A 143,079-nucleotide genomic window follows, 5' to 3' on the forward strand; every position below is an offset into this window, starting at 1 on the left:
ATGGGAAGATTTGGCCTTCTGAGTTTACCATGAAGCCTGTCCTTTCAACCTTTGCTGAAACAAGTCTCAGCAGAGAGCTGCAAGGCTTACATTAATAGAAGAAAGTGTAAAGTATTCTAACGTTGTGACAATTGGTTAAGATGTTTAATGGCTTTTGAATTCTGTGTTTGAGAAAAGAGTTCATTGAGTGAGTGCATTTTGTAAGTGGATCTAAATGCATGTAAAATGCCTTTGGAAATTAGAGGAAGATTATCATTCTGAATTTGAACTATTGCCAAATAATAGCTCTTTTTTAATTGGATTTCTGAAGGTTAGCCCTGAAAAACTTCTCTGTCTCCTCAACAGTTTTTTTCCAGCATACTCCTTGGGACCCCTACCAAGCCTGGATCAGCAGTCATGTTTCACAGGGTATTGCTAAAAAAAAAAAAAAAAAAGAAAGAAAAAAAAAGGAAAAACAAGCCATGTGAGTTAAGAAAGTGTTTCTCTAGTGTGGGAGATACGATCCGAAGTACACACTGATGCTAGAATGAGGTCAGTCCTAGAAAATACAGGGAATGTAGCTGAAGAGAGTTTGAACCCCACTGAAGTGTTTGCGCATGGGGCATTTTGCCCTTTTAGTGGGCACGGAGGGAGGAGACCATCCCTGCCACGCCACCTGGACAGTCACCATGAAGAGCATGAGGCAGAGCTGGATTTGGCCAGATCAACGTTAATTTGGCCTTTTCGGTATTTGTTTACAAAATCTTGTTAGCTGTGATAGCATTTGATTACGTACCAGTTTTTACATTTTTGTATCTAATGACATATTTTAAGTTACTATTTATGGTCTTGAACCTGCAATTCAATGCGCAGGCGCAGGGATGTATCGACATCTAATTGCAGGGTCGTGGCTGTAAGAGTTTCTTAAACAGATCTTAGTGGGACCTCCATGTGACAGGTGCACCTTGGGATCAAGGCTAGCTCAGTACTGAATTTGTATGTATTTTATGGGTGTCACTTAAACATATGCACTATGCAAAGTGCCTGTCTCTTTGGCATATTATTATGTGAATAGAAGTCCAAGTAAGATTTTTAGAATAATAACTTAAAGGATAAATTATTGTATTCATGTTATTAAACTGAAGCACTTACAACTATGAGGAGCAACATTTTGAATTTAAGAATCCAATATTTTCAATACATTGACCTGCCAAATCCTTATTAATATCCAAACAGCTATGCAGCCAAAAAAAAAAGAAAAAAAAGAAAAAAAATCCAAAAGCTCTACCATTTTTTGTAACTTACCTGCTTCCAGCATGACTGTTTTACTTCAAGTCAAAGAAAATGCTGCAATTGTTCTGCCAGCCTTCTGCATCATTCAGAATATCCTGTATTTCATCTTTTTGGCAAGATTTGCTGACCAGAAGTTCTGAACCATTACCAAAGACCTGGCAAATCAGCTTCAATCTCACTTTAAAATATGTTGTGTAAAAGCCCTCAGTCAACAAGCCAAGAAACCAGAGCTGGTTTTTTTTAGCACTTTGTTGTTCTATAGAAACCTCTTCAGAATGGCTGTTTGTCATGTAGGTAAAATGCCTTAAAAATGCAGAAAGAGGTATTTTTTCACCGAACAACAACATGACTATTTATATCTTTTGCTATAAAATTCCCTAGATATATTCCAGAACAATGCAGCATTTTACGCAATGTATTGCTTCATGTATCAGTAGCTTCTTACAATATGATCAGTATTAAAGTATTTATTTCACTATGAAGTCTTAAAAAGAGAAGAATACAAAACAGGTTGATTCAGTGGTGCCTTATGACTTTTAGTCAACTTTTCTGTCTCACTAGAAAAAATAATAGGCGTTGTTCTTCCACGTCCTGATGTAAATAGTGCTGATAGTAGCATTACACAGAGTTTGAGCCAAGTCCTGCTGTTGTAATGTGCTCAGTCTGCTAACTCCTGATTGAGCTGAATGTGGGGAGAGACTATTAGATCAGTCCTTAGGTGAGATGTAAGTGGGTACCGGTTACACAATACACAATCCACTGTTGGTATTGCTCTGGAAACCTACCCCTCTCCCAAAACCAGTGTCTCACACCGCTGTCTGTACAGCCCAGCTGCCTTCAGCGTGGTTGCGGAGGTTATTAGAAGACCGAATTTGATTCACTGCTTGCATATGAGATTTACTGGTTTTGTTTTAATGGCATTGTCTTATAAATGCTCACACCTGAAAACTATCTTTTTGTTTCATCAGTAAGACCTGCATTGCATGACAATGGCCACAGATGTTCTTTTTTGTTTGATTCAACGAAGTAAATAAAAAGGGAATAACTTTTGTACCACGTGACAGTAATTTCTGCTCAATATTTTTGTAAGAAAAGCACATGTTATGTCTGTTACGATTTTCTGCACCAGTCGCTGCGAGAAGAGGTCACAGTGATTCATATTCAGAGTTTGTTAAAGGAAACAGCTTGTGATTCAGGAAGCATGTATTTCTGTAAATGAACTACTTAAATAAGGTTACAGGTTTCTTGTTTAGAAGTTAGCATTTCCCAACACTAAAAGGATTGTAAAAATTATTTTTTTCTGCAAGACTGAACTACTAGAGAAGTTCCTTAAATTGTCACTGAAGGAGCTGGACAGCAGTGTGTCCTTGCAGCAGCGACTGTTCACGTGGCACTTGTAGAAGCAGGTCCCTGTTGGAGCAGAGGGGGAGGGAACTAAACTGCTATCGCATTTCACATACGTTGCAAGACAACATATTTCTGTGCAGAAGTTTGCAAATAGGAAGGTTACTTCTTCCCTTGGAAGCAAAGAGTGGATGGAGTTTTATGGTCAAACCGGGATTGTTTCAACGTCAAATGTCGAGAGACCTAGAGAGGGGAGAGGGCCCTGCACCTGCAGGACTCTGGGAAGGGGAAGAGTGTTCAGAGAATAAAACCAATTGGCTGAAGGTGGGGATCCGTACAGGAGCACAAACCAGGATACAAACTGTGTATGTAATAGCACGTGGCAGTATTGCGAATGCTGCTGTCTCGCAGTCAGGTGCAAACACCCTGTTGTGGTGGTACATTGACTGTGTATAGTATATATTATATCAACTTTAATCTCTCAAGTTATATTCACCAGAAAATAAGGAGAATCTCTTGCCTAAGATACTCAGTAACACATTAAGCGTAGCTAATTCATGGAAAGTTTCTTCGTGTCCACTAGAGAAAGTGGGGATTGTTTAGCCTGTGAGGTGAAACGGCCTGGGCTGTTTAGTTAAGATGTAAACCCGAGGCACTGACAGCCTGGGGAGTGTTCAAGGTACCCAGCAGAAGCAGGACACACATATACGTTCTTAGTGAGTGTGCAGCAGATAGGTAGGCTAAAAGAAAAAAAAGGAAACTGCATGTCTTGAATAAGGGAGTAACGCATCAGCATGTTGCCGTTTTGAAGTACAGTCTGTGATAAATGCTCTTTAGCATCAAGCCATACATGAAAAGGAAGACACTCTAAATTTGGACCTCTAAAGCCACATAAGACTATGAAAGAGAAACATAACTTCAAACACAGGCTGAGCAGAAAGTACTGTTTTTTATCAGATGCTTAAAGTTTGAGCTTTTTATAAAATATTAATCAAATTCTGTGAATATTTTTCTGCTTAACATTTATTTTGTATGTGATTTTTTTTTCTCCTTATTTTTCTGTCCTATGCCAAATAAATTTTACTTTTATTTAATTGCTGGTGCAGACTGTTACATTGAGAACAACCACAGCTGCTTCCTTGACAGAAACACACCTCGGCTCCAGCAGGAGTGCGATAGCAAGCCTGGAGGAGCTAGGGCCGGGTTCGCCTCACTGCCTGCCCACCAGCGCTTAGCCCCACAGCAGAAGCCCTCGGAGAACTTTGGGCTACCATACAGTGAAGATTAGACACCTGCAGATAAGTCACGAGTGTAGTTTGGTGTAAAGAATAGTAGAAAAAAACGTGGTTGGTGACCCTGTAGGCTTGTAGGTAGCTATTGCTTCTGTCGTCGTCTGGTGAGTGGAACCCATAGGCGTGGGTCTGGGCAAGGCGAGGCAGACACTTGCCGTGGGGAGGTGGCATGGAAAATGCAGCACTCAGTTAACCACAGAGTTTTGTTCCTCTTATCTCCTTTCACTAGGTAAGAGGGTTACAGAAAATATGTATTTTCAAATGATTGAAACCTTTCTTTTGATTTTAGAGCCCTGTTCTTGATTGTGGATGTTAAAACTTTTCAGGTGATTTGGACCAGGTTCAACACAGGGGAAGACCCTTTTATCGAAGTCCAAAGAAGGCTCAAGTTCTGGTTGCACTTCCAGTATCGCCTCCAAAACTAGGAAGGTCATTTAAAACCCTGATCTAAAAAGCTCTACATGGTAACTCACCTCCCTCGCAAAAACTTCAGCAGCAGGTTTATTCTTACAGAAATAGAGGATCCTTTGAGGACCATGGGGACTGCTTCTTGACACTTGCATTTTACAAACTGCCTGGGACAGAGACTTTCCCGAAAGGCCACAGAAACCCCTAGCTCACACGTAATGTGGTGATTGGCACCTGGTACTGATGCCTGGGCTATGTGAGTGAGTAGAAGAACCACAAAGGGTGGAGTCAGAGCATGTGAGCTGCAGGGGAGCTGGCTCAGCAGGCTCAGAGACCTTTGCTGCAGATCTTAGTGGCAGTAGCCTTGAACTCAGAGTAGCCTTGAATTCAGAGCTATAAGTCTAATGATCAGATAATAGAAATACCTCTTTTAGGCTTAATCAAAGGAAACATGCTTCTTCCTGGTTTTTGAAGCAGGTAAATGATTTGCTTGACTTTGGGAGGAAGGAACTGAACTGAGCATACTGTGACCTAGCCATAACCACAACGTATTCTTTCCTCCATTTAACTCAAAATGCATACCATTGCAGAAAGAAAGAGAGAGAGAATGAGAGAAAGAAAGAAAGAGAATGAGAGAAAGAAAGAAAGAACACTGTAACACTTGGAACTGCTCTCTGGAGTTGCAGGAAGGGTCACGCGTTGCACGCAGCACACGCAGAAATATCAAACTCCTTTGATCATGGTTCAACAGTTTCCAGTGACCTTCCTGCCGTGTGTGCACAGGCTGCTCCCTTCTGCTCTCTTACCTAGTCTGACTCCATTTTGCATTGAAAATAGTCAATTGGTCCTGGCCAATTATCGATTTAGGGACTAAATATTGGTCCATATACGCCTGTACAACAATTAATGTATTACTTAGAAAAGTAACGAAACATACAACATGATGTGAGATCACTTCCAAGAAGTTTCATTTTCAGTTGCACTCTTAGAGCTCCTGTAAATGTTATTTTATATGTAATGAAACTGTGTTCTACACTTTTAAAAGAGCCTATCCTTTTAACTTGCCAAAGGGGACTCTCTGTAATCCTCCTGCAAAGTTTCTACTTACTCTTCCAAGCTCTGAGGGGCCGGTGCATACACAGTCTTGCCAACTGTAAAAGCAAATAAGTTCTTTTATAAACAAAAATGTTTCTCCCCATAGGCATTAAATGCTATCTACAAACAAAGCTGTGCCTGTGCTTCACTCCCCCTTTTGAAGATGTCACAAGAAAAAAAATACAAAGCAAATTTGGGCCTTGGTAACATTTTCTGTGACTTGTTGCTCATTACGCCTCTGTGGTATCTGTGCTGCCTGTTCTGTGTGTTTCTACAAATACAGACTGCTAATCATAAACTTTGGTGAAGCATAAAAGTAAACAGAATGGCACTTTGTCTCCAGACTGTAGATTTTGCAGCAGTGCTGGGAGTAAAAAGCAATTCAAATAGTTTCTGTCACTAATGTGGGCTAGTAAAAGCCTGTGAGCACAGAGATTGCCTGCACTTACTAACCTACAAGTCTTAAAGACACCTTGGAGCAGAATGACTGTTTCACACGGTAGGAGGATGGAGCAGTTTGTTGGTACTTAACTTCATCGCTTGTAACTTGGCTTTTCTGTAACCCCTGAAAGTATCCTCTTAAGAGTTCGCTAATGCTGCCATAAGTCTCAGAAGAGATGTTTATTCGATGTCTCCCTCCCATTGCCTGTCCAGTGCCCAGGAAATCTAACACGGCCTTCATTAGCCCAGCCATTTACATCCCAGCAATGTAAGTGTACTCCTCCTCTGTATCAGATCCATGCTAGGCAGCCCTTTTATAACATCCCCAAATGAGCCACAGCAGCTTGTTGTCTGTATTACAGCCCCCCAAAGGCTGCAAGGTGGCAGCTTAATGGAAAACAAAATATCTCAGTTGCGGTTATCCTTCACTTTTGATGATCAAAACTCTCTGGGTAAGAACGTGTAACGGATTCCTTCTGTAATGGATAATCCATCCGAATTTTTCAAATTAAAAAACAACAACAACAACAAAAACAACTATAAGTTCATTCTGTTATTTCATAGGTGATGGAAGCAGGTATTTAAAAGTTTTGTTTTTTTTTTTTAATGTCTCAGGCTATTGATATCACTAGCATTAGAGCACAATTATTTGAAACAGTTATGATACTGTCCTTTTTTTTTTTTTTTCCTGCTTTCACAGTCAGGCTTTTAACATATCTAAAAATTTCAACAGTAACCCAGGTACAGAAATAATCTTGAGGAAAGGATGACTGTCATAAAAATACTTTGATTAAAACATGGAGAATATATTGTGTGGCTGCTGCCAATGTTGTCTGTGTTCAGTATCACCAAAATGTCAATGAGATAGATAATAGTACTTCACAGAACATAGTAGATAATTGCTACTTCAATCTTAAAACATACATATGGCTTAAGATACAGCTTCTGCAGAAGCTACATTAAAAATGTAAAACAAATCTATCATGAATGATGTGCAATAGTCAAGCCTTCTACTCCATAACAGTATATCACTTTAATTTTTGTATGTTTTCCTCTCTGATTTTACCATTCTTTTTTTCCTTCCTCAAATACAAAAAGGTATTTTTTTCTAGCTTGCTGGGTTTTAACCTACCTAAATCCCTTTCTCATTTGGAAAATGGAACTGTTCTTGTCTTTTTCTTCTTCTTTTTTTTTTTTTTTTTTTTTTTAAGAATACAGCAGATTAGAAAAGAAATCTCTGCCTACAAACCTCAAAGATAAGGGCCAACACAGGGCTGAGGAAGAAGGGGTGTTTGTTCCTATTCATCTTCGTCTCGCCAAAACAGGAACTGCAGATGCCTCCCTGCAGTCAGGGCAGTGCTTTATCACTGAAGAGCTCCATGTTGAAAACCATCCCTTTGCAAAGGGGACTGCTTTGGCTACGTTTAGCATTTACTTGTGTGTAAGAGTGCTGTTTGCAAGAACATTGTCCATGTGGCAGTGTCCTGTGTTCACATGGATGGATGTTTAAGCAGTTGTTTATCTCGCATCCTGCCCCACTCAAAATAAGCACCCATCTATCTATACAGGCCTGTGAAAATGGATTGCTCCTCATTCCAGCAGAAAGCTTTTAATAAAAGTGGAGACACCACCAACAGGCTGTGCACACGCTGCCACAGAGCCCGCAGAGAGAGCAAGGAGAAGGCTCAGGGGAACGTCTGGGCTTAACCCGCTGCAGTGGAGGTGGGTATGTGGGTACTGGCTCACCTGTCCTTTGTTAAGCCACATTTTGTCAGAGGCTGCAGAGCCCCATGTTTTCTGTGCTGCCTAATAGCCCTCCCTTGCAGCTGATTGCTGAAACTCTTGTGTTGACTTTCTTTCTTTCTCCCTATCTAAAATAGCAGCTTTCATTTCTCCTATTTTGCAAGTAGTTGGGGTTCCTTCTGAAAACTGGGAACCTTTGAAAACACACAGAGATCCTGCTGGTGTCCTCTGAATATATAGCTTATTCTCCTCAGCTGGGCCTGCAGGGCTGCTGCTGAGCCATCATCCACATACCCATCAAAGGTGGTTTTGTCATGTTTATTCCAGACTGTTGTTGATTTTAAAAATAAAGATCAAGCTGTGTGCCTTAAGAGAATCCCCACACAACCTCTTTGCCAAGACCTTCATTCCTCCTCCTTGTACACTTGCTAGGCCCTTGTGTAGCAGAGGTGAAAAACCACAAACATTTATTTCAATCAGCAAACTTTTTTAATATAAGTCCAAGTACAAACATGCAATAAAGTGTGAAATCCTGTATGTTTGTGTTTGTTTTTAACTAAGCAGGTGGGGAAAGGTCTGATGTGTCTCAGCCTGTGTCTCTGTGCTAAGAATCCTCTGCCTCAGGTGCAGGAGCAGTGCTGCACCCTGGCACCTAGCTCAGCACCGCACCCTAAGCGACCACAGGCTCCATATGTTATGGAAGAGCATTCTGTACAGTAGATTAATAGCAAGGATATGCCCTCCTATCATCACCAGGGAATCTTATTCCAAATGTTTATTTCTAGAGCTTTTGTGGTTTATATTCTTCTAATGAGATTTTATTTTCCCTCTGTCTTTGTACAGAAAACTATTTATTTTATGAGAGCCTCTAGTTTCCAAAGCAAGAGATAACCAGGGGTCCAAGAGGCCCAGTCTGCCAAGCCCTATCCAAGCAAGCAGGTGAAATCACGGCTCCATGGAAAGCCGCAGCATTGCTCACAGACCTCACGTACGCAAGGCCCCAGCCCCAACACGGGGCTGTGCACGCTGGCTCAGGTGCAGAAGCTCATTTCCAGAACACCCTTGTTATCTGCATTGACTGCTCAGCACCTTGAAGGTAAGGTCCGTGAGCTAGACGATTTACCATCTCATCGCCTTTTCTTCCTCTTCCCTCTTGTTGTTGGCTTTAAATCTACGCCTGCCTTGGAATTTGCTCGAGTTCTTTTTTGCAGTCCCTGCTTCCATCCCTGGAAGGCAGCTGGCGTTTGCTGAGGAGGGCGCTAGGTGGCACTTTTGACTTCTTTGCTGAATTTTGCACGTTGCAGCCAGGGGAGCAGCTTTAACGTCAATGTCAAAACTCAAGAATTATGTCAAAGAGATTTATTTATTTATTTATTTATTTATTTATTTTTACCTCTGTTCCAGCGCTGGTATGATAAGCAGTTCCCAATTCACAAGCTGTGGTCCTGTTATTTAACTGTCAGAAACTTTGATCATGTGTGTTTGGTTATGGTCCCTCGTTTCAGGAGCACTACACGCTTTTTTCTGTTGGGACAGCAGCTTGTTTACTCTAGACATATACGGCCTGATTCCCCCGTGCAGTTACACAATTCTTAAGCGAGGAAAATGCCAGTATTGGCATAAAAATGATGCAAGAGAATAACACGTATGACTCTACCCTGTTTCAGTTCAACCTGAAAGCAGCATACTATTAGAACTAAACGAGTAGTCTTTAACTGCAGCTGGAGAAGAAGGTAAGAGTTAGAACAAAATATCTTTTCTATTGAAAAAATCAAGTGGAAGTAGCAGGTAGTTGTAAGAAAGCCACTCTGACAATATTGCAGACTTAATATAAGAATTTACTCAAAATATTGCAGTCCTAATATAAGAGTTTACTCAGATATTTAAGAGAAGAAATAAATTCCTTTTTATTATGAGCCAAAGAAATAGAAAATCAAATTGAGATCCCTGGATATCCATGAGATTGAAATATTGGCCATGAAATTAAATGAAATGCCAAATGGCTGAACACAATCAGGAAAAGGTATAAAGAAGAAATAATGTCAGAGAAGAATCTGTAAATTTCAGAGGGAAAAGTATAAAAACAACAGGGGGAAATATATATATATATATATATATAGTGGTAGAATTCGTCAAGAAGAGGGTATGCCAATTGTGGCCTGTAACTGAGGAACATGAAGGGTAGAATGCTATAGCAGAGATGAAATAAAGAAATAAAAGAACAAACAATTGAATTTCTGCCAAAGAAGATAATACACTGCAATCAATATATATTTTTGGATAATGTTTAAACTGTGTTTGTACAGGTGATAAAGAGTGACTTGAAAAATGGTGGGGCATGGTGTGATCACAAATGGAAACTTAGGAAGTGGAAGAAGTTTTACAGACATTTGAGTCACATGATGAAAATATTTCCAAAGCTCCTACTTGATGCTACCACAATCAGTTTTGCCTTTTTTTCCCCACTAATCAATTACTTACAGAGTAACCAACAGGTGCAGCAGATCAGAAACAGTTTATTTACTCAGAGCAGCCTGCTTTAATATCATTTTCCTGAGCAAAGCAATGTTTCTTCCTGCTCTGGTAGGGGAATTGGACTAGATGATCTTTCAAGGTCCCTTCCAATCCCTAACATTCTGTGATTTGTCTGTGTACAATACTCAAAAATCTTCAAGGTTTTGTGTTTTTTTGATGTTTTTTTTGTGTGTGTGTGTGTGTGTTTGCTTTTTCCTCCTTTGGAGAAATTAGGCTAAATTTGCGAAGTCTTACAGTGACTGAGCAGTAAGAGTACTGAGAACATGTAAGTAACAGATCACATAGGTCAAATTGAATGAACAGGTATTCTCGGGTCAAAAAGAGCCATAACTTTTATGTACTGTTGTTAATAATGTTATCAATCGCCTACTGTTAGTCTTGTGGGTATGTGAAAATGTTTTTTGTTTTTAATAAAAAAGTGTCTATGTACAGTAGATATGCTTCTAACCATAATATGAGGCAAATGGATGAGATTTAAAAACTATTTTCCAGATAAAGCAATTAAAAACAGTATGTTGAAATAGTGATTTTTTTTTTTTGATATGTGATACTGTTTTTTTTCCAGCCTGCCTGGTTAGCTTGTTAAAATCATTAAGGGCTATTCTGAGTTCTACTGAATTCAGGGCAACCTGATTTGAACTTTTTCTTTTCCTCATTTTGTGTTAGCTAGGTAAATTTCATCATGCATGACATTTACTTTGCTAGGTCACAAGGTTAGTCCAGTTCTCCACACCTGAACATACATTAAAAAATGCTGAAGTTTTAGTTTGACATTCTGCAAGCTAACCGTTAGCTTCATATGTTGTCTTCTGACAGATACAGTATTATGAAGTCTAAGGTGCAGCTGTGGGTATTTGAGGTGCCAGTAACAGGTGCCAATGTCTCAGCTGCAGAACCAAGGGGATGTGGGCATGGTGTAGCAAAGGTGAGCTTTGTAAGACCAACTCTATGTTGTTGTACAAAAGGTATTGTAGCAAAAATACCACAAATCCTCATAACTGCATAAGGAGGGATTCTACTGCGAAATTGTAGATGAGCAGATAATATCTTTCTTCTTGAGTAAGCTCTTTTTACAAAAGTGTTCTAAGGTAACCAAAGTGATCATAAATATCCAGTGTACTGTCCTCACTTGTGTGATGACCACCTTCAGGCTTATGGGTAACAGCACTCAGCTTTCTCCTAGTCTCTGGGTGAGATTGCTCTCAGGGCTGCAGAGACTGGGTTTGTCAAGGTGTTGAAGCCTCAGAAGTCTGGAAAAATCTCTTGTAGAGGGTTGTTAAGTACTTTCTCTCTGACACCCCCTTCAGTAAAGAAGAAATCAAGGGGTCCATTGTCTGTCTACAAAATTATTATTTATTTTTCACTCAGGTTTCTGTTGTTGCTTAACTACCTCCCCAAACACCCGTACCTTGTAAGCTATAGTTTATTTTGCAGTAACCATGTGAGTCAGTGTAAGTGATCAGATGGATCTAGATACAGATAAGTGCTCTGGGTTGTTTCTGAACATCCTACACACAACTGCAGGAGGACAGACACTAAAAAACAACAAACACAGTCCTGAACTTGCACATTGGCTGTAGGCATACTGCCAATTCTCACATAAAATTTGGCTTGCCCTCAATAACCAAGGAGCATTGAGTAAGTATTTTTCCTGTAATTGAATATAACGAGATTACTTAAGAAGTGCTAGTCTCTCCACCCATTGTTATAATTGCCGGGTTAGTAAGATATTTAGATATTTCCGTGCTGTTGAAAACTAGGTGCATTGTTGTCTGGAAATGACACTGAGATTATACTTGTAGATTTGCAGATAGATTGCACCCTGATTCAATTGGTATTTGATTTGCCAGCATTCTTGCTCTCTGCTTATCCTCTGTATTCATATCTATTCTTGGAAAAGTCACTTTTGTTATATTTACTGAGAGGTTATTTAGAGAGATGCTTGCTCTACGTTTTCAATTGACAGTCCTACTTTGAAGCTTACCTGATGCTTCCTAGTGTAAGGTGGTGTTATCTTTTACTTATCACCATGCCCTAGCAATTTGGCTCCAACTTCCATGCTAGCTTTCTGACTCTTTCTAGAAGAAGAGAAAAAAAAAAAAAAAAAAAAAAAAACTTAATTTTAGTGTTTTTGGAAACAAATTTGCAAAAGCTACTTGCTTACAGTAAATTCTTGTGGGCCTTTCTTCAAACTACCCTGGCGTTTCCTGCTTTGAAACAAGCACTAGGAATTTGCATAAAATACAAAGATGCATTTGTAGTCCCCTGAAAATCTGTCCAAATTGGCTCAGCTGTTTATCTTTGAAAATATGTTTGCTTGTGGTCACTGCTAGATCTTAAAAGCTAATTTATCTTAAGCCTGCTCTCATTGAGGGGGTTAAGCCTCTTGCAGGTCCGGTGTGGGGCCAGAGGTATTATTGTTTTAGGTGAATGCCTCTGATGAAGGCCACAGGTCAGAAGGAGGACTTGCATACTGGTTGCTCCCAGCTGCTTTTCGCTGTTTGGGCTGTTGCCCAGACCAAAAAGCAGGCGCCGTCTCTCCCGTACATGTTGAATTACTTTAGCAGCACATAAATGGAAAACTGAACTACTTAAGGGCATGTAAATGGACACAAACATCCGACTTCTGTGAATACAGAACAAAGGGGGAAAGCAGTTAATGATTATGTAATAGGTAGTATGGGAATGCTCAAGAGGATCAAATTAAGATTTTGGGGACAACTTTCAGTCTTAAGTTGACTTAGTACCTACTGGAAAGCCTGGCTTTGCAATGCCAGTAATAGGGTTTTCTGTGCCCTGCAGTACAACTGCTTGGAAGTTCAGTTGTCAGTAGTGGAGGATAGCTGTGATGGACTATATGAATCTATCCTCTCCATAGTTTGCAGATGAAATAATTGCCTCTCCCATACATTAGGCATACTATGATAGCTATGATCATTGCTAGTCCCTTTTTTTTATTGTTATTTTATTAAGGCGGGGGGCTTTTTGGTATTTTTATTGGTTGGGTGAAACTCTGTGGAAATGGTGTCCAGGACTGTCATCCTTATTTTACAAATACCTTAATAGGAAAAGGAAAGCCGTGCCATTATGAACCCTGGGTGCTGGAACAGGAAGGGGCTCCACCCAAAACAAGGGTTTGAGGCCAGAGGAGAACATGTGGCTCAAAGAAAAGGTCTAGAGAGTTTTTTGGTTAGGTAGTCCACCAGTCCCATAGTCCGGTGTTTTAGTTATGCTGCTGTTCTTGTGGTACAGCCTGCTTAATAACAATTTCCTGTTTCTTAACAACTGCATAGTCTGTTGCTAGGCTGCATGTAATCTGTTTCAAAAGAATAATAAAAAACTTCAAGAGGAAATGGGCTTATTAAGTCCTAATTATTTATTTCCTTGCATATCCTTTTCTCTTATTATTTCTCAGGCAGCAGTTATCATTCATACAACTTTCTTTAAATAATTAATCTGAATTCCAAATAGATTTTTTTTCTTTTTATTATCTCATCATGTGCCCTGGGTACTACAATACTTCCATGCATGTCCATTCCTCAGTGTTCCCCACAAGAAGATGCCAGACCCAGGTCAAGTGCTCTTTCCTGATCTGGAGTGTCTGTGTGACCTCTGAGATAGAAATACAGCCCTGCTTCCCCTAATTGCTCATGCCCTGGAGAAGAATCAATCACTGAGCAGTCTGTTCAGCCAAACTCATGCTTTAGTAAAAATAATGTACTGAAGGATGATAGTATTTAAATTTTTATTAAAATGCTGAATTGTTAGTGATCTTTTAAGAGGAAGAAAGTTCAAGGGAGCAGGAGGCATTATTTCTTATCAAGACTCCTCAGTACAGTATGGCATACGTGCCTTCCTGCTTCCCCCAGAGCTTGTCCCTCCAAGGCATGCTGTTTCTGTAGGGAAGAGTGCTAGGCAGAGAGCCAAAAAATCGGAAAGATCCCATTATACTTTGTACTTCCGAAAACTAATCCAAATCCATTTCAGAGTGGTCTTTGTATGGTGCCGAAGAGAGAAAACTTAACATCAAATAAATTATGAAAGTGTCTTCCTCATTTGTGTTTGCACCAAAAACTATCACCCTAAGGTTATGGAGCTGGGAATTACCCAAATGGTTTTGCCACCTTGCAGTGATAAATGTGCATTTGTTGGCCTAGCTTTTGCGCAGCCCCTGACCCAATCTTTTGGTCGGGCTGTGTTGGCCCAATGTAGGGGACAGGGTGGGAACAGGAGTGAGAGGCAGAGGGGAGGGAGTTGCTAACTTATGAGTCAGCATTGCTGCTGACTGTCAGTCAGGGTTTGTATTAAGGGTCTACATTTGTAATGCAGCAACACAAAAATTAACTCATCCAGCATCAGAGCATTTAAAATGAAAGGAGATGTACAATGGCAGCAGTATAGTACTAAAGTGCTATAGTATATAGTACTTTATAGTACTGTAGTACCTTCTATGTAGTACTTTTACTTTATGTAGTACTTTATAGTGCTATAATACCTTCTAAAAGTTTCCAACAGTTTTTTTTTTTTATCCCTATATGTTTAAATACCTGTTTGCATTGTTTATGGGGTTTTCTTTAACCCTTTCTTAGCTTATTTAATTCTTTTTAAATGCCGTTGTTGTTGCTATTGATATTACTGCTCTTAACATACACTGATTTTGTTTCTGGTAAGATTCGTGCAAGTATTTTGACAGTAGAATGTACCTACTATGGATGAATTTATTAAATGTATCCAACACAGTGCTTCATAAATTGTCAGTCATGTACAAATCTTCAATACTTTTGGGTGGAGGTGGCTCTCCCTTCCCCTTTGTTTTGTCTTTTCTAGATGTTATGTGAAAGGGGAAGAATGGTTCTTTTTTTTTCTTGAAGTTCCTAGTTTGGTGGGGAAAACTACCCAGCACACAAACTGAGGGCATTGCATCTGATGGACAAGCTTAGTTTCTTCTGTAAAGACACCTATTGCTATCCATCTGCTACACGTAACGAGCTGGTTTGGGCCAAATAAACAATAGAAGAAAGTAGATAACCTAGGGAATGGTGTACTTGCCTTCTTCGTGGCAGCAGTATCTGGCTGAGTTCCTAGAAGATGGGGAGCTCCAGCTGCTGTCTCCTCAACTGCATTTAAAATGAGAAGCCACGAGAAAGGTTGGATCCCCTTTTTCAGCAAGAAACTGCTTGACTATTACCAGCTTTTAGATTTTACTGGGGAGATTAACTGCCTGACCAGCCTTGGGGAACTGATGCCATGTGGAAAATTAGGTTGCTTTTGTTTCTAAGCACCGCAACTGATGTGTGTGTGTGTGTTTATGTGTATATATATATATATGTGTGTGTGTGTGTATGTATGAGGTTAATGTAGAAAACGCAGAAAACTGACACAAACTTCTGAGAGTCCCTAAGGGGAAATGAGTTGCAAGTGGTTTCCATACTGACATACGGCATACCTATTTGTGTAACTTTTTGCCCTACCTTTTTTTATTGTACTTAGAAACAAAAAAGAACCAAAGCGTTAAAACTGCCCCCAGAAGCTTGGTTCTCTACCTCTGCCAGCACGTGTCCAACATCCCTCCACCCAGCCTAACAAGGCCTGGCACGAAGCAGGCTCAGCAGCCCCGGGGGATGGGGGCTGCTTCCCCCGCCGGCAGGAGGTGTGGAGCCGGGCCGCTATCCGTCGGGGCCAAGCCCAGGGCTGCAGCCGTGGCGCGGGCAGATAAAGTCGGTCAGCCCGGGCAGGGCCGCGGAGGCTGCGCGGGGAGGCGAGGCGCTGCCCGCCGGGGGACAGAGGCTGAGGGCAGCAGGCGGCTGCCGGCAGCGGGGGAGCCCGGTGCGCCGCGAGGAGCGGCTGCGGGCGGAGCGGAGCCCCGGGGCAGGACGCGCTGAGGAAAAGCGGCCGCCGCCATTTTGCGGCCGCGCTCCCCCCGCGGCGCTCGGGCCGCCCGCTCCGAGCGCCGGGCTGCCGGGGCGGGCCGCCTGGGCCGGGCTAGACCTTCCCTCCCCTCCCCTCCCCTCCCCTCCTGGGCCTCGGTACCGGCGGCCTCGGCCTTGGGGAGGCTGTCACCTTGGCAGGGGAGAAATCCTCTATACGTGCGGTCGTGCGGAGCTGCCTACCGAAAGCTAAGTAGGTAAGCGGTCCGCTCCTGCCCCCATCCTCTAGTATTTTTATTTTCTTTTTTTTTTTTTTTTTCCCCAAAACCAGCTGTCACAGTGGGTAGCGCTGTTATTTTTTCACCTCGCGTGTTTCCCGGTGGAAACGCCGTGTGCTCGGGGCTGGGGCGGCTGCGGGAAGGAGGGGCAGGAGGGGGGCGGCTGTTTATCGTGGCCTTTTCTCGGTGAGGAGAGGGATGCTTCATCCCTGCGGGGCAAGCAAGATGTTTTCCAAGAGATGCTGACAACCAAATGTAACCTGTATGCTGAAAAATGTTCTGCTGTTTGCATCAAAAACATGTGTCTGGTAACGAGCCATCAGATGAGCCTAACTGGAAATTGAGGAAGGTGTGCTTTCCATTTATTTTTCTTGCCCGGTATTTTGCGCTGTTGGCAACTGTTGCTTCATTGGGACTTGTCTGAGCGCCCGCACAGACAGATCCTGCAGCAGCGCTGGGTTCCACTGCTGTGAGGTCTGCCTGCCGCACGCTCAGGGCAGGCCTCGGTGTCTGGGGGTTTTGTGGACGCTCACTTTCCCCTCCTGCACTGTTCCACTGCTGTCTCGTAACTGCAGCATGGAGAACTGGAAAAGCAAACGTGACCTCAGAAAAACAACCGCTCGGAGATGTGTAAGGCCTGAAATCTCTCGTGGCATTGTTTAGGTTGCAAGCCAGCGGTGGCACGCTTCTCAGGTTAATTGCTGCTACAGTATTATTCTGTATCTGCTTTCTTGGCCCAGTAAAGAGAAAAGCAAATTTTGTGGTTAACTTGCAAGAATAGGAGCTGTAGTAATCACTTCTTCCCACTTAATTTTATCGTTGTAACTATCTGCAGATGCTTCCTTTTTTTGACTTAAAGTAAAAACTCTTAAAAAAACGTGTATGTTGCGTTCTTCTCTGAGATGCTGGAGCTGCCGTGAAGGGTAACTTTTCTTGTCCCAGTCTAACTTTCAGCCTCATGAATACATTAGTGTCACACTTGAGGTGTTTCTGCATTGCATTAGGGTAGCAAATAAGGTCACAACGTGGGATATAATTTATGAACAGTGTGCAGTCTTGCTAGTGTCATCAGAATTATCCTGAGAGTAATGATCAGCTGGAAGTTTCTCTGAGAGACCAGAGAGATGTACATTGAGGTATCTCCTACAATCTCTCATAATTTAAAACAAAACAACCAACCAACCAAACAAACAAACAAAAAACCCAGCCAAACAAAGGAAAAAAAAAAAAAAAACACAAAAGGGTTTTTCCTGCTGGGAAAGGAGGAGACAACTTCTGTAGTCTGGTGCTCAGAGAAGAACCTGATGTTGCTCAACTCCCAGCTGCTGGAGAACTGACTTTCTGGTCTAGTGAATTTCAACACTTTACAAATATTGACGACCTACAGGAGACAGGCAAATATCTGTGCTCTGGTTTATTTCAAGGGAATTGTAAACTGTGCTAGTTCCTTGCTCTCCAACTGTTGTCAGTCTTCATGCTAGGCTTCCTCTCATGATGTCTGAAGTGTCCTTCCTTACGGATGCATCCTGATGGATGGGCTGCAAGCAGCTGCTCTTGACAGAGTCAACAGTAGATGAGGCAGCATTATTCTTAAAAGCTTTGTGTTTATTATTAGTTCCCGGCATTGTAGCTGTGACAGAGGTTTCAAGGATTCAAATCTTAATCTTCGATTCTTGGTGTACCCTACGTGGGCAAAGCCAAGGTCTTGCCTTTGGGACTGTGTTATATTGGCTTGTTTTAGTGTCCTTTGACTAGTTAATGTTATACGTACTGTACGAACTGATGGCTTTCTGTGTAGAATATACAAGGCTTTGGTTTTGCATCAACTCAGCAATATTGATTTCATTAAAAACTGAACTGAAGATGGTTTTGCTCACATGAGAAGCTAGTTTGAGTTCAGCCCTAGGTGTGATAAGGCTGTATGCTAAACCTCTGATTAGTCATTACATAATCTCACAACAGTTATGTAAATGCATGTATCCTGTGGAGCAAAAGGAACTGAGAGAAATATTTACTGGTAATCAGTAAATCAAAAGCCTGCGTTTCTGGAAAATACCCATGGCTCTGCAATAGACAGTCTGTGGTAAGCATGAATGTTTTGGGATGTGCGCATCTCTGGAGCTGAAGAGGTGATTCACGCTGAAAGCCCTCTGAGGAGTGCCAGTAACAGCTTTACCGCGGCGCTGTTTCTGTCTTTGAAATTCATGTGGTTCACCAGAAATCGTGCCTGCCTGACTTTACAGGGGCCCTTGGATTGAAGTTCAAGGTGAAGATAGCCTGAAGGAAGGCTGCAGAAGTGCTTGTGGTGCTCTATAAAAGATGGTTGTAGGATGTGTGGGTGTATATCCATGTTAGTTTTGATCTTGTGAGGAAGATAGGGGATTTAGCACGTGCTGCTGACTGATACAACGAGAGTCAGCCTGGTGCGTATTCATTTGAGTGAGTCCTGAATTATAAAATGAGGACAATTCTGTATCTCACATTGATTTTTATGAGGAGAAATAATAATCTCAATATAGAGGGAACAGAGGGTGTTTAACCAATTCTGGTTATGATTTTAGTTTAAAAGTATTTGCCTTGGTAGACTTGTCTGTGAAGGCCTGGCCTGTGCAAGCAGAAAGCCTGCATAGCTCATAGCTCAAATCTCTTTACAGGAGAGAAAGAGTAGTAGTAGTTCTGACTGCAAAAGTCTTTCACAGTACATAACTCTATGTAGACTGTGACTTTTGTGAGTAAGAATTTGGGAAAATAAGTACAGCCAGGAGAATATACTTCTGCTACAGATTAAATGTTGCATTTTTTTTCTTTTTTAGAAAAGCTTCAAGTTTGTTATGGCTGAAAGAATGCCTAAACAGAGTAGGGAGCAGGTTGAACATGTTGCGTTGTAGAGTCTTACCTCCATGCAGTCCTGCAAGCTTGAGGAATTTGATGTAGGGCTGCACCGAAAAACTGCTTTTCACGTTGCAGCTAATGTAGAATGTGGCTGGCTTTCAGGAATTCAGCATTGGAAATCTGTATGTGACAAAACAAAGCTTGATTCTTTTTTTGGATGTTTTGCAAATCCCAACTGCTTCCTTAAATTTTGCTAGTAGGAGAAATGATTTGTTGTCTGCTTTATTTATTGCAAGTTTTTCCATTGTTCTATAGGAGATAATTCTCTGAGCTTCGGGTCTAAATAAATCTAGGTGAATGTATCTTATATATATATATTACTGTAATACAACATTTAAAGTAAGCCCTGCTTGGAATGAGACTTATTTTCCTTGAAGGAAGAGGTAGCCAGGCTACTTGACAGATTCGGATGATGCAGCTGCTTGGTCCAGATGAGTTACAACAGCGTTGTGGTGTTGTTTACTAAAAGCTTTGGGCATAAACTCTCTGACTCATGACTTTTATTTATGCTACATGTGAATATGTGTATGTGGGATGCCAGGGGGTGAAATAGGGCATACAAGATCTCACCTTTGCTCTGACTTGATTTATTTGCTTATTTACCTTGCTGTTACGTGCTCTCTGCTCCTTGAGGAGAGGATACAAGGAGGCTGGGGAGGCTCTTCAACCAGCCATTGATGTGCACATATCTAACCACAGTGCTGTACAAAGCCCTGCTTTGGGAAGTGGGAATCTCAGCTTTGCCACTGATATGTTTGATTTACGACAAATCAGTCTGCCTTTGCCTTAGTTTCTGTCTCTACAAAATGGGAGAAATTGTCTGAGCTTGCTTTCCAGAGTACTTTAGGATTTAGTCATGTCAAAAATTAATATGTAGGGTTAGCACTAACGTGCTGCATTAGACCATTGGCCACTGTGTCCATGAGGATCCCTTGTTAACTGAGAAGTGTACTTCATTAGCATGTGATACTGGAAAACTGGGGGAGGTCAAAGTTACAGGAAGCAAGGTGCAACACTGAAGTGTGATAAGATGACTTGTTTTCTGTGCATTTTTCTTGAAGGTAGGGAGCATCTTGCCAAATACTTGTGTGCAGGGGTGGAGAAGCTACAATCCTGGTCAGATTTCTCTTCCTTGCCAAGCACGCAGTTCTTGTAAGGACTATTCCTTCTATGTCTATTACAAGGAAGAACAGGAATGGTTAAGAAATGTGTGAACTGGCTCTCAGGAGTGTTAGGAGGTGACGTATAACCACTTTCTAGAGTAGGTGACAAAGTTCTCATCAATAGGGTGTGTCTTCCATTGATGCAAGCCCAATTACGTTAGTGTGGAGGCTTGGAGTAAATTCGACAGCTCCTTGCGTCCGTATAACTGCTCTGGACATCACAGCCTAGGAGATGAGAGGTAGTTTTATGTTGGAGATGGGGCTCTGGACAACCTGATCTGGTGGGTGGTGTCCCTGCCCATTGCAGGGGGGGTGGAACTGGATGATCCTTGAGGTCCCTTCCAACCCAAGCCATTCTGTGACTCATCCTATGATTCCGTGGTCTCGAATACTGACTTTTTGTGGCTGAGAAAAGATGAAAGTTAGGTTTCTGTGCCAGTCATGGTTTGAAGGCGTTGCTGTAGCCTGATGTGTACGGACAACATGTTAAAATGGAACTTGGAATTGGGTGTATGGAAGTAAATAAGTGAATAATCTTGGTCTTATGACTAGCCCTGTTAATTTGAGGTAATACGTGGGCTGCAGTGTCCATGTTCCTGAAATTATCCTGAATCCTGTATGTTGATGAAGGAAGACTCTCAGAAAGTGTTCTTTCTCACGGCAGTTAGTGCAAGAAATCTTCAGTAACTGTGTATATTTAGCCTGACAAAACTGTTGTTGAAGAGAAGTGACTAGGTTTTACACACAGAAGTACGTGAGGGATGTGATGCCAGTGGTCCCCAGCTGTACTGTGGGTGTAAAGCATATCAGATGTGTAACTGCCGAGGCTTTAGAAAGCTACCTTGAAAAATTAAAGTTGCCAAACCAGCATAAACTAAGTTTGGAATATTAGTATCTGTTAAGCTGGAGAAAAATTCTGGAAATTAGATTTTAAAACTCCTCGCTTTAACTACCACTAGGACGCAGTTGTAGCAGAAGGCAGCATGGCGTTGGACAGGCTCACTGCCTTCCGAAAGGACCGGCTCTTTTTTACGCCTAGTCTGTGCTACATTTCAGACGGAAGGTTATATTAATTTCCCAGTGTATCAGCTTCCAAATAAGCTCTGAGCGGAACCACGTCTCACAACATCCAGACGCTCAGCTGGCAAACATAGTAGGGCAGAAGAAGTCACTCTTGCAGACGGCGTGCTGTTACACCAGTAAATGCTGTTCCTCTTATGGGTATCAAAACCAAAAGGGATTCTAGTATTGGGTAGAAATAAGGAAATGGGGGCAGTTTTACTGTGTCTTTTGATGACCTGCTTTTGAACATTCCCATCTGCATGGGGGAAAAGCACAAAATCTATTGAAAAGCAATGCTGTGTTCTTGGCTGATCAGCAGTGGGAAAAGAGCTCTTGCTGTTCCATGATAGACTGAGGGCATGCAGCTTAGAATGGGAAAGAACATGGAAACAAGTTGTTTTTTGGGACGTTTTGTTATTGTGCTTTTTTTTTTTTTTTGGATGTGTGAAGAATGAGTCTGTAAAAGGATGTACAAAGGAAGAACTGCTACTGATGGCCTGAAAATTTTCCCTGCGACAGCGTTATAGATCAATGTGAGGTCAGTAGGTTTGCATTTCCCCTGAAGCAGAGGGTTTTGTAACTGTTCTCCCTCACCCCTAGCAAAATAGATAGTCAGCCCAGAGTAACCGAGGGAGCATCACTTTGGGAAGGTAGGAAAACTGTTTCAGGCTCATTGGACTTGAATTGACAGCAGGATATTCACAAAAGAAATCCTGGAGACAGGCTGAAACGGTAGTTTTAGCAGAAGAAGAAGTGTCTAGATTAGAGAGCAAGAGATCTCTGAGTCATCTGTTTATAATTGAATAAGCGCCTATGAAAGTGCAGAGGCAGGGGGTGTAGGGAGACAAAAGAGGAACAAGGAAGGAGCCCTATCAGCACCCACAGAAATTTTGAGGGATCCTCCCATGTAAATGCCATAGGATCAAGTAGATATGGGAGGAGAATTAGGAGGAGCTCTAATTACAAAAGATATGGGAAGGGCAAGATCAAGAAGAAGGTGATTATGATGTATGATGGTCACAAAGGATGAAGTTGGAACACCAATACTGAAAGTTTAAGAAGACTGTTGGCCTCTGAGGATTTTGGTAAGAGGTGTTTCAGGGACAGAACTTGGGTTAAATAGGATGTAAAGGTGGAGGTAAAGGAGGATTCCTGACCATGCTTGAAGCTGTGCATTTTGAAGCAAAGATGAAATAACAGTAGTTAAAGGGAGATCAAGGGTAGGATTTCAATATTGGAAGTTTAAAGTGTATTTTTATTGCAGAGGAAAAAGAACCAAGTAAGACATGGCATAGGGAGGACCTGAGATAAGATGTCATGGGGCAAACAAAGGGAGTTAGATAAGAAAATTAACAATTTGATAGTTGAAAGCAAAGAGAATGTGAGAACCATACCTGGGAATTGATAGTGAGTTGAGGAGGTGAGTAAAGTTGTAAGTTGCTAATGAGTGTTTAAAGAGTCTTATGCTTTCCTGATAGAGAGGTAACTAGGCTTCTAATGGTAGTCCAGGAAAATAAGGAATATACGCTGAGAATTTAACAATTACTGTTTGCTGACTGAAAAGGGCTGAAGGGCAATAATTTCTCCTCAATGATGTTTAGATCTCTTTTTTTTTTTTTTTTTTGGATTCCCAAACTACAATTAGTATTTCAGTCTTCAGCCTCTATCAGTTGTCTTGCTGGGATGTGTGAACTTGTGAGAAGAACGTGTGAGTACAGAATGAGTACAGTTTTTTGCTTTCTCAGATTTGTGTCTCAATACCTACTTATTACTCATCTCACTGTTTATTTTTAATGCAGTTGTAAGTATAAACTCTTCTGTCAGCAAGCCAGATACCATAGACGTTTACAAGCACAGTTTCAGAAGTTAACGAATATTTTTGTTTGTTTTGCAGATGAGATCACTGCATGCTCTCTCTTTTGGAAGAGGTGGTCAAAGGAAATGGATAGCTATTCAGACTTCAGTGCAGAGAACCTCTCATCTTCAGCTAATATGTCTATTTCTTTGCCTGGACAAGTTGGACTCAATACCACCAGCGGTCCTCCTTCTATGTCAATAAGCAGGCTTTTCCCAGCCCTGTTAGAATGCTTTGGGATAATTCTTTGTGGCTACATAGCTGGAAGAGCCAACATTATCACTTCAACTCAGGCCAAAGGACTGGGAAACTTTGTCTCACGTTTTGCACTCCCAGCACTACTGTTCAAAAACATGGTGGTACTTAACTTTTCTAATGTGAATTGGTCTTTCCTGTACAGTATCTTAGTTGCCAAAGCTGCTGTGTTTTTCTTAGTCTGCGTTTTAACCTTGTTGGTAGCCAGTCCTGAGAATCGATTTAGCAAAGCAGGTTTGTTCCCTATTTTTGCTACACAAAGCAATGACTTTGCACTGGGATATCCGATAGGTAAGTAGTTCCTTATGCTTTCCTCTTCAAAATTATTTTTCAGTGCTCTAGATGCTTCTGCATCAGCATCTTTCTGCTTTTCTTTTGCATTATTTGAAATTGACTGAAGTTATGAGCTGCCTTAACAATTTCTTGTTACATTTCTTGAGGAAACTAATTTTAAAAAAAAATCTTCAGACCACATACTTTTCAGTAAGAGGGGAAAAGAAAAACAAACTGTTGGATGGTATGAATGAAACAATTTTAAACAATCTATCTTCTGTTGTATAGGACTGTGATCTTTATTTAAAAAAAAAAAAAAAGGAGCCTGTATCTGTGGCCTCTGAAATAGTTGTAGTGGGATTTTGTGCTAATTTGTCATTAACTCTTGGTCTACCTCAAAGAAAATATTTAGCCATAATGTTGGTGCCTACTGGTTATAGTGTGTGTAAGACACACTTTTAATCTGTTTAGACTCTAGAACAAACTTAGAACAAGCTAATTTTTGTGTTAATGTACGTAGCCAGTCATGTTCTGTCCCTTAATCTTTGTTCTGTCACAACCAGTAGATGTGCCTTAGGATATAGTCTTGGAAGAAGTAAGTCTTTTAAAAGGAAGATTACTATGTGATTTGTGGTAATCTGCATTTGTGTTATCTCAAATTGGAATTTTATGTGGCTGTGATGGCTTTCTCAGTATGCACAATTAACCACCACTCCAGTGGAGTTAAACAAAAAAAAAAAAAAGGGAAAAAACAAGAGGAGGCATTCAGAGTATAACTTGTATAGCTGTGTACTCTTGTTCTTGTAAGCCTATATTTCTAATTCCAGACAATATCAGTTATTAAACTTGATTTTTATCCCAATCTGCAAGACTATTATTTTCTTCCCTTTGGGTATTTATTTATTTATTTCCCTTTTTTATAGATTTCCTTAAGGATATGTTGATATGCTTTTTAGTTATATGTACTATGATATTTAGGAAGAGATCTGGAGTTGTACTTTTTACCTTGGGAGGTTTTTTGTTCCAGCGCAGCTTTCAGTGCTGCCTCTCCCCAGGCTGACCTGTATGGCCAGTGCAGAAGGAACACTGCAAGTATCAGAGAGTTTCAAAATACACCTTGAGTGGGTGGCATTTGGAGAGGGTGTTTGGATTCAGTTGTATTTGTTTGCTGTTCCTTGAGCAGAAGGTACTTGTGCCTCTCAAATTCTCTTGAGATCACTGTTATTGTCCAGATAAAGTTAAGAACAAAAAAAGAAATAAAGTTTGTTGTAGCAAAGGAAAGAGCAAGATAATTGTTTACAGAATTGGAAATAGAGTTACAAAAAAAAAGCTTAAGCATTCAACTCCAGATTACATGTAGCAACAAGTAGCTCCATATTTTAGATAACTTGAGGAGCTGGCAGTTTTATTCACCCTATTCCAGGGCAGCATGCTCCAGAGAATCTTGAATCTTTATTCTCTTCAAATTTGCTGGATGTATATAAAATACTGACAAACGCAATTGCAAACTTTTTCTTCCATAGATGAAAATACCATTTCCCTCAGTTGCATCTCCTGAGACTTATTCCTCTTGAGAGAAATCAGAAGTATATCACAAATATGGCTCTGAGAATTACCTCTTTGTTTATTGGTGCTGGATTAAAATGCCAGTTAAGATTTTTTTCTTCTCTTTTAAGGTTCTCTGAATATATTTGCCTCACATCTTTCTACTCAAAGCATTCCTTCTGTGTTGAATGACTTTCTTGTCAGATTACGTTTTTCTCCAAATATCCACAATTTATAAGATATGATTCATGTTTCCTCTATACACAGTCTAGCCAAATTCACAACATCTAGTTTATTGAGAGCTTACTAGCATACCTAACACAACGGTAACACTGTAGGCGCTTAAGGGTTCTTTGTTTCTTAGAGCTGTTTATTTCCTTTCTTGCCCTTTCACTTAGCTTCTCCAACCCCCAAACTTTTACCAGTTTTTGATTCACGCTGTCTTGTGTGCAAGCTGTTCATGTTAGTGGCTTCTCTGGAGTGTTTGCAGGGCTGGATAACACAGAGTGCTTTGCTTAGTTCTTTTTACTTGTGGTAATAGGTGGTGTTTTGAGCAAAGCTTGATCTTCTAGTGGAAATATATTTTTATTGCTGCCTTTAAAATCATATGGTTCGGCTGAAATCTGTGAAGGAAAAAGTTAGCATTGACAATTCTGTGTATTACAATAACGTTATTTTAGAAGGCAGTTTATTTAAAAAATAATGTTCAGAGTTTTCATTCAATGTGATACTTCTTTTCTGCAGTAACCAGTATGCTAATTTATGCTGTTGAGCAAAGATTTGCACATAGGAAAATAACTATCTGTATAGGGAAGTTAAAATACAGGTTACATTTTTCAAAGCTCACTAGCCTGTTTTTCTCTAATCACTGTTAAAATGGTTCTACACCGCGAAGTGATGCTGGTAAGGAGGTTTGCTAGCAGACCCCCAAGGTAAATTGAATTGCTAGGATAGAAATTTTCATCTGATTGGTTTGTATTATTGGGAGAGATGATACAGCTCTGACAGAACAGCTTCATATACTCTCAGGTGCTGTGTTGTTAAAGCACAGGTATAGCAGAAGTGTCATGTGGATGATGTCTTAGTTACAGTAACTTTAATGATGTTAATTGTAGGAAGCATAAGCAACTAGTGGTTTATTTATATGTATTTTTGATAAGCTGGGGCGTGGAGAATTGTTTGAGAAGGAAGTCGTAAAATAGCATTAATTCTTTATTTTTCCTGTGATCAGCAAATAGACACCTTGCTTTAAATAAAAAGCAAATTTTTCATCTGAGAGTTGTGGATTATTCTCGCTGTCCTAATGATTCCTCATGACTGACTTCCTGTGTGACTTGTATTGAGTTGGATTTCATTGAAATGGGTGGTCTACATAAAGCAGCATAAAAGCATCGCTCTAAGGTTTGATGTTTTAGGAAAATTTTGGCTTGTATAAAAAATGTCCAGCATATCTAAGGTGGCTTTATTTATCAGAATATATTTAGTTTACAGTTTCACTATGTATTTAGTGAATACAGTTGCCACTTTATTCAGGACTTTAGGACAGGTAGCTCCTGTATGCATCCTTTAATAATGGCTTGTAAAGGCAAAAGCACCTTTAGTGCTTTTTCTTACATAGTAGAAGTCAACTAACTGAGAATGTCCGTTTATTCAATCTAAAGAGAAAGGCTGGTTATAGTAAATGCTGATTTAGATCTAACAGATCCTCTCATTCCAGATACTTAAATAATAAAAAGGTTTAAAAAAAAAAAAAAAGGCTTTGAGGTCTTGAAAAATATTGTGAAGGAAAAAACTTCCTGAAGAAAAGAACAAGTTTAGTAGAGGGGGAGAGGTCTGTATCATTGTGGTGGGTGAGAAATGGAAGTTACTTTTCAAGATTTTCTTTATAAAGCTTTTTTTTTTTTAGTCTGACAGATTAGTCTAGCTAATAGGTCAGAGCCACAATAAACCATGAGATCACAGAACTGAAATGTATGTAGTCACATTTTGAATTTTTCCATAGCACAGAGAAGTTTTAGTGTTCCACTGAACACTAAACCTTCTTCAAGGTGTTCCAACCTTGTCAGTTCTGTAACCTCTTTCTGGCAGTGCTGTAAATTTGTAGGTTAGCAAAAAAGAAGCAGAACTCTTATTTTTTAAATTTGCCTTATATTCACAACTCCTGTTTGTAATACTTGAAGAATCACTTCACCTTTATGCAGTTACTACTTTGTGAATCTTAAAAGTAGTGGCAAATATTTGCAAGAGCCTTATTTATAGAGAAGACTGATCTAAAAATGAACCTAAGCAACTAAATTTTGTATTTTGCATCACTGCTACAAATCAGAATTTGGCTGAGATGTTGAAATGTTCAAAAACGTTGTGTCCTGCGAATGCACATGTAGTGCTCCACAATTCTCATATGTTTCTGGGGACAAAAAGCAATTCAGAAAAAAAAAATCAATGTTCAGCATTTGGAATGAATCAAAAGGTGCATGGAATTTTTTGTTGTTTTCTTTCCTTTTTTTTTTTTGGTTCTGTAAGTGTTGAATCATTAAGTAGTATTGGTTAAGCTAGTGTTAGGGCTTTAATGTGTTTGTTACATGACTGTGACCTAATGGTGATTGGATATAGTGTGTCATCTTATATCAGTTGTGAATGCTGATGCCTCTGAAGGATAATGAAATAATTTTCTCTAATTTTCAGGGAACAAATGTTAATTTCAATATTGATGTCTTTTTGTACTGAAATGTTATCACTCATCACTTTTCATTTTCTGTCTTCTAGTTGAAGCTTTATATCAAACCACTTACCCAGAGTATCTCCAGTACATTTACCTAGTGGCTCCAATATCTCTTATGATGCTAAACCCTCTGGGGTTTATTTTCTGTGAAATCCAGAAGTGGAGGGATAATCGCACTGTGTCCCAAAGCAAACTCAAAATAGTGGGCCTAGCACTCCTTCGAGTTCTGCAGAACCCAATTGTATTCATGGTCTTCATAGGAATTGTCTCAAACTTTATTCTTGGCCAGAAAATTCCCGAATACCTTGAAAATTTCCTTGACGGACTGGGCAGTTCATTTTCTGGCTCTGCACTTTTTTACCTTGGACTAACCATGGTGGGACAAACAAAAAAACTGACAAAGGGTATGTTTGTTGCACTGATCCTTCTCATCACAGCTAAACTGTAAGTTCAATTTATGTACTTCTATAATTTTGCTCTCTAAAGTGTTTCTAGATGTTTTAAGCTCTGAATATACAGTCCATATGGCTTTTCTCTCAAGATCATTGTAGTGATAGTGTATTTCACTTCCTGTATTTTGTGTGAGTGCTTCCCAAACCTTCTGATAGTACGCAACTTTTAACTTTCAAAAGAAACTTTGCAGACCACAAGCCTGTTGTCAGGCTCTGCAGAGAAAATAATTCAAGGGTGCTACAGCTTCCTGGACTGCCCGCAGGCCATCTGTCACGAATTGGGTGTTTGAGGAATTACTTTCTTAATTTAAAATTCACTAGCTTAAATAGTTAAAGCAGAGTAAGTTTAGGAACTACTTGATTAGTCTTCACTTTTTCTTTGGATTTAAACAATAAATCTCTAAATCAGTTGGGTTTTGTTTGCTGTGTCTATAAATCTTTCAGATTGCTATTTTGGAAGAGCTTAAAAATTGTCACTCTACATTGATAAACTGTCTGACTTCTGAAAATAAAAACTGAAAATTTTTATATAGAACTTATGCTGTCATTATTTTCCCCTGACTATATGTCAGGTACTGGTGAACTAAATATTTGCTACAGAGCTACAATCAGCATAACAGAAATCTTAGTTGTTGATTGTTTAGACTAGAAAATTTGAAGACTCATTTGAGTATCAGTACAACTAACTAGCAAGCTTAAAGACCTAGTTTATAAACCAGCTTGATGATAAATTTTGTAAGAACATGGGAAAAATGAGTGGTTGTTAATATCACCACCCTGCTTTACTGGTGAGCTTATGGAAGCCTGTACAAGACTCACATAGCGAGTCTGTGTGACATCAGGGATATTGCTAAAGGCAATCAGATAAGTATCAATGTGTTTTTTTTTGTTTGTTTGTTTTATTGGGCAAAACTTTCAATATGGGATACTTAAGCTTGCGCCCTTGTTCCATGTCAGACAGTTTACGTAAAGGTGGTCTAATATTCAAAGTTGCTGACTGCTTATAGCTGCTTTTACAGTTGAAAATAGTTTTGTTTTTATATTTTACCTTTTTTAATCTGAAGTTATACAAAGAATGTTTCTGCACAGTCAGAAAATGTGTTTGGATCTCAGATATTAGTGTCTTTTTTAACATTTCTTGTGTATTTTTTTTTAAATTTGCCTTGTGATTCAGAATTTTGAAGCAGCTTGTAAGTGTTGTGGTTCCTTTTCTGAATAGACTCTATTGCTCTGGCTTGAATTACTTTTATTCTTTTTTTTCCCCCCTCTCATTTCAGACTTATGATGCCATTTCTCTGTAGAGAAATGGTAGAACTCCTGGACAAGAGTGACAGCGTAGTCAACCACACCAGTTTATCAAACTATGCATTTCTTTATGGAGTTTTTCCAGCAGCACCTGGTGTCGCAATATTTGCAGCTCAATTTAATATGGAAGTGGGAATTGTATGTAGTTTTCTTTTTCCCAAACTTGTCGTATGGGCTTATCTTTGTTGATGAAATACTTATAAATGAATAAACAGGCTAGTTGAAATTACTTTTCTGTAGTATAGACTCCCCAGATCTCAAGTTTGAACTGTATTGCAGATTTAATAGTTAACCAATGCACTCTTTCCTGGTGTCTCAAGTTTCTTGATGGCACACAGTCTGAAATTAGTCCTCATACTTTTCCTATTCATGAAAATAGTAGGAAGAACTAGGGTAACTTTAAATATAAAGAACTTGCATCTTTGTTTTGTTTTCTTTTTTGAATACCTTATCTTTGTTCTACTGTTTTTGTAGGAAAAACAGGAATGTTGTTACTGATTTCAGTGAGAGCAGTGTTAGGTTCATGCTGAAAACTTGTGGAAGAGCTTGAAGAGCTTGTGCTTTAACTGATTCTCCTGTGTTGTCCTTCAGTTAAATCTTGTGGTAGAAATGCATTTTAAGTAGAAGGTATTAATTAACCTTTTCAACTTAAGATATATACATTAACTCCCCCAGCCCCCCCGACACACACACTCCCCCCCAACAAACTTGAAGACACTACAAGTCAAGCATTACAAGATAGAATTTTGTGCCCAACAAACTCAGGATATCTGTTTAAAAGAAAAATCTGAAACTTGCACTTCCATCACTGCAAATTCTAGTAAGTCGAAAAACAATGCAAAGCTGAGATAGAAACGATTTAAATGTAAATATATATTGACACTTCTCATTAATTCATACATATTAGTGTTTACATAACTACATGTTTGCATATTTATTTACGGTGTGAATCTTTACATCCAAAAGTATATTGTGTCATTGTGAATCCACCACTAGGTTGGAATCCTTACTATCCTTGACACCTATGAAAAAGCTCTGTAAGAATTCACAGTGGGGAACTCATGTATTCCTACTATTTCAAAAACTTGTCGAAAGTTTCTTTTTAACTGTATGTATAAAATAGATACTTCCTGGTTTAAATTCTAATTAATCTGTCACAGAAACAACTCAATGATTTGTTTAAAGCTCTGTGTTTAATCAAAGGTACAACATTGCTAGTTGTTGTATTCATAAAAACAGACTCTTTAACTTGATCTGCGTAACTGTTCATGTTTCTGTTTGATTCCTTTTGCAGATTACCTCAGGCATGGTGATAAGCACGTTTGTGTCTGCACCTATCATGTATGTTTCTGCGTGGCTGTTGACCATTCCATCTATGGATCCCAACCCACTGGCATCTGCACTCCAAAATGTTAGCTTTGACATCAGTATTGTCAGCCTCGTTTCTCTGGTAGGTGTTCATAAAGTGAACTACAAAAACACACTGTAATGTCAGGGTAACTTTAGTACATAAGCAGCAAATCAAGTCATAATAAGTTGAGACTGACATTTTGTCCTCAGAAGGATGAGGGAGGAGTTGAGTTTAAAAAGCAAATCTTCTTAATTTAGCGATGGGTCAGCTGAAGAGCTGCACAGTGGGGGGAAAAATGGGTAAGTGAATTACAGCACTACTGCAGGGCTTGAGAGTTTGGGATCTGGCCACCTGATATGTACGGTGCATGTGTGGACAAGCTATTAAGCTGCTCATCTTTAGTTCCTTTTAAATGATTGAGTGGGGTGGAAATAACAGTACTTGTTTACCTCATGGGGAGTAATTACATCAAATCACAGTTTAATCACAATATTTAATTTAGCCTTATCTAATGCCTTTCCTAGCAATTCTAGGTGTCTGGCCCTTTTAAAGGGTGTTGATACCTCAGATGCTCAATGTGAATTGTATTTTGGCTTCACAAGTGCTATAGATATGTGTATAGGTTTTCTTACTTTAAATAAAAGTTTCCATGTTGGAGAGAGCTGAAAGTTTCTTAAGCTGGTGTCTCACTGAAGTCTTCATATCATAAAAACTGTGCCTCAAGAGAAGCAACATATTAACGTTGTCTCTTGCCATCACAAGTCATGCTGGGAAAATCAGAAGGGATAGGGTGAAGAGACTCTTAAATTCCACATTGCCAGGCTGTTCTGTGGTCATTTATGTCCTGGGGAACAGCCAGTCTTCTGCACACTGCAGGCAAACCCTTGGCACTTCCTGGAAATATTTCACAGTCTTAAGAGGCAACAATGCATTGATTTTTCTGGCCCTATATTCTGAGGCATAGGGATTGGCAGCAGATGGTATGGAGCTGACCCATGTGAGTCATGTTGCTGAGAAACTTGTCAAGAAAATTTGTTATATATTTAATTTCACTATAGTTTGCCACAATGTTCATCTTGCGTGTTTATTTGTTTTGTGTTAGCCCTAAATTCGATTTATCTTGTCTGTTCCAGATTTGGTCTCTCATTGTTGTTCTTCTGAGTAAGAAATACAAACAGCTTCCTCATATGATTACAACAAATCTACTTGTTGCTCAGGTCAGTAGTAAGACGATTTTATTTTACATCTTGTTTTTAACATTTTTGCAAATTTGGTTTTTACAGTGATATCTGTAAGGTGAGCAGGGGCATTTAATGACTTGTTTGAACAATTTCTGTGACTTAGAACATACCCTTGAAGAAAATGACAAAATGACCCTTTGTGCTGCTAGTACAGCTCTCAAAGAGCAGCATCTCAAACAGAGCTGTAAGCTATCAGAATGGCAAATGGCTTCTGCAGTATATTTTTAGCTTTATGAGTTACTGCCAAATAGCATTGAGTGCACTTCCAAGTCAGTTTATGCCAATCTGAAGTCAGCAATGCCATGATCAGCAGCAGTGTGTGCGTCTGACTCTGTGGTGATCTGATTCAATGAGTTAAATAGGAAACTAATCCAAATGCTAGTGTAGCTCCCTGAAGTGACTCGCAGAGGGATAAGACAGGTGCCAGTGTTGACACGGGGAAGGGGTGTGGGAATACATGGCTGGTGGCTAGGGAATGGCAAAGTCTGATAGCTCTGACTTGGCTTAATTTTAATTGTTATTTAAGCTGAGAGAAAACTATAGAGTATGTGTTCCTTTTTTTCTTGAAGCCAACTGTACAACTGTTAAATTCAGTGAGTGCAATACATCAGTGCAATAGATGCTTTCTGGTGTTCTGTAGCTTAAAAAAAAAAGTAAACTGAGGTTAGAATGTAGAGTCACATTTGGGAAAGGAAATAGTGTGTGAGAGTTGCAGGTACTTCTGTCTATAACAGCATGAAGTTAGCTTTAATTTAAAAGTAATTTGAACCCTTGTATTACTATTTCTATATTATTTCAGCCTATTTTTTTCAGATTCCTTCTGTACTAACTCTCATATGATGATGAAAACTTGTATAATTCTTGGCTGAACAAGCATCTGTTGTTCTCAGCTTCATTTCTAAATCATTTCAGATAAAGGGTTTGTACTTTAATTAAAGATGCAAAGCTTTTGTTATTAAAAGATAGGAAAAAAAAACAATCTTTATATAACTTGTCTTACTCCCAGCTTATTGAGCTATATAATTGCTGTCAAAAATAAATAAATGAGAGAGAAAGGAGTGGGGTTACCCCAGTCATTGACATACCTGTAATATTGAGCTTACTGCTGCACTACTTTACTGCTATGATAACCATCTAATTCATAAAATTACACTGCAGTGGATCTGGGGGTGGAGTCTGGAAGCTTATTGTAGTTATACTACACTGTGTTCAATTTTCTTCTGTCATCCTGCTTTCGAAATTCAAATGATGGCATCTTCCCTTTCTTTTCAGTTTATTGCTTGCATTGGAATGGTGATATGGAATTTCATTGTTAAAGAGAAAGACATCACATTGCAGATCCTAGTATTTATATTTCTCTACAGCTCACTTTATAGCACCTACCTGTGGACAGGTATGATTTTTCTAGGCAGAACTAGGTAACATAATAAAAGATTGATGTACTGAAATAATTTGATTATATTCTTCAGAGTAATTATTCCTTTCACTTGTGTGTAATTCTACAAATATGCACACTTGTAAGCTGTGCCAGGTTGAAGCTCTAGCAATGCAGAGCAGCAGTCTTGCTGGCTTTAGGTGGGAAAGGGGAGAGGGGGACACAAAAAAAAAAAAAAAAAAAAAAACATCTCAGGTATCAAGGCAGAAGCAATTACAAATAGAGTGAATGGTGATCAACTAGTCAAAAGCTTACTGTCAATTTTTAAGTAATGCAGAATTAAAGATTTTAAATTATTCAGCATTAAGGAGATTGTAAAACCTTATGCTTAATAAAAAAAAAAAGGAAAAACAGAACGAAGGGGCTTTAACATTTCTTTCCTCTGTCAATTGCAATTTCTAAAAACAATGTGTTCTGCAAGTGTAGATGGTTAATGAAGGGAGTATTTGAAGTAGGCAGAGTAGAAAGATGCATCAAGGAACTTGGAGAACCTTACAGGTGTGATTAAAACAGAGACTTAAGGTGTTTAAGAGACTTTGTGTACCATTCGTGGGTCCAGAAGTTTAAAAGTTTAATCCCTGTGGTGTTTTTGTGGAGTAAGTTGTGTTTATGTTTAGCTGAGATAGGTAGCTAATGATTAGTATAGCCTAACATAAATACTAGCTTTGCTTTAACAAGGAGAATATTGCTGAGCTTCTGAGTTGTAAATAGAATAGACAGTCCCAGAAGATATTCCCATATATAGGTATTTATGTAAAAACATATGAAACTTTTTGGTGAAATTTATCAGTGACTTTATAAAGGACTAATCTGTTTTAACCTTAATAAATTAGTTACTTGTGTCTTAAGTATTCTTATGGCACCTTTTAAATACCTGCAAACCTTTCTAAGCATTTATATGTGGAAACAATAAAAAGTGTGGCAGAATTTCTTCAAGTTTTGTTACTCATGGCTTTTTTTAAAGATGGTAGGTATTTCTATTTTACTTTATCAAAAGACAACTAGAAAAAATACAATTTTGGAATATTTGAAGTTCTGAGAGGAACACTTTGGTTACTGAACAGGTCACATCATAGAGTGTCTAGTTTCTATAATGTTCAGTTCCCTTTTTAAGAATAAACAAGGCATTTCTTTTGTTCTTTGTAGGTTTTCTATCTTTCTCTCTCTTTCTGTTGAGGAGGAGAGAAACAGTGAAGATTCCCATTGGGTTTATTATCATAGCTGGATGGGGGTAAGTTAGTACAGATGTTTCCCTGTAGGATTATAGGGAGCATGCTAAATACATCACTTTGTTTGCATTTTGCTCTTTCAGAATCCCAACACTTCTGGTGGGAATCTTGTTAATAGTTGGTGAACATAACAGCACTAGCATTGACTCTGCCTTTTTCTATGGAAAACAGCAGGTATGAATATGTTCTGTCCAAATCTCTTCTGATTTCTGACATACCCAATACGTTACTAAGAAATTGCATTCTCTGCTTGCTTCTTATGTAAGTAGCTTTCAGTCAAAGTGCAGGGTACCATAACAATATCACTATAGAATGCTTACAGATCAGTATGAAAATGTATTTCTGTAATGAAACAGTAGAAAAACTTGTTTGAACAGTGATCTTGAAGTTTAGGGAAGTATGACTAAGAAAAAGGGAGTAAGCTTCCAAAAGAAAAGGCATAGGAGTGATGGTTAATGAATTGCAAAGTCCTATTCCTGGTGACTAATTTGTAGTCTAGCTTCATAATTATCTAACATTGTCACCATCCAATGACTAATTAATGTTTTTTAGCCTGTAGTAGATCGGATCTGTATTACACGTGTAGCAGTGACTGCTTGCACTATGCAAGACTTCTCTGCACAATCAGGAGATGAAAGTGCCTGAGCCCGAACTACCATTTTTACCAATAAATAGTTCACCTTCACCAGAGGATGTGAAGTGCATTAGGGTAGATAGTTGTCTTGTTTTCCCTCTGTCTTCCTTACGGATAGGGAGGCTATGAGTTGCTCAAGATTATTTGTGTGGTGTTTCCACAAGTAGCAAAGTAGCTTCACAGTGGACTCTGAGTACTGGTGGCAGATGATTAGAAGGAAAAGTTAATTAATGGGATGGTCCCCACTGGAGAAAGCATGGAAATTAGAGTTGTGCTGGAGGGTGACAAGAGCACATTCCTCTTTGGAATTAAAAGGTACCCAAACAGAACTTAAAATGAAACACTAATGACCCTGAGGAGAAAGAAGATAATGATGAGAGGACACGTTTGGATTGCAGGAGAAATAGGAGTCCCCATTAAAAACAGGAGAGGAGGAAAAAAAGAAAGTGGGGGGGAAGGAGGAGGAGCTGGGTTATTCAGGAGAGGAAAATTAGTTTCATGTACTGAGTATTCCTTAAATGCCAGAAGATGCAAGAGCAGTGAGTATAGAAAACAGCCTCTTTTCAGATGTCTTTCTTTGTATATTTAGGAAGCTGTAGAGTTATATACGCAACTATTTTCCTTTATTCTGTAGTTAGGTGTATTTTCTTTTCTCTCTTAACAGATAATTACCACAGCAGTGATCCTGTTCATCAGTATATTGATGTCAGGCATCTCGCTTATGTGCATGAACAGAAATAGACAAGAATCAAGCTATGAGGTACTGAACCCATATTCACCTCGTAGCCAAGCAGAGGAGGTTGAGGTGGAAGGGAATGCGGGGAATCGAGTTTCAGCCACTGTGCCTCAACCTTCTGCAGGGTCTTCTGCTCAACCTTCTGTGGCATCTTCTGCACAGCCATCTCCAGAAAGAGGTACAGAAACAAGATTTGTAATAAATGAATAAATGGCTTGGGATACAAAAATAAATAAATAAATAAAATACTGTTCCAAATTTAATTCTGACCTGGGAAGGATTGTTGTTAACTTGAAGTGGAAATTAACTTCAAGTTAGGGTGGAAGATCTAGATGTAGCTTTCCAAGGACTCTGGGTTATATTTCTGAGAAAGGTTTGATTATTACCAGTGTAGAGGTGGGGGAAGTGGACAGGAGGGAAAAAAAAAAAAAAAAGCATGTATGTTTGTTTTTTTTTTAAGTAGTGGTGTCTTGATAAGCATGTGATAAATGCAGTCCAGTGGATGTCTTAGGACATTTGCCCATTAAACTGTCTCTTTGAAAATAAATTACATGCCTACAGCATTGCTACTCCTTGTTTATGTTTAGCTTTCTTAGTCACTTCCTTTATGTTTACCTTCTAGCTAAAAGTACCTGTGTTACTTCCATGGTGGTAGTGCTGTGTTAAATATTTCTGTATATTTGTAGTGTAACACACATACCCTCTTAGCAAATTGGAAGAATTGCCCACTTTCCCCTTTCAGGTTATTTGCGAGCTGCATAGTGTATATATTGTTATACTTGGAAAAAAATGTGGTGGTGAAAGAAACTAACTATCGTGTTACTTAATAGGTTGCTGTTCTTGTCAGACAACAAATGGGGAATTACCCTGTGCTAACGAGAGTAAAGCTGTGCCAAATGCTGTTGAAAGCAAGGTTCCTTCCATTGAAACAGGTAAAACAGTAGTGTATCCTTGTTTTAGTATTACAGACTGGAAGAGGTTGCCCAGAGAAGTTGTGAATGCCCCAGGAATGGGGCTTTGAGCAACCTAGTCTAGTGAGAGGTGTCCCAGCCCGTGGCAGGAGGGTTGGAACTAGATGATCTTTAAGGTCCCTTCCAATCCAAACCATTCTGTGATTGGTACTCTTCCACAACGTTTGCGTGTGTTACACTCACAGTGAAACTATCTGCTCTCTCAACTGTTGTTAAGGACTGCAGTTCTCTCATCTCTACCTAGTTAACTTATATTTCATATTAAATTCAAGTGTTGGTATGTTTGTTGTGATGTTTGTTCTATTCTGTTTGATATTCACTGGGAATTTTTCATTGTTCAAGATGAACAGTTTTGTATGCATTTGGTTGTTTTTTGTTTTTTGGGGGGTGATAGTTTGGTTTTTGGGGTGTTGTTTTTAAACTTCTGTGCTACTTCAGTCCTACTTTGCCTCAATTTTAGCAGTTTTTGATTTAAGCGTACTTTTTACATACTCATATTCACATCTCATTCCCCCTCCCAAAAAAAAAAAAGTCCATTAAATTCTTTATTATAATCATGCACAGGTTTTGAATAAGAAACTTGAGATCTAGAGAAGCAAGTACTACAGACTAGATCAAATGTCCATGCTGCTGTATTATCCATGTCTAGGGGAGAGACGTGGAGAAAATTGACGAAGGGGGCCTTAGGAATCACTGAAATAGAAAAATGGATCAAAGTTGTCTGTTCAGCACCTGCTAGAAAATTGCATGCTCAGCCTGTTCTCATCATACATCACTTTCAACATTGAAAGTTGTCTGCAGGGCAACCTTTGCTTTTTTTTTCCTTATTATTTTTTTCCATCCTTAACAAGGGAGTTCTTATCCATATGTGTTTTGGTTTTTTTTGCATGCAGCATAACCTTCAAAAAATCTAAATATTTCATGCTGAAACATACTTAGCTTTATCTCCTTTCACCATATGTAGCTTTCTACATATTGCCAGCTGTTATTCTGTGATGTGATTCAGACAAGCATTGTAAGAATGTCTTCCAGTGACAGGGAAAGCGAGTTTAATTTTCTTATCCTGAAGGATAAGAAATCATGTCTTATGATTGAGTGGGATTTTCTTCTGCCTACTGAGTGAACACTTCAAAACTGTAAATCACTAAAAGCAAATTGTAATGGATACACTTGTGTAACTTGCTGCAATAATTACTAATCCTTCTGCTATCTCATTGAACTATGACAGGTATCTGGCCCAAATTCTTAGTTATGTCCTTGCCAGGAGGTTTTTCACTGCCATCTAGAGGATGATGCTCAGAATTCCTGAGAACTCTGTAGCTATCTCAAGATATAGTGACACTGAGATACAGAGTAAAAACATCACAGCTGACAGTATACCTAAAATATTTATTCCAGAAATTAATTCTAGGTTTCAAAACTGTCCTGAGAAATTGTTATTTTTTTGTTATCTCTAGTAGTAATTTCTACATTTTAACCACAGTTTATATTTACATTAAAGCTTAGAAGGAAGAGATCTGTTGTAAAAAGTTTCTTCATTTTATGAGCACGTGTAAACTGTTCTATTTGGGAATAGATGTCTGAACTGGTTGTTGTCAAAGCTAATATTAACTTTGTGTGCAGGACTTCAATACAGATACTTATAACATAGTTTAACGTAGTAAGTTACATTAATAAGTTTTCTCCCGGATTTAGAGATACTTTGTAAGTTAAAAGTCTAATGAAAATTTATGGTTTGTTTTTCAGCTGATCAGTGTGTGAGTCATTGCAGTACTCGAACCTGTGTACTGGCTCAGGAAGAACAGCTTCTACAGACTGGAGACAAACAGTTGGCGAGACACGTGCTGCTGTGTTTACTTCTTGTTGTTGGCTTGTTTGCTGTAAATACTTTTTATCTCCCTGTTGTTTGAAGTAGAATGATTTTTAGGAAAGCCATGTAGACAGTCTAGTAGAAAATCTTCCAATTCCTTATTTTTGTGGTAATATATTTAATAAGGAGGCTTTATTTCAGTGCCTTGTTTTAAGGAGTATATGATAAGATTAATTTTTCCATGCTACACAATAAATTAAAGGCAAGTTGAGGCTAACGGTGTTAGTGAGCAAGCCTCACTGGAGAACCCTAAAGGTACAAGGAAAAAAAAATTGAATCATATTGTTGGATAATTAATTCTTTACCACCACCTCTCTTCCCATTTTGCTCAAGAGCTAGTCTTTTTCCCTAGATATTAATTAAAACTATAAAATGAATTCTATTTCTGAAGGAGACTGTACAAAAATTTTTCCATTTGATTTTGCTAGAATTTGGAAATTGTACTTCTTTGAGGTGTTTTTAGTAATGAAGATAATGTAAGACATTATTTGAAATGGAAGAGTGCTGTTCTGTTGCTTTTAGTGATTTGGGGATAAGGTAACCAAGTTGGTAATGTGTATTAAGTGGGGAGAAAAAAAAAAGTTTTCCCTCTCGAACTTCCTGTATCAAATATTCCATTGCAATATATTTTACACCTTCTATGTAAAAGAGGTGTCCCAAATTCCCAAATTTTGGCCTCTATTTTAGTTGTATCTGAATGAATACTTACATACTATGAAATAATACTAATTCATTAACCTTTACACCCAAAGGGGTTAAATTTTTTTTTTTTTTCCTTTTATCAAGCATCTAAAATAGCTGAAGTGGTATGTGCTTCAGCTTAACACAATCTTAACTATGTAGAAAATATTTAGAAAGTACTGGACTCGGCTCAACAGGCCTAAAGACAAATATTGCAAATCTGTCTGGGCTAATATTGTCTGTGTTAGCTTGAATACCTAAGTATGCTTAAACCAAGTTCCTTATGTAAACATGTGAAGAGGCAGGACCTCTACACTGGTATGTTTTCCATTATTTTCTTTAAAAACATATGAGCTCTTTTTATTCTTTCATCTATTAAGCCTAACTAAAATGATGTTCTAAGGTGTTTATTCCCTCTTTTTATCTGAATTATTTGTTGAATAAAGGTAGTGAATATTGTAAGAATCTATTACCATGTAAAGACTAAGAAAGTACTTCTGATTTTATTTTTTTTTAACAGGCTTGGTGGTTTTATTGTTTGATTGTTGTTTTTTGTTCTCTTAACAGAATCTTTCCAGTTGTTTATGGTGGCTGTTCAACCAAGAGCCTGGAAGGCTATATGTGGAATTGCAGTTCTTTTGTGCTGTGTTTAATTTTGGTCAGGTAGTTATCAACGTTAATTCTGAAAATTACTTTGATAAGCATTGCAACTCATGCTATTACAAGCACTGTAAGATGAAGTCCTCAAGTAATGCTGAAGACAGCAGTTCTTCATGTTGTTTAGCCTTTTTTTCTGAGCTTTTTCATTTCCTTTGATAGCTTTCTTATCATAATGAAATTGTTTCATGTGCATGCGCACTTTCAAATGTACAAATAGCAACGCAGTGCCAAATGCCCATGGAGACTGAGGAGGATTTTAGCCTTATTTGTACCAAAAAGTTTCACCAGCTTCTGTAGAATTGCACCAGTATAACTGAATACGTGCAAGATAGCTACGTGGATACTTTACCTATAAGGCTTTAAGTGATTATCTCTTCGGTTTCATTAACTAATACCTGTCAATTAGATGTATAAATGTTCCAGCTGAACATAGTCTATTTCACATGCAAACTGACACAAGTTAGCTTTGTTATTTATGAAGGTGAAAGCAAGGCAGTATTAATACACTTACCAGAGTAATGTTTTGTAGATCAGTGGACAGGTGTGCCTCTGAGAAGCAGTGCAGTATCAAGTAACGATATACTAGCTTTTATACAAAAGCAGTATAGAAAAATGAATTAACAGGAGAGCATTCTACCATGTAAATTGTAATCAGTTAAGTCATTTCTCTGCTAATGTCAAGGAAAGTCAGATTTAAATAACTGGCTATGTAAGGATACTGACATTTTGTTTATCAGATGGCATGTCACAGCATTAGGTTTACTGAACTGTTTCTTTGACAGAGTGTTATATGTTAATCCGTCTTTTTAAGGACCAAATGAAAAATCAAAGCAGAAACAAAATGAATTTTAAATAGTGTCTAGGGAAGAGAGATACCTTTCACTTGTGTTTTGGTAATGAGTTTTTAACATTTTCTTTCAGTTATTTAGAAACCAAACGTTTTTGCTTTATCTTTTTTTTTTTTTGCATTTTTCCTCTAGGGTTTCATTTCCTTTGGTATTTTTGGCTTAGATAAGCATTTAATCATTCTGCCATTCAAGCGAAGGTAAGTAGAAAATTTACATTTATGCCTATAAACTTAATTATTAACACTAATCATTTTTAAGGGGCTGTGAGTGTTTAGTGCCATAGCATTCAATTTCCTATTTGTTTTATTTTTCAAATTTCTTTTTGTTCCCAGTTGTGGTGAGTTAATTGCAGTTCACCATTATTCACCAGATTTTACTGCTGCCCTAATGACACTCGCACAGACAAAAATCTCACTGTCTCCCTATAGACAAAATCCTTGTCTAATGATGGTGAAGCATGTGATTAGGAGACTGAGGTGATGGATCTTCAGAAATAATTTCAACTGATAAATAACTTAGATGTGAGCACTGAAACAGATTCTGTCATCACTGTTTTAAAGTCCTGTTAGCTCATACAGGTTCTTTGTGCAAATGGAGATTTTCATTGGTACCTCACTGTAGAGGAGTACAAAGCAATATTTATCTTACAGCTCTCTGGGTGCAGTGTGAATCCAGCAGCTAAAGCTGGCTCCCAACTACTCTCTGTCTGTCCTTCTACCTGAGTCCAGCATAAAACCTTTCAGTGTTCAAAAGGCGCATGAGTATATGCTGGTGAAGGGCCTGGAACATAAGTCCTATGAGGAGCAGCTGAGGGAACTGAGGTTGTTTAGTCTGGAGGAGGCTCAGGGGAGATCGTATTGCTCTCTACAGCTACCTGAAAAGGAATTGTGGCGAGCTGGGGGTTGGCCTCTTCTCGCAGATAACCAGCAATAGGACTAGAGGAAATGGCCTCCAGCTGTGCCAGGGGAGGCTTAGGTTGGAAATTAGAAGACCTTTCTTCTTTGCAGTTTCCTTAAAAATGCCTTTGTTTGACGTTTTTTTGGTCCTTCCCCTCCCCCCCTCCCCCACTGCAGACTTGAATTTCTCTTGGGAGGTAGAGAAGCAGCAGAGCATACAGATCCCACTCTACCCGAGGAAATCAGGATGACCTGTCAACAGTTTGTTCGTTATCATAGAGATCACTGTGTCAAAAGCATTGTCAAAGGCAGAAGGTAAGGTTTTCATCCTGCACATATAACTGTTATGAAAGGTTATATCTCACCTTTTGGAAATAATGAAATGCAATATAGTCATTCTTTGGGTGATGTGTCTGTTGTGGAATATTTACTGAAATGTTGAGGTGAGGATTAAGAATTTAGTAATATTTAGAAAAATATTTCTAGTCTAAAACAGAAACATAGAGGTACAAATTACCATGTTATCCCATCTAGGTTTTATAGTATCAAAAGTTTTGTAACATATCATGAAGACTTGGCCCCAGTTCTTTCATTTACTAGGAGCTTAGGAGACAAAATCTTTCTGAAGAAGTGCATATGACAATGCCTGTAATAGTGTGTATGTCCATGAATTTTTGTCAAACTTCAGATGCTTCATTTGTTTTGTTTTGTGATTAAGAAGGTGTTGGTATTTATGTTAGAGAGTTTACTAATAGAAATTGCAAGAGGCAAAACCATTGTAATAAAGGCCACTCACTATGTGACATAATGTTTTTAGAACACTTACGTCTTTGAATTCATACAATTTGTTTTGTTCATGCCTCTCATGAGACCTGATTCTCAATTTATGAGATCGCCAAAGCTTGCAGACACAAATTATGATACCTGAATTGAAGACTATGTATTCAGGTATTTGGAGGTAGATGAGAAGTGCCAACAGAAAAAGCCGGAACAAGAAAAAGATTCTGTCTGCCTTTGTATGTTTACTGTATGAAATGGGAAGAATTGTTTGAACAAGACACTTTCATTTTTCATGCTATGGGAACTTTCAAGTAGGACTAGTTTTGGGGGGGAAGTTCTTTAAATGGTCAGATAAACTCAGACCACAGTCCAGAACTACTTTTTGGCAGCACTGGCTATTTTGGATCATGATTTCATTCAGTCTCCCCAGAAATCAGTAATGTTCCGTAAGAAATAAATTCAGGGAACCTCGCTAATTTAGGAAAAAATGAACTATGGCAGTTCAAAGACTTGTCAAACAAAAAAGAAGTATCAGAAAATGTTTTAGAATAGGACAGGTTTTATAGCTGTGTTTCCTGTGCTTCTGCTGTTTTTGTAGTTTCTTGGGCTTTAGGCTGTTCGTTTGGTTGTTTTTAGTGCTGTTTGTTTGTTTAATTATATATCATCTGAGAATACATCAAAATCTGACATTCATTGCTTTCTTGTTATAATATTATGTTTGTGCAGAACTAGCTTCATGTCTTATTTCTCCTTGTGGTTTAAAACAAAGTATTTATTATATTCATCTAACTTGATTCTATCCTCTTCAATTTAAATATGCTGTAACTGAGACCTTGCAATCATGGATTTTTATTTTCGTTTTTATTTCTCTGCTAAGATATTAACACATGCTCTATGTTACTGCTGCTTTTATCTTAGGAAAAAAAAAAAACAGAAAAACACATTTTTTCTCTATTTTTTTAACTTGTATATTTATTAATCATCTTCAAAAACCCTGTGCTTGGTTTCCATAGAGCAGATGTCAGATAAGCAGAAACATTCATTGCTGCAGGTAAATTTCTGAATGGTATTTTTACTGCAGCTAGCTAGATGCTAATGGAATTGCTTCATAAATATGTAAAAGAAAGTTAGTTTAGTCCTCTTCTAAACGTTTCATTTATTCTTAGTACTGCCTGTTGTAATAAATATTTAACCAGATATGCAAGTTAAATGGCTTTTGTTTATAATATATGTAAGTAGTTAATGTCTGCTTAAAGCTGTAGAGAAATTATAAAACAGCATTAAAGTTCAGATTGAGGTCCTGCTGCTGCAGGCACTCAGCACTCAAATCATATTTAGTTGCAGAAATGGTCATGCTAATGAGTACATGGGAAGTAAGTATCCAATAAATAGACTCGCATTGTGTGTGTTTGTAGGAAAGCTGCTGCTTGTGTTCATTGAAGTTTATTTGCAGAGACCTAAAATAACAGTACGTAAATTTTGCTTCTCATTGAATTGTCTGTAGGAAAAGGTAGTGAACGTTGGCATGTCCCTAAAATGCAAAACTTGCAAATTCTCTGCTAACATGCTCTTAACTATCATGATGTCTTTCCTTGTTTCCTGCTATTTTTCCTTGCCTTTTCCATCGTGCAGTGGTGATACCAGATTTACAGAACATGTGGGTGAATCATTCCTTTGACATACAGGTGTGGTGCAAAGATCTCCACTGGCATCTTCTTTGGCTGTGACCTGGTGAACTGGCTCATCCAAGTTGGCCTTGCCTCTGACCGTGGTGAAGCTGTGATGTATGGAGACAGACTGATGAAAGGAGGTGTCATCCAGCACATTACGAATGAATTTGAATTTCGGGATGAATATTTGTATTACCGCTTTATTCCTAAGAGATCAACTACAGCTGAGAGCCAATGACCTGAGCATGTAGACAGAGGACGGGCAGGTGGGGGTAAACGTGACCATCTCCTCTGCATTTGCCACCGCACTTGGAAGTGTCCCTTTCTCAGGGCTTCTAGGGAGTTGTGTCACGCTCTCTTGCGAAGTTACAAAATGTGGTTCTACTTGTGTCTATTCTGAAGAAAATAGTAGCAAGTGATACTCTCAGTGAGTGTTTGAACCAGAATGCAGCTAGAATAAAACAAGGTACTCTGGATTTAGAGCATTTTCTCCATTTTCAGCAAAACAAACAGTAAAATTATGTGTGTCACTGATGTTTTTATACCTGCACTGTAACAGCAGCTTTAGTGACTGGTTCCACAATCAGGGGGAAAAAAAAACAAAACACGTGAATGAGAGGAATATTTTATGTTGCCATTTGTTTTCAGTATTTCAGTGTGATTTAAGGTCAGGCTTCCCACTGACTTCACAGAAATAGGATTTTTTTTCTGTCATACCCCAGTTTTTACTACTGTATACTCTTGTCTAACACCAGATTTTTTTTTCTGGCTGTTTTTTACCTTGGATGAGGCAGTTTGTTTCTCCCTTAAAGATAAAGTCCTCCACTCATGATAGTAGAATTGTTGTGAAGATGATTACGATGTAAGAGGATTAACGCTGAGGAAATAGTGGGGGGAAAAAAGGTTTTGCACAAAAATACCATGAAAACTTATATATAAAAATAAATAATAATAATAACCATCACTTCACATACTAGGAAGCAATATAATGGATTTTATATATCTAAACAATTGGTTCTGAAGTTTTGCCTTTTGGCAGTACTAACAGCTTTGTCAAGATTTGAGTTTTACCTTCTGAAATAAGCCTTTCCATTTTAATTCAGAAGTGCAAGCCTCAAAGAAAGAAGTTATGGAAGCCCTGGATACCTGTGCAAGTTACAACCAAAAATTGTATCAAATTACAAAACTTCTAAATGACATGCAATGACTTCTAAATCTATTCTATAAACAGTTGTAACAGAACATCAAAGCTGGGCTTTAGAAAAACTAAAGACCTTTAAAATGTTGTTATTGGGGTATGTAACAAAGTTTCCTAGTAAGTCTCCGTATCCCTCTGTGACATCAGTGTCATTCAGTGTTCTGTGCACTGAAAGCACAATCTGAGAATCCCTACATCCGCCAGCATACTTTTGAAAAAGTTGAAGACAAACCATAGTATCTGACAGCCATTACGCTGCCCTTCTAAATTGTAAGAATGGCATTTGTTTGTCTTTGTAAAATATTACCTAATGAAGGGAAAGAACACAGGTATTTGGGGGAAAAAATTGCTTATCTGGAACAGTCAAGCATTTGAACAACTCTTCTCATCCTTCTTTTTTAAAAAAGTGTTGTTTTTTTTTAAATACATAGATTTTATTACAACTACTTATGCGTCTACTTTGTATTAAGAATTAAAACTGATTTTAGCAGCATAAACTGCTGTTCAGGAAACAGTCATTTTATGGTAGCTATGACTCCATGCAAGACTTATATTGGAAAAATAATTCTTTTTACTGTCAGTCTTATTGCACATCTGCAGTCTGCACTGAAACATAGCTACGTATGTATACTATACAAGCTGACACTTTAATGTTTTCCAACAACAAAATAATTGATATTTGTATCAGGCTGCGGCCACAAAGAAAATGATAGCTTATTTCCATTACAATTGCTGAAGACAGCTACATCAGATATTTTGGAATAATTAAATATACGTGGCTTAAGAGTAGAAGCTGTGAGTATGTCTGGCTTCTAAATACTGTAACTTATCAATAAATCTATTATTTGATTTCAGAGTTCTGAGTTTTGGTGTGATACAAGAAGTGGGAGGGTTACATGTGTGTGTCAAGTTTTATAAGAAATATGTCTGAGAAGTTTGTTAAAGTTGCTCTTGGATTTCAAATTTTGCTATATCTTAAATCCATTCTTGATGCTTTTTTAAGTATGTAGAGGATTTGTTAATGGATGCCCACCAGTTATCTTCTAACAGCCTGCCTGCTACTTATACCAGCAAGGAGCTAATTCAGATCTTCAGGAATGTTTTGCATTAACCTCTCCTTACCAAATATTTATTTTTGAAGATCCTTCAGCTGTTGAAAAAGTTGTTCTTAGTTCAGTTTTATGCTCCAAAACAGAGTCATTGTTCTCGCGCTCATCTCTTTTGTCATTTTCATCGCTAAAGTCCTTGCCCTGGCCTCCCTTTTTATAATGGCTCTAATATTCCCTACATTTGATCACAACGTACCTGTCTTAAGTAAGAAACGGTTCAAAACATCTGCTTAGAGAAAGCTCCCTTTCAAAAATCCAATGTAGAGAACATCTTTTATTAACAACTGGCAAAAAATATGGTGAGATTAACTGTTACAACACTGCTGATATCATACCTGTTAGTCTTATGAGCATTTATGATAGTTAATGAATAGACTAAAGAATCTATCAATCAAATATGGAACAAACTAATCTATTCCTAAATCACTGGGTACTTTTGGAAACTAAGAATAGACTTTGAATAACATTAGAAAGTTATCTGACTCGTATCTGACAACTAAGGAGCACCAGTAAGCTTTGAAATAGTTGATAATCCCGTGTATGTTGATACTTTATTTACTGATGTGTGAATTTTTGGTGGTTAGAAGTAGCTTTGCTTTAAAGATGTGGCCAGTGGTGCAATAAGTTCTTCTATTTTGAAGGTTGATTAGTTTGGGATAAATAGCGGTTAACTTGAAAGCTCTAATTCTGTGAAAACATTCACTGAACAAGAGAGTAAGTCCAGGGGGATCTCCAATGAAACATAGGATCTTTTTTTCTAGCATTAATTTCAAAATATTTACAATAATGGACAGGGGTAGATATTAAACACAAAATTTTTAGGTAGCAGGTTTTTGTTTTTTTCTTAAATAATGATCCTTCATAAAGCTCTAGATATAAATAAATAAATAATAATTTAGATGAAATACGTGCAAAGTTTGCCCTCTAGAGGACATTCTGATTGTTGTTGTTTTTTTTTTTAAATGGATGGTTGTGGGAGGGAGGTATAGCTTCTCATCCTGGTCTCATCCTTGTTTTGTGTTTTGCACTGCATGTGTTCTAGGAGGATGAAATCCCAGGAAGAAAGGTACCAAAATATACTGTACTCTGTCATCCATGCCTTGATCTATCTGAAAACACATTGTTTTTACTGTGTGTCCTGTAGACGAATAAATGAAAGACAACACCAAAACCAGAGGAATAGCTGGACTATGTCTACCTATATTAGAGCTTGACCATTATGCCTAACCTGGTGGCCTGGTTAATTGACGCCCTGTAATTAGATGGCCAAAAAGTTCACTTAAAGGCCTGTACCACAACCTTCACTACTTCCATTCTTCTATAACTTTACTTTATTTGCAGCGTCACATAAAATTGTCTGTCTCGTTCTGCTACACTGCCTGTAAACTTGACTTGTACCTTGGTTTCCAGCACCGTTTTACCTGGCATTTATTGCTTCTCTGAAGTTATCAAGGAGCTATTGTGGAAGAACTGATGATACAAAACAGGACACTGATGCAAAGAATTGTCAAATACAGACATCCAAAGAAAACAGGTAAATACAGCAAACTTTTATTAAATATACCATCCAGTTCACAAACATCCATCATACCAGTGATTTTTCTAACAAATTTTGTTGGCAACACAAGCACAGAAGGTTCACAATTGACTTGCGCTTACTTTCATAGGTCTTACTTGCTGCTGCCACTTGGTACATATACGATCTCTAGAATTAGGAAGTTCAAGAACTTTTGCCGACCCAATAGGTTTTTGGTGTGGATCCAAATACTTTCATTGTTAGATCAAGTACAAATTTTATCAGTCTCTTCATCTTACTCATTCTGCAGCATTCAGCAAACTTCATTTTAAGTGTATTTCTTCTATTTGCCTAATTTTTTTCCAGTGGGAATATAGAATGGCTTGCAAAATGAGAAAACTGTCTACGTGTAGCCCCATCTTTTGCATCTGAGATGAGATGACTCTAGAATCTTGACAAAATATAAAGCATTCATCAAAGAATGGTCTTTCTGTGGTCGGGGGGGGGGGGGTATGTTGTATCTTGTCACATATTACCACTGCAGCCTCAATGCTCCACTTCATGTTACATGTTCTCTCCTGAAGGGTTGCAGAAGTGCTGTTTTTTTCATCCAGTTACACTTTTTATCCTGCTTGATCGCATAGTCAAGTCAGAATCTTACTTCTTTGTTTGCTGTGTTTGTCCCTTGCCATGGATAATAAAGTAGTGACACATCTTGATCACTACTTTTAAGCAGGACTGGCAAGGAATTGCTCCTGGCAGGGCAAAAAGCTTATTTAAATCAACTCCTTAAGTCTACCAATTTTGGTAAAACAAGATACGGTTAAAATGGCTTATATGAAGTGGAAAAATTTTGAAGAGTCTTTTTAAGTGCTCTGCTGAGTGCAAGTATATACTCGTGTACCCTGACTTCTTCCTTTTTAGTTGCCTGATTTAAAAAAAATAAAATAAAAAATCAAGAAGCATTTGAAAACTTCCTCACAGTGGTATAACGTGTATTGAAGAATTAATTTACAATGATCAGGTTGTATGTAAATAAATAACTGTGTGGTAACTTGCTAGACACTAACATTGTTGAATCCCGTATAATCAGATTTCACAACAAATTATGGTAAAACTGTAATTGATTTGGGTTTAATCTAAGACCTTAAGCTCTTAGCCTTATTTCACATTAAAGGAGTAGAAAGTTCATATATGAAACATACCTTAGAAAGCATTTATCAAACAGCTGAATATCAATCTCACTTGACTTGCATATCACGTTCCTTTTAATTCAGTAAAAGCAATATTTTCCTACATTTTAGAAAAGCCTCTAGCCTGGCCATTTTAATTCAGGCAGTAGGAAATTCTGCTGCAATGATTATCTTGACTATAAAAGCTACATGTGTGTAGCTACATTGGTGTTCTTCATCCACAGATGGGGTTGTTCTGCAACTTAGTCAAGCTATTTGAATTCTAATTGCATATCAGGTTGTTGGCGAATCAATCTCTGCTGTCAGTTTTTTGCCACTTACAGAGGTACTGCCAGCTCTGAAGACCCTTTTCAGACTTGCTTCCTACAACCAAAAGCTGTTTGGCCTGAATAGAGATCTGCAGCTTTAAAACTGTCCATACTAAGTAACTGGTATATTGAAAATAAGAGGTAATCTATATAGCCACTCCATTAGAAGAGTTAACCATAACAACAAATTATAATCCATTCATTCAAATCGTAGTTTTAACTATATATTTTGAGTTCTTCTTCTACACACTGTGAAAAAAGGTTAACCACTTGGTTAGTGTCAAGACATCCGTTTTGCAGGATTGATTCCATTTCGCTTATCTTACTTTTCTCCAGCATCTGTATCTTTTGCAGCATCTCTTTTCCTTTGCCCTGCAAAAAGAAATGTCTGTATTTCACCACAAGCTATACAAAATATGTAGTGTTCACCGTAACAAAATGCTCTTGTACTGTCCTTATTTAACTCTGTAATTGTTTCTAGGGTACAAGTTTGTGTTTGTAGAAGTTAGCACCATGGTAGATTTTCTTAGATCGGTGCTTCTTTTCTAATATCTAGCACTTGTTCCATCTCCCTACATCCTTTGATGGAATGAAAAAAAAAAATGGGGGGGGGGGGCAGCAGGGGAGCTGCTCCAGGTGTTTATGTTAGCAAGCCCACTTAAATTTCATGTCTGTTTTTTTAGAATGTTAGCTGTGTAAACAGGAGACGCTGTTGTTACAGGTAAGTACCTCCCTGTTTTAACTTTGTGCCCAGCTATCTTTGTGATCTCTCCTTTCCTGGTGTCTTCTACACATAGAAGTTCCTCAATGTGAACTGCTTCACGCTGTGTTGTTTTGGCTGCTTCACAGTAACTTATGTATTTCAGATTTCTATAGTGCTACCTCCATACTGCCATTTAGGTCAGCAAAATTAGGGTCTACATAACTGTAACTATTGTCACAGAGCTACATACAACTTAGGTGCTTTAAACATGTTTCCAAATTCTATCCAGTTTTAGTATTTGGTACTATCTGGTGCTGTCAGTATCCTGAAAAGATGTACTAGTGAATGTACTGTCAAGGTCATCAGCGAGATGCTAATTTGGGGAGGACAGGAAGAAACTAGCACTGGGGGAAGAAGAGAGAATAAGTGTTGGGGGGGAAGAAGCAGAAGTTAGAAGATTCTGTGTCAATACATAACTAGAAGAACTGGCTTTACAACAGGAGTTGAAGTTGGTGTGGGTGAGGACAAATCAACTATTCAAAGAAAAAGCTATTTCCATTGTTTATTGTGGTAGGGGGAAGAATGTCTCATTACCCTCTAACCCCAGAACTGACATACCATAGTATCTAATGCACTCACTAGGATTAGTTGGAATTTGGTGCAAAAATGCCATTATATTAAATCAACCTGGGGCACTTACAGAAACTAAGTAAAATGCAAAGTTCAGGTTTTGCTCCTAAGCTTGTCTGACATCATGTGGTGTACCTGAGCGGGTCTAGCCACACCAAGCAATGGTAAAGGACAGGATCTCCTTACTGCCCCATACTAGGGTCCTGAAGAGTTCTGAATACTCTTATCAGGAGCTAATATATTTTCCTGCAGCTGCTCAACCACTTCCTTGTTATCTGACTAGTTTGTGGCCTGCTTCTTTCTTTGCAAGATAAGCAGTACAAATAGCTGTACACCCAGGCCTAGCCCCAGACAACTAAGTGCTAGTTTTAGTTTTTTGTGTTAGAAGCACATGCCTGCCAGATGCCAAGATGATTGGCTTCTGGTGCATTACAATGTTCTTTACTATCCATCAAAGGCCATTAAGTGGTATCACATTAACAAAATGTGAGTAAGGAGCTTATATAAACCACCTGCTTGCATTGAAATCTAATTTAATCAACATACCTTCATGGCTTCCATAGCTACAGCAGCACTTTCATGTTTTTTATAGAGCTCATGTCTTCGATCTGGCTTACTCTGAAAACGTGGTTGCTTCTTAACTGGATCATCATGACCAAATGTAGGGGAGGTGGTTTTTAATAACTGAGTAACATCGGGCACAAAAATGAAAGGCTTGAATACAGACCTAGAAAGAGAAAATAAAACAGAGATCCTTCACTGATACAGTTTTGATAAAAAAAAAAAAAAAAAAAAAAGTCAGTAGATTGCTGTATTTTTCCCCATACTTCTACTTCCTTCTCTCAAGGAAGAAGTCTTTTAAAAAAAAATCCAAATGTGTTTTTAAGTCAGTGTCATAGCAGTGTTCCACTAAGTAAGTAAGTTGGTAGATGGCATTAAAATGTACATGAGCATTACTTTCACCCTACTTTTTGATTTCTTTCAAAAACCATCCAAATCAAAAAGGAATGTAGTTAGATAAACTGCAATACTTTTCATTTAGATACTTGCAGCTTTTTATCATAATGGGTTGTTACTACATCACCTTGCAGGGTCTGGAGTTCCTGTAAAGAAGTGAATACAAGGCAGATTAGGCTCCTGAGGCAGTACAGACACCATGCTTCCAGTTGTCATAAAACCGCCTTCCATATTAATGCCACTCTCTTTGTCACGAAGAATTTCCATCATTGTTTCAGGAGTGATAGAGCCTATTTCAGATACAAAATAATTACTTACACAAAGCTCTATTTATACTATCAACTAAATGGCATGTTTTCTACAACTGGCTGCTTTTACCTTCAGTAGGCAATGTCAATTTTAATTTGTATTGGCAAATAAAAAAAATCCCAACACTATACTTTAATACGTAATACACTTTAAAATATCGTTGTTTTCCCCAATAATTTATTTCAAATGGTAGGTGATAATGAGCTATAACATTTATGATCAGGGAGAGGAGGGTGACGTTTCCCAGAAGGGTAAGATACATATGGCTAGCAAATAGTCATTCACACAGTAACTTTTCAGGTGCAAATTAGTAGCTTAGATTAAAGGCTGAACTTTCTAAGTACTATGTGGGAGTTGAGAAGACAAATAGTCACATTAGTTATTGGTATTTGTACACAGTTGATACCACTTGGCTGCTTTGAAAATATAAAAAATAATAACTGTGCGTGGATTTTGTATGTTCTTTTGAAAATGAAACACCAAGACTGTCTTTTTGGTTTGGTTTTAACATCTGACCTTCCAAAGCCCTTAGGCTACAAGTTGACAGTTGAAATGATGCACTGGAGTAACTTAAACCCAGAATCAACAGAAACTAAAATAGTACATCCATTTGCAAAGAAGACTTAATTACCTATGTGAGGTATAACGTCTTTATGACAGTAACTCTTTCATCTCAGTGAGGTGAAACAGAACCCCTTCCACTCTGCATCTGGCCTTCAAATGCTGTTGCTGTTTGTGTGCGCTGTACACCAGAGCTTAAACGCTGGTGTAGTACAGTATCACTAAGCAATCCAATATTCTAACAGGCAGTACTTGCAGTAGTTTTCTTTTCAGATTTGGTGTACCAATTGAACATATGTGTAGAGTGGAAAAAGACTAGTTAATTCACTATTTTTTCCTTCTGCTTGAAGGTATCATCTACATTTTATTTTTTGTTGTTGCCTCAGTGAAGTTCTAGCTGCATTTTTTTTTTAATTGCCTAGCTGTTTGTTCTTAGAATATACTACTGCTAAGTCAGATGTTCCTTTTTTTTTTTCTTTAATACACAATCGGAATTGCCTGTAGACAGGCATGCTAGGAAATGCTCCATTTCAGCAAGGACACACACTTAACTATTCCCACAGTTGCCTGGGCCAGTCAGAATTCAAAAAATCAGCATGCTAGATAAATTGAAGAAATTAAGCAGCAGCAGTCAGTTTGTGAGCTGCAAGTTGGCAACTCGTCCAGCAGAAAAGATAGTATTACATATTTTCCGTTAGATTTTTTTTACTTTATATTCCTGAAATACATTCCTTATATTTTGAAATGTAAAGAATGTTTATCTAAAAATGGTGTTCATGTGGTAGAGAGCCTGGAGAAAAACTTTAATGCCACTAAGTGAAAAAGCTGGGAAGGGTAGATTAAGAAACCAGCGATTTTACTGCTACTCTAAACTAAATAGCTTTTAGTTAAGGCACCTATTTCAAAATAAATCTCAACAAAACTGAAACCATATGAGGCTGATAACCTGAACACCAAGTGTGATTGTTAAAATGGTTCAGGTAAATGCCTGAAAATGGGGATTTAGAATGAAAACCCTGATAGAATCTCAGCATTATCATCATACAGGTAAATACAGGTATTATGAAAATGCTTTCAGTATTCAGAACCTGCAATTCCCAAAATGAATGCAGGATTTACATGATCACTAGAGCAGGACAGGAAAAGGTAATTCATTCTGACGCATGAACTAAATGCTAAACTTGGCTTGGCAGAGCTCAGCCAAATAAAAAAAACACAGGGGTGCAATGTTATTTTGGTTCAGATTAATTATTTCAAATGAGCAAGTGAATACGGATGCATCAAAAAGCAGTTGGAAGTAATAGCTTCTCTCTATACAGGTATGAAAAAAAAATGAGCAATAAGGAGAACCTGCTTACAATACAGAAAATTTTATTCTGCTCTCAGTGTTTCATTAGAGTGCATAAGGTTGCTGTAGCAGTTACAGTGAAACCACAAAGTTTTAAAAAACAATTTAAAAAATGCAAGATGTGTGTGTGAACACTGTGCCAACGTCTTAGGACTGTATGAATAGGACCAGATTAAAGTTGTTCACAGGGCTGTTTGTGGCTGCCAACCAACAGGAGTCTCTTTTAGCCTCCACCTGTAAATACAGGTACAGTAATAATACATAGCCTATCAAAATGCTTCAGAGCAGGGCTTATGGACTACTTAGCAGTATGGTCATAATGTGACCTCTCAGTATTGTCACTGTAGTTGTATGTGTTTGATAACGGACCCTTGACTTAATTTTTCCTCATCACCAAATTGGCAAAAATAGAAGACTCCAAAGTTCAGGGTTTCTCCTTTAAGGAAAAAGTTGTTCTAAGAAGTTCTGGTTCACCAAATCGTCCACATCAGATGTTTAATCACTTATGATTTAAATTAATGTAGCTCACTAAAGACTTTGCATCTCTTTAAAAAAAAAAAAAAACAACAAAGATGATACCTTTGTGTTTGTTCAGAAGTTTGTAGCCTTCACAATAGCGGCCCCTGGATGTAGTCATTCTGGCAGTATTTACATAAGAATATGTGGCAGCAAAATCAAATTCCTTTTCCCCATCCCACCAGCCCTTGCTTTTGGCATATTCCTTCAGCTCCGGATGTTGTCTGTCAATCTTGGTTGTGATAGAGAGCTGGTTGGAAATATTCCGTACACCTCCTGCTTGGAAGTTGAAGAAAGAATTATTTTAATACACCAAATGCTTTTTCCAAGCACTTTGTTTACATTTAGCTTAGCAGCTTACTGAAGCAAATGATGCGTTGAAGAGTTTCCTACACGATCTGTGCAATAATGTGGTTTATTTTTTGCACTCTTTCCCTGGCTGCATGCATCTTGATTGAAATTCTGCTGCTACCTCAGTTCTGAGTCATTTACTTCTACTGCCACCATCATATTTCAGGTTCTGTCCTGATTATTCCTATCTTTACATTCTTCCTCTTACACCTCCAAAGACATAGCTCATCCTTGTAAGTCCACTGGAAGAATCAACCAGTTCAGGACCCAATGCACCAAACTTGTCAGTATCACCCTGTCACAAAATGAAATTGTAATTGATTACCATCATCTTTAAGACCATACATCTCATCCTGACCTTCTTGCTGTCCTCTGTTTTCCAAGTGCAGAAGTGGTCATCTCTGACTCTGAAAAGGCCTCCTGTGTGGCTCAGCTCCTCTGTCACCCTGCTACTCTAGGATGCAACTCTTGTTGCTTACAGATACATGTATATATCTGGCAGCTAGTTTCATGCCTTAATGAAATGGTAAATGAAAATTGGAGATTTGGCAATTGTCACTGCATTCAAAATACTTAAAGAGTGTCGTCCATACCTTCTACTTTTTCTGCTGCCCAGTGTTTTCCTGATGTCTCCAGCACCCAGGCTTCCTTTCTGTCAGCTATCAGAAAACTGTTATGGTATGTAAAAGCCATGTGGCTCTCCATACAGTTTCCTCCCTGTCCATATTTTTCTAGCAAATCAACTATGACACTAAGAGCCTTTTCAGCCGTGTCCGCTCTCTCGAGTCCAAGCCTAAAACAAAAGGAAGATGTTATCTTTGGAACCATAAGCTTTAAATATTATTTATTCAGCATGAATATTCAAATTGAATTGGAATGCTGTTTTTATGTGCACCTGATGCCTGTAGGCTCTGATGAGAGAGCGAGGAGCAAGTCACTTAAAGTGCTTGTTTGGAGCGGGTCTTCTGCGTTCTTGATGTGGGGACAAACAACCAAAAGGAAATTCAGAATGGTAGGCAGAGGGCTCTTAGGAAGTGCCTCTGAGTCTTAAGTGGGTATTGCTCTAGGGCAAAACAGTACAAAGAAGAGCTAACTGCCTGCTGCAGGTTAATGAGAGTTACACTGGCCCCCAGTAACACATGCAAAAGAAATTATCATTGTTTACAAAGAGATGTATGGCTATGAGTGAAACTTAGTAATACATGTGTGAAAGATGGGGAAAATAGGAAATGAGAACAGACCCTAGGACAGACCCTGTACTTTTAAACAGCCCAAACACTAATTCCTGAAGTTCAGCTGTGCTTTCAAGAGTCTTGTCTCAGTTTAGCATATGCTTTGTAGAGAAGAAAGAAGCGTGATAGCTTCCTTGACAGATTCTGTTCTGGTGCGTGACACCTCTCTCAGACTCCCAGCTCCTGGCAGAGCTACCTGCTGTGCCAGGAAATACTTATTTTAACCAGGGCTGGCCATGCGTCCTGAAAGTGAAAGCAGGTATTTCCTTATAGAACTCAAGAGGAGCGCTTTAAAGTTAAATTCCAGACTGGGTGCCATTTACCAGCACAGTCTGTGCAGACCTTACGAGATCCATGCCTAGGAGAGCTTCATCGTCGCAGACTTCCTCTCTGCCCCACACGGCCTCGTTCCCGATGCACACCCCGTGTTCGTTAGCGCCCATTTCTGCTCCCCAGAGCCAGGAGGGACGGCTCAGGACGACGGCGTAGGTGTGCTGAACCTGCTCGATTTCGATGTAGGTGCACTGCAACGACCCGGAGCGCAGAACAAGTTACGGCTCGCGTCACCTTTGGGAGAGCGTCTCCCCGTAACCAAGCGGCTAATTGCCGGCTAATGGAGCTAGACGCTTAGACCATACGCGTGAATTGGAGTAAGGCCGGTCCCCGGAGGGGCTCACCTGCAGCGCGGCGCCGGGCGGGTGCCGTGCGGCGGGGCAGTGCAGCACCTCCTGCACCTCGTCCCGCGGCCGGTCCGAGTTCTTGCCGAACACCACCCGGCCCCCGGCCGCGGCGGGCGGCAGCGCCACGAACGTGTCGCAGGAGCGGGGCGGCGGGCGGGCGGCCATGGCGCTGCCTCTGCGGTCGGGGCGGGGCGGGGCGGGGCGGGGGGGGGGAGGAGGAGGAGGAGGAGGAGGAAGAGGAAGGCCCGCCCGCCCCGGAAGGCCCGCAGCCGGCCCGCTGCGGACAGCCGGCAGCTCCCTCCTCGCGGCCGCAGCCATGGGGAAGTCGTTCGCCAACTTCATGTGCAAGAAGGATTTCCACCCCGCCTCCAAGTCCAACATCAAAAAGGTGAGGGGTGCCCGGGGGGGCGGCAGCCCTGCCCCGGGGCCTGCCTGCCGGCCAAGCCGGTGCTCCGGCAGCGAGGCCCGTCCGTGCCCGGAGCGCTTTGCTCCGTCGCGGCGGTGCGCCGGGATGGCTGGAGCCGTGCGGGGCCTGCGGAGGGGCTTGGGCGTCGGGAGGCAGCTGGGCACGGAGCTGCGTGCGCTGTGCGTGAGGCCGGGGCTGTCCCCCCGGCAGGGAAGGTCAGGCAGCTACACTCAAGCTCACGTCCCCAGGAGATCATCAGCGTGGAAGGACTGTGCCGGTTTAAATTAGGCGTTAATTTGAAATTCAGAAGCGATTCACGTTTGTTTTGATGTTCTCATTCTGTAATAAACGTCTCCTTTGGTATAAGCTAACCTGTCACGGCGATGCTATTGTCAGTGTTATCTTTTCGAGCTGTTGGCTTTGATTTGGAAAAGCAAGTGTTAGTAAACAGGGGGAGGAAGAGGCAGGAAAAAGAAGCTTAAAAATAGTTGTAGGTTGAGACTTCCTCACAGGCTTGTATAACTCTTCCTGGCTCCACCTTCTGAACCTGTGTTTCCCTAGATAAATAGACACCGTACACTGACCAGGGAACCCCCCACCTGGCATGGTGTGCCCTCGTTTTCCCAGTATTTCCCCTCTCGCCTGACCTGGCTGCAGAGATTTCATCCCCAGAAAAAACGTTTGCACCATTCCCAGAGCTCCCGAGAGAACCTGGGGTCTGATCAGGGTCAGCCCTGAGCCTTGGGTGACGAGGTGCCGGTACAGTGGTACACCCAGGGCATTTTCTGAGCTTACTTTCTTTTTGCATTACTGAACTTTTCCACGTGTTTTATTTCTGAAATGTTGTTGAAGTTTCAGCTTATTTTTTACACAAAGTTAATTTACAGTAGACTAAACAAGTGATGTAGTTGTACGTGGATATGTTTTACAGTAGGTCCTTTGTTTGTTTAAAGTAGAAACTTCCTTGTTTTTACTAGGTATGGATGGCAGAACAGAAAATATCATACGATAAAAAGAAACAAGAAGAATTAATGCAACAGTATCTTAAAGAACAGGAATCCTATGATAACAGGTGAGAATTGGCATACCATCACACACTTCTTCCTTCCACCTCCTCTTTTCATGACAGCAAAGGTCATCTGACTGTGAGTTATTTCACAGACTGTCTGCCACTGACCGTAGGTGAGGTCAGTGCCTTGTGTATTATTGTCTGTTTAAGCAGAAGTCAAAAGAGCTTCTTTCAAATGGTTTATGTGGGTCCTCAATTTCATTTCAAAATATGCTACGTTGAACAGAACAGTAGGGAACCTTGTACAGTGACGTACTCTGATCACACAGGAATCTGTCTTCCATAATTCTGTGAAAACAGAATTGTGTTTCAGTCGTGTTTGAAACGTGTGATCTTTGGTACTCAGTGGAGCATACAGAAGTATTGACTGGTCTCTCTGTTCTTTTGATATTCAGCATTTGGTGCTCAGATTAACAAATGAAAAATTTCCAGCTGTTATCACAGTTTTCTGCTGCACATTTCTTTCTTTTTCTCTTCAATAATTAATACCAATGTGAATGTTTTGTGTGTAACACTACAAACTCTGTCTTTTTCATTTAGATTGCTTATGGGTGATGAGCGTGTGAAGAATGGTCTTAATTTCATGTACGAGGCCCCACCTGGAGCAAAGAAAGGTACTCTGGTTTCCTGATTGTGAGCAAACAGTGTTGCAAAGCTAAAATCACTCCAAAGAAACAAGCATAGTGCCTTATATTTTAAAATAACATTTTCATAGTGAGTTAGTGCTAGAAGGTATAGTTTTTAGTTCTTCCTGTGGGAATATGTGGAGACGCGTAGTATTTAATAATTTTGATCTCATAATAGTTTGATTTCTCCTAAACTGAGAGATTGTTTTTAAGCAGCAGTTCAATGTGAAGAGAAGAAAAAGATAAAATAACTTTTATGGCAACAGCAGAAATTCAGTCCTTGACCAAAGGTGTTTCTCCAGCCAATTACGAAGTCGTTGCACGAGGAACACTAACTAGACCTTACCAACACAGTAACTCAGGCTACACAAACCTGTGTTTTGGCCTGCTCTCCTTTTTAGAGACAGCAAGGTCACTTTTGCTTAAAAGTTCTGCTCAAAATTCAGCCTGATCCACGTCAAGCATGGGAGGTATCAAGGAGTTAATTAACTGAAGCATCATAAAAAAATAAATACTGAATGATCCAACTCTGGTGGGTCTGTGACTATGTTTAGTAGATTCATAAATAGGAGTTACTGAATACCGTCCCCACCGAGCTGAATTTTTATTTTTGAATATATATATATATATTTAATTCTATCTGCAATAATATAGCCAAAATATTTCATCATATTTGCCTGAAATACTTATTTTCATCATATTTACTGAAATATGACCTTTTAAAACTTTAAAAGTTTTAAATATGACCCTTTTAACATGAAACTGTACTGATAAGTGTGGGCCCATGGGACTGACACAGTGAATGACACAGTAGTTTTTGTTAAGTAACTTTTAGGGTGTTTTTGAGATCCTTTTAACCAAAGAATTAAGTTTAATATAAATTGAACCTGCTTTGCAGTAAGCCCGTGCCTGCTAGGAATCGCATTAAACTTTGTCAGAGGAAAACCTTTCATAAATTGCAATTTCAGTTTTATGAATTGGCTAGTGAAGAAATGCATTTTAACAGAGTACTGTACTGTAGGAGGCACTAATTTATTTTGAGAAATATAGGTTAGGTTTCTCTACTATGCTTCATCTATTGAATTCTAGTTGGATAGACCATAAAATTAATGATAACCTACCAGGGAAACTCCCTGTATAGCTGGTATGACAGATGAAGTGACTATGAAACAAATCCTTATCTCTCTGAAAAGCAAAGAAAACTTTACATTCTAGAATCCAACTCCAGGACATTTCTGCTGCCTGATTGTATAACGTTGCTTTGGCACGCTTTTAAAGTTTTTCATGCTTCTATATCAAAGCAATATAATTCTAAGAGAAGATTCGGTTTCAAAGGATTTGTAACTGCACATACTAGAAGCTGATTATTTATTAGTGTTCTCTATTTACTTTATGTTACTTTCTGAGTATTTGTGCTGTTGTATTAGTGTAAACCATAAAATATTTTGTTTCCAGATTAGGTAACAGCTGCATTTTACATGTATAATTAATGTGTCATCTCTTTTCTTTTTATGATTTCTGAAAATTTGAAGAGGAAGCTAAAGAGGTATTTCATTACATCATTTCTTTTGTTTTCTACCTATTTGCTTGAAATTTATTTTTTAAGAATCAAACTTGCCATGTTTTCTATTTTATAGCAAGAAGGAGAGACTGAATACAAATTTGAATGGCAAAAAGTCGCCCCTCGAGAAAAGTAAGATATCTCGATTTTATCCGAAGAAATATATTTTTTTCTTATTTACCTTCCATAACCTCTTCTTTTTCTTACTTTTTCTTCTTTTTAAGCAGGTTGTATGTGTAACCCTTTCACATCCTCACAGTTAACTAGTAAAACCTCTAAACCTGGAACCATTTCCTTGATCAGCTTAGTTTTTGTTTGAATTTTATGTCCATATTTGAAAATATATTAAAGCCAACGTTTACGAGAAGTATATCTCTGAAATGGGTACACTTAACAATAAAAGGTCTCAAAGTAGTTTTGTATGTGATGATTTAAAAAAAAATGGGAATTTAATACGTGTTTGCTTTTTGTGTTTGTGTAACAGATATGCTAAGGATGATATGAATATCAGAGATCAGCCATTTGGTATCCAGGCAAGTTACATAAATTTCACTCTGTGGATGTCTTGGGTATATTTCAAATATTATCTAACTGCAGAACATTCACATGGACTCTCTTAATTTTATCATCTGCTTATCAGTGAGTTTAAAAGCTTTTTTATGGCTAATAACATGTACATTTCTGTAAGTGTGAGGTTGTATTGTTAGGTAAATTATGGTTTGTTTGTTTTTTTCCTTTTAGGTGCGGAATGTGAGATGTATTAAGTGCCACAAGTGGGGTCATGTAAACACTGATCGAGAATGTCCTTTATTTGGCCTTTCTGGAATTAACGCAAGTTCAGTCTCCAGTGATGGTTCAGGTAGGCGGTGAATACCTTTCAAAGGGTCTGGTTAGAAATTTTGGGGAAAATCATCAGGTTTAATTTCGAAGGTTTAAGTTTATCTTATTTGAAAGGGTTAATAAAATGGGGAAAATGCTTCTTTATTTCAACTGTGCTATCCCCAATTTCAAATTACTTCAAAAGCTAGGGATGATCTAATTGTTTAATTAGTAACACATTTAAAGAAACTGTAAAGACTGTTGACTTTAATTCTATCTGTGGCAAAAATTCAGAGGCTGCCATGAAATTGTTTATATAAGAATGACAATATCTGTTACAAAACAAAACAAACAAACAAAAAAACATTGTCAAAGACTGTCGCAGTTCAGAAATTCAGGTTTGGGCAAACTGCATTGAAATCCATAATGTAGCAGTGTGTCTTTTTTAATCATCTGGGGGAAAAGGAGAGTTTGTTTTGTTTTTTAATATATGTAGTTGTTCTAAAATAAATGGACAAGTAATTGAAAACCATCTTTACAAATGCCCGGTTTCCTCTCAGCTGGCTTATTGTTGCTTCAGGAACTACATTTTTTTTCCCTTTATAAGTTTTCTGTTAGTATTAGATGAAATTTAAAGAAGTGGATGGATATAAACATTCAAATTGAATGTTGTTTGCCTACAGTAGTTTGTTTTCTATAAGTTGGCTCAAGTTTGTAACACTTCCGATGTTCTTAAAATTGTGTTTTTTTAAGAAACACCTGGTAACATGGGTGAGTCTTCAGACTGATTTTTCCTTATAAGATCATGTGCCATATGTATTCAGTTTTGCGGGGATACCATTACAGTTGCACACTTGATAACCTGAGGAAAAATAGAAGAAAAACGTTACCTATTTTATGTAGTAGCTCTTAGTTTTATTACACATTTAGCCTACCAACAATCTTGCCTTTCAGAATTAGACTACCTAGATATGTCGTTTCTCTGAGATGAGGCGTAGAAGACTTAAGTTAAAGGAAATAGTGCCTCTTACACTCCTGTGCTTTTAGGCATTGTCTGATGATTATACCATTGTATTAGCAATCCTGTAGTTGACATTCACAGCCTTTATATTCAATAAGTTATAACATTAAATCATTTTCTTACCTCATTCTTATCTTAGAAGAAACTGTGCTTGGCACGTTTGGTGGTGGTGGAATTACATGGTGCAGCTGTAGGTGTCAGATACGCTTTTGTGCTGCAGAACTTTTTTTTTTCAGTTCAAATGATGCGGGTAATTTTCAGGAGTGCTTGGCTGGGAAATTTGAAAACATTTGTGCATGCTTGCACAAACTTGAAAATGGACTTATTATTCATAACAGTGTAAAATGGACACTTTGCAATGTCAATGTAAGACTAACTACTTGCTTCAAATCTAACTGAACTAATTATCTAGATGCAGGCAAAGTTTGACTGCAGGGGTGTTTCCTACTGAGAGAGATTGTCTCCAGGTAGCTTTCCAAACAGCCATTTTTAAGCCTAAGACAGGTTGCACATGATGAATTTTGTATGAAGGAAAGAGCTGTAAAGCTATTTATACGTTCTCAGACTGTGCAAATGACCTAACATTTTCGACTCTGGAACTTAGAAGACAGTGTGCTATGCTGAGCACAGACTTTTTAACAGGCTGAGAGGAAGGACTTCAGCAAGTAGGAGCGGGTGACAGATCAGGGTTTGTATATATAATTTGTTAGACACTGTTCTTGGATTTAAACAATCAGCTGTGATGATAATACTTCTCTCTGTCTCTCTCTCTCTGTCTCTCTCTCTCTGTCTCTCTCTCTCTGTCTCTCTCTCTCTGTCTCTCTCTCTTTCTTTCAGGAAAACTATATGTAAAAACACTGGTAGTAAAGTTAAACAATTACAAGCTTTTGATTTAATAGCAGATAAAAGGCTTATAGGAAGTAGTAATATCATTAATTAGATCAGCAGTAAAAAGGTTGTCTGCTTTTTCTAACCTCAGGCATGCAATCCTTTCGTCAGCTTTTCTAAATCTTAATCTGATTTAAAAACGAGCTAAATTATGCACCATTAGGGACTTCTGGAGTTTCCATGAGTGTAAACGAAGCACACAGTTTAGTGAGAACACAAGTTATTGAATTCACTGGTTCTCTTAAGACACGTAACTTATTATAGATTATCAAGAAAGTGGCTGCTCTTGGCTTGGACTGGTGTGCGCTTCATTGGGTTAGAAACTGGCTGGGTAGCCAGATCCAAAGAGTTGTGGTGAATGGAGTTAAATCCAGTTGGAGGCCGGTCACTAGTGGAGTCCCCCAGGGCTCAGTACTGGGGCCAGTCCTCTTCAATATCTTTATCGATGACCTGGATGAGGGGATCGAGTGCACCCTCAGTAAGTTTGCAGACGACACCAAGTTAGGTGCGTGTGTCGATCTGCTCGAGGGTAGGAAGGCTCTGCAGGAGGATCTGGATAGGTTGGACCGATGGGCTGAGGCCAACTGTATGAAGTTCAACAAGGCCAAGTGCCGGGTCCTGCATCCTGGGGCACAACAACCCCAAGCAGAGCTACAGGCTGGGAGATGAGTGGTTGGAAAGCTGCCTGGCAGAGAAGGACCTGGGAGCACTGGTTGATAGTCGGCTGAATATGAGCCAGCAGTGTGCTCAGGTGGCCAAGAAGGCCAACAGCATCCTGGCTTGTATAAGAAGCAGCGTGGCCAGCAGGTCTAGGGAAGTGATTGTGCCCCTGTACTCGGCTCTGGTGAGGCCGCACCTCTAGCACTGTGTTCAGTTTTGGGCCCCTCGCTACAAGAAGGACATGGAAGTGCTTGAGCGAGCCCAGAGAAGGGCAACAAAGCTGGTGTGGGGTCTGGAGAACAAGTCTTACGAGGAGCGGCTGAGGGAGCTGGGATTGTTCAGTCTGGAAAAGAGGAGGCTCAGGGGCGACCTTATCGCTCTCTACAGTTACCTTAAAGGAGGCTGTAGTGAGGTGGGGGTTGGTCTCTTCTCCCACGTGCCTGGTGACAGGACGAGGGGGAATGGGCTAAAGTTGTGCCAGGGGAGGTTTAGGTTGGATGTTAGGAAAAACTTCTTTACTGAAAGGGTTGTTAGGCATTGGAATGGGCTGCCCAGAGAAATGGTTGAGTCACCATCCCTGGAGGTCTTTAAAAGATGTTTAGATGTCGAGCTTAGTGATATGGTTTAGTGGAGGACTTGTTAGTGTTAGGTCAGAGGTTGGACTCGGTGATCTTGGAGGTCTCTTCCAACCTGGATGATTCTGTGATCTATTAGATAGATATGGTAGATTAAGCTTATGTCTCATATAAATAGTATTTTCTAAACTAAACCCTGAAACCAGTCCTGTGTTGTCTGGGATGGGAATAAATAATTGTCTGTGCTGTGGATCTGCAGTCAGCTCTGTAAAGTTAACCTAAACTGAGGGTAAGTCAGTCTGTCAAGACAGTGTTTCTATATTTCCTAACAAGACACTGCACTACTAAAAAAACAAATCCTATCATGTTCTGATCAATGCCCCCCTCCGCAGATAATCTTGGCTTTGACAATTTCTCTTTATTGCTCTTTGTATCCTTTCATTGCATCTACCCAATGCTTTTTTATTAGCCCTAATGCTGAATCAGTCTGCACCTCGAAGAACTTGCTTCTGTTCATCTGTAAGACACACTTCAAGCTCTGCTTCTTCCTGCTTCTCTCTATTGGTAATTACATCCACTCCTACTCCTAAGCTGCTTTTATGTCTCTAGACTAAATTTCTATTTTTTTTCTGATTATTTTACAGTACTTCGAAAATATCTGTTGCCACACCATTCTTATTTTGATTGGCTAGAACTGCAGAAAATACTGCTTTGTAAGGGACAGGCTTCTGTATGATACTCTCTTCTTATGAAACATCTGTTTTTTTTAAGAACTGAAAACTAAGTTTAAAAATACAAAAGCACTTGAACTGCTTTTGGTTTTGTTTTTACCCCCCTTCAATTTGTCACAAATAAATACATCCAGGTTTAAAAAAAAATAGAAACTGCGTAAATAATCCAGAGTTTTCATTTATTGTGATTCTCAGCACCAAAAAAAAAAAAAAGTGCAATACCCCTTGGCTTGCATGATTCAAACTCTAAAGAATAATTTTCAGAAGCTGTCTGTTCATCTCTAGAATGTAGAAGAAAACACGTGCCTCTCTTTGAAGAGAACAAGGAAGGAGTAGGGATTTCAAGGATAGGGAGCGACTACTTATAGTATATAGCAAATCTGGAGTGTGTATTTAATGTTACCTTTTTTTTTTTAAACAGCTAGATGAGTAAGGATATTTTTGCAACTGGCTCCCTAAAGAGAGTTGAAAAACGTTGGACTAAATTTTTAAAGCAAGTAATACTTTTAAGGGTCACAAAGTAATTCCTTATGTAGTAACTCCATCTTTGAAAGCCAGTTCCTACCGTGTTTGCTAGGAAATTGAAATATAAATATTGTCTCATAAATGAAGGATATAACTGTTGGAGAAATACAGACATGATAAAGAAGAAAAACTAATTATAACAGTTAATATGCCAGGGCTACAATTAATGTATTAAATTAATTTTATTAGAAGGATCCAACTTAGGCTGTAAGTCATCAAAATGTTGTTTGTTTGTTTGGTTGTTTTATTTTTTAAAGCATATCTTTGGAATTTTTAGATAGGGTCCTTGAAAAGAGCTCTGTTGCTCTGAATTGATTTACTTAGTAGCACTTATTCTGATTTGTAGTCTTGTCATCCTAAAAAAGATGATCTAACAATTTTTTTTTCATTGGACTGAATATTTTTTTTCTAGGCAATGCTTGGTAGTCACACTACCTAACTTTTAGGTTAGGTTTCTTAAAACTTTGAAAATCCTTCTCCCTTGTTAGAACAGCACGCATCAGCACAGTGTTGGAAGGTGCTAGTCCACATACCGCAAATCATCCTGGATGGTAGCAAATTCTAAAGCAGTCAGTGCTCGAGATCCCTTGACCTTGTGGTAGTACATCTGATAGTAGATGGCCATTGACATTGCTGATTTTTTGAGAAGTATCTTGTAAGAAATGGTGTGGGTTCCCTGTGGAAGGCTTCTAACAGACCCGTTCTTCTGAACCTTGCTGTTCTGCTTTAGAGAAGCACACCTAATGCAAAGGAAGGTAGATGACTTTGTCTTGTTCACTGCTGTCTTCCCGCATTTACCCAAATGTGAGTAGTTTTATACTAATTGGATTCATGTCTGAATTGCATCATGCAATAACTTTGAAGTCTTTAAAAATCTCCTGTGTAGAATGGTCACTGCTCTGAGGAGCATTACTGAACAGTTAATTGATCTGGAAAGGAGACAGTGGTAGGCCACAGTATTGCTAACAAATCTTGATGCGTTTACAAAGGATTGGCACTCAGCTAATAGGAGGGAAACTTTCATCTTTTTCCTTGGTTAAAAGCAAAAGCTCTTCCCAGAAAATGATGCGAAAATTGCTTTATTAGGAAAACTAAATTATTGAGTTAAAAACTGCAAAAGCAGCAGCCATTCCCCATCCTTCCTTTTCTTCCCCCAAAACCAGACATTCAAAGATCTTCTTTGAATGGCATCTTCAATTTAATAAAAGCACAGGGGGTAATTTGTATCTTTAAATGCCCAAATAAGTAAGTTTCAGTAGGACTTAGACTCGTTATTTGAATGAAAAGTTAAGTAATGCAGAAGCTGTTTTACCAAATGAGTAGTTAGTGTTAAAGGGAAAGAGCATGTGAGCGGAACAGTGAATTAGAGGTTTGTATGGTGAGCTGCCAAAAAGCACAGTTACTGCATTTCAGCATTCTTGCCTTTCTTGTTTGTTGACAGAAGTTTTCCAGAGTAGTCTGCCATTAGAAGGTGCTTCAAAAAAATTTCTACTTTGTTCTTCTACTACAGATACGAGAACTGTACACTTGACTTCTAATAGCCAGTATTGTTTCCTTTGACATCTCTACAGGCAAAGAAGATATCAAAGAGCAAGTGCAGTATGTGTTTTGTTCTACTGTTCTCCTCATTCAGGAAGAGAGCAAAGTAAAATATCTTAACTGGGCTCAGGCTTTTTTTTCAGCCTCAAGGGAAATGGTTGAGTTAAAAATGAACGAAAATAAAACTTCTGTGTCAGATTTAATTGCATTACCTAAAGTTCTTGTTCTTTTTCCCTATGAGGAAAGAGTTACTCATCTCCTATTTACAGTTTTTCAAGCATCATAAATAACCACCATTTTTTTTTCCCCATATATTCTACAAACTGCAATTCTCTTGTTTCAGCAGAAAGATATTTGTCGTTGAATTGATCTTATGTGGCGACTGTATTGTGATCTTCCTCTTGGCACATAAACCACAGCAGCAATCACCAATCAGTTTTGGTGTTGAGTAACTTGCATACAAAGAGCAGTTGACTTTGGTTTGCTCAGGTGGAACTGCTGCAGGTTAATGCACGTTTGGCACAGAACTCCGTTCTACAAGGAAAAATGACCACTATCTTTTGGGATCTGAAATACACTGCAGCGCTCCAGCAAACAGAAAAATAATTACCACCAGTACCTTAACTTAGGCTTGGTGACTTGGTTATTTTGCTTCTGGGACTGCTTTACTAATCTAGATGGTAATTCATACTGGAAAAAAAAATAGTAATCTTAACATTAAAAAAGCGCCTTTTGAATAATATCTCACCAGTGAATAGAGATTATTTTTGCAATAAGGCAATTTCAGTGGATGTGGTTATCATGGGATAATCACACCCCTGGGGTACAGCCTTGTCTGTAATCTCCCAGGAGTGTAATTATTTCATGATAACTGCACCCCCTGGTGTTGCATTATTTCCATTATGAAATTCTTAAGTTTTAGATATAAAGTAACTTACTTTGATCACTGGAAACTGCAAAGTAGTGTTAGAATGCTCCAGCTGTGAGGCTTACAGAGACCAACTTATAAGATTTACTTCTCCTTTACAAAGTTAAATTAGGCAATCAAAATGCTGCTTTGGGCTAAACTGATTTACGGTTGTTTTTTGTTTTTTTTTTTTTTTACTGATAGAATCCTAACTTTCAAAGTTCAGACAAGATGAAAATACCTGTTGTGGTTCTGACTTTATGCAACTGCATGTATATGCATGTATAAAATATGTAATGTATACCAGGAGAAAAACATGTCAGTAGCCTCTGAAAGTTTGCCTGTACATTTTTTTTTTTAGATTATTAATCAGCAACATCTGTTTTTTTGTGCTTTTTGATACTTTTTGTTTGATAGGCCTAAAAAACCTTTGACTTTATTAGAACAGGGACTCATAGGTTTTATGTGCAAAAAGGTTTTGAAGTAATTTTGTTAATTCACTTCAACATTGCCGGTAACTGCCTTGGTTGGATGAACTAAATACTTTTTTTTTTTTTCTGCAAGCAATCTATCTTCTTCCACCATTTTGAAGGGGGCGGAGGGAAGAAATTACTAAAAAGATATGAAAGCTTAAACGCTTACAACTTAAATTATATCTGTTTTGAACAACAACAACAAAACTACTAGGAAACAATTTATTACTGTCTTATGAAACAAGGCATTACTATGTTATGAAAGAAGGCCAGTGTCTCAGATGGGGAGGTAATTTTGTGAACGCTCTAGTTAGAACAATTGGGATACTAACATTTAAAAAACAACAACAACAAAAAACTTACGTTGTTGGCCTATGAAACCTAAACTTGGAAAGTTCTGGGCATTCTTCTCTAGTATGAAATCCTTCAAATGTTTTGCAGTCCACTGGCTGCATACATAATTCCTCCAGTGAAATTACAGTGAAAGCAAGTACTGTAAAATTATTTAAATGTTAAGGATAATTCAGGCAAATAATAGTAAAAATGTGACTGGATATCCAGAGTCTGATGTTCTACCAAGATTTTTTTTTTTGAAAAAAGAAAAAAAAAAACAAACCACCTCAGTTAATGCCAAGAAATGGCATTTTTTTGAGTATACCTGAGCTAACTGTGGTTGTGTCTGTCACTTGATGATCTCAGCTTTTTGGGATGTAAAATTCCTTTCCATGGTAATTGTTGAAATTATCAACCATATTGAGCCAAGAGAAATGAAATCTATGTCTATATTATTATGTCTGTAATCTCACTGCATTTTTTCAGTGACAAGTATGGTACCATTTTGTTTTTCAACAGATAAAAATTTACATTGTATTGGGAACACAGGAATGGATTTAAGTGTTCTCTTGAATCTGTATTAACAAAGAGAAGGTACTTGAATATGCTAACTGTGACCATTTGTATTAATGGTCATCTGTAGAAATGCATAGTGTATAAAACTTTCCTTTATGATCTGCAGCTGAGACCTTTGATTGTGAACAGTAGGAACCCTAATAAAATCTCCACATAGTTCAAGAACTGACACATTTTAGAATAATCCTCCATTTATGCTTCAGAAGAAGCCTCTGTATTTGGTGTGAATGCATAAAATACAGATTTCTATTAGAAGTCTTTTGCTTGGCATTTGAGCGATAAATATGGATTGCTATAGCAGCTTGATAAATTAAATGGTTTTTACTTCTTAAAAAAGTAAAAAGGAAATTCAAGATTCTCTGAAATAGCCTATGACAAAAGCATGGCAAAGTGTTAAATTCAGCTAAACTGCAGCTACTTCGAAGAAAAGCTAATTAAAAGCCAGTTTTTGCATTCATTCGTCTCTCTCAATGCCAACTGCAGCAGTTGCTTTGAAGTGTAAATATGGTCTGAATGCAGTCATCTCTGAAATAGATGGAAAAATTATCAGTAAAAAATGATCAGTTATGAATTAGTGGAGGCAGCATAAATTTGCTGGGTTCTTCAAGACCAGGATCATGGTCACATAATTGTGATAATAACTCCTTGTCATTTAGATAAATAAGAAATGTCTATTCTTATCGCTGTCATAACCACAATAAAAGTTCACAGAAGATGCACTGTGATTATGCTCAGTTCATTTTATGTCATCTGAAAAAGAACATATCAAACTGTGTGGAGAGCACAAAAACTGTATGGATATATTATTGACAAGCCTGTCCATGTGAATTTGAAAATTAGTTTGTTTTGAAGCAAAACCTAAAAAGCCTCGTATCCAAATGTTAGGCATTTGCTACCACACAGAGAAGGTAACATTCTGAATTCAGACTATATTCATCCTTCTTGCGATGGTGCTAAGCTAAAACCCACCAGCAGCATGGTTTTCCAACACCTAGTTAATGTGAAAGAGCTGTTTGCAGTTCAGTTGTATCATTTGTGAGCTTAGGATGTGCAGATCATCTTTAATGGATAATTCAATAAAATCCTGTTTGTTTTGTTTAAGGATCACTAATGAGGGGGTTTTAAAGTCTGAGTGGTAGTTGCCAATTTGATTGATTGATTGATTCAACAGCAGAGCATGACTTTAATATTGTTGTCGTACAGAAAATCAAATTTCAATTTGGAAGAATTATGGCATCGTGCTGTCCAAAATGCACATAAGAAAGAATGATGACAACATGCTTGGGTCTGCTTTGTTAACAAAAATTATGTGGCTATAAAGAATAAGTCTTGAGAGTATCTTGTTCTTGATTCATAGGTGACTTTAAACATTGATAGAGGGGAGTATACTGAGTGTGAAGTATACTGATGAATGGCTAGCATATCAGCCAGTGTGCTTTTTCACATTTATGTTCATATGAGTTGCCTCTCCATTAGGAAATCACGACATGTCGGATGGTATGATCTGATATTTTAGATTAAAGCGATCACATCTGTAAACTAGAAGATATCCCCACACCAGAATGTGTTCTTGGGATAGGAAAGCTCTACAAAACTCCAAATGTATTCTGGATATTCTGGTTTGATGACACACAAAATGAGCATTAGTTAAAATGAAGGTTTAAAGATTGTAATTAAAATGGCACCATGAAGAATCTACTTCTTTTTTGTGTATTTTTAATTGAATAGTCTACTTCAATTTGTAACAATATATAACAGCAACCACTATGTAAGCGCAACTGGTTGCTGTAATTTCCCTTGCTGCAGGTGGGAATATTGGTTACAATATTAGTGCTTCTTATCTCTTTGTTTTCCATATGTATTCCATAATAAAAACCAAGTTAGAAACTTAATCGATTGCAAAGAATACTTCAGTTCGTTCATCTGTACTGGTGACAGCAGTGAAAGCTTTTATCGATAAATTGAGGAGTTACTGTCAAGAGTATGCATCATGAGTAGATAGATGTAAAAGTGCTATTTTTAGTGATGCTGGCAATCACAATATTATGGTCTGTCCTTCCTGCCACTGAAACTGTTGTAGGAAAAGTGGTATTTAATCACAGTTGTTATGAAAAGAGGCTTTAACATACTGTTCTCTAATGTTGGGTAATTTGAAAAATGTGCTTTAGACATTTTAATGGAGGTCTGCTGGACGGTGTGTTACAGCTAGCATTGTTCTCCTAAGAGGAGTCCTTTGCCCATGCTCATTAGAGGAAATACTCTGGCAACAACAAAGTGTTACACGCATTGCTTCATGAGAAGTACAGACAGAACTGAAAATGAGTTTCAGCTATAGGTTTTTCTCATTTCTTGGCTGAGAGTGGGGGTAATAACGTGGGGTAGGAGAGCTTGCTGTAAGCTAGGCATTTAGTAATTGAAATCCAGAATTATATTGCCCCCTGGTTGTTTAATAGAAGCAGAATTGATTCTGTTAAATTGATCTCAGTTAAGTGCGATAAGAAATTGGAGTGTTCTTTGTTACAAAAGCAAATTGACAAAATGTTGTAGAAATCTTGGTGTGATATCCTTCTGCAATTCAGTATAATTGATGCTCACATATGCTTCAGAAAAAATCTGTTTACAGCTCTTCTATTTATTTAATTGTATGAATATTGTAGAGATGCACCAACAGCTGTCAAGCTAAGGTTGCACTCAGGTTGTACTTTATGAAGACTAAAAACCCTCTTTTCACTCTTCATTGAATGGTTTGAGTTTCCAGATTTAATGCCCCACCTCTGAGTCAACTGAACTATCTCAATGCTTTCCTTAAATACTATCTTAAAAAGAAGAAATTATTAATGCATTAAGAACTTTTCTGAGAAGTAAGAAGCAGGAATAAACTGTAGCCTGTTTGCTTGAAAACATTGTTCTTTGAGAATTGTAAAGACCATGAAAAAATACTTTAAAAATGCTTTTGTGAGTCTTTATTTATGGAGCCTGTTTTGTGCAAGTCCTTAATATAATTTTAAGTACCTGTAGCTGCAGAAAACTTAACAACCTGTCTTAACACACAAAAATAAGTATGATATCAGCATACAATTAATTCCAATATGTAGCAAAAACCTTTTCTGAGACTGAATTTTACAAAAGATAAATGTTTCAGTTTTAAACAAGTGTCATCTGGAAAAGTTTTAGGGTTTTTTTCCTGTCAAAATGTAAATTCCAGAAAATAAGCTTGACACATAGTCATATTCAAAAATAGCAAGGTACTGTATTTGACTTGTTTCAGAAAGAATAAGAAACAGATGATGAAACATAGCTTTGAACTTATTTTTAGTTAGCTGATGGATGAATGCTGAAAGACTAGTTGTTAGAAGTCCTAGCAATCAGCTATTTTTACAGGATTCCTATATCTAACTCGCTGTCAACTCATGACACAATGTCATCTCCAGACCTTTTCACCTGCATGAGATGATTCAGCGAGCTTCTTCACAGACCATCTCACAAGTCTATAAGGAAACATATATGAGGGCGTCAGTTTGCACAGTACACAAAGTATTTTTCTATCTTCATGTATGAATGATTCCTTGGATGCTGTCCAAGGAATACCTAGCTAGCATCAGTTCCCAATATTTTAGCCAAGAGCCTCTCAACTTAAACTTACTATCTGTTCTTACCATGTTAAACCATACAGGTTTTTTTATTTAATTAGAACATAACTGAAGGAAGATGCATAGCTATAGTTGACTTCAGATTTTGTCTGAAGATCTTGCAGGGTGATGTTCTAAGTGTAGTCATAAGTCAATGATAAACTGAAAGGATTTACCTCTTTGGCTTACCAAGTAAACAGTTTGATCACAGTGGGCACAGTCACATCTCTAACAAGCACGACTCCACAGCCAGTCACACCAACGAAAGGAAGATGCCCTCTACCAGAAAGCACACTGGTGGCTCCACAGTTTTAGCTTTAGCTCCTAATAAGCCAAGGACACTTCTGAGAAGTTGAGTTTTTTCAGACCTGCGTTAGGTGAGGTTCAGTGTTTGGTTTTGGTTTTTACTGTTTTTGTCTCCCTTGTTTGTATTAGCCCGGAGAAATATCTTACTTAATTTTATAGTGTGGGAAGGAGTGTTATTGTTTGCTCACACATTGTCACCCGCATCTTTTAAGACTGCTACAAAGCAGCCTGGTCTGCTTGTGTCGTGCCTGGCCCCAGTCTGCACATAAAGGGTTGTAAAATAGGACTGTGTTTTTTACTGTGCTTTCATTTATGGGGTGGACTTACTTTCTAGTGTTTGCTGAATCCTTTGGTTATAGAAAAACTAATATATGTAAAAAAGCTTCATGGAGGCATTTCCTCACAAGCCAGGATGAATTTAAATTACTGTTCCCTCACCACAATTAAAAGGAGACCAAAACAGAAATAACTTGATTCAGAAATCACTTTAGTCACAGGGTTCTGTGGGTATGTTTAATGTAGCTTGTATACGTGCATAAAAGAGGAGTAACAGTGATTCGTTAGCTGTCCTGGTTATAGTAGTACCATCTTGCAACTAAAACATAGCAGATGGAGCCGTGAATGTGTCTCCTTGATGCCATTAATAAGCACAGAAGCAGAACTCATAAATTTATTTTTAGCCTAGTTTGCTTTCCTTTTAAGCATACCTGGTCTGTGTGTTTGTTTTTTAAACCTAGTGCTGATTTCACCTCTTAAAAAGCATATGGAAACTAACTCAGAAGTTTGTGTGTGGTTGTGTGTTGGAACTGGGCTTGAGTAGGCCTCTCTCTGACAGGCCTGCTCCCATCTGCTGATCTGAGCTTTAAAGCTCAACTGCAGTCAGTTGGACAGAAATGCACAAAAATCAGTAATATCACGCATTCAGATTATCTTTTTATGTAAAAGAGGAAATGATTTTGCTCACCTCTTTCCAGTGTTGTGAGCAAAGAACGCCTGAAGGGTTTATTTCTAGAAGATCAGTTTGCGCTGTGCTCTTGAAGGCAGGTATGCCTTCATGCCTGTCTGTTCGTGATCCTGACTCTAGTCCTTATACATGACTGTAACAGTAGGGGCTCCCTCTTAGTTTTCTTGCAGATTTCCTGTATAGATTTGGACAAGTTGTGTTCCTCTGTTTGTCTAATCACGCTTATGGGAGTTGTTAGGTATCCAGTACACACTGAAGCGTATACAGTGCCCTGAGACACCAAGGGGAAAATACCGGCGAAGTTAATTACCTTTCTTTGTTAGGCAGTGGCTCTTCCCACCTTTGAATAAAAGGGGGAGTACAGGCTTTGATCAGGTCTAAAGTTTTGATTTCTTTGGTATGGTGAAGTCTTTCTTTGAGAATTTGCACTTGTCTCCATTCAGCTTCCTCATACAGGGCTTGGTTTTGGTTCTGTACTGGCACACATGCATGTGTGTTAACAAGCATGTATAGATATACCAGGGAGCTGGAACTTTTAATTGTTTCTTCTCTTTGATTAGTCTTTTAAATTTGAAATAAGCAAAACTGTAGATGCAAGAGCACATATATGTTCATTAATATCAGTGAGCTTATAATTACACTGTAACGCATACAAAGAAAAAACTCTTTTGGTAAAAATGTATGTGCAGGGAAAAAAAAATAAGCCCCTACTTAATAGATCACATAAACTCAAGGAAAGACTAAAAGGTATCTCATTAAAAAATTCCTTTGCCTGGCAAAATAAGAAACTTGTGAAGAAACGCAGGGGCTCCTTAAACCATTTCCGAAGTTTTATCTTCTTCATTCTTGTTTTACATAAAGGCCTGTTTGTTTCTGTGAACAAAGCGTTATACAGGAAAACTAAGGAAAAGGTGAAGCTGACTTGTTTTGAGAAGGTGCTATTTTATATTTTCCATAATAAAAATTTCCAATCACTTTCCATGCTTTTCCATGTTAAAAATTTATGAGTTTTATTCTTCTCCACAACTAAGAAACTCTTAAAACCGCAAAGCGGGATCAATATTTTCCATAAGACTAAGTTAACTTTATCATTTGCAATTAGTTCACTGAAGTATTGGTAATCATCTGTTCGACACTCAGTTTTATGTGCCTTCTAATTTTACCTTCTAGATTTACCTTATGCAGTATTGCTAATTCATTGACAGGAAGGCTAGTGAATGAACTGGTATGGAAATTTACTAATGTGACCAACCAAAGAGGGTATGTTTAGGGTGAACAGAAAGCAACTAATCAGAGAATTACTTCAGGTTTTGCTGATTGCAGTATTCAGTTAAAGCAAAGAGTGAGTTATGGGATATGTTAAGTGACACAGTCAAGCTTGAACAATCTAAACAAAGCTGATGTGCCTAATCCCAAACATCTACGCTAATGCAACATACTGCATATTTTTAAGCTGAAACTTGTGAAAAGATGTACAGTAACACCCAGAGACCTAGCATGTTTGAGGGTCACTAAACTAAGTAAGGACGTAGATTAACTTTTTTGTGTATTTATTTTCCATACATATACCAAGTTTCTAATGATGGTTAGTTACTACATTTAGGTTAATTAAAAAATGTGTCATTTTGAAAAATGCCTTATTGGTGGCATATTAGCAGTGTACTTTCCCATTGTTTTAGGGGAGAGGAGGCACTTAAAAGTCTTACTGTATGGTTTGGTTTCTTTAGGTTTCCTGTGCTTTTTGTACTGTAGTAGAAATACACTGCTAGACTTACCTAAACATATTGTTTTCAACATGACAAAGTTACATCAGAGAATCCCCTTGTACTTAAAGAAAAATGCAATTATTTTCTATTCTGAATCTCCAGACTGCTGTTTTAGAAAATCATATCTGATTATTTGCTCAGCAGAAGATTATTGAGTTGATTTAGCTGTGATTTTACTTAACAAAGCTTCAACTGAATTCCTACTGTGGAGTCCAAAAAAGGTAGAGAGATATAAATGATACATTCAAACTGTGATTTTTGTGAACAGGGCCATCAATGCACCCCTCGGAGCTAATAGCGGAGATGAGAAACAGTGGGTTTGCACTGAAACAAAATGTACTGGGGAGAAACTTGACCGCAAATGATCCATCACAGGTAATGATCTTTTTACCAGTAAGCTGAAAATGTCTATAAATCTAAATGTGATTGCTTGTGAATTGCTACTTAATGTTTTCCAATATGCATATCCATAGGAAAGCTGAATAGCTATACCAGTAGAAAATCTCCAGAAACTTACTGTGTTTTCCAGCTCTCTTTTAGTCAGAATGGTGAATCATAAGTTACTTCTTAAAAAACTATATGTAATACATTAAACACCTCATTTGGATGACAATAAATTTAATTTTTCATAAAAGGATGGTTACAGGTTTGGCTGCTTAATATTGCTACATCTGTTATTTCTGAGAATGAAAATATTTAGTTGTCATTATTTAGACTGCAGAACGTACACTTCTAGTTGAGGTGCTTTGATAAAAATGTAAAGTGTAAAAATTTATATTTATATATATATATATATATGTTACTTGCGCAAGCCACCATGAAATAACCTTTGTTCATGTGGCAGGATAATCAAGCCACCAAGTGACCAAGTTTTAAATAGAGAGGGGACAACAGCCCTCAGCTGTCCTTGAAATGCTGGAATAAATCAACAGTTCAGTGTGTCTCCACAACGGGATGTACCTGTGCATGTAAAAAAGCTATGCACCCCAGAATACATGTAACACATGAGCACTGTTAAATGGATCACTGTGATACCAGTCTGTTTGCTTTATGTTAGGTGTGATGGTTGTTTTTTTTGTGTGTGTGTGTGGAAGAGCTTTTTAATCTTTATTTCTTCTTTCCCCTCCTAAGTGTGGCTGAAAATAAAAACATAGTGGAGAACTGTAGTGTTCCAGATGCACATAATTTGAAGAATTCAGGGTCTTAAAGTAGCTATGCTTTGATTGTGTTACTGTATGCAGATTGTATGATTACAGTATTTTGCATTGCTAGAACACTTTGTGAACATTTAAAGACTAATGACACAACAGTAACGTAGATGTGCTAATACCCATTTTCCTAATGACTAAACTGAGATAGAAGAGTAATTTGCCTAAATTACTCTGGGTTTGAGCAGGACTAGCATCTTACCTGTTCATCCAAGCATGGTAACAATGCGGTGACTTATCCTAGAGAATCATATGGGCTCCAAAATTGGCTCATTTTTATTAACTATTTCAGAAATGTTTCTTTCTCTAGCAGTGATTTTTCATATGTTACTAATAATTTCTGTTGTTTATCCCCCACATTATAGCACCTACTCAGCTTTGAGATAGAATGTGGATGGTTGTGGCTTTTTTTCCTTATAGCAAGTATGTCGGTCTTCCAAAGATTTTTCAGCTGACTTGGTAATTCAAGTATATTTGTGCCTGTACAAAAATAAGGTACATGCAGATGCATCACTTTTAATACAGAAATCTGAATGAAGAGGTGATTTTTATACAAGAAATTAATATCCTACAATATTTTCCTAGGAATTTGTTGCAAGTGAAGGAGATGATGATCCAGAAGTTGAATTTTTAAAATCATTGTCAACCAAACAAAAACAGAAACTTCTAAGGTAAGTGTTGGTACCTAGGAGAAGGGACCAGTATCTGCAGTAGTTCTGACTCCATCGTTGTCTTGTGCAGCATTGTCTTTGTAACTCTTCTGTGCCATCAGTATAGCAGAACATCAACTTAGTGTAACATACACTTGACTACAAATAGCACTATGAAACGTATTTTTTTAATCCAGCTGTTCTGTTTTAGTAAGTCCATTCTAACCTAGTTGTGCTGCATTTGCATTGTGCTTCATTTCTAACTGGGATACTGAAATAGTAATAACTGGCTCATTGAAAATGCTGACGATTGCTATTTTAAAATATTATTTTGCATTCCCTTGCTTACAGTATCTTCTTCTGGTATTAAAAATTGTATGTGTTGGTTTACTGGCTTACAATTTGGCCAAGTTTGTTATCCTCATTTTCTGTGCAGCTGAAGTGAACTTGATGGTTGGCCTAGATCAGCGCTGCGCTAAGATCAGGGTTTTGTACTTTGCTGCTTCAGCTAAGCCAGCAGAGGGAGCTCCCTGTATTTCTGTAGTTCTAATAAAAAGTTAATGAGGTTTTCATTCTTTGCTTCTATCCTACTGACTTTGTATGTCAGGTGACTCACAGTTTTTTCCTCTGTTAATTTGCAATATTATCTTAAAATAACTTGAACATGTTTAAGATGAAAAACATGAGTTACTGCGGGATAGAGCCCATACAGGTATAACTAGTTAAAACAGCAGTCAGCCTTTTGGGTTAAAAACACATGTTGTGTACACGGGGAGCGAAAGGGAAGAAAGGTGTATGGTTAAGCAGGTACATGGGTAGGGTAGGTACATACGGTATTTGCATATATAATAAATCATTCTCTGAAAATATCAGGCATATTATGTTTATTTTAAGTAAGGAATGTGTATGTAGTTTGAGTAATTTAAAATTGCATTTGTGAACTTCTGCTGCCCCAACACAATTAATTATAGAACTTTATATTTTCAAAGTTGAACTTCAGCAAATATGTGGGTCTTTTAGATGTTAGGAGTCTGAAAGGATTTTTTTTTCAGTGCGCTGAAAGTAGTTTCACTGTTCAGTCACTGATTTTCTGAGGATAAAGACAGAAGGCAATGAGTTGAAAATAGAAGACTAGGTAAAAGTAGTTGAATGGCAGTGAATGCGTGTGCATGACAGAGTATTGTAATTGTGGCTAGAAATCTAAAATTTCTAGTTGTGACAGAAGAGGTTACTGAGAACAGCAGTATTATTTGCCTGGAGAACTCTGAGACGTAGGTAGGCTTTAAAGTCTCAATTTCCATCTTTTTGCTAATGCTAATTGCTTTTTTTTTCAATTTCGAACTCTGCTATAAAGATGCAAATGATTATATATATTATATATATTATATATATAAAGCAGCAATGATTTTCCAAAGTCTCTAGAGCAGATTGACAATAAAAAGCACTACTGAATACGTGTATTCCTAGTGATAAGGCCAAAACTTATCTTTTTTTAAATTAAGGAATTGCAAAATCATATTGTAATTATGGTTAGCTCAAGGTTAGAAGCTTAAAATAATTTTAAATACTTGGCTGAAAGAGGATTGAAATCAACATGCTTTTATGGAAAATAGTGTATTTACTGTGTAGGACATCTGAAGTAGTCAACTTTAAAAGACAATGACTGTAATTTAGAGTGTCTTAACAAGTCTGATTGCGCTACTCTTTTATTTTGAAATAAAAGGAAATTGGATCGTCTGGAGAAGAAAAAGAAAAAGAAAGACAGAAAGAAGAAAAAGCAGCAAAAGAAAAAAAGCAAGAGTAAACACAAGAAACATAAGATGAGCTCCTCTTCCTCATCCTCCAGCGAGACTTCAGGAAGCAGCAGTGATAGTGAGACTGACAGCAGAGATAAAGCAGCACAAAAGAAGATGTATTCTAAGAAAAGAAAAAAAGACAAGTTTTCAGAGGCTAGCAGCAGCGATTCAGAAGGAAAGGCAAAGACTAGGAAGGAAAAACTTTATGAAGATCTCTCCAGTAGTCACGGTAACAAGGACAAAGACAGGGAGGAGTATAGACTTTTAAAGCAAAATAGTTCTGCGGAGAACAACAAATGGAGCTCCTGTGAGGGGGAAGGAAAGTCCAAAAGCAGATACCACAGCACCAACAAGAGAGAGACTGAAAGAAAGGAGAGGGATAGGAGAAGCCAAAGCACGGACGAGAGGCGAGGGAGAAGCCCGTGCACAAGTCACAGCAGTTACAGTAGGCAAAGGCAAACAAGAAGAAGTCCAAGTGAAAGCCCTGCTGAAGAGCGGCACAGGAAAAATGAAACCAGAAGCCCCAGCACAGATGAGCGCAGACAGGAGAAAAAATACAGAGAGCGCAACGGGGACAAGTGTAGTAAACTGGAATGTAGAGAAAGGAACAGACGCAGTAGAAGCAGAAGCCGAGCAAGGAAAAAAAACAGATAGTGTAGGGGACAGGTGCAAACAAAAATGTCTCCTTTTTGATGAATACCTTTAACAAGGGCTCAATTACATATTGCTGTTCATTTTCCAACCTCCGTGACTAGCATTTCCTAAATAAAGCCAACAGCATCATTTATCTAATGTTATAATATTTGTAAATTACGACAAATGTTATGGTATTTTTCTTACTGTATAAATATACTTGTTGGCAAATATCTCTTGTATACATGCGGTAATTCATAGACCTGATTTTTAGTGTTTTAAAATATTTCAGAGCAGCATGTGATATTCTTTGTTTTGTCAATGATGATTTCTGTTTTTAGATTTAACTGTGAGAGGAAGCAGAGAGTAATTTGGGAAGAGTCCTGGGATATGGTAAATGGTAACAAACATTTGAGATAGGTCTGGATAAAATCGCTGCTCCCAATATCACAACATTATATTGTAGAGTTGGTTGTTGTGTTGGTTTTTTTTCATACTGAAGCATTTTTCCTAAAGTTCCCTGTAAGAGATCAATTTCATGAGTTAAAACAACAGAGAAACAGAGTTCACATAAGTGTGTAGCCAACATTTTTTTGACCTCCTGCAGTGTACAGCTTGGTCAGGGCTATCTAAACATCTTGAACCCCTGTTGGTATGTGTCAGTACAATGTCAAGTTACTGTTCGATAAGCTCTCAAGACATGAAAAGAATATTTACTGCCTCAACTGCTCCACGTATTTCATTGTTTGTGGTAGAAAGTCGATGTAAATATTCATCTTCCTGGTTTTGTGAAACAAACTTATTTTTCTTGACCATTCTTGGTCATTTTCTGCACACACTATTATAAAGATGAACTTGATAATAAAACTCCTTATTCTTTAAAAACAGTAAGACTTGCCTTCTTCTCCAGAATTTGTTCTGAATCGGTACAAATGCACAAGGCCGTGTATTTATTGTGAAGGGAATGCTTCTTTGCCATTTCAGGGTGGCAGATGGAAATATGTTAGCAGACAGGTGAAAAGGTGTCTCTGTACTTAGTAATCTGATGAGCGGCCTTCTCCCCCTCCTCACTGACAGGACAAATGAGACTTTTATTACCAGTCCACTTCTACTTCTTAAAACTGTCATGCAGAAGTTTTTCAATATCACATGGAGTATAATATATGGTGGAAGTGACCTGGCTTATCTTTTAAGCACATGTGAATGAGTTTGAAAGGGTGAGCCATTAAGCGATGTCACCTTCTTTTAAATGCTTTTGCATTAGGTTGCTCCAGGCATTCTTGATGAAGTAGCTGAGAGTTAAAGGGCGTGCACAATTCAGTAGAGTCAGGCCCTATATTAATGTGCAAGTGAAAGCTCTGGTTTAGAAGGAACGGGAGGAGACGGCTAAAATGCCCATACAAACAATCTAAACAAAATCTCTTGTGAAGAACATATTATCCCTCTGGGAAGGAGGATGGGCAGGGTAATGCGATAGGGGAAAAGGCATATTCTCATGGAACATTTTCATGTTAAATGCAGCATGAAAAATACAAAGAATAACAAGTAACGGAACGTGCTTCGTCTCCAAAGAAAGGTCTCTTGCTTACAGGTCTGTCTGGTTGTCGCTGTGTGGCACCGGCACAGGAATGTGCCCACCAGTGCCAACTGCAATGCAACCGACTTCCCCCCGAAGAAGGAAGGGCAGCTCGACATCGACGCTTTTAGGCGTTGCGGTGGGCGCTGCGTTGTATTCGTCTGCGTGTAGCCGAAGTGTACGCTGAGTACATCTGACCCTTTTGCACAGGAGCACTGGTAAACAGCAGGGGTTTACTGCGGTGGTGGCCGTTGTGGACGGCAGTTAAAGCAGGAGAGTGCCATTTTGGATACACCCATCTCAAAGACCACCACCTGAGGGCTTCGGAGGAAGCCTTGCCGCCCCCAGCCCTTCCCTCAGGCCACTTTGCTCTCCGTTACCGCTGCGAGGGCGCTGGCCGGCGCCTGAGGCGGCGGCCGTCGGGCAGCTGGGCCTGCCCTGACCTCCCCGGCCGCCCTGCGGCCCCAGGGCGCGGCGCCAGGTGGGTTCGGGGCCCGATGAGGGGGCGAGGGGCGAGCCGGGGGTGTTCCCCCGGGCCCTCTGCGCAGGCTCCGGGCCGAGGCGCTCCCGGTGAGACCCCTCACGGCGGGGCTCCGCTGGGGCAGCCCGCCCGGGCCCGCAGCGCGGCTGCTCGCCGCAGCGCTCCCCAGCCCTGTAGGAGGTGCTGTCGCTTCACAGATGACGGTGAGAACGTCTCGCGTTTTCTTTTTAATTATTATTATTTATTTAAAAAGAATTAAAACGCGGAATGCGGGTTAACGCATGGCTGGTGTATGCGTGAGAGGATCGCGGCGCCGTGAGGTGGCTCCCTCAGCCTGGCGGGGGCCGGGAGAAGTTGTGAGGCGAGGGCGGGCGGGCGGCTGCCCGGCCCCGGGGCGGCTCTGAGGGAGGGCGGCGGGGCAGGGCCGGGCAGGGCGAGGCTCCGGCTCCCGCTCCCGTCCTGCTTCCCCCCCGTCGACGGGGACAGGGCGGGCTCGGGGGTCTCCTCCCGGGGGCGGCCGGTGGAGGGGGGCTCGAAGCCGAGGCGTGAAGGCTGCGTGTGGGGAGAGGCGACGAGCAGGTGACTTCCCGATCGAGTTCCCCTCTCGGATCGTTACAATAAATATCCCTGAAGGAAGCTCTCTATTTATGTTGTCATTGATTAATTCCCGCTACCTCATTTGATTCCGATTTAGAGCGATTTGATTCTAATTTAATTAGCGTGTAATTTGGATGTACATAATTACTGTAATTACGACGTTCAGGTGAGGCAAAGCTTTTAAGGCTGAAAGGCAAATCTCAAATTTTCCACCAGCCTACTCCGCATCTCGCCAGCGGACAAGGAAGGGCTCCGCGCCCCGGCAGCCAGGTAGCAATTAGCACGTCTGGCGAGCGGGGCGGCGGGCGAGCTTTGTGGCGAAACAGCCGAGGACGGAGCCAAGGAGGCGGCGGCGGCGGCGCGGTTTCGCCCGGTGCCCGCCGGCGGGGGACCCGCCGGCGGGCACCGGGCGAAGCCGCGCCGCCGCCCCCCGAGCCCCTTCCTCGCCGCCGGCCCCCGCTGCAAGCGGCTCGGGGCTGTAGGTGTCGCCAAAGAGCCGCCGTGCTCCGGAGAGCAAACCTACAGCCACCCCCCCCCCCCCCCCCGCCTTTACATAAAAAGCCTTAAGGATGTTATTCCTTGAGGAAATTTGGAGCTAAATTGTTCTCACTTAAAATAAACACTCAGCGCACCAATTACGCCCGGAGGGGCGGGATTCCGCCTAGGTTCCCTCCGTCGCCCGTTTGGGGACGGTGGCGGAGGATCGCGGCGGGCGGGGGACGGCTGCGAGCGCATCGCGGCTCCCGCACGCAAAGTTTGCATCGGCGGCGAGAGACCGGCCGGGCACGGGATAGGGCGTTTGCACGACAAACGTGTGTTTTCTCGTTAGGACAAAAATATTAAGGGCGCCTTTAAAGTGTAAAGCGAGCCGTCGGGGCCGTAATTCGCCGGGGGGGAGGGGAGGGGACAGGGGACAGGTTTCCAATGTCCCTCGACAGGGGCCGAGCGGGTGGCATTGGTTAAACCTTTTCTCCTGGCGTTGTCCCCCACCACCCCCTTTTTTTTCCCCGTTGCTCGGTGGCTGCCGTCGTTGCCTTTTGTTTTGGCTCTTGCTTTTCCTTGCGTTTTCGTAACAAAAAGCCCAACAAAAGTGTCGGGGGGTGGCGGGCTCCAACCGGCTCGGCCCGGGGGCTGCCTCCCTCTCGTTAGGGACCCCGGGACCCCCGGGGGCAGCGGCTCTCCCCGGGGCTTTCTCCCCGCTCCGGGGGTGCCCCTCGGGCGCGGCCGGCGAGGGGGAAACGGGGTTTAGTGCTGGGTTCTCGCGCCGGCCGTCCTTTGTGCGAAAAGTTCCCCAGACCATGTAATTATCGCCAACACGTCCGAAAGAATGGTGTCATTTATTCTTAAAAAGGTGACATGCTGCCTATTTTCCCGGTTAAACGAACCGGCTCCGCGGCCCGGAGCTGCTCCCTTCTCCGTTTGTGGGGAGCCCGCGGGTGATGGACGTTTTCTGACCCGAAGGGGCAAAGGCACTGCCACGAGGTCCTTGATCACTGAGCTGCGAATCGTAACCCCGGCCGGGCAGAAAGCGGACCCGCACGGTTCCCTTTGATGTGCTTTATCCCGCCCCGCACACAAAGCCGCCTCCCGCCCCGCACCCGGCGCATTCCTGGGGAGCCCCGACAGCGGCGGCCCGCGGGGAGCCCCGCGCCCCTTCGGTCGGGATGGGATGGGAAGGGAAGGGACGGCATGGAAACGGATGGGAAGAGAAGGGAGGGCTCCCGGCCCGCTCCTCCCGGCCCCCCGGGCAGTCCCGGGAGCCCGGAGCGGTGGATGCGAGCTGCTCGGTGCGATGCCTGCGTCCCGGCCGGCCGCCGAGCCCGTTTCCCCGTGCTGTTCGCATCCCCTGTTTTGTGGCAGATTAAAATATTTGTATTCCTCCAATCTGTACCGGGCAGGCTAAATTAACTTTCTTTTTTTCCTTCCTCCCCCTCCTCCTTTTCTTTTTTTTTTTTAATAACACAATTATCTCATTTAACAATTTGCCTTTAAAAAAATACTGTGGCTGTTAGGTTGGTGGTCAGGAGACAAAGGGAGTGAAAATAATTTTCATTTCAATAATTGCCTTCTGGTCAATTTAACTGTGCCTTATTTTGAAAGAGCCTGTCTAAATGAGATTCCTGTCCCAAATGTGTTCCCAGGCCTTAGCCCAGCCTTTAATTATTCCTGAGTTTTTTTTCTTCAGAATAAGACGCTGCACTGAGTAATCACAAAGAAGTCAGAGAGCATCCTTGAACCTTTTCAATAGCAGAGCCACTGATATTCAAATAACATGCAAGGACCATTTGACTGCATGGGGACATAAGCATTTCCAATTCACTATTTGCATAGATCAACTGTCTTTGAAAAGGAAAGGAGCAGTTGTCTTCCATAACATTAAAAAGCCTAGTTATCAAATCAAGTGCTTAGTTTGGGGCTTTTAAAACGTTTACATTTTATCTCAGGTTGCCCTTTACCGTTTGACATGCAAATTTGGTGCAGTTAATTTGGACAATTAAAAGGATCTTCAAGGGAGCTTTGTCACCGAGAATATTCGGAGTTTTCCCCGTGGACCAGCTGAGATAAAGTTGGCCAGAACAAATGATGTCTAGGAGATTAATTAGATATTTGATAAGACATGAATCCCTAATAAGGGAATACAAGGCACAGGGGGCTGCTGTGTGCTCTAAGTCAAAATTAATAACATTTAACAAGATTTTCATTTAGGCATGAAATGTCTTTTCCGGAGTATTGACTCTAGCAATTTATTCCCCCGAGATCCCCTCCCAGCCCGGGCAGCCTTGTGGCGCTGGAGGCTTTGAAAATTAAATAAATCGTTCCTTGGCGCTGCGAGCCTTCCTCCCCGGCTCGGGGCCGCGCAGCGCGCCGGCGGGGCTCGGGCTCGGCTTCGTTTCGTTGGGGAAGGAGCAAAATAAAAGCGAGGGGGCTCGGAAAGAGCGAGCGGGGCGCTTCGGCTGGCCTCGCCCGGGGGCAGCCCCCTTCCTTTCCCGTCCCTTCCCCGGCCCTTACCGCCTGCCGGGGGGAGCGGCGGGGCTCCGGCCGCTGCCCCGACCCTGCCAGGAATAAGGACAAAACCGCGAGCGTATTGTTCAGAGTCCTTTAATAATACCAAAATGAAAATATGTCGAGATCTTGTTTTTGTTTCTTTTTTTTCATACAGATAAACGCATTTAATTTCTTTAAGTGACCTTAACTTACGTGTGTCTGAGTGAAATGTTAACTCAACATTTTAAATATCTTTTACATATATACTGACTTCCACAAAGTGCATCAGAAATTTAAAATTAAAAAAAAAAAAATAACCGAAACCCCCAAAAGCTCCCTGAATTTCAGGAATTCACCGATAAGAAAAGGAAATCCCCGACCCCCCTATCAGATCAACATTTACAAGAAAAATAAGCAAACACAATCTGGTTGGGGTATTTTTTTTGTGTGTTTTTTCTTTTTTTTTTTTTTTCTTTGAACCCTATTTATACAGCTGTTTATGCGATACAGAGGAACCGTCTCGGGCTGCCCGTTCAGTTTCTCACCTCCAGCCTCTCTCGGGATGCTTTTCCTTTGGACGGGAAAAGGAAACTGGGAAAGAAAAGCAAAAAATAAAAGAGAAAGAAAACCAGAAGGGCGGAAAACGGAAAGAAACCAAGACCCCAAGGCGAAGGAGCGAGGGGGAGAAGCGTCCCTGGGGGCGGCGGGCGCTGCCCTAGGAGTCGCCGGGCGGCTCCTTGGCGGGGGCGCGGGCGGCGCCCACCCCGTCGTGCAGGATGAGGTCGGGGGACTCGGAGCGCGGCGTCTCCAGGTTGCTGGCGTCCGTGTCGCTGTCGCTGCCCTTTTTGCCGCCGCCGCCCCCGTTGTGCGTTTTGATGTGTTTGCTCAGGTGGTCGCTGCGCATGAAGCGCTTGTTGCAGACGGGGCAGGCGAAGCGCTTCTCGCCCGTGTGAGTCCGCAGGTGCCGCTGCAGCTCGTCGGAGCGGGTGAAGCGCTTGCCGCAGAAGAGCCAGTTGCAGACGAAGGGCCGCTCGCCCGTGTGCCAGCGCAGGTGCGCCTTCAGGTGCGACGTCTTGCCGTACACCTTGCCGCAGCCGGGGATGTGGCAGCTGTGCAGCCCCTTGCGCCGCAGGCTGGCCCCCGCCGGCCCCAGCCGCTCGGCCTCCTGGCAGTTGGGGCAGTCGCAGGTGGCCCGGCCCGAGTAGCGCCGGGCGGAGCGGGCCGAGCCCCCCCCGGCGGCGGCGGCGGCGCCCGTGATCATGGCGCTGGCCGCCGCCACCGCCGCGCTGGAGTCCGTGTAGGAGGGCAGCACGGGCTTGAAGCCCTCCTGGGCGAGCAGGTGCTGGCCGGTGGAGAGCAGGTGCGAGGCGGCCGTGGAGCCCAGGCCGGTGGAGCTGAAGGCGGAGTGGGTGAGCGAGCTGAAGTCGGGGTTGTAGGTGCCCAGCTGGGAGTGCAGCGAGGCCTGGGGGGCGCCCGAGTGCAGCGAGCCCTGGAGCCCCCCCGCCGGGTTCTGCACCTCCAGCCAGGAGCCCGGGTTGGCGTGCACGTCCCACCACGAGGAGGCCGCCCCGTTGGCCACCTCGCCCGCCGACAGCGTGGAGTGGAAGCCGGACTTGTACCAGGACTCGTAGGGGTGCGCCATGCCCACCCGCGGGTACAGGCTCTCGGCCGCCGAGCTGTGCACCTTGGAGATGAAGGCCGACTGCCCGCCGGGCTCCTGCGGCGACACGCCGGCCGCCGCCGCCGCCGAGTTGGAGAAGAGGCCGCCGTAGTCGCTGCTGAAGGCCGACGAGGTGGGCGAGGTGGAGGCCAGGCAGAAGGCGCTGTTGGCCGTGCCCGTGCCGCTGGCCAGTCCGCCGGAGCCCCTGCTCGTGGCCACCGTGAAGCCCGAGAGGCTGGAGCCCAGGTTGCAGCTGGAGGTGGAGCGTTTCCAGGGGTGGAAGCCCCCCTTGGCGAAGGCGCTGGACTCGGGCAGCGTGGTCAGCGGGCTGGTGTTGCCGATCTTGTTGCAGGTGGCGGCCAGCATGGCCAGCGGGGTGGTCCCAAACCTCGGCTCTTCCTAGGACAGACACAAAGCCGGAGCGCTCCGTCAGCCTGGCCGGGCGGCCGCGGGGACCCGACGAGCTCCGCGCCGGCAGCGAGGCTCCGGCCCTGCCCGCCGCCCCGGGGCCGGCTCACGTCGGGGGGCGGCTGCCCGCGGGGAGCGCGGCCGGGGGCCGGGGCCCGGCGCCGCCGAGGAGCGCAGCGGGGCGGCCGGGGGCTCGCGGAGCGGCGCCGGGAGCCGAGCCGGGCACGAGCACCGGGCGGGCGGAGCGCTCCGCGGGTTGATCGGGGAAAAACAAAAGAGACGGAGGAAAAAGGAAAGGGGACGCGCCGCCCAGCGCCGGCAGAGCCCCGCTTCGCCCCGGCCGGGGGAGCTCCCCGAGCGAGCCGCCTGCGCCGAGCCCCCGAGGCCGCCCCCGCCCGCAGCCCCGCGCGACCGGAACGGCGACAGCGGCAGCATTTCGGTTGTTTCCCCGATTTATTTCTTTTTTTTTTTTTTCCCCCGTAGGCAGGTTATCGGTGCCGCGCCGCCGACTTACCCCGAGTATAGACGTAGCCATAGCACGGCCCTGGGCTGGGGCTGGCTGGGGCTGGCTGGGGCTGGCCGGGACACGAGGGGACGGGACGGGACGGGACGGGGACGGCGGTGCGGCCGCGCTGCCCCGGCGGCGCCACGGACACTCCGGCGCGGCGGGGCCAAACTCTGCCTAAGTGCGGGGCGCGCCCGCTTTGAAGTACCGCTGCCTGCCGCGCTCGCCCAATGAGGGCGCGGGCGGAGCGGGCCGGAGCGGCCCCCGCAGCCAATCAGGCGCGCGGAGGTGCTCGGCGCCGGGGCGCGGGGCGCGTGCCAGCCGAGCGCGCGCGGGCAGAGGACTCCCGCGCCGGGCTGCGGGGAACGCTCCGTAATTAGCGGCCGGCGGCACGAGCCGGGGCGCGGCGGGGGGCGGCGGGCGGCGCCCCCCCGGCCCGCAGCCCCCGCCCGGGGCAGCGCCCGCCGCCGCTCCGCGAGGTCACCTTCGCTTCTGCCTTGCTGCCCCGCTGCCCCGCTCCGGCAGCGGCAGCGCTGCGCGGGGGCGGCGGGGGGCGCGCGGCCCCGCGGGCTGGGGGCCGGGGGCCGGGCGGCGCTGCCCCAACAGGTGCCCGGCCCCGCTCCCGGTCCCGCGGGAGGCCCCCGGGGCTGCAGGCGTCCGTCCCTGCGCGGCGGGGCTCGGAGCCGCGGCCCCCGGCGAGGGAAGGGGAAAGGGAAGGGAAGGGGAGGCGGCGGCCGGGCGGGGAGCCCCGCTGAAGCCTTGGGGGGGTCAAGTGGCTCCTGGCGGGGCTTTGCGCGCTCCAGACCCCGAGTTTTTAAACAAAGATCGATGTGTTATGCTCAAGTGTCGAGCCGCCTGTTAAAACATTTGGGGGGATAATGACAACGTAACAAAGGCCTGGTTCGGAGTGAATCATCACCCTTTTAAAAGTTAAAGCAATTTTCAGGAGAATAGCTTTCAGCAAACGCTTTACATTATTCAAAACGGCCAAATAATGCTCTATTATAGCGCCTGAATGCTGCCAGTCAGCCCATAAGTGCAATTTGTGCAAAGGCTCGGTGCCTTATCTCCACTTCTTTATAAAGAGGTGAATATAAAACAATTTCTTCCAAACCCAGACAGAGAGCACGAAAATTGCTTCCCTTTCTGCAATCAGGGCAATTTAACTGGAGTGCAATTAGCACTATTAAATGTCGATTCTGCATAAACAAATCTGACTAAGAAGCGAAAGTGGGGTGAGAACCTCACATAAACTGAAACTGATTTTTTAAAATTATGTATCCGGGTCCTTCACAATTGATCCGTGACGTTTTCATCTCGGCATATATTTACATCATAAATACATTATGTTTAAATCAACAGAAATCTTAAAAAAAAAAAAATCTCAATGTGAATCCTAATAAAGAAGAATAGCCTAATTAAACGCAACAGTTCGCTTCCTTTGAACAACATTGTTTCCCATCTTCCCTTCACGCGTGTCTTTTGATCTGTGCAAGCGCTAAAGTTGGTGCCTTTCGGAGGTAAAGCAGGGAAACAATTCGTTCATTAGAGCTGATTGGGAGGCTCCCGGCTTCGCGTGCGAGAGCGTCAGATGAAACGGCTCTTCTCCTCAAACCGAGCTCCGGGAAAGGGCTGCCAAATATTCCCCAAATAAATCGATTTACCAGCAGTTAAACGCGAGGTTGCCGCACAATTTCCCGCGAGTCCTAGGAGGGGCACGGAGTTTTACACGGGGATGTTACGGGTGGGGAAGGGGCGAAGCCTTCCAAGTTCAAGAGCAGCAGCCTGATTTTCTGCCAAGCAGAAGGGACGTGTGCAGGAAACAGACAAAATGCTCATCGCTTGGGCAAATAATTGCGTCCTGCTTTTTTTTTTTTTTTTTTTTCCCCTGCCACCAGGACTGCCATGCGAACCTCTCCCTCCCTCCCTCCCTCCCTCTCCCTCAATTATACTTTTCATTTACGTGATCTAGAAACCACCATTGATTATCAGAGCAACGCAGAGGGGGACCTGGTGATAAATTAATAACTTCAGTTAAGAAAAGGCTTCCCCACTATTCTGCCAAAGAGGAGGTATTAAAAGGGGGACGAATAGATAGAGATGGTGCTGAAATACAGCCCTCGGTGCCTGTTGAGCCCACTGAATTCTTTCTGCTGTAGACTTTTCTCATTTGCGGGGAAAGATGAAGCGCGGCTTTTGATTAGAAGGGAATCTTTTTATGGTTAATAAAAAGGGAACGAGCCCCGGGATCGAATAGATCATGGAAATTAAATGGAAATTATGGCACTCTCCAACAATTTCTGCCCGAGCCTGCCGCCGATCCCGGCCACGTAAAGCCCTCGCTCCTGCTCCTGCCCTGCAGCCGGACCCGGGCGGGGGCAGGAGACGGGGCTCGGCCCGGCCCCGGTGCTGGGGGTCCCGGGGGTCCCTGGGGGCCGCCCCGCAGTGCCCGGGGGCTGCCGGAGCGGCGCTGCCCTGCGCTGCCTCCCTCGGGACCGCACCTCGGAGCCCTCCCGCTCCGCTCGGCGCCGCCGCCGCGTTACCCGGTAGAGGCGAGGCCGGTGGCAGGGGAAGGAAGGTGACTGCCGGCTGCGCGATGATTTTAATTACCGCAATTACTGCGAGATTATTCAGCGGCGGCACGGAGCCGTGCGCTGCCTCGCCGGGGAAGCCCGAGGAGCGCCGTACGGGGGCCGCTTTCCCTCCCGCTTCTTCCCCTGCTCGGCGGCGCGGCGAGCCCCGGCTGCGGCACGGCTCGGCTCGGCTCGGCTCGGCCGGGCTCCCCGGCAGCCTGTTGCGGGGACCGGAGCCCAGCCCGGCGGGGCCCGTCCCGGCTCCGTTCGCCCCCGGCTTTTGGGGCGAGCCGGCCGCCTGTCGGCGGGGGTGCGGGCACGTAGGGAGCGGGCGAGGTGACCGACGTTACAAACTTCTCCCCGGCCCGCCGCGGCCGCCAAACCCGGCCGGCGGGTCCCCCGGTGGCTGCGGGTCCCCCCGTCCCCTCCCCTGTCCCAGGCTCGGGACCAGGACACGCGGAGCCGCTCCCGACGCGTCTGTAATTGCGGGCGCTCCAGCCTAAGGTGAATTTCAGCCCGGATCATGAACCATTTCACGTCCAAATGCAAGCTTGCAGTACTTTCCTAGTGGCAATTAGGAGCCTATTACAAGCCATTAGATTGATCAATGTACCTTAAACAATGTGAATGATTTATATGGCAAAGAAAAAAAACCTGCTCGCATCCATTGTACTGTTCCGGCGGCCAACCTGGCCCTGCGTGTCCATTCATCACAGCTGTGAACAACAAAAGCGATTTATTTTGAAAACTTGCATGCAAAGAGACAGGCTCGGCTCTTCCATCCTGAGACCGTGCTGGTCCCTGGTGGCAGGGGCTGTGGGCACGGGGATGCTGCTGCTTTCCAGAGGGATTAATTCACCCCCTACCTGAAGGAGGGAAGGAAACAAAGGGATCCTGGCTGCTGCCGAAACAAGCCCCCAGCCCGCTGGGCACGTGCGAGGTGAGGAGGAAAGCAGCAGTTGCCCGTTTGTGTAACGAAGCGGTGGGGTGGCTTCCTAGCCTGATATTGACCGGGGAGTGTGGACCTACCAGCCCTTGAGGTGCTGGGGCTGCCAGGTGAGGAGGGAAGGAGTAGGGCACGGCCTGCTGTGCCCAGCAGCTCCAACCCAAGGTGGTGGCCTGTCAGGCGCTCACCAGGCCGGAGCGGCTGCCAGTAGGCCTTGGCCTGCTCGCCTGCCGCTGGTCAGAAGGGGCAGGGAAGGGCTGGCACCCGGGCAATGCCTTCCAGAGCGAGGGGCAGGGGGAGGCCAGCCCGGGTCAGAAGCAGCGGGACTGTGTTTTGCCATAATTCAGTGGAGGGCCTCTGTTTCTTCTGTTTCCCTTACCTTCTCGCTAACCTTACTTGCCCTGCTCCTTAGCGCTCAAAATTGCTGTCCTCTCTACAAGCTGAGTGAGCCGACAGCTTGGTGTTAGCCAGCTCTGAAGTGCTCTGAATCTAAACTCCTGAGGGGGACACACGGTGCCAGCTAACCAGGCTGATCTTTAAAGCGGCGCTCAGATGGGACCGGTGGAACTGGTGGCACTGCTTGTTAGGAAAAGAAATACATTGGCAGTCTTTCTTCAGCTGGAAATTTGCTCCAAGATAGCACACGAGAGAACATTACTAATTTAAGATCCCAGGTATCGTTGGTGTTTCAGTAGCGATCTGGTCGTCTGTTTTCTACATTCTGGCCTCCAGAATTTGCTACAATGCATGTCAAAAGTCACTGTTTCACCACGTCATTTTCTGCAAGGAGGTAAGCACAGGGTGCATCGATACCGGGACAAAGAAAAGAAACAAGGGAAGGGTGTCAAATCCTGTCAAGGGATATGACCCTTTTGTCGCAAAGCGTGTGTACAACCACTTCAGAGTCTGATTTTCCAAGTTGTTCATATGGCACTGAGACTATTCACTTACTAATCTAGTCATCAGCTGCTTCTTTTCTTGATAAAAAGGGATTAGGAAAACGCAAGCATCTGCCGTGTAAACTGAAGGACGGATGCAATCGGAATACAAGCCCTCCTCCCGCTTCCCTATAGGAGATGCTGTGATGCGAGAGGGAGTGTTTCTGTTGAGCCTGTCACACAGAACCCAATTCTTCCCTTTCTGCTAGAGCCTACACCATCAAGAGCTTAACACACAGAGCTCGCGGTGTGTCCTGCTTACCTTACAGTTGTTCTTTCTTACAGAGAAGATACGAAAGAAGAATAAAAGATGTGGAGGCTGCTTTCAAAGGTTTTGCAGAGATCGTCCCCTTAGCCATTGTGCTTTTAGGTCTTTTTCCTTCTCCAGAGCGCTGTGTTTGTCACTTTGCCCAGGAGAAGCACTGCGCCAGCCTTCTCGGGACGGGCTCTGGCCTTCTCCTCCTTCAAGTATCCCTACAGATGCTGTCTACTCAAAGTGCTTTCTGCAAGCCTTACCCTATGCATTTATACTCTCTTGTGAAAAAGCAGCCTATGTTTTCCTATCATGCTGCTTCAGGCACTTACATTCCATCTGGGTTGCATTGCCCTTTAATTATCAGTCTTCTTATTGTGATCAAGTGAACTTTTACTAATCTCCACATTTATTGTTAAGGTAAATAGATGCTGCTTTTAATCAATACGGAGGGCCACACCAATGCAGTTCGATGTAACTTAAGTCAACTGTAAAGAGTTCAATGTGTGTATAATTACAGAGGACGTCGGCTATTCACTCCAGCCTAATTCAGTGTCTCTTCAGAGGCAGACCTCTTCGCTTCCCCGTCCCGCTCTCACCTCCCGTGCTGCCCCCACCCCATGGAGGTAAGAGAGGAGCGGCGGGGGCCGGGCGAGCTGCAGCCCCGCTGAACCTCGGGCTGCTCGGCAGATTGGAGCTGCCGGGTGAGCACAAGCCTCTGGGTACAATACGGCACTTCCTTCCAACAAAAAAGATTGATTGCATCTTGGCCTTGGTATTAAATGCGCTATTATCAGAAGAAGCTGAAATAATGCATACAGTCGCTTTAAAAGAAAGCAGGTTTCCTTTGCGAACATACCTATTATTTCAATAGTACTTGAGAACTGTTTCAATAGTGGCCAGGTTGTTGCTTACTGAAATACATTTGAATTGAATACATATATATCAAGGTTTTTTCTTAATTTTAGTTTGAGTTATTCCTGAAGTTCTCATTAAATTTACCATTTGTAAAGGACAGATTAAATGAAAATGGCTTTCAGAAAAATAGAGCTGGAAATTATTTTGGCCTTTCTGACCTGGAAGAGGTGATAATTTGCAGCAGCACTACATATTGGACATGTCTGACATTTTAGGTATTCCCTCACAGTTTCAGACCTTTGTACAGATGAACTCCGTCTGGGACAACCCAGCAGTCAACTTTTTGTTACCTTAATGTAAATGAGAGGACTGCAGCTGTCTTAAGCAATCTAGGCAGACAACACCGACACGGAAAGGAAACTCGGGTAAGGGCAATGATAAGAAAAGAATGTCTATTATCCACAATAATGCTCCTAACATTTTCTAAACAGCTATTATCTGTGTCTGTCCATAATTGTCCTTGCTACAGTAACGGTGCAATCTTTCTTTCCGAACACTTACAGAAATCTCTCTCCACTGACTTTTCCAAACGTAAACAACCTATAAGGCGTTTTTCTAATGTAAAACAAATGTGGTAAGTAGGTCCCACATTAAAGAATCACTTTGACTGGAATGTCTGAAATGCTCCAGGGATTTTGGGGTGGGTTTGAAAATGCTGCCATTTGCATTCAGTTTCCAAACTCGGTCCCATAGATACCTACGAGTGTCAGTAGGACTTACATAGCACGTTATTTCTGAGTTTGAACGGTTGCAGAGAACAGATAGAAAATAAGTTGTTGTGAGTTTTTGCTATCTAACTTCAATATTTCTCAGGGCTGTTACTGCGTGCTAATGTGACTATTTTTCAGTGTTGACACTAACAACAGTTGCCTAGTTAGAAAATGATGCAACTCCACAATTCTCCGTTACGGTAAAACAACTAGAAGCCAATGTCTGTATCATCCCCCCCTCCGCAGTTCGTATTTCTGTTAGATAAAACATGTTAGTTAATCTCATCGCAATGGGACTCAGTGTAAAAGCAGACTGTTGAGCACCTCAGAATGATTGAAAGCAGTGAAACAAAATGTAGGTTCTCACCTCTGTATTAAGAAATATGATGTTTGCCATACCTATGCAATACTTATGCTGTATAACTCTATTATGCCATTTGGAGGAAATTTAGCAAAGCTCCTAGGTGTGTTCAGCCTGAGACAGCAGTGTGTGGTGTTTGTCATCTTTTTTGGAGACATGATGAATCAAAATATAGGTCTGAAAGGAAGAGGCAGCAGCGTCCTCAAGCTCTTTCGGAGTACCCCTGTACATACACTGGTAGGTAACTCCACATAGCCAGGCGGTGTAGTCCTTACCCAGCTTGTTACTCACTGGCCTCAGGAGAAACCCTACCTGAGTACCTCAAAGTAAGGTGAGGGTTAGTACATGGAGAAACTTGGGTTCATTCAGAGAAACTTTTTTAAAAAAATTATAAAGTAGGTGATCCAGCTGCGGGCCTTGGAAAGGTAGGTCATTGCATTGTGCTTGAAATCCTCAGAGTGTGCGGGACCCCTGCTCTCCCCATGGCCGGGGAGGTGCAGGTTCGCATGCGGCACAGAAGTGATTCTGCTCTGTTCTGGCAGTTGATGTGGTACTTGCAGAGAGGCTGGTGGGATCCTGTAACCAGGGAGTCCCAGAATACCTCTGTGCCAAAAGTGCAGACTGGAAATACTACAAAATGTGCTTTTATTGTTATGTGAGCGAGGCACTCAGCCCGTATAACACTGGGTGTTCTTCCAGTCGGATGTAAAAATCTGCCATATCTCAAGTTTTGCAGCTCCAGGACAGATATTCTGTGGACACAGACTATTCGCAGATGCTCTCTTACCTGTGCACACACACTTGTGGCCAAGAAAGGAAGAGGAAGGGGATCTCTGTAAAATCAGCTGCTTAAGAGGAAAACCAAACAGTCAAACTACCAGCTTGGTAGTTTGATATTCGATTGCCTTTTGTTACAGTATTTTTCAAATAGCTGTTGCCATAACAACATAACATATTCTTCTACTTTTTTTTATCCTGTTTGAAAAAAAAATACTTGCCAGAATTCTTCCATAATAGCTTCCATTAACTGCAGTGGCTTCTCTTGGTGAGGCCAGTGCTGATGTCTCCTGCTGTCACAAGTCACTCACAAATCTAGCAGATGTTTTGTTTGATAAGGCCAATTTGAGCTTTATAAAACATGTTGTGCGGTTGTTGTTTTTTTTTTTTTTTTTTTTCCCCCCCATCTCCAAAGAGCAAGCATCAGTAAGGATGGGATTCAGAGCTGATCATTAGCCATGAAACAAGATGTTTGATACCTGTTGGTAGAATTTTGCCATACATGAAAATCTGGGTCAGACCAAACTTTAAAGATCCTACTTTGGTACACTGTCTGTATTTTAAATACCAAGAATTAGATTTTGACCTATTAGGGACATATATATACCTACCAAAAAAAAAAGAGGAAGAAAGGAGATAGGAGATACAATACATATTTTGCTAAATTCTTAAAGTAAATATTGTAGATGAGAGAGGTTTAACATAATCAAACAAAAGTTACTATAAAACAATCGGAAAAAGCAAAAGAAAAGGAATCCCCTTTAAATACTGATGCTGCCCTGAAAGTGCTGGCAGTTTTGTTTTGGATTCAAACAGTTTGCATGACTAAGAAATAATCACTTTTCCAGGCCGTCTGCACACTTTACAGTGGCAAACATGTTCAGATTATTATATTTAATAATTTGTCTGCTAATACCATCTTCTTTCTAGAAGCAATTTTAATGCCTATCAGTTCATCAAATGTAGCCGCCCCTCTGAAGAGTAGTTGTTGTACTTTCTTTTTCATTTGAAGGGGAAACTGAGGCACCAGCTATTCAAATGTTGCATGATTGCACATATTGCCCACTTTTTCTCTCATTATACTTCTTTCATATTCAAAGTATATAACCTTGGACACAGTGTTTTTCAAAGTCAAAATATGCATCCTTATTTACTTTCTAAATTGCATGTCCTGCATTTTTGTCATTATTAAATATTCAGTAGATCTAGGGACAAAATTATTTCTTTTTGCAAGGGTTATTTTGTAATCAGCTACGACCATGTTGTAAGTTGTTTTGGTTTTTAAGCAGTTACCACTGAATAAGAAAAGGTTCCATGAATTACACTAATGTTACTTGTGTCTTCTGTTCCATTTGTGAAGCCTGCAAACAGCAGTGCTTAAAACAGCATCACAAATCACATGATTTGTAGCTCTGTATTGAAAATTCAGAAGGGATCGCAATTTCTTCCTGTGTAGCTGAGAATTTTTTTCTGATGTGCAGCTGAAGTAATCCCCCCCCCCCCCAGTTTTGCAGTATTTAAAAGCATACCCACGTTGATTTGTTTCCACTTTTCAGAATACAGTAGGTCCAGTGTTAGCACGTCTGCTCAAGTGTCTCTTTTTGGTTTAGCAACAGAGCTGTGACGGGGCTGATTTAACTCTCCTCGATCAGACATCACTTTCTATAAAAAAGGTGGAAGTGGTACTACAGACTCCTGCAGTCTGATTGATAATGTGAAGGATGTTCATCCACACGGCTGCCCGATAGATGTTATTTGCTGCAGCTAGGTTGTTCAGTCTGAGACCGTTTCGAACCAGCAACAAATCTGCAGGTTTGAAATCGAGTGACAGGTACCACGTGCACCTTTGTTACGCTCCACGTTGTTTGCATGTCCGTGTGAAAAATGTCAATGAGATGTATTTAATGTATTGACAGCCACAATCTCTTGCTTTCACACCACTGTGCTGTAAGTGGGGTTGAGAAGAGAGGCTTTAAACAAAAGAGCTTTCATACTGTGGTCCGGTGTGACAAAGTCATTGTAGGTTGCCCTGGGACTCGGAACTACCGAGGGAACTTTTGAAACGACCACTATTTGAACTTCTGAGTGGGGTCTGTAATCTTGCTTAATAATTACATCAAAAGTGACAGTTTAATTCACTGTAGGTACCCACAACTATTTCTGAAATTAATAATAGACATGCTTTGTAGCTTACGCATGCCAAAATTTATAAGACAAGCCTCATCGTGGAACCTGACTATTTTAACATGACTTCCTAAATAGTCCAACAATTTAAAGCTATTACATAACATTTTGTTCTTGCTAACTTTAAAAACAAAAATGTTTCCTTGCATTCACAGGGTTGTCTATAGTGAAGTGACCTCTACGAAAGGGTTACTCTTTGAAGTGCTCTCTGAAGAGAGCTTCAAGGCAGCTGAGTGTCTCAGATTGTGATTTTTAAGGTTTTGATGCTAGAAAATTGTTTAACAAACAGCTCCAAAATATTTAAATTTTGATTAATAACACACAGTGCCGTGGTATTTAAAGTATGAAATCTAACATGTGGCCGAAGAGTGTGTGCTCCACATGGCTAGGAGAGCAGGAATGGGAGCATACCAGTATCTGAGCAGGAGGGAAAGAGTTACACAAAGCCAACTGAACTGTTCTGTAGGAGTATGTAATTTGTCTCTGCTTGCACCAGAACTTTTCCTCTGATGTTTTGGCTGGACAGGATGTTCCTTCAGCAGTGCAAGGTCCACCGGCTACCATCACTTTGTTCTTCAGAAGTTCGCTTGTGTAAGAGTGTGCAGAGCCCTGCCTGTGGGTAACGTGGGGTACTCTGAATACAACAGTTTGGGGGGATTAGCCGAATTTCCTAGTACAGTGCTATATGCGTAATACTATCCAAACTCAGGGAAACTAGCTGTGAATAACTCTGCTCACACTGCACCTCACACACTGCTCACCCTGAAGCTGGTCGCAGGGCCTCAGAACGGACTGCAGTGAAATTCCTACCCAGTTTCACAGTCTTCTTAAATGTTGAAACATTAGTGATAAAAGCCGCTTTGCTTGGCTGGAAGAATGCTCAGTCTGTCTGAAGGCAGTAAAATAGTAGTGTGTTAGAGTCTGCCTAACAAAAGGGCTTGAACTGACACTAAGAGACGCTGAACTGGCCTCTGCTGAAGGGTTCATTTGAAAATCCCACCTCACTTGTACCCTGATTACTATTAGATTAGGATCACATCTAATCTCATAGTAATTATATATTAGCTGTATATATTAGCTCTAGGATGAGATCTGATGTTTGCATACAAGTATTTATTTTATTAAATGAAAAGGCAGAAGGACCTACCCAGCTCTGGCATCGTGTATCTATACCTCATTTGCATACATACATTTTAACTGCCAAAACAGAAAAGCTTGTAATTTTAATTCCCATTTCGGGACAAGCCAAAGGGGAAAAAAAGAAAAAGGAAAAAAAAAAAAAGCATTGATATTTTTAAATCAGCTTTTCTATGATGGAAGCAAAATGAAAATTAATTAGCTATTTACTATGAATACATTAACACTGTGAATATGCAAGTTGTCATTTAGCATGCCAATGTAATGCTGTAATTGTCCAGACGTAACACTGTCAGAAGATGAGGTGTACCTGTAATTCTTATTGATTTTCAACCTTTTTTTTATTTATAATGGTTGGAAGTAGTACGTAGCCACAGAGATACACACAACTGAAAAGACTCATAACATGCCTTTGTGAACAGTTTCACGTGTGATCAACCCATTTTAAGAAAATCCTTCCAGATGCAGTTCTGTATTGGTGATGGGAAATATAAGAAAAGGTGTAGTGGGTAGAATCTGAATATGCTTTCAGCTGTGCATTACTATCTAAAATGGACATTGATGCTAAAGGCATTCTGTTCTCAGATCAACATAGCCATGACTGTTAAAAATGCAAAGAAAGGAGCTCATTCATCAAGCCATACTAATTATATCCAGCCCACATTTGCAAATTGTTTAATTGTAAGCATTCCTGGACTGGTATTACTGAATTGTAAGGATTATTTCACAGTTGTTGGTAACAAAATTAAAAATAGTCTCCGTTTAGTCTCTTTCAGAAGAGTTGAAGCTATATGATGTGAAAACAAAAGGTGCGTAATAAATAGAGGCCTTATAAGCAAATGTCTTGATACTCAAGGAAATTGTTATTTCATGACTGGATTCTAACTTCAGACCCAATTACAGAATTTTCTTTTTAGAGTTCATTCATCCCATCATGGAGATAATGTAATGAAGATTTTTATAGAACATTTTTATAAGGAGAAATGTGACAAATTTTTGTGATTCAGGGTTTTGAGACTTTAGATTATCATCTTTAATTTCAGCTAAACAAAAGAGAGTCTCTCAAGCTTCTTAACTGCAAACACATTGCAAGAAATAGTATTTAGGGCTTTTGAAATCAGGAGATTTTATTTCAGGTGCTCTTCCTGGGTGAATTCCCAGTCCGTAGATGCAGATACCTACCGTGGCTTACAGTCTGTAGCAGTTCTACATTTCAAAATTAAATAGTCTGGTCCTTCTTCAGTCAATAACACTGAAAGGTACATACTGAAAAAGGGAGAAAAACCTTAAAACCTTAAGTTATCAAGTATTTTGAAAATGTATAATTTTGAAAATTTCTTCATTTGACAGATTGTTGACCAAACTGGCAAAGCTTCACAGCCAAACCCTTCTTATGGTGAGTCATTCACAGCGCTGGATCCTGGCAAGTTCAAGTTTAGTGATTTGTATCCATGTCACCTTGGACATGTTTTGTGAGCAATTAAAAAAAACAGGTCATGTTTTGTACTCTGGAGATACTGCTGTTTGTGATTATCCCCAAATTTAATCATTTTGCATGCATCAGACCACTTCAGTCAGCTCACAGGGTTAATAGTGTTCCCTGCTGAGCAGCTTATAGGGGAGCTCACACTTTCAGGAAAACTTTGTCCAGTAGCAGGGGATTGCTACAAATCTCTTGGTATGAAGTACACCCTTGCTTTACATCTTATGGGAGTGGCTTCGGTATCCGGCAGCTTCTGCATCCCACTTGGAGCTGCACCCAGACACCTTTATAAACTTATTTAAGGCTGAGAAGTTTAAAGAGGTGTTAGCAGCAGCCCTTGGTGTTCAAAAATCCAAAAGTACATCACTGTTTTACCTTTCTTCCATCCTTCAGAATGCTACATGTTCTTATTACTTTGAAGTCAAATTCATGACTTGAGAATTTTTGAGTTCTGTTGTGACTGAGCATTGAGCACATACATAATTATCGGACCTTAAACAGAAAAATTAAGTACAACTACTTTTTAAACTATTCATACCCATTCTTAGTGTATAGTATCTAATATTGTGTTGTGTTTTAGACAACATTGATATGAAAATGACATTTGAATTAAGAAAAAAACAGGAAATATTTACTTTGTAAATTTGTCTCTGTATTGTAATGATTGCATTTGCTCACTGCACACTCTTACACATGAGATCTCCAAGACAGTGTTTTTGATTTGTTGCCTGTTGGGGTCTTCAAATTATTTCTAAGAAAATCTGGTAAAGATGGCTGAGAAGGTATGTTCAGCCACAGAACATCACCTGTAATTGTGCAATTAATGGTTTTAACTCATTTTGCAGCTTCCTGAAACACTAGAAGAGCTTTCCAGATTTTCTTATTTAAGCCCTGAAGCTACTAAAGAGTCCTCAAGCTCTGGCTGTTTCCCAAAAGCCCTTGCCTGGGTGTTTCTTAAACAGCTTGATGTTGCTCAGCTGGGTAGAAGACAGTTAAGCAAGTCCTGAATTTAACAAGGCTAGATAAGAGGCCAGTGTTTTTAATTACCTCATTTCTCTTCTGGTCTTGAGAGCTGAATGTTGCATTCTGACTGCTCTGTTATTTATTCTCCCAGGTATGGGCTGTGGGGGTGACTGGGATTTGCACATCTATACAAGCGCTTAATGTGTTTCTTACCAAGTGCTTTTCCCACTTAAAGGTATTTTATTGTGGTCATTATTTTGCTTATTAAAGATATTTTTGTGGTTAACACAACTGGTGCTCTGGCAGTGGATGTAACTTTTCTTCAGCTTTGATGGTGTGGAGGTCATCCAGCCCCTTGTGTTATCACAGCAGTGAGATTAATGCTGGCACTAGTGACCATCATCTCTTACTTGGCTGAATGCTGTTTTTAGGCATTTTGTGCTTGACAATATACCTCTCAAGGGAAGTGTGAATCTTCAGCTCAAAGAATTACGAGGCAAACAGTATTTCAGTCTCATCTGACACGGGTGATACACCAAGTGCTGAACAAAAAAAAAACAAACACAAAAACCACAGAAATGACAGAAGAAATAACTGGAGAAACTGAAGATCACCTCTGGCCTAAATCAAGAGGAATTCTTCTGCCTCACAGACAGATGAGTCTGCAGATGCTGTTGTTGCTAGTTTTCTTGAATATGTGACCCATGAGACTGAAAGTGAGATGATAGGAGGTCTCCTGTGTTTCTCCACACACAGTCAGCTCAAAAATACACTGAAGATATAGACAGAATATCATCACTGGTTTCCTACGGGTGAATGCTGAGAGATGGTAAGTGTGTTGAGATTTGCATTGGGGTGGATTTTCAGTGACTGGACATCTTGATCGTTGTATGCGTTTATAAAGTAGCCTGTATTTCTGCTGGGATTTTGCAGAAGACATTAGTCAACATGAAAAGTATTTCAGATAACTATTGTGAAAAGTTAACTTTATCAAAAATTCTCCTGTGAAATCATCTGTATTTCTAGTTTTGTCTAGTGAAATAAGCAACAAATGTGTGAGCTCCTGTTTTTGTTCTAAACTATAGTGGCTGTTGAGGCAAAATTCTCAGACATTTACTTTCTTCATTTTTAACAACTTTTTTTTTTTAATACTGCAAGCCGTTTTATTTTTCGCATGTTTTATTTATCGTTTTGATTTGAAAACAAAACCTGTCTGTGCTTGGCTCTTCGCATAACAAAACAGTACTTTCATTGTGAAGTTTCACGCCTGAGTCTGCTCAGTTAGAGAACAACTCAGAAAATAACTTGAAGAAAATAACTTGAAACCTTTCATGGCTTTTTGGCTGGAATATGCTTTGAGTGATACAAATAGTGGTCAAATACTAGTTTTACCAGTACTTCTCTGGAACCAAGAGGGATTAGGACTGGAACTTGCACTCGAGAAGGGACTTCAAAATTCATCCTAGCTAGAAAGAAAAGTCAGTACCTTTACCTGGAAGATAAAAAAAAAAAATACTAATATTTTTCTCAACCACCTACTTATGAGAAATGTCAATTTGTATCCAATTTTCCTAAATCGGGTATTGAAGCAGAGGTATTGCTAAAATTGTCCCCAATTCTTTTAAGTCGTCTTTGTGCTGCAAAACAGTCCCTATCATTTCATTAGAAGGGTTGGACAAAGCGCTACAAGCAATTGCCTAGATTTCTTTTCCAAAGGCTGTAAATGTGTCAGGTGTGTCTGTCAGGCCATACAACAATTAGCCAAGACTAATGACACTTAATCTTTCTTGAAGTAACGTAGCACAGCTATTCAGAATTGGCCACCCAGCTACATGTTCCAACCCATGAAACAACGGAGGGAAAATTGGAGTGGGATGGCTGTGTGGCAGATAGATACCATAAATGAGGGCTCTTCCCAAGGCTTTTAGCTGAACCAGCAGTGCCTCAGAATCACTGTGAACCCACTGTAAGGGAAAGTAGTCAGAAGAAATGGTTAATGCTAATATTATTAAACAGTCACTGGTCCTTTGGAACATAAACTGAGTGGGAAGTGCAAGCGTTCTCAGCTGCATGTTTTGGGCTAAATCAAGGTAAGGGGCATAAATTACCACAAGCTGCTTGGGTCGGGGCCTGGTGCCCAGCTCCTGCCTGCCCAGGGCAGCCCCGATGCGAGTAGAGTTGCCTGAGGAAGCACTGTAAGAAATCTCACCAGAGAGCTGCATTTAAACTTCAGTGTGACAGTGTAGGTGGGCCTGAACCCAGCTGTGGGGCCTGCTGATGTGCATGCATTACTGGGCCACAGATCTTCCTTGTCAGACTCGGTCAGGCTTTACAGACATTTCTGGAAGTTACTGGACCTTTGGCTGATCCTGGTGACCATCACCAAACCTACTTTACTCTTCTTGCAAGACATTCCAGATCTTTGTTAGAGTCCTTTGAGCTTTACTTTCATCGGCCAAACTGAAACACTAATAGCTATCATTTAACAGATGATGTGAAAAAAGGTAATGCTGATGTCACTGACATTCTTGGTTAGCGTTTTGTAATTAACTTTTTCCCCCTTTACAATAACTAGAGGACATTGTAGACTAGGTTACCATACCACTAATATCAAAAAAGGTGAGAAATGGGTCATGTTTAATCCCTATTTTTAACCCCATTTACATTATGGCTTATTAAACATTTCTATTGTTCAAATTGGTGAACTGATGTTATTCATTGAGATTTTAACTCTATGTATTTTCACAATTTTGGTTTCCATTACGTACTTGACATAGTTCAAATGTAACTAATTAGTGGTGAAGTACAACTTTTCATTTATCACTTGCGTTTTTGCAGAAACATTTTTTAAGCATTTATTATGATTACTTGTTTATTATGATACATTGCTTCAGGTTAGAATCTTAACTAATTTTTAATGAGGATTCTAAATGTATTAATGCATGTAAAAGGTCTAGAAAGAGTACTATTATTTTTATAAAACAGTGGTATTACTGTAAACATCACCAAGTGATTATGTTTTCACCATTTTATTCAAAGACGTTCAGTGCTAATACTTACTCCTCAACTTCAATATCATTTTGGAACCACAATCCTAAGAAGTAGATAATCTTAGAAAGAAGACGAATTATTAATGCAGAGTGGCATAGTCATCAACAGACTACAAAATACACTTTAAAAATCATGCTTTTACAAACATGGCACAGACTCTGCTGTAGCACTGTATGCTTTAAAAGCTGCAGATACGTTTTAGAAAACACTGATGAAGCCATTACTGCTCCATCCATTTGTTCATAGTATATATCATTATTCAAGAAATTTAAGAACTGTAATGATGGAAAATCACACAGAAAGAAAAGAAAAGGAACATGGACTTTGTCAGAAACAAGGGCTACATTTTTATTCAAGAGGCCCATAATGACGGAAAATCACAGTGAAAGGCAGAGACGAAACAGGGATCCCATAAAGGACTGACACACCACAGTGGCACAAGTAGTAGAACAGTCATAGCAAGTGGATAAAAATAAAGAAAACAAAATTAACTAGAGAAGAGCTGGACTCAGGGATGAAGCACAAAACAGAAACAAATCACAGTAAATGCTGAGGATTAATTTCAAAGAAGCTACTGAGAATGAATGGAGAGACAAGTTGCATCAATATTAATGAAGCTGAAATAGAGCTCCAAACGACCGCGAGTGCAAAATGGCACAGAAAACATCTTGTTTTTAAATAGGTTGGAGATTGGTTCACAAGACCTTCATAAAAATGAAGAGAATTCACAAAAGACATTACAGGAAATGTGATAAACAATTGTAACATAAATCTTAAAGATGAACTATAGGAAGATTTAATTACCACTGCATACATTTGTGGTTTTAATCCATAGTTTATAGGCAAGTTGTTCAGAAAAGTAACAAAAGTGTGTTTTCTGACATCTAATGATCTATAAATGTCTTAAAGGGATCTTATGCAACTCCAAGTATTGGCCTTTGATTTTTTTCAAGCAGTCTAAGAGAGTTAGGCACCTAAAATCCTTAGCAATATATTCTTTTTTGTGTCTTTATAACATACCAGGAAACATTATTGTCCACCTTGAAATGAAGAAAGAACAAATATATGTTACGTGTAGGTTGGCAGTTAGAACTGTGCAGGCAGGAAATAAACCTTTCTTCCAAAATTACTTAAGGCAGACGTGACTATAGGCTATGGAGCTCTCAGGGATTCTTGGATGCTTGACATTAAAAATTTGTGCCCCGCCAGCTGACAACTGTATTCAGTTCCAGTCAGACAGCCTGTAGTTACAAACAAGGGGTCACATTTTAAGAACCCGATTTCTAAAAAAGACCAACACAAATATGTAATTTCTCAGATGATGTTGTCAGGAGTCCTGTAAATTGAAACTGGCATGTCAAGCATTGCAAGATCTTCCTTAGCTAGAAAGCAGAGCAAGCGAGCACTTTTCCTGATAAAGATTGCTCTTCCCGAAGAATATTCAGTGTGGGAGGCTAAATTTCAGCGTCCTAGAGATGCAATCCATTTGTCTGTTTTACTTATGTAACAAATTAAACTACTGAAGGTTTTGCATCTGCCACAAGAGCAGCCGCACGCTTTTCCTTCTTGTCATAACGGGTTAGTGACGTTATTTCAGTGCGTTCCCACAGCTTACCAGCAGCAGTCCTTTCCACTTCAAGGGTCTTACTGCCCCGGCTGTAAATACGCTCACCTTTTTTACATTGTAGTAAAGAGATGATGATCTGAGTAAAGCTATTGAGAGTAATGAAACTGCTTTGTAAGGCAAAATTTTGCTTTAAGAGGGAGACTGGGATATATAATATTGGCATAAATGTGTATGAAGACATAGACTAGATTTGGCAGAAAAACAGCTATTGATGGAAGGCCATGCTCTCATTTTTCTTAGGGGGCATGGGAGAGACATCACATCGTGGTAGGCCCTAGTTAAACTCCGACTGAAAATCTCTCTGCAGAATTTATTTGGGCCCTGAAGTCCCTATCAATGAAACCTGTATACAAGCAGCCACGCTTAAGTCAAATTTTGGTTGTATCTACAAAAATATTAGAATTGTGAGGCAACGGTACTTCTCTGGTCATATTTTATTTTTTTTAATGCTGTGATAGTAAACTTTACCACATAGGAATTAACTTCTGAGTGTTTCATGAGAGAATTTCATTGTCTTACCAGAACTGCTCTGCAGAAGTGTTGTTGGGCTGTGGGTCACCAAGACCTTCTGGCGTGCCATGCTCTGTCTTGCTGTGCGTATCCTCCACCCCAGCAACTCACAGGGCAGGGTGGTGATCACCTTCGATTATTGACTTGAACGTTATTCTCATTTTGGGAGAACAGGGCATGAGATAAAATGGAAAGGTGTCTGCTAAATGGTGTTCATGTTCAGCTGCATTGGCTTGTTGATGGCTGTTGCCGGATGATGGTGCTTGTGTGGCACTTGTGGCTGTTACTGACCTACAGAGGTAGAGGCTGGTATATCTCAGAAATTGCTGTGACTCTTGATTTGTGCTGGGACATAGCGTATATAGTGTATATACACAGTAGTGCATATATACAAATTGTTTCCTTCAGACCTTCAAGGCAAACATAAATAGGTCATTTTGAAGGACTGTACTGTTGTTTTACGGAGTTCTTCATCAAGCATGGAGAAAACCTGGGTGTTTATGGTCAATTAATGACTTACAGATTCATTTTATACTCTTATTACTGTATTTTAGTGTATTTCTTTTGATCCACAGCGAAAAGGAAGTGACAAAATGGAAGTGTCATCTCTCTATCAACAGGGCAGTTATGAAAACAATTATATAGATCAGCAGTAAGCAGAAAAATGAAACAACTGTATTCTAGATAAAAATTATTTTTCCAACTTCTTTTTAAAAGTAGTAGAGTTTGAAGAAACATGAAATCTAAGGTGTTATCAGAGCTCTTCTAAAACATGGATACAAGGTAGGTCAGAAAGATGAAACCTGGAGCCAGGGAAAGAAAAGCACCTGAAGGCACGGTGTTCTTCCAGCTTTGAAAAAGACTGGCTTTTAGGAGCAACTTTGTAAATTAACTATGGGGAAAGCATTGGTGATGAGTGAAGCTTTGAGTTGATAAGCTTTTTCAAGTGGAGAGTCATGAAATAAGTTGCAAAATAGCTAAGAGATCCTCTTCTGAACACTTGAATGAGGCATAATTGTATTGTGACTTTTTCTTATGAAGAACACTATGATGAAATTAAATTTATATATATTCATATGGTCCAAGGCTAAAATTGCTCTTCTTACTGAGTTTTTATAGTGTAGTAACTGAATTACTATAAAGTAATAATTGGATTCTTATAATGACCGCAAGAATACAATAACAGCTGTTTGCAGTTAGTATTTATGTGCAAATTGGTGCATTCTAGCAAACGAATCTCTATTGTATTTGGAAAGGTCACTGTAACCCTAACATAGAACTGTCATCCCATTTTCTTTAGGGGTGCAGTGCTACCACGGTATTTCTGGATTGGACTCAGATAGGCACCCACTTGGTCAACCTAATAATGTTCCTTCATGAGGCAAAGCTTCTAGGTGACGGCTGTTGTAAACTCTTGAAATTGTATAGGTTCTTATACACAATGTCTTCTTGAAGAAGCAGATAATGTCCTTGATATCTTTCTGCATGTGTAGGTGTGACTCACTTTGGTGCTCTAATGAGGGAGTCCTGAGGACCATTCCGCAGCCCCTCAGCATCCGGCCCCTGTTGCTCTCCATCGTTACTGGAGCATGTGCTGCCTGTGCAGTGGTACAGCTGCTGTGGTTTTCCTCAGAAGCCTGGCTGACCTGCTTAAGGTTGCAGCTTTTGACAGATCTTAAGGAATTCTTTGGTATTTTGTGAACAATATCCCTTAACTCCTGTCCATGAGTAACTCTTTTTCCCCTACTTTTCTCTGCTTTTAGTAGTAGTAATTGTAGAATTGTTTTTATTTTAAATTGGTACTTGCTTTTATACTGTCATTTTGCTAGGCTACTGGAAAGTTCAAAGCAGACTTGTCATTTTTGAACTAAAATTTTATTAATTCCCCAGTAATTTCTCCTACTTCAGTATCTCTCTTCTCTCATCTCTGTGATTGCATCTTTTTTAGTATTCTCACTGTGGAAATTTTAGCACGTTATACCTGTTAGTGACATCATCCACGTTAAAGTTATGAAATTCAGCTGAAATTTCTATGATCTAGGAAAAAAATGTTAATATGTGCCAGACCTGACCGTTCTGCATTATATGCTCCTGAGCTGCCAACGTCTGGGACGTGGCTGAAAGTAATAAGAGATGTTTTCTGCCACCGCAATGATCCTGACAACTTTGAAGTGGCACTAGCATCATTAACAATCTCTTACCCTTGTACTGGTCTTTAAGTAAAGAGAGTGACTACAATGAAAAAGAATGAAAATTGATAAATATAAAACATAAAGTATGGTATGAATTTAAGAATGTAAGGAATGGCACAAGGCTAGATTCTCTATGGAAGTGGATGAATCCACAGTTAAGAAAACAAAGCCAAAGCCTCTTGAATCCTGTCAAATGCAGTGTTTAAAAATGTTGTGTTAAAGTACAGTTCAGCTGGGTGATGAGTGCCCGTAAACTCCCCAGAAGTCACTGAACAGCATTTAGTTTAGACTGTGCCCTTGAGCAGCATTTCTTTTTAGCACTGAGTGTATTTATTCCTCAAAGCCATCCCGTTCCCTCCCAGGGGCAAGGACCCAGGCAACCCAGGATTGGTGGCGTGGAAAAGCAACTTTGTTCTTCTAACCCCCTGGGTTGCACTGAACATTGCCCGGTCACAGCAAGGATCAGGGGCTCTGTGTTTATTCTTTCAGTTCTACAAAACCACTTATTTTTGTAGTTAACGGTGGCTTTGCAGTAAATATATGTTCTGGGAAGCAAAAAGCAAAGAGTATGTTGGTGGCACAAACCATGAGGTGTTTGTTTTATTACTCTCCCTTAAACATTGTTTTTAATCAGGTAGAGTTGCTCTAGGACTGTTTGACTTCTGCACGTCTTCTAGCTGTACAATAAGCTGTATTTTTGCAGGCGTCCATGTTGTAGAGTTAAGATGACATTGAGATGACTGCTCTCTAGATGTTTTTTCCATCAAACTTACAGAACACGTTTTAAGTAACAGGATTGTTATAATTTAAGCTATGCATGCCAGTTTAAAACAAGGCTTTCAGCACTGACAGACTTGGATAGAAACATTCAACCAAGTAAGGCAAAGCATGACTCTAAATGCAACTTGAAAACAAAGGTAGGTAAGGTGAAATGTTACGCTGCCAAGAGATGATTTCTAGCTGATGGAATCAAATGCTTTCAAGTCCTTTACTGTAGGTAGTGAAACAGCAATGATTAACAGTAAATTAGATATAGAAATTGATTAAAGGGGGGCATTATTCTAGTATGTTGTGTGATGAAGTACAAAGAGCATCAATTAAAAAAAATTGTATGCAAACTTGCAAATTCTTGCGCACATAGCCCTGATTTAGACATGCTGAACTAGAAGCAGCAGCAGAAGTGGTCAAGATCTTAACAATTTTTTCTCTTCCAGACTTCAGCTGTTTTCCCAGGTAGCTAAAATCAGCGTTATACACAAAGTAGACTTTATAATATATATTTATGTATACATATATATATATGCATACATATACATATATGTATATTCCTTGATTTCATGTAGCAAACTGATGATACCTGTATTTGCTTATGAACTGGTGAGGGGAAAAAAAAGGTAAACTTAACTGGCTGCTAGATAAATAGCAACTTTCTTGTCATAGACAGATATTCAGCGAGGTTAATTATTTTTATTTTAAGAAGACAGTTAAAGAAAATTACCTTCTGAGATATACCATGCCTATACAAAAAAGATGGACAACAAAATTGACTGACAAAATGTTATGAGGGTGAGAGAATTTATTTGATGGAAATGCTCCCCAAAAGTAGCCTTTCAGAATGTTTGCAGTCTTATTAATGGAGCTAGGCGAGTTCATGCATCATTCTGCAGTGAAGTAGCCCTGTGTAACCCTCCTTTCAGGACTTCGAGGACATACAGAGTAGGATGGGTAGGAGTGGGCTGTCTTGAACTTCTAGAAGGGTGGAAAACCGAGATGTGTTGATTCCATTCCTGAAAAAGACACAAATTTTGCTTACTGGAGGTTTTTTATTTACGGATGCAAAGGCTGCAGAGTTGCTCAGCAGTTATTCATACATATTTTTGGTTAATTTCAGTATTTCTGAATGTTTCTTTTAGTAATCCGTTTGCTTCATTCAGGAGCTAAGTAACTAAATGTTAACTTGAATTAGTTTTTTTTTTTCTTTTTCCTGTTGATAGTGTTAGATTAAAGTAATAGAAAGACTTGCATAAGCATGCTACCACCAAAGACTGACTATTAATGATTATCACTACACTAAGAGGAAAAACCTCTGCATGGATACAGTAGTCTTTTTCTCCACCATACTGCAGCAAAATCTTTGGTCACTGAAAAGGAAAATAAGTAGTAACTGCAGGTTTTTTGATATGCAATTCTAAATTAGGCTTTGGAAAACAGTGTCCTTTCTTAGCAAAAATAAATAAATAAAAAATCAAGATTATATTCCTTTTATTGTGACTGAGATGATATATAATCTGATGATACTCTCACCTTGACTCCTTCAGTCTGGTGGTTTTCCAGTTCTGAGAATTTAATCTTACAGACCTAAAATAGGACATGCTATAAGAACAGTTTTTACCAACATCTCTCCTTCAATTTTCTTAGCAGGCAAACACTTGATGGTGTCTGTCTGTAATGGTTCAGAGGAACAGTCTGAGTTCAAGAAAGTGTCTTAAAATTTTTTTTTCAAGAGTCTTGATCAGACTTCTGTAACATTCTACAACTAATTTTTTGTATGTTCTAAATATTTTGTCTTGTCTTGACATCTGATATATTCCCAGGTACAACCTCTCAAGGTTTAGGTTTAGTTTGTTATTTATTAAATTGCTGTGCGAGTTGTTATAAACAAATCCGGATGTTTTTACAATGGGCACATGCCTCTTGAGCTCATATGCTGTCTTTATTAATCTGAATAAGCACGAACAAAGAACTTGCAGTATGCCTAACTGCCACTGTTCCTTGAATCCGAAAGGAAAGCTGATGCTCAGTGCATATTCCTGGTATTCTACCTTTCTGGTGCTGCCTGCTCCAGCACAGGATTGTTGGGTCAGGAAACAGAAGACCAGGAGATCTGAACCTGCGTATCTGCTTGCAGTGAACAGGGTTACTCTTTGTGCCTTGATGTTTCCCTTTCATTCATGTTGTTATTTGCAGAAGGGTGCAGGGTCTTGGTCACGGTTCCTATACAAGCAATAATCACCTCAGAATGCTCTTAGAGATCACATTCAATAAAAAAAGCCTGTATAGGAGGTCATCCTTAAATTATAGCATGACATATTTTGACAAGGCCAATTTAGAGAATTGTTATTTTCTTGCTGATTTATTTATTTCTGGCAAATCGTTTTTAACTTAGAGGAAGTTAGATGAAAAAATAATTCTTCAGTTAAAATATTTTAAAGACCCCCTAAAGCAAATTATACACTCAACTAAGTCTTTGCATTCTTCAAAGTGTATGAATATGACGTTAGCATATATTTAAGACATAAGAAAAAAATGACCTAGACACATAATACAAAGTCTAATCATTACGGACACTTTTTTCTTCCTATTATCAAAGTAATTTGATTGGGGAACTGGTGATCTTAATGACTTACAGCTAGTTAGCAATCTTCATCATTCTATTTATAGATTAAAATCATCTTGTTTCTTTGAAACAGCAAATGGAAACATTCTTTATTCTGATAACTGTCAGCGTAGCCCTAAATGTCCTTGCCATGTTACCTAACACTGTGTAGAAATACTGACTTCTGAAACCAGCCACTTCTTCCCCGAACTGATCTGAGAGTCAAGTCCAGTCTTGCATCTGAAGACTGACTGAACAGGCTCTGCGTGCCTGTGCTCTCCTTTGTAGGACAGCAAAGTTGGTTTAGTAGAGGCATTGCTGAAGCGGCAAAAACACAGGTTATTATAATAATGATTACTTATTACACTAAAATCCTATTCACAGGTTAAGTGGGACCCTGCATGGAGATAAATTCTTCTAGTACAACTGTAACTTCTTGCAGGTCCCCGTTACCTCCTGCCTAGCCCAGGCTGTTCTGGCAGATTCTGCTGGACAGAACCAGCTCTACAGGGCTCAGCGCTCCTCTGCTGGGAGATGGAGACTGGATGCTGAGCACCTGCAGCTGGCTGTGGAGCTCTGCTCTTGTCTCCTGCGCTGGTTTGCTGATTCCTCAGGCTGGTTTTCCACCTCACACAGCCCCAGTTTTATTTGCTTATCACCGTCCCCTTTCTTTGACTCTCTGCTGATTTTGGGATGTGTGCTTTCTCCTCCTGGGAAGGATGCCCCAGGTGGCTGGTGCTGCAAGCGTTGGGAGCCCAGTGGTCACCAGCCCTAAATGATGGGACCTGTGTGTGTCTTGTGGCACGCAGTTGTGTTTCCTCCAGATGGGTAGGGCTCATCTACGTATGTTCTTTTTTAAATGTTACATGTACTTTTGCTGGTTTCATTTGCAGCAAATGAGTTGCTGTTATATATACATTGTAATTTATTAAGTAAATGCAATTACATTTGATTGTAATGTATTCAGACGGTGGTATTGGCTTCCTTAACGATGATCTTCCCTGCCATGAGCATTAGACGTTACATTAGACTATGGATTTCTGTCTGTGAATGGCTTTGGAAAAGTTACTGGATGTGGTGCAGGGGTTCTGTTAAGTCCAAAAGCTTCAGGAATATCTTTTTACGTTTGATATCACGAAGTATCAAATTATAGGCGATCCCACTGGCACCCTTGGAGGTTCAAGTCTCCAGTCCCACACGCTGTGGTGCCTCCAGCCCGCCTGGATGGCTACTGGCGGAAGCACCGTGAAGCCCAGTACGTGCAGAGCTCTCCGTGCTTCCCCGTGGCAATTCCTGCTCCGTGCCTGTCGGGCCGGCCCGCGGCAGGGCTTCACCTAACCGGGCCGGGCCGCCTCGCCGTGCCACGGGGCCGCGAGGCACCGGGCGCCTGTTGTGGTTCCGGGGCGGCACGGAGCGCCCGGGCCGCTCCCGGAGCCCCGCTGAGGCCGCCCCGCCGCCGGGCCCGCCCCGCTCCGCTCCGCCGACCTTTCCCCTGGCGGCGGGCACGGCCAATGGGCGGCGCGGCCCCGCCTGTTCCGCCGGCGGCAGCTGCTGGGCCGGCGTGTCCCGGTCGCGTGTGAGGCCGCTCCGCTCCCCTCCTCTCCCCTCCGGTCCCGTGCCGTGCTGCGAGGTGAGCCCGACCGCCCGCAGCCCCGGGGGGCTCGGCTGCGTGGGAGCAGCCCCGCCCCGCTCCCCTCGCCTCGCCGCCCCGCCCCGGCGCGGCCGGGCCCCCGGGAGCAGGCCGCACACCGGGCCGGGGCTCTGCGGGCGGCCTCGGGGGGCGGGCGGGCGGGGGCTCTCCGCCCCTAGGCGGCTCCGGGCGGCCCTCGCAGCGCGGGGCCTTCACGGCGCTCTGCTCTGCTCTGCCTCCCCAGATGCCCCCGAAGAAGGCAGGCGACGGGGTGAAGGCGCACCCGATCATCGGCAGGTTCGGGACGTCCCTCAAGATCGGCATCGTCGGGCTGCCCAACGTCGGGTAGGTGGCGGCTGCCCCCCCCCCGTCCCGGCCCCGGAGCCTCGTGGGCACGGAGCGGGGCGGGCACGGACACGCAGGGGCCTTCCTGCTTTCTTTGGAGAGGATGAGGTGCGCGGGGAGGGCTTCACGGGGCAGGAACTGTCAAGAGCAGCGAGTAGGACTGCTGCTCCTGGAGCTTCTGGAGAGTTGGTAAAGACAAGCGTCACGGACGTGGCGGGGTGGAGAGGTTGAGGGGAGATGAGCTGTAGTTCTCTGGTGTGCTCCTCAGCTGGAGTGCTTAGGGCCCGACAGAGAAGCCTGTCTTGAGGTGCTTCTGAAGGAGGGTAAGTCACCTGGAGAACGCTTGTGGGAAACTGTCGGTGGTGATCTGCGTATCGTGCTTTCTAAAAGAACCTCCAGGTGTTCACAAACTTAAAATCCTTGTGCGATATGATAGCAAAATAACAGGGAGAAGTAAGGGGAAAGTGGCTTGTAAAATAGTACAAAAATTGTATATTTGTTATCTCTTTAATGAGGTGAAAAAGCACCTTGATCGTCGCTATCAGATCTTCCATTTTGGTTAACATTATGAAGTTTTTTGAAAGCTTTCCCTACTTAATTCTTTTCTGAAATAAGAAAGAAAACGTTGAACTTGTCTCAAAGCCGTAATGAAAAAACAAGAAGCCAGTATTAATATCTATTTAATTTTTCAGGGCCTAGGAGAGTTGCACACCAGAAAGGAAATAATTAGTAGTAGCAATGGCTAACGTGTAAATGGAGAAAATAGGGTTTGCAGTTAGAAAGAAACTTTCAAGTATAATTATGACTTTTGAGCATTTTGGCTGTGTACAGGGGCAGCTATCAGAATTCTTTCACCCAGTAGCAAAGAAAGTCTGTAAAACTGAAATTAAGGAGGCAAACGAAACACCTACCAGAATATTTATGATAGAAGGCTCAGGACTTGATTAAGAACTTCCTCTTAGCAATAGCTCAAGAGTGGCTAGTTTTGGTTTAATAAATACCAACTAACAAAATAATCTACTCTCTGGTTTAAATGAAATGTTCTTTTTTTTCCTAGCAGTTTTACTGATAGTAATTAACACACACAAAAAATATTTGGTGAGTTAAACTGTATATTCATGTGCACAAAAGATTACTTATAATTGATTAACTGATGTGACTCGCTTTCTTTGCTCCCTTTTCCTTGTTTGGTTGTTGACTTTTATTGCTTAGATACTGAAGTTGTGTTAATGCGTAAATAAATCTGAAGAAATAATATAGTTGTGGAAAGGGCCAATGAGTCTCAGTAAAGCACATTCACTTGAAATAAGTTTCAGGCTTCCCTATTGTTTTCTCATCTTGTGCTTGAGGAAAATGAGTAGTGGCCAGTAGAGCTGTGCTTTACTTTTGATCTAAAATTTCTCTGCTGACATGCACGATATAGTCACTTAAAGGAATTCTTTAGGGCATGGAAGAGAGGTAAACATTGAGTTTTGATGTGACACTCCATATGTGTGTTTGAAAGCATCTTGTACTAGAAACAGTGCAATGGTCACTCCCTCTTGAAGCAGAGGGATAGTTCGGTATTGCATGTGGTTTGGGATAACACGTGTTTTTATCCAGCCCTTGTAAATTCTTCTAATTCAGATTTGTTTAAGAAAGTGTCTTTCTTTTTTTTTAATAGGAAATCCACATTTTTCAATGTATTAACAAAGAGTCAAGCGGCAGCAGAAAACTTCCCGTTCTGTACTATTGATCCAAATGAGAGTCGAGTACCTGTGCCAGATGACAGATTTGACTTCCTATGTCAGTACCACAAACCTCCAAGGTAACTCAAGTTCTTCATAGTTTTCTTTGGTTAAGCAGATGAAATGGTGTTACTGAAACCAAAGTTTTCATAGAAGTTTAATGTGATTACAGTGTCTTTGTTTTTACTGATGTCTCTCTTGGTATGTGAAGTGGTATGTATACAACCAACTGGACTTTTTTTTCCATAAGACCTTTGTGCTGTGAGTGAGAAATCTAGGCACTGCTAGTCATTGCTCAGTTTTCTTCCACCTTTGAAGGTAGAGGCTCCCAGGTGACTTGGATCTTTTGCAGAGATTTGGAAAATCAACAGTAACAATAGTGGACATACCTAATTTGTGTCATGAGATTGTTCATTTAAAAATTTTCATCCTGTCTTTTACATTGTTTAGAATACAATATATGCTGTGGATATTTAGCTACCTTGCAACATAACCTGTGCTGTCAGTCTTTTAACAGTAACATTTATGGACAGCCCTTTTCCCCAACTCTCTCTCCTTTTTTTTTGGGCTCTGCTATTTGTTGCCTGATACATTCAATGATATTTAGTGCTCTCTCTCTTCCAAATGTTTCCCTGCTCTATAAGTGTATTGATTTTGTCACATTGTTGTTTTTTGGTAGTGACTGTTTTCATAGCCTGCTCTATGTGCTCAGTGTGAGAAATGGATTTGTGATTGAAAATAAAAGTTTAAGGTACTTTCAGAACTCAGAAACTAAAATAGATACTCATAACTTATTAATTTCAGTTTTCAGCTACATGCAGATGTATCTTGAATAAAGTGAATGTACATAAATCATAGGGCCAAATTATCACGCACGTCTGTGCTTTTGTTTAACGTTTGGGCCTCAAGTTTTCAAGCCAGGTATCTCTGAGTTGAAGAAAGATCACTGACTGAGAATCCATTTGTCAACTTAATTTTCAGGTCCAAACAAGTTACTTCTGTCTGTAATTCCTGCGTACTTTTAAAATACTGAAAAATACACTAATGCAGAGCTATTTGATTAGGTGAATTGTTATAATGTTACCTAATTCTTCCTTCCCAAGTGAGCATTAAGCATACTTGTTGCTATGTAGACTATGCAATAAATCTATGCTGAACTTGAGACAAAACCTTTGGTTTGTTGATTGTGTAGAAGTAACAATGTGGCTTATAAGATTTTTTTTTTTTTTTTAAAGTCTAAATTGTAATGATACCACTGCTTGGCCATATAAACACTCTTTTTCTTCTCATTTAACTATGACTGGCTTCTTCTAAATCAGTAGTTGAAGTGACAAAGAGAACGAGCTCTTCCTCCTCACCTTCTTTGGGCATCTCTCTGTAGAAGGAATGCATGGTGTCCCACTCAGAAACCGTCTGGAGAGAGAACAAAAAAAACACCCTTCCCTTTCATATTACTGGATAGTGTTATTGGATTACTTAAAATAAATGGGCATGGGGATTAGTGAATGGCTCGTCTGAGTTCTGTTGTTATGCTTGTCTCTCTTTAATATTTCACTGTATCAGGAAAAAAAAAGGCAGTAATTCAGTAGCACAGTAGACTGAGGTAACACTCCTTGGACTGTTAGTGCTTATCTGGTTGGAACTAACTCAGGGAAAGGTGGCCTTGGTCATGAAGATACACAATTTAATTTACATTTAAATTGTAATTTAAATTCCTTAATTTCTCTTGAATAGTCTTGATTTCTTTCTTCATCTTTATGTAAGACGTTCCGTGTTAATTTTCTACGTGTTTAGATTAGTAAAAGTAATCAATCTGTGCATGCAGAAATGTCGTATAAACATTAAGTTCTCGTTAAACCAGCCTCATTTGCCCTAACGCCTGAAGATTTTGTCTCAGACAGTTTAAAACACTGATGTTTTTATTTCCTATATGCTACACTTAGTCACGACAGAACTGCAGTGATTGTATGGAGGTAGGAGGGAAGAGGGCTTCGTTGTGAGTAGCATATGACAGGCCAAAGCGATTTTGCCTGGATGCTTGGAGCCCAGCACTCCTGAGAGTCTCTTTGCTCAGCGTGAGTAGCAGCCATGCAGAGCGGCAGCAGCCGAAAACCTCGCCTGCCTGCTTGTGCTGGGTTCCTGCAGGTGAGGCGTGGCGAGCATGGGACTGGGCCAGGCTGGCAGCCACTGCCACTGGGAGGAGATCGCTTCTGCCAGGGAGAGGTGGGCCCTGCTGCGAGAATATTGCTGGTCTGGGTTGTGGCTGTCCTGCCACCAGAGAAGGAGCTAGGCTCTCCAGGTACCGTTTGTTGCTTGAGGATCCATTCCCATTGCCACAAGATTAAAGCATCCGCGGGGAAGGGACTGGTGCGCAGTTACCTGCTAGCCCCCACTGACAGCTGACTGGTGTTACTTACTGGAAATGTAAATGTTTGTAAATGAAATCAGGTAGGCAACAATTTAGAGGCAAGGACATAAAGGTAAATCTGTATTTAATAGATCAAGGTGTACTGACTGAACTTAAACCCTGTGTTGTTTTTTTTTCTTTCTACAGTAGTGGATGATGTATGACTGCTTACAATAAATTAGCTTAGTGTTAGAGACCCTATGCAGAAGGTGGGATCAAAAACCTTCTGGAAAAAACTGCTACGTTGCTGCCAAATTTATGCAAATTTCCTTGAATTTAATGTTATCTATTGCTCGCTTTCCAGTGTGAATAAAGTTTTAAAATTTTGGTTTAAAAACCAAAAACAAAACAAAAGAAAAAAAACAACAGAAAAAGCAGAAAAATGTAACACATTAAAAATAATTCTATATGCTTGTTAATTTAAGGTCTTAGGTAAAATAAGTTAGAACAGAATATAAGCCATTTAAACTACCTGTTTCTTTTAGATTTTATACCATGCTTAGTGAAAACTCATGGTTTTTACGTTGTGCTAACATCTAGCTTTTCCAGAGAGGAAAGCTGGGGTTTTATTTTGTTCTTCTACCTCCATTCCCCCAATATGGGTACTTTCAGGCAAGGGTCCACTGATTAATGGTTGAATTAGTTTCAATTTAGCAATTGGAAAGAGATTATCTTTGTTGGAAGATAATCCCTTTAGGAACAAAAGCAGAAATATGTATTCTTTTTCCTTGATCTATAAGTCTTAACCAGGTAGGAAACAATGGTATCCACTAATTTTAAAATAGAAGAGGTGTTCTTCATCGTGGCAGGTAGCTCCTGCCTTGAAAATTGGGAATTGAAATCCAGAAACAATTGATCTGTTAACTGCAGGTAATATTTTAACAGAAAAAGATTTTAAAGTCTAGGCTTCTGCTTCCTGCTCTGCTTAAAATCAAATCAGATTATAAGCAGGAATGAGTAAAATATAAGTAATTTGTTTGGTCCATCCTTTCTCAAGTTAGCAGTATTCATTCAATTCCTGGTGTGTTTGCAGCTGTAAGTAGATGCATTGTGTGGCACACTTGTATTCACAAAACAGTGTTTATTGCAACTACAAACATTTCTGTTTAATTTAGGCAGTTTTAAATCTCTCCTGGATGTCTTTTTCAACTTAAATTTTAAAGCAATCCTCATTATCTCACAGGGGAATAATATGTGAAGTACAACTACCCCTCTTTAGCTCTAGCATTATCCTTCAGGATCTCTCTTTATGTTTTTGGCAGCAAATTGCCTTGGTTCATTGTGTTACGTTGTAGATTGTTAAAATTCATGCATTCAGATCTGCAGTGCTCGAGTGGTGGTTACTGAACTAAATCTGAGCAGTAACTTGCATTGTTGTCTGGGTCATAAAAGTCCTGTGTAATATTAAATACAAATTCTCTTGACTATGCTGCAGGGTAATGTTGTGTTTGGAAACAAGCCAAAAATAATAGTGAGGACCGAGGACCCAGTGGGAGAAGTTCTCACAATGTAGATGGTCTTCTGCATTGCTGCTTCATGTAATTTGTAAAGTCTTAACGGGTGACTCCTGCTTAAATTATAGGAATGCTCAGGAAGGAAGTAGAATTTCTCTTTTCTAACAGATTTCAAATAAAGTTTTTAAAGGAAAAAGAGCCCATACTGGAACCAGGAGATAGTAACATTTCTTTTTGCCAAAGGGAAAAGAATCTGCCCTTTTTTGCTGTGTGGGATCTTGGACCTGGCAGAGCGTGAGTTGAGAGAAGTGTCTTGAACCATTCAGGGAATGAACATGAAGTAAGCGTTACAAGAATTATCAACCAGGCTTGTTGGAAAATTGCTGCATTATGAAATTGGCTGAAGCTTTTGGTTGGCTTTTCAGGGTATCCTGGTGGGGGTGAGATTTCAGTAAACTGCATTAAATGCTGCAGAGAAATTATTAGGGTATTGTCATTGGAGAAGAATAAAAATGCAGGGAGAGAAGCAGCATTTTTCGCTAAGTATGTTTTAATCTGAAGCCAAAGCTTTAGGTGTGTGTTGCCTGCAACATTTTGCAACTAAACAGCTAGTTGTGCTAAACATTACTTGTGGAAACCTGCGGAATAAATGTATGCCTTCTCCCCTCAAATTTTGGAACAAATACATATGTACAACAAATTGCAGGTGGTTTAGCTTCATGACGTTAACTGTTTGTCTTTCAGAGCATAGGCAAGAGTGAGTAGTTTTGAATGCCTTTTTCTGCTTTCCTCTGTCTTCATCTTCCTACGACGATATAAAGATTTAGGCTTAGGAAATGGGCCACCTAGAATGGTGATGGTTTTACTTTGCTTGGGATGTTAGCTTTTTGATACCCGAGATGAAGATGAGAAAACGTCCTGGAAAGCCAGCTACTTCGTCTTCAAAGGTCTCTCACTTGTATGAGCCAATTGTGAAATAAATATGCTGGGGTTTTGCATCCATTGTCTGGCAAATGAGGCCGATTCTGGTGATAGCGGCCTATCTGCATATGAAGGTGTCTGTCCTGCTCTAATGTGCCATCTTTGTAGCGAAAGTGTGAATTCTTCTGATGGCTGGCCAGGAAGCTAATCCTGTCGGAATTAGAGGGGAGCATGGAAGGAGAACATTTCTAACACCACCTTTGTTTTTCTTACACTAAAATTTGAAATTACAATGGAAAAGTGCTTTAAAAAGTGTCATTTTTCTACCTTGCTGCTGACTTAACTTTTTGTCAAAAAGCAAGGAATTCTAACAATTCTATCAGTGAAGTTGCTGCTGTTTCTTGTAAAGGTTTTATTAGCTCTGCACTTCTGTCAGGTGGAAGGAATTACTAGGTTAATGCATTTATGGGGTTACTGGTTTCTGCCTTCAGAATGTGCGTTATTCTTGGTAGTGCCTTAATAATGACTGATTAGCTGCTTCCATTTGAGTTTGTGTACTAGTAATTTAAAAAAAAAATCAATAGAATTTGCTAAGAAAACCGTAGTGGGACAAAAATGTGAAGCTTTCAAAGTTTGTTTACTTCAGAAGGTATTTATAAGAATTATAAGCAACTCATGTTATTTTGTAAATATTTTCTTGCATATTTTCTAGCCTCACCCTTTTGAATGTCGTGTTGTATTATGGCTTGTCTCTAATCGCATCACAAAGGTATTGATGACATGAAATGTATTGTTAAGTTCCCAATTTATTACAACTGGTGGGTATAGTAATGCTTTGAACTTCACCTTGGCAAAGAAAAAGATTTTGTCCAGATCCTGTACTGTGAAGTTTGTGTATTTGGAGGAGAAAAAAACCAAAACAACAGCAAAACAAAAACAAGAACAAACAAAAACACACATGCACACACAAAAAAGAAACACACAAACACCCCTCATTTTTCTTGTGAAGTGTAAGAGGAATATTGAAAACAAAAATGGGATAGACTTCATATCTTTAGTCACACCCTTTTCATCAACATTACTGAAGCATTTAGTCATGGGCATTAGATTTGGGCATTTTTCATTAGTAAAGCGTTTAGATTTGGGCATTTTTCATTATACTTGACTGTTAGTAGTACAGTGAAGTGTTGTATTTACCTAAGCATCATGCTAATGAAATATAGTTAGTGATAATTTAAGGTGTTTGGAAATTAAGTACTGTTCCTTTTGTTTATGTATTTTGAAGCCATCAAGTTGGAAGTCTTGATGCCTGTGGTGTGCTGTTTCTAGTCTTTTGCAAGTGAGGAATTTGCACCATTTCAGCATGGTTTTCTCTCTGCAGTTGTTAATGATGGCATGGTCATTTATGCAGACCATGTGAAGATGCTTTTAGTCAACACATTATCAGAGTTTTAATTGTTGTTTTCCCAAGATGGATTTTGAGAAGTAATTTTGGTTTGAGTGTACTTGGTGTAAAATGTCACAGCTGTTTCCATTCAACTCTCAGCTTCATCTAAACTTTTTTTCTGCCTTCTTTTAAATTGTTTGCGTAACCCTGACCACCACTACTACTAGCTAAAACTGCTAGTTTTAATCAATGCTGTTTAAAAAATGCCGTTGTCTTCTGACGAAGTCGCTTAACTTACTGAACTAAGCAGTAACCTTAGAGGTGAAAACAGCAGAGCGTGATGACCACATATGAGTTTTATCCCTTTGGTACTATGAAAACTGCTCATTACAGGTGTCTTATTTCAGCATTTCAGGCCCGGTTGGTTATTTGTATAGATGTCACTATGACTCCACATTGTCAAAAAAAAAAAAAAAAAAAAAAAAGTGTTTTCATTTTACATGAACTATGACAAATTAAAGAATGGTCTTTTATATGTTGCATGTCAAATGGAGAAGAAAGATACTGTCATGTGCAACTTTTTCTGGAAAAAGGGAATGCATTTTCATATTCTGAACTTATTTCTGTGCTAGACGTGTTTGCTGATATGTGTCAACAATGAAACTTTCGACTTTTATCTTTCAGCAAAATTCCAGCCTTTCTGAACGTAGTGGATATTGCTGGCCTTGTGAAAGGAGCCCATACTGGCCAAGGCTTAGGAAATGCCTTTTTGTCTCATATTAACGCCTGTGATGGGATCTTTCATCTGATGCGTATGTAAACTCCATTTACATGTTCTGCATATAGCTTAATGGACAGCACTGTTGTACTTCAAGAACTGTAGAACCAAGTATCCATTAAAAATCTCTTCTACCACTCAGCTTAGTCATCAAGTTTGGGGATGGCTATCTTACAGTAATGATTTAGATGCTGAGAACCCTTGTTCCCGTGAAGTTGAGATTTGAAGCATATTTATGCAGAGCAGTGAGCTGACATGCCTTTACAGTTAATTGCATGGTTGATGAATAGGTAAGTCGGGTACAACTTACTATGCATTATGAATACCTAGACACAAATTTGGTACAGAATAATGGTACTCTGGTTTTAAATCAAGTGGAACAAACTTTGGAGGCAAATGTATTGTGTTCTTAGGCTTATACTGCTGAAAAATAGGATGTGCTTTGGGGAACCTAGGCCTTTCTCCAAAGTGTTTGCCTGGAAACCATCTTTAAGTAATTGGGGGAGGAGGGTGGTGCAGAAAGCATTGTCTCACCTTTGAGAACTTGGTCTTATTTATGTCTAATACTACTGTTTTCTGCTAAAGTCATTTGACATGTACTTTGAGTAGAATGGAAAATCATGGGATAATGATTGCAGCTAAGTAATGAACGGTATTAGTATTTAAAATGTTCTGAAAAGGCGAGGACAGGTCTTCACTGGGATAGAATGAAGTAAATCTCTTGAATTTCTGCATCACTTCAGGAACTAGATCCATATGTGAAGGCAGTACTAATACATTGCTATATTGTAAATGTTAGGACTACCTGACAACCATTGGTACAATCTCCCCTTTCTTCTAGGGGAAATCGTTCTCTCCAAATCCATTGCTGTCCCGGGTTTGTAATTACTGTTTTGTCTTGTGTCAGTTAAGAACAAGTGATAACCTGTTTAGACTTGTTCTGTTTCAGTATTTGTATCATAGATGCCTGTTAAGGAACAAATTTATATGGTATCAAGTGGAGAAGATGCTTTTTAATATATATATATTGAATAATTTTACGTGTTTGTCTCTGGCAGCTATTATAAGGGTTAATGCCATTTGTGCTTTTCTTTGGGGATTGAAAAAGCAATGAGAGTATTGTGGGGTTTTAAACCTTTCAGATACTTTGTATTCTTTGTATTAAAATCTGTCTTTTAATCTAGTCTTGCATTTACTTGCTATATGTTTCAGTTTCTTCTAGGGATTCTTAAATGTAATGGTTGTGAAATGGTTATTGCTTCTTTTCTTCAGTCTCTGGGATCAAAAAAGATACCAGAATCAGTACTTTTTAAATATCACTTTTTTCATTTTCTTTTTTGTTTTTAAAATCTTAGCCTTCTTCTTATACTGCTCTTGCTAGACACATTTTAGTTAGAATGCAAGCTAGTCATGAATTGTTGTAAAATTGTATTAACTGCACATAAACATGAAGATCTTTCCAAAGATCATTTAGGGTTGTTAGAGCTAATAGTTAATAAAAATAAAACAAAGTTAATGCAAAGTAGTCTGGCCGAGAAATGTACAACTTTTTTCTTCCTGCAAACTGCGTTATTTCTACTTTCCTTTTCCCACAGTACTGTTAAAGTGAAGATTTGGTACTAAAAGCTAGCAATAACCTCTCTAGTAAATTAAAAATAAGAAACTGTTGTTTACACAACCCAAACTTAAGTAAAAATGTATGACTCAGTGAAGTTTTCTACATACCGTGTCAAATTATAAAAATGTATAAACCCTTTTTATGTGTTGTAATGTTATTTATACTCAACTACCTTTCACAATTATTTCCACTCTAAAAATTCTTTCTTATGAGTCTGTGGCATATCTGGGGTTGGCACTATTTCTGTCAGATTTTGGAAACTACCTAAACTGTTTCTGTGAATCCTTAAATTTTACGGATCCTGGGAAGATGAAGTTTTTTTGTTGGCTTTTATCAGAGTTTGGTCCAAGTTCTTAATGGGCTGTCTGTCTTTGGGAGCCAATGCCCTGGGACTGGCTGTCAGTTTTGAGCCCCGCTGGCAGGCACTGGATTTTTGCAGTAGCATAGAAGCTGACTTGGAAGGAATCTGGACAGTTTGCTTCTGCTACAGGGGAAGAGGCTGTGATCTGGTAGGTGAGGCTTTGTACACCAGCAAGCTGGAAAGGAGGTGTTACCAAAGCTTAAGAGATGATGGGCATGACAAAACGCTCTTAAGAAGAGATGCACTAAGAAGTGATCTGGGGAAGTAGGCAGGACTGACTAAAAAGCAGCTAAGCTGTTTTATACAGGATTTTCAGGTAGGAATCGGAACAAAACAGTCATCATCAGGGAGATTACTTAAAATTTTGGGTCATTCTGTTTCAAAGCATAAAAAATTTAGTGTTCAGTTGTTGATCTGGAACAAACTTTTACCTTTGAGCACTGCAACTATTGCTCCCAGTCCTTATCCTGCCCATGTTAATGGCCAGTAAGTGAAGCAGAGCCCTTCAGAGAACTGTTTTTTCTTCTTTCTGGGTGTCAGGCAGAAGGTTAAAAGCAGGTTATTGTGGGGTTTGTGCAGTGGACTTCAAGGTCTGCATGCCTGAATGTACTGAAGAAAGGCTGGTTAGGCAAATGGTGTTGTGTGCTTCACCCTGACACTGAGAAGTGTGGCAGACCACGCTCAAGCTGGAGTGCTGCAAGTGTCAGGCTGAGCACGTTGTTATCTAAATGAGTTTGGGTTTTAGGCTACTTACTGGCCATTATTGGCATATTCATTACATTTCTCTGAAAAAGTAGGGAAGGTAGGTAGTGGTGACTTTGATACAGATCTGAAACAAACATAACTTTCATTGTGTAGAAAAACGTGTTAATCTTGACAAGAAAAACTAGACTTACCATGTTTATAAATAGCTTTTTATGCAGATCTGGGTAGAGTCATTTTGTCTTTGTATTGATGGGCTCCAGTCAGGAGGATTGTCCTTTGCACTGAGTTTTTCTTGTAATTTAGTTCCGTAGTAAGAAAAGGTGCTGACTGCATCCTGCTGCATGGGTTCTCTGTGGACTCCTGGACTGGCTACGGCTGTACCACAGTACTGCAGCATGAGGTAGCAGGGTGTTGATCTTTTCCTCCTCTTCTGTGATTTCCAGAACTCAGATGCCAGTGGGAATCTTCTGAAAACTTCCTGTTCGCTTACTGTCCTAGGAACTTGACTTCAGAACAGATGAAGTCAGCATTACTAACTCCAGCTGCTACCAAAGTAAATGTGTGCTAGACTTATTTGGGAAACAACAGTTTTTCGTTTGGTTGGTTGTTTTTTGTTTCAGAAAAAAGGCTTTAAAAATATTGCTGTCTACCAGATCGCATTATTTGAGACTTCATGTTATTTTCCCAACAATGAAGACACTTGGCCATTTAATTTTTTTTTAAATGTCAATGTCTGATCCATTAATATAACTTATGGGGTACCTTCATTGCTGTCTTGAAGCATGTTATTTTACCAGGTAAAAACAGTTCTTGGACTATAATCAGAGGTAGCTGAGAGAGATGATCCCAAGAATTTACAGGGATGTGTGCCTGGCTGTTCTTCTAGGCTTGGTTCAGTTGGTGTTTTTGCAAAAAGCTCACTCAGGTTGTGTTAATTAAGGTAATGACAGGTGAGGAAGTGGGTAGCTAGGAATGGAGTGTAATTTGAGTGTAATGAGCTTTTGGAATCTCACTGAAGGTACTTTATAGTCCTAGGCTAATGGTTTTGATCCTGTTTTTCTTTATTCACTAAGAATATGTTGAATTTTTGCTTTCTTTAGGACAAAAGGTCTGTTTGTGGTTTTTAGCTCCCATAACAGGATTCACTGACGTTTATTCTGTGCTAAGAGAAGGTTTTTGAAGAAGGTCATTGCCTATCACTTAGTCCACTGCAGGGCACGTAGGTGAGCTGCAGCTCTAGTACTCTTAGAACAATTATAATTACATTTCTATTGAAACTGTGGAAGTTGTGTGTGATGTTTACCTACACTGTTTCTTGCATAACATAAAGCTAAACAGAAGATTTATTTCTGTTTAATGCGTTACTTTATTTCATTTTGAAAAAGGAACGTAACCCCACCTTGAAGTGGTTATGGATTTTCAGGGTTCTGATTTCCATATCGTAGATACACTGTTACTTTTACTTGGAGGCATGGTGTTTATGAATTCAAGGAAAATATTGTTTTTATGTGTAAACTACGTTTTAAATATATATAATGAAGCAGCAACAATGTGTGAGAACAACATATGGTGGGGTAATAGGATAAGTAAAGCCAGGTAATGTGCTAGAGAGTACTGCTGTATTTTTGTGTGATTAGTAACAATATGGAGTGGGTTCTCTCAGCTCAGCAAACAAGTTTTCCCATACAGAGTAGAGCTGTATGTTTTTCTTTCTTTTAAAATTTCCTACGGATTTTTTTCTAATAAAGTGAACAAACTAAAAATGAATTATTTGAGGTAAACAGTTTGTTCTCAACATTTATGTATTTATTTTATTTCAGAGGCTATCCCAGTTTCTTTGGGGAAATAGGGTTATATTTTATTTTTGGATGAATGAAAGTATGAAAACCTTTGTCCAAACAGATGTATTCACTTACTGTTAGTTGAGTGAACTTGGGCTTTAATTCTAAATTTCTTTTTTTTTCTGTCCGGGATAATGGCATTTACAACATTAGCACCACGATAACCTGACACACACTTTAGACTAATTAAAACTTTGTTCATCATCTGAGCTTCATTGTTTTTGAAATATTTCTCTCTCAGTTCTGTTTTCCACGTTTCAGGTGGACTTATGGTTTTAACTGAGGCAGAAACATTTTCATGGTGGCATAAGGCAGGCTGTTTGAAGGTTGTAATAAGTGTTTCTTCCCCAGTTGTATGGCTTCAACTACTTTCAACTTTTATGGCAGATCAGTCACAGGTACTTGTAGAAAATTACCTTCTTTGTAAGGTGGATTAAAAATAGCAACCCTGTTACAAGTGCAAATGTAGGAATCACTCTTAGATGACGTTTCAGCAAGGAAATGGAAGTTGTCAATATTAAGTCCCTGCTACAGCTCCATCAAGTTTTGAGTATTCCGGGTGCTAAGCAGCCAGAGCTGTTGGTGGTTTTGAGCTGCTTCTTCCACTGATACCCCCGGGTCCTAGTTTTCCAGGAAATGTGTTCCACATCCTTCTCTTATTTTTAGTTTCTTTAATGAAATCCAGTCTTTCTCTTCAAAGGTACAGAAATTGGAAGGAAATCCATCTGTAAAAATACTTCTATATGAAATGCTCTTTTCTGTTAAGTAAAAAACGTGGCATTAAATGCCCAGTGCTCTGAGCAGGGCGGGCAGCCTCTGCTTTTACGGAGGGGCTGAGGAGCTGCAGCTCGCCCATGCCCAACAACCCATCTGTCCCTTTGGGGACAGGATGGAGTGGGGAGGGGACAACAGGCCTTCTCCACAACTTGTTTGAGCTGTGTCCTGCCTGCTTCTTGAATTTAAAGGGCCTTGGTGAAACTAAATATTAGGGAGTTGGGTAACTGGCAGTCCGTGAAACATCAGTCTTCGTGATGAGAGTGAAAGGGCCACAAAGCTGGGTAAACATCAGCTGCCGTCTGGTACAAGTGGCTGGTGTGACCAATGTGAACTGGTTCCTGAAAAGCTTTAATTGCTTTGACTCCAGTTTTATGTCTGTTATAGCTGGAATCATTTCACACACCCCCTGGTTTTGCTTGTTCATGGTTTTACATAACTCATAAACTAATTTGCCATCATTTAAAGCTTGTATAGTTACCAGTCACATGAGCTGCAAGTGCAGCGTTCTTATTTGATACAAACACTAACCAAAACTGAGTGATACTCATGATTATGAATTATGATACTCATAATGACTTTTACTCAAGATAAAAAATTAAGCTAATTGGCTTTATTTTTTATCATCATGAAGGTAATTGGGAATTCAAAGTAATAACTCCACTGTTTTGCTTTTCTTGTAAAAATAGAAATGGTGATAACAAAAATATTTAGCTAAAATGGTCATTCTTGTGTCCTCTGAGCTCATTTTTTGACCTGTTTTAAAAAAAAAAAAGTATTTTCTTTATAAAGGTGTTAATCTTTCTGTAGTTTTATATGCTTGAGGCGTGATGCATTTTTTTTCCTGTCTTTTTGAAGAAATCTTACATACTGCTTGTGGAAGTTGCTGCTATGGAGAGGAGGCATATGATGATATCTCTTAGCCACACTCCATTGCTCCAGAGTTTCAGTGAGCAGAGTATGAGTTGCATTTCAGCTCTTCAGCATGTACGTTCTGTGCACTGGGATCATAGCAGCTTTGTTTATGCAGCTGTAGCTTGGCTGTGTCACTTCTATTACCTGAAGCTGTTTTCTTATCTTTATGACATGTCAAAATTCACCTTGAAATAATTAAACATTATTGTCCTACAGACTTTTTTTCAACACACTTTATTTCAGTTTTCTTTCTGATACGTGTTTTTCCTTCTGTTACTAAAACTGCTTGATACCTGTTAAAAAAGAAAAAAGCTGAGGTTCCTTGCTTACATGTACAAACATTTGATTGCTAAGCTGTCAGAGTTTAAAACTAACTTCCTGCACACATTAAACTTGTTATTGTTATACAATCAAGATGTATTTCTGTATGCTATTGAATAGATAACAGTTCTTACTGAATTTTTCATCTTTATTATTTGTTAGAATAAGTAAAAGTTGAATAAAATATTTGGAGTAGTTCAATTTATTTAAACTTTGAATTAACTTTCAGTGACTTCTGGTATTTTTTGCTTTACCAAAAAAAAAGGTTTCAAATTAAAGTTGCAGTCGCTGCCATGTGAAACATTTTATTGCATTAACTGGAGCTTGATTTCATGTTCTCATAAAATGTTGTGGAGGCTTTTGATTTTCAGTAAGGCACTGCATAGGAGATTTTTCAAACACGCATTTGTGAAAATAGCATTCCTCTTCCCTGTTTTAGCAAAATCCTTAGCAAAACTGAAGTATTTTTGGTTAGCGAGAACATATCTGCATCGTATGTTTCAATTTTGGAATATCAGGTTGCAAAAAAATAACAGGTAATTCATCTTAGGTTATTTGCTGTCTTCCTTTTAATTTTACCTCTCAGCATTCAGTCCACCACCTTGAAAGGGGAAGGAGACTAATAGATGTTTCAAGGGATGCATACAAATTTGCTTATCACTAGTTTGTCATCCTATGAAAATAAACTGTGTGTGTTGTTGTGGGAGAAGAGGGTTTTTCAGAGGATGATGATCTTTATTTTACTCCAGACGTTTTGTTACAGATGATATGAGCAGAAGCAGCAGGGTGATAGATTTCTTCCCTACTTACAGCGGTTTTTACCTGTGAGCAGAAACTGAACACACGTGTAACAACTGCTATCTAAATTTTATTCAGGCCTCTGTAACCCTGTTGATGCTGTATTTGGTCTGCTGTGGAAAACTGCTGAAAGTAAGCAGGATTTTCACTTAGGCAAATAAAATTAATACTGGAAGGTCAATAACCTGTTAAGCTCAAGATGGATAGCAGAGGATAAAAATGTCTTAAAGGATTGCAGAGGAATTTTGCACGATGTCTGTCATCATTTTTACTTAAGCGTAACATTAGTCTCTCTCTAAGACCTAGGAAGTCACACTGTAAAATCACCGTCATCACCTGTTTTATTACTATTGTTTCTTTCCTTTTGGTGTGCAAATATGAACAAAACTTACTGTTTGTACCTTAGATCTGCTTGCAGTATGCTCTACTGCTTTGTCTCCCATGGAAGAGTGAGTCTGCTTTCCTAGGCACGTGGGTGAGGACTGGAAAAGGTGCTGGAAAACTGTCAACACTCCAGTGAGTTAGCCTTTGTCTTTGCTTATCAGTAAATTATGTCACTGCCAAGTGGAAGTGATAGGCAAGCTTTAAGCTCTAGGGCCAGATAACTATGGTTTAAAGCAGAGGTAAACTCAAATGAAAGTTTGAATGGGCTTTATTCCTGAGTTTTGGCACAATAATTGCTATTCTTTGAGAGCTGAATAAGCCTCCTGAATACATGGGTATAGGGAACAAAAAACTTATGCACTGCTGAGTGGTGTCCTTTTTAACCCTGATAATGAAATAAATGTCACTTAAAGAATTTGTTTCTTCAGAAGATGGGAACTGTGAATGTTGGAATATTTTTGTTACTAAACAAAAATCCAAAGTTTGTTTTACATTGAGGCTGCCTCTTGATGTCACAAGTTGCATTTTGATAGTACTGTACCTAGGAGGTTTCTTTTCAGTATCAGTCTCTGCAGTATTAGTTAATTACTTATGCTCATTGAGAAGGAAATTTCTGGTGCTTAAGTTCTTCTCTAGCCTTTATTACAGTTTGATAGTGCTAGAATTGTGCGTCTGATGGTAACTGAAGTTACAAAGGATTTTGGAGCCCGCTTTGCCATTCATCTAATATATTGTTCCTCTCTATGTCCAATTTCTACTTCTCATCAGAACAGAAGGAAACATTAAAAATTCTTATCTAAAGGCTACCACCCTTGCTGGAGTAACAGCATCTAATGCCATTCTATTTATAGATGGAACTTGTTAAATTTCCTCAGCAGGGACTTAAAGCTATGACCTCGTAGGCCAGAAACAGGAGAGCTACCTACTGAGCTACAAGGGCAATCTCTCAATTCTAAAGAATACATAAAAAATAAATAAATTCTAATATACTGCACTGTGAATCATCAAGTACTTGACCAGTAACACTCCCCCCCCCCCCACCTCTCCTGAGAATAAAGACCAGGCAGGTTGTCTTTACTGAGTCATTGCTATTATTTGACCTACAACTACTTTTGTTATAGTTTTGTGTGTCATATGACAGTGTATAATTGATATTTAGGCAATACAGATGGGACTTCAATTTCCTCTGCAACATTTTAAGGAAATTTTAAGGAAATTATTAAGCTGTGGCAGTGTTTTGAGTGTATTCAGGTGACTGTTTTTGAAATGTTTGCCTCCTTGAGTGGACATCTTTATTGATGGTGTAAGGTACCTCGGCTTTAAGACAGTGATAATTTAGTATTTTATAAGTTATTTCTTTTTCTCTTTGCCATGGGCTTTCTGGAAAGCTCGAAGGTAGAAATCCTGCAGGATTTTTTTTCTTCTTGCTATAATATGAAATGTGAAAGCATGTGTTCCTTTAGTTGGAGGAATGTCACCTCAGAAAAGTTAAAATCAAGAATTCTTGTTAGAATTTGGGAATAGGAAAAGACAAGTGGCTGGAAGTTGGATCAGCATCACTTTATTAGCTGCAGCAATTGTGTCAGAACGGTGAGTGATCTTTACATTCAGAAAGTTGCTTTCTCAGAAGAAGCAGCTTCTTTTTTTATTACTTGTTTTTTTAAGTGAAGTTTTCATTAGAACTTTGCAATAGGCGTGTGGAAGCACTTCCCTGTTTCCTAATTCGTACAATAGACTTCCCAGACGGAAAGGATGGCCGTGCTTCCTAACCTAGCAGAGGGCATGGACCTGTGTTTGCTTGGGAAACAGCGGAAGCAGTTACCTGTTAGTGCTCACGGGCTATTCATCACCATCCCTTGTCACTATGGCAAGGGACTGTGTGAGTGTGTCAATATCGAATGAATTGGTTTAATTGTTGCTGAGGCTGATGTGAAATTAAGTGGCTTCATAGTAAAACAGACAAGGAGCACTCACAAAAGTGATCGTGCTGTGTCATCTGTGGGGGTGGTGGCCTCCAGGTGGGGGGAACTGATGCATCGGCTCCTGCTAGATCTGCAAGCAGTGTAGTTCTTTGTGCCTTGAGGTAAGAGACCGATTTACTCCAAAATTTTCTTTTATCGTCTTCTCCTCAGATAGGTACTAAAATCTAAGATTTTGAAGTAAAAAAAAAAAAAGTCTGGAATGGCAGTAATCTAGCTGAAGAAGGGAAAACTATATTTGAAGTGCTTGTGAAGAAGAAGAGCGGCAGTGAGCACACTTTTGTACTGGACATTTTATTTTATTTAAAAGAACTTTGCCATGTCATGGACTTGTGTTCAGTTCATATTCCTAAAACAAATATGTGCATATCATTGGACATACGTTCATTGTATTTACATTTAAATAAGCTTTATACTTACAAGTTGTTCTGGATGCAGTTTATGCTCTGCTAGCTGGTCTTTCCTCAAAAATCTATGAATTAAATTCTTCCAATTGTCTGGACTTCTTGTATTGATATACCCAGCATGTGGTATATTATCTGTAATGCTACTGCACACGTTCTGTTACAGGCAGCTGTTCTTGTGTCCGTAACTTTTCAGACTTCTCTGGCTTGTTCACCTTGATTTTATTTTTTCTTGATATTACGTCTTTTACATAGTTGAAGTCAAGGCAGTTGCTTGGTATAGAAATGTGGTGCTGCTGTGAACTGAGCAGTGGAGAAAATTCCCTAAATGAAGCCCAAGGAAAAACTGGCTCTGGTCTTATTGTTCTGGCTATAAGTTACTTCTCCTAGACAAACTGAAACAGGACTACTGGCTTAGTTGGGATATTTAATTCTAAGTCTTAATTAAAATATAATTCCTTTTTTTTGCGTGTCAAGCAAATTTGTCTGAGTTTGTGTGGTCTCAACTTAGAGTGCTTCCTTTTTCTTTGCCCATGGTCCCACAGATGCTTGAAAGTCACTGGCAGCAGTAACTGCATGTTAGAAAGCCAAACAGTGAATTTATCCTTACCAAAAGTATACCTTATATCAAATATATAGGATATACCAAATATCCTTACCTTATCCTTAGGAATCACAGCCAAACAAAATCTCTGTGCAGTTATCCAATTCATATGCAGCCTTTTTCAGTCTGAGACTGTTTAATAAGCCGACAGAAAAACCTCTGCTTCAGTTTTCTTTCAGAATTGCTATTTATCGGAGCAGTCCTGGTTTCACAATGAACAAATTGCCAATTCCAGAAAAACAGGTGCCTGCCCTGCCCCAATTCATACTTAGTGCCCAACTTACACAACTTGCAAAGTCTGTCTTTTGGCAGCCTTAGCAGCTCCATACTCCAACACCTTTTCTCATCTATATGCTGTCACTTTCTTGTGTGCTGCTGAAGCTGATTGTAGAACCGTGTAGTAAAACGGCTTTGGGAGCCAATTTGGTTTTAAAAATAACCATATTCTTGCTGGGTTATTTTAAAAATACATCATTTTTCTAATCACATTTAAAGTGTAATCCAGAAAATAGTCGTGCTGTTCTAGCCGAGGGAGCATTAAACTGATACAGTCAGTTTAAAAAAAAATCTGTAAAGAGGCAGCCATAGGAAATACCTGATGCAAATTGCATGGTTTTGGTTTTTTTTTCTTTTCTTGAAGTCTGCAAGGCCTAGAGACATTTTCTTTCAATACTGTGCATATTGTCTAGTGAAGTCCACAGAAAAATGACCTTTTAATGACTATAACGTGTTCCGGAGATGTTAGTGAGATACAGGGTTTGACTGCAGATGTGCCTTTATGCTGTTGTTGTAATGACGAGCTACTGATGTGGAAATGTGCTGCCTTTATTCTGGTGAGCCTTCTACAAAGGTACTTGGTATTTTCCAGTATACTTTCTAAAACTTCCATCCATTAGCTAAGGATGAAGTTTTACTTTTTTGCTTGGGTTTAGAAGTGATTTTTCTTTTTTGTTAATCAGTTCTCTATGGTATCTGAGCAGAAATTCTGACGGTCTGATTTTTTTTCTCTTTGGAAGTTGTCATTCTTGCAATTTGGGTTTCTCATGGCTATTTCCTAGTGTATTTCAGAGTATAGTTTTTGTCCTGTAATCCTACATGGAAGAACAAAACAAGCATTGGGCTTAATTTTGGTGTGGATGTTGACATCAGCAGTAGTTGCTAGAGCTGCTTTGAAAGCTGTTGCTTTAATATTGATGCCAAGGGGAATCTCTAGCTTCAAATACCACTCTGAAGTCTTATTGCCTGGACACAATTAACAAAATGCATAAATTAATAACCCTTAAGTGATCACCTGTTTTTTGCACAGAACCTCAGAAATGCTACTTCTAGTTGTTACGTTGACTTTTCCAGTTAGAGTGGGGCTTCACCTGATGTCAAATACAACAGTGTTCTTCAGAACCTCAGTGTTTATCTGTAGATGTAGAATTTATTTTCTGAGAATTCAAGCATTAGACAATTAATTTATTCTCTGTTAAAAGGTAGTTTAAAAGGCTTTCTTTATAAAAAGACAAACACCACCTCCTTCCTTCTTTCTCTCTGCCCTCTTTTCCTTCTCTCGTTTCCCCCCGCCTCCCAAAAAAGACTCAAAGCACTCTCAGGCAGGTTTTCTTCCAATAACGATAATGGCAGATAAGCTCCTGTACCTCAAGCTCACTTTACTAGTTAAACTTTTAAAATATATTTGAGCATAGGTTTGCATTTCAGTACTGACTGAGATAGCTGTTACTGAGATAACAGTTCCTTGAGGCTTATTGAATATTTTTATGCACCAAGCTTTGGTAATTCGATGTGAAAATTGATGTCTCAAAACTAAATAGTAGCAGGAATGGGAAGTCAAGTGTGTGAAAGAGTTGCAAAAGGGGGGAATGTGTAACTACAAGACTGTACACTACCTGGGAGGGATTGTTTGCTTTCAGAGGAAATATGGAAAGAAGCAGAGGGAATCTGAAAGATAGGCAGTCAGCCTCTGGGCTGAGCTGTTCTGCACTGCTCTGAAGTGTCACAGAGCAGAAAGATTGATCTAGCAAACATCACCATAGAAATTGCATATATATATTTTTGTGATGTACAGAACAGAAATATTGATGTGTCATATTTTTTAATTGTTAGGGACGGTGTGGTGAAATTGCCATGCAGAGAAGAAAGTCTAATATCCTGGTATGTGAATTTAATCTATCCAAAAGACCAGACACTAAAATGTTTTAATCAAAAGCAGACAGTTATTTCATATTTAATTACAAGGCAGAATATAAAGACTGTTTTGGTATGCTTACTGTGTTTCTGCCTTCTGCCTTCTCAATTTATCTTTCAAATTTTTCTAGAATAAGTGAACCAGTCAATACCACTCCAAGATCCCCCTTTTTTTTTTTTAACATTTTAATCTGAATTAGCTGTGTGTCTTCTTGCTTGGAAATCCTTTGGAATTAAATGCAGGTGAGAAGTATTATTCTGCATTCTGCTGTGTAGACCTTTCAAGTATTTTTTTAATAATTGTGTGCATGCTTAGAGAAAAATAAATTGTTCATTGGACTGTGCGCTATTTAGGAAAAAAATAAACAGTATGTTTCTGTAATGCTACTCTTGGCCCAAAACTGCATCAAGCAACAGTTGAAGCACATCACTCTGTCAGTTGGTTTAGAGACCTGAAAGCAAAAATTTCCTCTTGACTATGTTGCAATATTGAGCTATTGTTTGAGATGTGTATAGAAACAACTGCAAAAAATATGAAATGTCGTCTTAAATTGATGTAATTTATGTGTAACAAAGTGCTGTTTAAATACTGAGTGCTTTGTGCAATTACAGAACATATGCAGAATTCCCAAGTCACTGGGGTCCAGAACCTTACCCCACTTTATGGTTTTATCAAAAGAATGCATTTTTTTTCCTGAGACATAGTTCATCTTTGTAGTTAGTATGTTGAGCTTTTATTTGTAGAGATTGTTTAGTCATTATGATAGCAAAATTTTTATAATGTGTGTTAAAGAAGAGTTAAAAACCTCTCTGTGTTTTCTTTTTATAAGCCACCTGTTGCCTTAGATGCATAAGTACATAAATTCGAACAAAGTGCTCATCACTTGTCAGCCATCAGTGGCAGCATAAAAATTACTTGTGGTGCTTGCTTTGCAAGAAGTTCTTTTGTGTTTGTGACATCAGCTTTGTTTTATACAATTAAAGTATTACACGCTAGAATAATCTAAATTGCAACCACTAAATGGTGATGTAGTTCTTTTTTCATAGAGCTGAATTTGTTTACTGATTGTATGCAGCTATTGACTACTGTTTAACATGACATGTCCCTTTCGCCTTGAACAATCTTTGGAAAAGGTGTTTTTTTGTGTCCTGTTCTTGTTGCCCACCCCCTCCATTTCCCCTCCCTTCTCCATTGTGGAAGGCTTTTCTCATCTTTTTTTTTTTTTTAAACACGTAGATATAAATATACATAGGCCTCAGTATTTTTTTTCCACATAGCAAAGTAATGGCACATGATGATACTGCAACACAGAGAAGCCTTGCAGTAAAGTGATCTGGACTGCAGGAGATGTTTTGTTCCATAAGAACACATCTTGTCGTGAATAAAATAGTTGTAGTTTGCATGCTTCAAAATAAAACCCAAAAGCAAACCCTGGTTTTGAAGATTCACACACAAGTTTTTCAAATTCTGACCCTACCGTACTAATGCCTGTACAGATACCTGCTGAATGACTATCGCTGTCAGAAAGACCTAATGTGTGATGTTCTGTTCCTCAGTTATTGCTCTGTTTTTTTTTTTTATTTACATGCGTTTGCACTTCACAGTGAAAAGGAAGAATTTGCGTGTGACTAGGTTATGATTTCCTCCTATTAAGTTGTTTTCCATGTGTTAAAACAGATATTCAGTGCTATAGAAATTCATGGAAAATAGTACTGTGTCCTCCTCAAACTCTGTAGTCTTGGGTAAAGGATGTTTTTTTTAATTTTGATTTTTAATTTTAAATTATATTTTAATTGTATTTCTTAATTATAAACTGGGTAAAATTAGTGTAGGGTTTCTGTATGTTGATTGTGGAAAGCACATAATAGGTTTGTCTTGTTCCATGTAGCCTTAGGAAACAACATCTCTTTGAACTTTCCATACACATCGTTTAAATGTGAGGCATAGTTCCCATCTGAAGAAACTAGGTTATAACAGAGGTATATCGTTACTAATTTTGAAATAAAAGCGCATTATTTTCTGTAGAGAATGCCAGGCAATTCTGTTGTGATTTGCATGCAGAAATAACTGGCTACACCAAGCCTGTGATGGGAGGAACACGAGGTGTGTGATGTGTGTCAAGGCTTTGATTGCTTTGCTGTTCCTTCGCCCCCTTCTTGCTGCTACGTAAAATCTTGGTGGCTGCATGTTAGTCCTGGAGCACTGCTCCTCCTAGGGCCAGAAGAACTGAGACAGGGTGTGTAAATAGTAACTCGAAGCTCAATTTTCCTGTTCTTTCACGTTACCTACTAACTTACCCTTCTGAACAGTACTAGACTGCAAGTTAAGGAGCTCCCACTGTAGCAGGCTCCATCCTTTTTCTCAAACCTTCTCCCCTGTGTGGTGATGGTGAAGTGCAATAAATCTAACTTGGTTAAGGTGTTCTGGCCACACTGTGTGGCTCTGCTGGGACAAGGAATCAAAGGAGTCTGTTCGTACTAGTTACAACTAGGAAAAAGTTACTGAAGCTTGATACGGAATTTCTTAAAACCAGATAGCACAATTTGGGCAGGTTTCTTGTTTTACTAGTTAAAGCTTTTACTAGAGGAAGGGGAAAATATATGCAATGGTATTTCAAGATAATTCTTCAATCCACAAATAAAAGTAGCTTACAGTTGAGTAATAATGACAAGACTGTTCCTGCAATAACCCTACAGAAGATGAAAAGTTGTAAACCTAAGCTACGGCCTTGCTGAACACTCTTAAAAATGCGGCTGTGCTCAAATAGATTTTCTTTTCCATGAAGTAGCTTTGATATGGATATGATAATATTTTAACATTTGCATTTCACTCTTATGGTTAAACTGATAAATCTTTAACAATCATTTTACTTAAATGAGATTAAAAAATATATATTATTTCAACATCATTCTAAGCTGCTAGCTAGTAAAGCACTGATTCGTGTTCTTGTCCTTTCATGTGTTTTCCTCTTGTTGCTGTTCTTGGAATGTGTGTGTAAACAAATAGGAAGAGAGAACAAAAGTGACTTTTTAAAATACTTCTGTATCCTTTCCAAGGGCATGATTCTTTTATTTTGTCATACTGTGATTGTGATTTAAATTCAATGAATTGCAGTCAAGTTCTGCTCACTGTTAATAAGGGTGGCTTGGTCGGAACCAAAGCTAATCAGTATTATATTTATAAAAAATAACCTCCCCTTTTGCAATATTTATTAAATTTGCCAAATGACATTAATATCTGCGCCATATAAAAAGCAATTTATTGTACAAGTTACCTGATCATTTACAAATCCACCTATTTGTTGTTTGGAGAGAATGTTTCCTGGTAGCTGATTTGTCCTGTGCTGAAACAAAGTAACACCGGTATGCTTTTTTAAATTGTTTTTCCTGTCTGTATGTTTTCACTGTGAGTGGTTTTGAGCATTAATGGAATGCAGTTGTGTTCTTCGAGTAAATAATGGGAGAGATTTGTTACGTGTATACACATTCTCTTCTATACAGAAGCTTTTAAGGTATCACCATTAGCCTTGCCTTTCCCTGTTGCTGGGGCTGGAAGGGACAGCGTGAGTACTTCAGCAGGGTGAAGGTGCCCTGCAGCCGAATCGGCTAGGCAGTTGTCAGGCAGCTAGCTCACTAAAGCTCAACAGGGTTTTGGTCATAACACACGAAGAAAACCTTTGTAATTGTCTAATATTCTGGTTTTAATGAAACCCTCTACTTTTTTTAGAAAAAAAAGTTTTGGATATTATTGAGTTTTCCTTTTCCTCCCTTGTGCTCGTTGTGATGTTGCCATGCTAAGATGTTACGACTGCCTCGTTTGGGCATTGCTGCTCAATGAACTAGGCACTTCAGAAGGTATATGCATCATAATTCTGATCTTCCCTAACCAGCAGGCTTTTCAGACAGGAAGATTTCAGTTTCCCATAGTCATGCTGTAGAGGGGGATGTGCCTGCCGTTTGCTGTGTGCTGAACGAAGGGACCAGCCAAGTCCAGGAGCGCAGTGAGAGTCGGCAGGCTCTGGCTGTGTCTGCGGCCCCGCTGGGACAGCGGTGCAGCGCAGAGGCTCTGCCTCCCGGGGTGATGCTGGGCACTGCCTGCATGGAGCCACCCCAGCAGGCAGGCAGCTTCTTTCTGCAGGGGATCCCCAGGCCAGCGTGCCAGCTGGAGCCAGCCTCTCCTCGGGGCACCAAGTCCCAGTGCGTGGTGGGGTCTGGTGGTGGTGAGCGGCTCGCTCACAGCTGGCACCCTGCTCGCGTGGGGAATTGCTGCTTCTTTGCAACCCCTCATCCACTTCTCGTAAGTAGTAACGCCTTTCAAATGCCACCTTTGTCAGCTGAGAAACCTTAAAGTATGCTTTTCTCTCGTCTCTTGCTGTTTGTGGATTTTTTTGCAAGTTCCTCTGCAATTGGCAGTAATACACATTTTTGTTGCACTTTTTTGCCTTTTTTTTTTCCTTCTTACTTGTTACCCTGCTATGTAATAACAGGGTGCCATTGGCTATAAGGATTGTAACATCACTGGTGTTATTTACTAGAGTGTTGCTAATTTATTGTGCTTAGAGCAGGGAAAATGTGAAAAACAATAACTTGTTTGCAGACTCAGGTTGAGAGGTGTAAACTTCTTTGCTAGAAAGGTATCTTTGGGACCACTACAACTATAGGAAATTGAAATGTTAAAATTGGTGAAATTTGATACCTTAAGTCCCAGTTTAACACAGAAAAACTTCTAATCTCACTCAGAAAATGTGTGAGGTTATTTTTTTTTTCTGTTTTCAACTTTGCTTTGTGGAACAAATAGCTGTTCTTTGTTTTAGAATGAGCATAATTATGTGGAAGTGCATTATTTTTGCATTACACAAGCACTGAATAGAAATATTTCCACATAACTAGAATGAAATATTCAGCATATTTAAAAGAAAGGGCCTTTTAGAAGCCTTTGGTAAGGGAAAAAATACTCGTATGATGCAGTTTGAATGCATAAATCAGTCTCATATGTAGAGTATGCCACCAGATTTAATATGTTGATAGAGTGAGCAGACAAATAAGCTGGGCATGTGCATGTCAGTGCAGAGGAGGAATGCAGATGGAGAGCGAGGCAGTGTTTCCCTGGAATGTAAAAGGCACTTAAGGCCTCTCTTAGGAGGGGATATTGTAATATTACCAGCAAAGTTGTGTTGAAAATTGAAAGCCAGTAACTGAAAGCACATTGTGAAGAAACAGATGATTTTAATGACTCCGAGAACATTTTTAAGGTTAGTAATCAGCAAACCACAAAGAAAATTATCTTGTGATCAGGGTTCTGATTTTTCACCAAGATCGAGAGCCTAGTCAAAGGTAATCCATCTTCTGTTCACTTAACCTGTTTTTTCTTAGCTATACTGCCTATCCGTTTCTTTAAAGAAAAGGATTTTATATATGTCTGTATTATTAAATAAATGATGGAATAGAAGCTTAACAGCCTTGTGGAAGTTCCTGTCTTCTCAGGGAGCAACATCTCTTAAAACTTAAGAAAATGATTTCATGGAAACAAATTGTTTGAAAAATCAGCGTTGAGTAAACACTGGTTTGATAATAAAATGTGGCCTCTTTTCGTACCATTGCAGCAGCTATACTTTCTTTGTTTTTTAATATTTTGTTTTTAGTGGAAAAGTTTCCTGTTGATTTGTGGTGTGTTTCTAACCTTCTTGACATTTCTGTATAAGAGTTTCATAAGCTCTGAGCATCAGGGTTTTCCTGCCAAACAAAAAGGAAAGAATCTTAGATGGGTAACATATTCTTTCTGTATTATGCTGTGTTATGTGATACTGATTTTTTTAAATTTCTGATCAAATTTAGGTTAGAACATTTCATTATGTGAAAAGGTAAGTGTAGTATTCTTTGTAAGGATTGTTACCAAAAAAAAAAAAAAAAAGAAAAGGAAAAACTGAGCAGTAAACTACGCCTTCATAACAAAGTTAAACCGTTTTGAAATCGTAAGGTTACAGAAATACAGGACACAACTTTTAAAAGATCTGCTTTTCCGTCAGATTCTCCTTTTGCATCTAGCAGGCGATGTGAAGTCTGCTAGGACAGGACAGTTCATCTGGCCTGTGGCTTGCTCCTTTCAGCACTCTTTCCCGTGACCGAAGGTCACACAGGTTACAAGTGAAGCGAAACTTCACGAGGTGGTGACAGTGCTTGTTGACCCGGTGTGCTGGGGCTGTCTGTAGTAGTAGTGTCAGAGGCATCTGAAAATTCTTAATGTTGTATATG

At 40.2% G+C, this 143,079-nt stretch overlaps 5 protein-coding genes across 14 annotated transcripts in view; 3 read left to right on the top strand and 2 right to left on the bottom strand.

Annotated features, from left to right (window-relative positions):
• Positions 1 to 8,496: 8,496 nt before the first annotated feature.
• GPR155 (G protein-coupled receptor 155) lies at positions 8,497 to 50,948 on the top strand. Of its 9 annotated transcripts, XR_004781872.2 has the most exons (18): positions 16,115 to 16,254; positions 23,287 to 23,793; positions 28,087 to 28,486; positions 29,772 to 29,937; positions 31,094 to 31,249; positions 32,284 to 32,367; positions 33,664 to 33,784; positions 34,973 to 35,057; positions 35,139 to 35,229; positions 36,354 to 36,603; positions 37,256 to 37,357; positions 39,143 to 39,276; positions 40,515 to 40,610; positions 41,588 to 41,652; positions 42,529 to 42,666; positions 44,817 to 46,096; positions 48,519 to 48,642; positions 50,809 to 50,948. XR_004781872.2 is itself a non-coding variant. In XM_050711756.1 (17 exons), exons 2-17 carry the CDS (start codon positions 23,334 to 23,336, stop codon positions 44,807 to 44,809), a joined length of 2,427 nt encoding a protein of 808 aa, XP_050567713.1. In that variant the 5' UTR covers positions 16,137 to 16,250; positions 23,287 to 23,333; the 3' UTR covers positions 44,810 to 46,845. The 9 variants fall into 9 exon arrangements, 6 of the variants coding, with proteins under 6 accessions (XP_035423598.1, XP_035423588.1, XP_050567713.1 ...); XR_007708525.1 differs by lacking the exon at positions 50,809 to 50,948 and having other exon boundaries at positions 48,519 to 48,649; XR_004781873.2 differs by lacking the exon at positions 50,809 to 50,948 and having other exon boundaries at positions 44,817 to 45,267; positions 48,519 to 48,649.
• Positions 49,603 to 57,613, bottom strand: SCRN3 (secernin 3). 2 transcript variants are annotated; one of them, XM_035567727.2, is made up of 7 exons: positions 57,410 to 57,613; positions 57,075 to 57,256; positions 56,094 to 56,293; positions 55,213 to 55,425; positions 52,543 to 52,705; positions 52,005 to 52,185; positions 49,603 to 50,497 (listed from the first exon to the last, which is right to left on the bottom strand). In XM_035567727.2, the coding sequence occupies exons 1-7, from the start codon at positions 57,575 to 57,577 to the stop codon at positions 50,342 to 50,344; spliced, it is 1,263 nt and encodes a 420-aa protein (XP_035423620.1). In that variant the 5' UTR covers positions 57,578 to 57,613; the 3' UTR covers positions 49,603 to 50,341. The 2 variants fall into 2 exon arrangements, with proteins under 2 accessions (XP_035423620.1, XP_035423610.1); XM_035567717.2 differs by having other exon boundaries at positions 55,213 to 55,428; positions 57,410 to 57,604.
• A 41-nt stretch (positions 57,614 to 57,654) lies between these two features.
• Positions 57,655 to 81,960, top strand: CIR1 (corepressor interacting with RBPJ, CIR1). The gene is made up of 10 exons (XM_035567739.2): positions 57,655 to 57,800; positions 58,796 to 58,890; positions 59,428 to 59,501; positions 61,046 to 61,059; positions 61,151 to 61,206; positions 61,559 to 61,607; positions 61,816 to 61,933; positions 77,055 to 77,161; positions 78,580 to 78,665; positions 80,368 to 81,960. Exons 1-10 carry the CDS (start codon positions 57,729 to 57,731, stop codon positions 81,092 to 81,094), a joined length of 1,398 nt encoding a protein of 465 aa, XP_035423632.1. The 5' UTR covers positions 57,655 to 57,728; the 3' UTR covers positions 81,095 to 81,960.
• Positions 81,961 to 87,427: 5,467 nt separating this feature from the next.
• On the bottom strand, positions 87,428 to 89,315 carry SP9 (Sp9 transcription factor). Its single transcript, XM_035568751.1, has 2 exons — positions 89,295 to 89,315; positions 87,428 to 88,771 (listed from the first exon to the last, which is right to left on the bottom strand). Exons 1-2 carry the CDS (start codon positions 89,313 to 89,315, stop codon positions 87,428 to 87,430), a joined length of 1,365 nt encoding a protein of 454 aa, XP_035424644.1.
• A 25,447-nt stretch (positions 89,316 to 114,762) lies between these two features.
• OLA1 (Obg like ATPase 1) overlaps positions 114,763 to 143,079 on the top strand; it is a 97,429-nt gene continuing 69,112 nt past the window's right edge. The window contains exons 1-4 of the mRNA XM_035567750.2: positions 114,763 to 114,914; positions 115,159 to 115,259; positions 116,923 to 117,066; positions 123,840 to 123,967. Of these exons, the coding sequence (XP_035423643.1) occupies positions 115,159 to 115,259; positions 116,923 to 117,066; positions 123,840 to 123,967 (373 nt within the window). The 5' untranslated portion in view covers positions 114,763 to 114,914. The remainder of the gene's footprint in view (positions 114,915 to 115,158; positions 115,260 to 116,922; positions 117,067 to 123,839; positions 123,968 to 143,079) is intronic.

Source organism: Cygnus atratus, chromosome 6 (genome assembly GCF_013377495.2).
Source record: "Cygnus atratus isolate AKBS03 ecotype Queensland, Australia chromosome 6, CAtr_DNAZoo_HiC_assembly, whole genome shotgun sequence".
In the NCBI taxonomy this organism is placed as follows: Eukaryota; Metazoa; Chordata; class Aves; order Anseriformes; family Anatidae; genus Cygnus; species Cygnus atratus.

Excerpts from the sequence above, each read along its gene's own strand:
- CIR1 (XM_035567739.2), top strand. The coding sequence starts at position 57,729 with ATGGGGAAGTCGTTCGCCAACTTCATGTGCAAGAAGGATTTCCACCCC. Across the intron at positions 57,801-58,795 it reads CCAAGTCCAACATCAAAAAG|GTATGGATGGCAGAACAGAA; the intron begins GTGAGGGGTGCC and ends TGTTTTTACTAG. Across the intron at positions 61,608-61,815 it reads ATCAGCCATTTGGTATCCAG|GTGCGGAATGTGAGATGTAT; the intron begins GCAAGTTACATA and ends TTTTCCTTTTAG.
- SP9 (XM_035568751.1), bottom strand. The coding sequence starts at position 89,315 with ATGGCTACGTCTATACTCGGG. Across the intron at positions 88,772-89,294 it reads TGGCTACGTCTATACTCGGG|GAAGAGCCGAGGTTTGGGAC; the intron begins GTAAGTCGGCGG and ends TGTCTGTCCTAG.
- GPR155 (XM_035567705.2), top strand. The coding sequence starts at position 23,334 with ATGGATAGCTATTCAGACTTCAGTGCAGAGAACCTCTCATCTTCAGCT. Across the intron at positions 35,058-35,138 it reads ATTATCATAGCTGGATGGGG|AATCCCAACACTTCTGGTGG; the intron begins GTAAGTTAGTAC and ends TTGCTCTTTCAG. Across the intron at positions 42,667-44,816 it reads AGCATTGTCAAAGGCAGAAG|GTGTGGTGCAAAGATCTCCA; the intron begins GTAAGGTTTTCA and ends TTTGACATACAG.
- SCRN3 (XM_035567717.2), bottom strand. The coding sequence starts at position 57,577 with ATGGCCGCCCGCCCGCCGCCCCGCTCCTGCGACACGTTCGTGGCGCTG. Across the intron at positions 52,706-55,212 it reads ACTTCTGAACAAACACAAAG|GCTCTATCACTCCTGAAACA; the intron begins GTATCATCTTTG and ends TATCTGAAATAG. Across the intron at positions 50,498-52,004 it reads TAGCTATGGAAGCCATGAAG|GGCAAAGGAAAAGAGATGCT; the intron begins GTATGTTGATTA and ends TTCTTTTTGCAG.